Raw genomic sequence first — 144,179 nt, 5'->3', positions numbered from 1 at the left:
CCCCAACCCTAACCCCAACATTAACAAGAATAACATATGTACAAGTACCCATAGTGGTAACCATCTATGGTTCACCACACATACTACAGATAAGCATGAATCCTTCTGAAGCAGAGAAGCACTCTGATTAATGGAAACACAAGGAGAGCCTGAATGGAAGTGGCAGAGGGTTTCTAGAGAGTTACTGCTGTCTCAATTGTGACCCAAATCTCGGAGTAGATGAAGAAGAAATTTACTGGATTGTCAGTTTGCCCTGGTGAGTATACTAGAATTTTGCATAATTTAACAATGCTGTCACATAAGACATTTTAGTAGCATTTCATTGTAAGCTTGGGGCACCATCACAGAAGGATAATAAATACTTTTAGTAACTGTTCATCCCGTTTCCAAATGCACAGACTTGCCATATCATTCAGGGCGGCACGGTAGCACAGTAGAGCGGCACGGTAGCACACTGGTTAGCATTGCTGCTTCACAGCTCCAGGGACCTGGGTTCGATTCCCGGCTTGGGTCACTGTCTGTGTGGAGTTTGCACATTCTCCTCGTGTCTGCGTGGGTTTCCTCCGGGTGCTCCGGTTTCCTCCCACAGTCCAAAGATGTGCGGGTTAGGTTGATTGGCCATTCTAAATTGCCCTTAGTGTCCTGAGATGTGTAGGTTAGAGGGATTAGTGGGTAACTATGTAGGGATATGGGACTAGGGCCTGGGTGGGATTGTGGTCGGTGCAGACTCGATGGGCCAAATGGCCTCTTTCTGTACTGTAGGGTTTCTATGATTTCTATGATTTCTATGATTCAATATGCTTAGGAATTTGTCAGTGCCAATAAAATGTAGAAAGCAACAAACACTAAGCACACTACCAGGCAATGTTCCTACTGCATGCTCTGTGTTGACAAAACCATACAAAGTGGATGGTTGTTTTGACATTTGGTTCATACTACAGAAATCCAACAAATATCATGATATATCCTTGTATATGGCTCGTTGTCAAATTTTGTTGATAAGATCCTGTCAAGTGCATTGGGAGGTTTTACTATGTTGAATGTTCTTTCCAAATTGTTATATATTAATGTGGTCAGCTCACTTGTACAGCAAGATAAAAGGATGCAAAGGTTGCCACACAGTGGGTTACTTAACCAGTTAGTTGAGTTTATTAGGTAGGTGTTACTTGCTTACGGTCCAGGATGAACATAAGAACATAAGAATGTAAGAACATAAGAACTAGGAGCAGGAGTAGGCCATCTGGCCCCTCGAGCCTGCTCCGCCACTCAATAAGATCATGGCTGATCTTTTTGTGGACTCAGCTCCACTTACCCGCCCACTCACCATAACCCTTAATTCCTTTACAGTTCAAAAATTTATCTATCCTTGCCTTAAAAATATTCAATGAGATAGCCTCAACTGCTTCACTGGGCAGGGAATTCCACAGATTCACAACCCTTTGTGTGAAGAAGTTCTTCCTCAACTCAGTCCTAAGTCTGCTTCCCCTTATTTTGAGGCTATGCCTCCTAGTTCTAGTTTCACCCGCCAATGGCAACAACTTCCCTGCTTCTATTTAATCTATTCCCTTCATAATCTTATATGTTTGTATAAGATCTCCCCTCATTCTTCTGAATTCCAATGAGTATAGCACCAGTCTACTCAGTCTCTCCTCATAAGTCAACCCTCTCAACTCCAGAATCAACCTAGTGAATCTCACCTGAACCCCCTCCAGTACCAGTATATCCTTTCTCAAGTAAGGAGACCAAAACAGTACACAGTACTCCAGATTTGGTCTCACCAGCACCTTATACAGCTTCAACGTAACCTCGCTGTTTTTAAACTCCATCCCTCTAGCAATAAAGGACAAAATTCCATTTGCCTTCTTAATTACCTGCTGCACCTGCAAACCAACTCCTTGAGATTCCTGCACAAGGACACCAAGGACCCTCTGCACAGCAGCATGCTGCAATTTTTTACCATTTAAATAATAGTCCACTTTGCTGTAATTCCTACCAAAATGGATGACCTCACATTTGCCAACATTGTACTCCATCTGTCAGACCCTCGCCCACTCACTTAGATTATCTATATCCCTTTGCAGACTTTCAGCGTCCTCTGAACACTTTGCTTTGCCACTCATCTTAGTGTCATCTGCAAATTTTGACACACTACACTTGGTCCCCAACTCCAAGTCATCTATGTAAATCGTAAACAATTGCGGTCCCAACACTGATCCTTGAGGCACACCACTAGTCACTGATCGCCAACCAAAAAAACACCCATTTACCCCCACTCTTTGCTTTCTGTTAGTTAATCAATCCTCTATCCATGCTAATACATTACCCGTAACACCTTGCACCTTTATCTTATGTAGCAGTCTTTGGTGCGGCACCATGTCAAATGCCTTCTGGAAATCCAGATACACCACATCCACAGGTTCCCCATTGTCCACTGCACATGTAATGTTCTCAAAGAATTCCACCAAATTAGTCAGACATGATCTTCCCTTCATGAACCCATGCTGCATCTTCCCAATGGGACAATTTATATCCAGATGTCTCGCTATTTCTTCCTTGATGATAGATTCAAGCATTTTCCCTGCTACAGAAGTTAAGCTAACTGGACTATAGTTACCTGCCTTTTATCTACCTCCTTTTTTAAACAGTGGCATCACATTTGCTGTTTTCCAATCTGCGGGAACCACCCCAGAGTCCAGCGAATTTTGGTAAATTACCATTAATTACCACCATGAAGAGAAGGAAAAGCCCATGAGTGTCTCTGATAGTGACATTACACATCATGTAACTAATCAAACAGAGATGCATTGGTTTACAATATGTAACATCCCTCCCCCTTTGCTTCAGTAGTGTGACAATGAATTTTAAGCATTAAACAATAACACTTACCCACTATGAACATAGGTTATATTACATATGTACAATTATAACATAGGTTATTATATACATTTGTACAATTAATGTAAGAGTCTTTCTGATGGACGTCGATTTCATTTTGGTAAGATACGACATTCTGGAGTCTTATCTTCAAAATTCTCAGTAATTTGTTCTTCACTAATATCGGGTACTTCATCATGTGCAATTGCTTCCTTGTTAGCTCCCATACATGTGGGTAAATCTACCAGAATAGAATCTGAAGTAATCTCCCAGAATAGGCTCTGAAGTAATCCTTGGTTCAGGAATTTCACAACCTTGGGCATCTGACGTAAGCCTTTCTGATACGGACTCCGCTAATTCATTCTTTGGAGCGAGGATTTGATCTGTGTGTCTCTCCAAATTCTCTTGTCGTCAAGTCGTACAGTATAGGAAATTGGACCTGTCTTATGTAGAATGGTGCAGGTACCCAATTCTCACTTGTAGTTTCTCGCTAAAACTCTTTCTCCTTGGTTTAAACTCCTCAGTTTGGATGTTTGTTGTTGCTCTACTATTGTAGTTGGACCTGGTGGTATGAATGAATCGAATTTGGTTCTCAGTTTCCTTCTCAAGAACAACATTGCTGGTGAATTTTGTGTGGCCGTATGAGCATGTCCAATAGGACATGAGAAAGTTGTTTATTCCCCTGGATAATGAACCTTCGTCTTTTAACACTTTAATAGTGTGCTTCAATGACCCACAAGCCTCTCTGCCAATCCATTGGTGAACAGATGATATGGTGCAGCCCTTATGTGCTGTAAACCATTGCTTTTAATGCTCATGAAATTTTGAGATGTAAATTGTGTTCTGTTATCACTGACTGGTTGTTCTGGCTTTCTAAATCTTGCAAATAACTCTTCAAACTTCTCTATGGTTCTTTCCTTCCTGGTAGATTTGATCGTCATGACTGCAGACCATTTTGAATGTGCATCAACTAGGACAAGAAACATATATCCTTCGATCGGTCCCGCAAAGTCTATGTGTATTCTCTGCCATGGTTGTTTTGATGTGGAGATGCCGGCGTTGGACTGGGGTAAACACATGGCCATTCCCATGGATGAAGTAGTTGTAGAGGTTGATTATTTTGTATTCTAGCGCAGGCCTGGCATTGCCCCATCTTTTCAATTGGTGAGACAAGTCCTGGCCAACAGAAATAGCTGCTGGCAAGTGCTTTCATTCTCACCACCCCTGGGTGACCTTTGTGTAGTTGATCCAGGATTCCTCTTTGTAAACCTGGAGGAATGATCTCTCTGATCCCCCATAGCAGAATTCCAATTTGGACAGTTAATTCAAGTTCCCGCATGATGTAAGGTCTAAATTCAAGATTCTTCCTCTGTTTGTCCAGTGATGTTCCTCGTAAGTCTATAACCTTCCCCATCACTGGATCATTCCTTGAGTGGCTGTGCACCCGAAACTGTTGTTGGTGCACTTTCTACCTGGGAAAAGAATAATGCACCTACTGGGTAACTTTGACTTGTTTGCAATTAATTCATTGTCTTATTTTGTTTCTGGTTTCCCGCCTCCAACTCTCCTTTCTCTCTGAGGTCGCGGTCAAGAAAAAAAAAATAGGATCAGTCTGGAATACTTTATTTCAATCTTGAAAAATAATCACTACCCTTAGCTTTTGATAGTACCTGATTCCCACTGCCAGTTTTACCCTACTGCGATCAATGGTTGTGTGGTCTTCTTGATGCCAGGTCCAGATCTAAACATAGAAACATGGAAGATAGGAGCAGAAGGGGGCCATTTGGCCCTTCGAGCCTGCTCCGCCATTCATCACAATCATGGCTGATCATCCAATTCAATAGCCTAATCCTGCTTTTTCCCCATTACCTTTGATCCATTCGCCCCAAGCGCTATATCTAGCCGCCTCTTGAATACATTCAATGTTTTGGCAAGCTGATGTTTTGTCTAAGCTGATTTGTTTTACTATTTTGTTGGAAAACGCTTCTCATCACCAGTTTTGTCGAGAACTGGTCTTTGTTCATGATCTTGCTGATATTAATGTGGTCCGCTCACTTACACAGCAAGATAAAAGGACTGAAAGGTTGCCACACGGTGGATTACTTAACCAGTTATTCGAACTTTATTCCATAGATATTGCTTACTTCAGTCCAGGATGGAAGCGAGGGAAAAACCTACCAATGTCTCTAATGTTGCCGATACATGTCATGTGACTAATCAAACAGAGATGCATTGGCTTACAATGTTGTTGTTGAGCAGTTGGGTGTCTGGATTCTGGTTGCTGGTTTGTCTCCTTGCTCGGGAAATGTCTTAGGGAATAAGGAGAAAAAATAAGAATGAACAAAAAATAAAAGTGGCAGGGGCGGGAAGGCAGGAACAAATTTCTCTGGCTTCTTTCCATAATACTGAGTGCTCATCATGTGTGTCCATTCCAGGGACCACATGGCAGTTAAATAATAAAAACTTCACATTGAACTTTGAAATAGCGTGGCACACTGCTGGCAACGTCAAGATGCTTCAGACTTAATCAGGAACGAAAGGTATTTATTGATAAAGAGAAACTATGTACAGGGATTTGCAGCCCTATGCTGCCCAGGAGCAGCCTCCCCGACTGCTCCACTCCCTATATGCTTACTACATGGCTTCCAGATGTATTCTGCCTGAGAGAGGACTCCACACTCTGGGGTGATCACGCACTCTCAGTTCCCATTGTTCCCTCAAACCAGATAATCTTCTTCTGCTGGGCTGTCTTTAAGAGACAGACCCCACAATCACTACAAACTTATACTCCTGCCTTCCTCTTTGCAATTTTTAATGAACCTGTATTCACTAACACAAGTGATTCATCAAAATCAATTAAATCTATAATTAACTTAGTTAGAAAACTAACCACAGAAATACTACCCCATATACCAAGAGTGTAGAGTAATGGGTTAATGGTTATGTTAATGACCCTATGATGATTTTTTTTACTCATTCGTGGGATATGGGCATCGCTGGCTATCCAGCATTTATTATTGCCCAACCTTAGACACCCTTGAACTGAGTGGTTTGCGAGCCCACTTCAGAGGGCAGTTGAGAGTCAACCACATTGCTGTGGATCTGGAATCACATGTAAGTTAGACCAAGTTACAAAGGCAGATTTCCTTCCCTAAAGAACATTACTGAACTAGACGGCTTTTTTCTGACAATTGACAATGGTTTCACGGTCATCAGTAAATTCTTAATTCCAGATTTTTTAAAAATTAAAATTCCACCATTTGCCATGGTGGGATTCAAACCAGGATCCCCAGAACATTAGCTGAGTTACTGGATTAATAGTCTAGCGATAATACCACTAGGCCATCGCCTCCCCAAATTAATGATGGGGGAAGGTGGAATCAGGATATCGAATTTGATGGTAAGCTATGATCAAAATAAATGGCAGAGCAGGCTCGAAGGGCTGAATGGCCTACTCCTGCTTCTAATTTCTATGTTTCTATGATGTAACTGTGGCATCAGTGGTCAGATGACCAAGAGGGTCCAAGAGAGCTGGGCACGAAATAGCCTGTGGGTGCGATCTTACCGGCTCATCCCACCTGCTAATCTGTGAGATAAGCTGGTAAGATATCGCAAGAGGGAAGAATATCAGGTTTCTCACCTCTCACGATCTTACTGGCACTGATTTGCCAGCAAAATTGGCTTCTCACCCAGAAAGGGTGCAAAGCCAATTGAAATACCATGTCATTAGTGAGTCCAGGGTGCTATCGTCCGAGCTCACTTGCTTACTCCCTCGCCAGTCAAGGTTCTGACCAACTAGAATCACAGCTGGTCTTGATCAGCGGAGACCAGACGTGATGGCCTTGCGGGTGAGATTGGAGGCCATCGAAGCCTTCCAGTTTGTCAGGGTCAGGGCTAGGCATTTGGCAATGCCAGCCTAGCAGTGCCCACCGGGCAATGGCAAGGAGGCAAGGTCTGGGGGGGGGGGGGGGGGGGCTCAGAAGGGGTGGAGCCATGGTCGGGGGAGGAGGGGGAGGTGCTCTGCAGTGGGGGGAGGGATGGGGAACTCTGCAGAGGGGAGAGATTGTTCGATGGGAGTGGCAATCGATGTTGGGGAACTCTGCAGGGGAGGTGATCGAGGCTGGGGGATCTCTGCAGGGACAGCAATCGCTGGATGGGGGTAATTCTGCAGGGATGGCAATCGGTGGTGTGAGGGGGGCAGAGACCAACACAAAGAGTGATTGGTGGTGGGTCCTGATGTCCATGGAGGGGGTACACTGGGAGATTGGGGCACCTGCGCAATGGCGCCCCACAGGCTCAGCAGCTGGCTTCACCGGTGAGATTAGGAGGCCATCCAGCAATACAATATTCATAGCCCCACCATCAAAGTTGGGAGCTGCCAATATAGGCAGGAAAGCGAGAGAGGGTGCCCCAAGATGGAGATGCCCTCTTAAATCGAACTGAAAACTTTAAAATTAAAGGAAGCCACACTTCCAGGACATCATAGCAGAGGGGAACCCTCTCCACACAGCCTATGGTACAGCTGCTGTCATCTTGTGCTCACGGCCACAGTGTGCAATGAGCATGGAGAACATAGCTGTTAAAATAGTGAATAGAGCATGGAGGAATTATTTCACTGTGGTCAGTCACTGGGACCAGGCCCCCTTCATTGCCCAGCCCTCAGTCTTGTAGGGGCCCTGAGGGCTGGCTGGAAAATTCCAGTCAGTGGAAGGATGTTGGTCTTAATAAGTACATTAAAGATCTTAATGGTCTTCCTGCCACTTGTGAGGAGATAATGACCCCCCTCCTCAACCAACACCTTCTGATATGGCCCTGTGGAACATTGCTGATGCGCTGGCCAGCAGGAAATGGTGGGCCTGTCATTCTCCACTCCCACATCTGTGGCCATTTACAAATTCAGCTTCCTGTAAACAGTACAGCTGATCATTGTAACCTATTTGCTGTCTGTCCCCTTCTCACTTCCCCCAGCATTCATTGTTCAGTGTTATGGGGTACAGTACCAACACATGAAAACACATTGTCCAGAATTTTCCCATGCCACCCATCGTGGGGATCGTAGCGGGCAGGTCAGAACATTTGGCGGACCATTTAAAGGTCCATTGGCCTTGGGCAAAAATTTCCGGTCTTGGGATGCGATGGCCGGAAAATCCCACCCATTGTTCACTAAAATTCCTGTTTTGCAAAACGGTGACTTCTCCGTGTCATTTTATTTTGTTTTATTACACGACTGTTAGGCACCTTGGAATGTTTTCTAACAGTAAAGGGTGTATAAATGCAAGTTGTTGGTTCTATACTGAATGCCTTTTTATGTTATGCCTATGGATTCAACTTTTCTTTACTGGGGGAAACAATGTTACACAGAACACAGAGTAAATCTTCTCCAACACATTTAAAAGCGATTTGTGGGTTTCTGGTGACAATTCGCATGAAGAGGATGTGATCTTTTTTTAATTGATTGGATTTTGTCCATTGAATTATTTAGAATGAACTTGGATAATTTAATTAGGGGACATTGATAAAAAAAAGGTAAAGAATTAAGTTTGATGAAATGTGGCTGGAGTTTCAGATAACAAGACATGGCAAAAAAAATTAAATTACATATATTAATAGTATAAGCCATTAAAAGTCAAAATTAAAACAATAAAGTTTAGCACTGAAAGGTTAATTTTGAGACATCATAAATTGGTTCTTATTACGTACAGTAGGATTTATGCCAAAGGAGGGAAATGTTATGAAACGTATGTCTCTCTCTGAGTCCCTTGAAATGAGAAGAACATTTGCCCCAGTGTCCGTGGCAGGAACTTGTTTTATGCATGGAGCTTTTAATGTAGGGAGGCTGTTGCACTGCAGCTACCACATGTTCTGGCTGACCAGATATCTCTTCCACTCTGAGACATATTGGAAGAATTTACAGTTTGACAATCAATCAGCTTGGCCACACCACAAACGCACCTTCTATGGCCAACAGGTGCTCGGGTGAGATTCAGACAAGCAGATTTTGGCTGAGAGATAGGGATGTTCAATGAACCAGAGTACCTCTACATTCCTATCTATGGAGTTCAAGCAATGTATCCATCTTTCAATCGCTGCTAATATAATCGTTCCATTTTATGGTGCTAGAAAGCCACATCCTGTACAGACAGATTGCAATTCTGAAAAGGTTGCATTATATTTTTTACAGTATTCAATAATGTGAGAATTAACTAAAGGCCACACAAAATGAAACGTTTCACCGTTTCCGACTTTGCTCGGTTTGCAAAAGCTGCCTTTAGGAGATTAAGTAGAACTGCTTATGTGGCATGAAGATTTGAAGAGTTATACAAAACCTTAATAGTCTGAATCAGGATCTAGAGTGGAGATAGACCATCTAATTTCACGTTGAGTGCATTGACAAACTGTCCCTAAGCACAATTAATACCACTCGGTGAGGTCTTCTCAATGCCTTCCAATGTACACCGTGCAATGCAATGTATCATATGACATATGCCAGCAATACAAAACTGTTGCATTTAACAGGAACTAAATCTAAAACAAAACCATATGATTACTTAGCAGGGACAATTCAATGTATGTACATATACACTTGATTCCATGTACAGGGTGCTAAGAACTCCGGTTTTTTGAAATGCAGCAGAGAGGGAAATGCACACCCTGTGAGAAATTGAATACGGCCCAAGAGAGAGGGCAGGAAAGAGTGGGCTGGGAAGAGCAGGCGGAGAAGTGGGTAGGGAAGAGAGGGCTGGGAAGAGCGGACTGGGAAGAGCGGCAGGGAAGAGAGGGCTGGGAAGAGCGGACTGGGAAGAGCGGGCAGGGAAGAGCGGGCTGGGTAGAGCGGGCAGGGAAGAGCGGGCTGGGAAGAGCGGGCAGGGAAGAGCGGACTGGGAAGAGCGGACAGGGAAAAGCGGCAGGGAAGAGCGGGCTGGGAAGAGCGGACTGGGAAGAGCAGCTGGGAAGAGCGGACTGGGAAGAGCAAGCAGGGAAGAGCAGGCTGGGAAGAGCGGGCTGGGAAGAGCGGACTGGGAAGAGCGGACAGGGAAGAGCGGCAGGGAAGAGCGGACTGGGAAGAGTGGACAGGGAAGAGCGGACAGGGAAGAGTGGGCTGGGAAGAGCGGGCAGGGAAGAGCGGACTGGGAAGAGCGGACAGGGAAGAGCGGCAGGGAAAAGCGGGCTGGGAAGAGCAGGCTGGGAAGTGGGTAGGGAAGAGAGGGCTGGGAAGAGCGAACTGGGAAGAGCAGACTGGGAAGAGCAGCTGGGAAGAGCGGGCTGGGAAGAGCGGACTGGGAAGAGCGGACAGGGAAGAGCGGCAGGGAAGAGCGGACTGGGAAGAGCGGACAGGGAAGAGCGGACAGGGAAGAGCGGGCTGGGAAGAGCGGGCAGGGAAGAGCGGACTGGGAAGAGCGGACAGGGAAGAGCGGCAGGGAAGAGCGGGCTGGGAAGAGCAGGCTGGGAAGTGGGTAGGGAAGAGAGGGCCGGGAAGAGCGGACTGGGAAGAGCGGACTGGGTAGAGCAGCTGGGAAGAGCGGACTGGGAAGAGGAGGCAGGGAAGAGCAGGCTGGGAAGAGCGGGCTGGGAAGAGTGAACTGGGAAGAGTGGACTGGGAAGAGTGGGCTGGGAAGAGCAGACTGGGAAGAGCAGCTGGGAAGAGCGGGCTGGGAAGAGCGGGCTGGGAAGAGCGAGCTGGGAAGAGCGAGCTGGGAAGAGCGGGCAGGGAAGAGCAGGCTGGGAAGAGCGGGCAGGTAAGAGCGGACTGGGAAGAGTGGGCAGGGTCGGGCGGGCAGGGAAGAGCGGGCAGGGAAGAGCAGACAGGGAAGAGCGAGCTGGGAAGAGCGGGCAGGGAAGAGCAGGCAGGGAAGAGCGGGCAGGGAAGAGCGAGCTGGGAAGAGCGAGCTGGGAAGAGCAGACAGGGAAGAGCGGCAGGGAAGAGCGGGCAGGGAAGAGCGGGCAAGAAAGAGTGGGCAGGGAAGAGTGGGCAGGGAAGAGCGGGCAGGGAAGAGCGGGCAGGGAAGAGCGGGCAGGGAAGAGCGGGTAAGTTGTAAAATTGGGAGAGCAGCTGGGAGACAGAGTGCCCATCACCTTCTGGAATTGCCCTGATTAATCCAGGGACATGGACAATTGAGGCTGTCCTGCCTAGAGTCCAATTGAGACCCTTGTAGCCAATTATGGGTGTTATTCTACCAGCAGAGGTGAAGGAGGGAAGTAGAGGTGCGGGGGGCGGGGGGGGGGGGGGCTAGTTGTGGTGAATGTATGTCATATGGGAAGACCACCCAATTAAAGTTGGTAGCCTCTGTGTTTGGACCATTCTGATCAGGCATCCTGTGACTCACAGAGAGCCCCTCAGTGACAAGGGCTGCTTGAAAGAGTCCCCGCTGTCCTCCACAATGACCTTCTCCCCTTCACCTGGGACCTGCCAGACTGGCCCCAGTGAGCTTGGTGCACTCGATTGTATTTCGCGGCCTCCCCCATGGTCACTGTCCCAGGGTGGGCTGCAGTCCCAGCAGCAGCCATCTTTTCAAGTGTCACGCCAGGAGCGAAGAAGCTGCAGGCCCTCTGATTGGCTGGCAGCCTGTGGCCATGGGCTTTTCACCATTAAAGACATGGAAGCCCTGATGCCAGGTAGTTAATTGCCTGATTAACATTTATTCCCATTGGGGATGCCAATAATGGTGGAAGTGGTGTTGTTCCCGTCAGTTGTGGTCTACCATATCCATCATGCATTCAATCTCCTATGTTGTCAATCACTTATATGGTTTACTCATGGTAATGTGAGCGAGACGGCAAGCAAACAACTATCCAATTTATTTCATAGATTGTGAAAAGGTGATTTTTTAAATGTGCAGAATCCTGAGCTGAATTTTGGTTTTGAGCTAAAGAAATGGCCACATAATTGCCCAAAACTCGCTCTGAACTACTTAGGCCCATTACTGCACATGCAACAGGGTGACTGCTTCATAGCCAGAAACCAGCATGAATTCTACTAAGCTGATCAGTTTAATTTTCTTGTGTAGAAATAAAGACAAGAAAAATTAAACTCATGCTGGTTATACAGTTAAGGGAGCATCAATACAGTGTTTCATTTTATATTTGTTTATGCTTTTACATTTTGTTTAAAGCAACTGATGGTCGGTTCAAGACTATTGAGATACTATTGGTGTATCACAGTTGAGGATACAGCAACATAACTAGACCTGATTTTAACACTGTTGAAGTGAAAGTGAGACTCATCAAGAAGAGTCCGTGGGATTCAGGGTAAATTGGATCCAAAATTGGCTCAGTGGCAGGAGGCAGATTTTGTGACTGGAAGCCTGTGTTCAGTGATGTCCCACAGGAATCAGTGCTGGGTCCCTTATTGTTTTGTAGTGTACATTAATGATCGAGACAGGAATGTGGGAGGTATGATCAGTAAGTTCGCAGATGACACAAAAATTGGTACTGTGATAAATAGCGAGGAGGAAAGCCGTAGATTGCAGGACAATGTTGATGGGCTGTTCAGAACAGTGGCAAATGGAATTTAACCCTGAAAAGTGTGAGGTGATGCATTTTGGGAAGACTAACAAGGCAAGGGAATATACAATGTATGGCAGGGCGCTACGAAGTACAAAGGGCCAGAGGGACCTTTGGGTGCATGTCTAAAGATCCCAAAAGACAGCAGGACTGGTGGATAAGGTGGTTAAGAAGGTATATGGGGTACTTGCCTTTATTAGCCGAGGCATCGAAAATAAGAGCAGGGAGGTTATGATGGAGCTGTATAAAATTCTGGTTAGGCCACGACTGGAGTATTGTGTGCAGTTCTGCTCACCACACGAGAGGAACGATGCGATTGCACGAGAGGGTGCAGAGGAGATTCAGCAGGATGTTGCCTGGGGCTGGAACATTTCAGCTATGAAGAGAGGCTGGTTAGGCTGGGGTTGTTCTTAGAGTAGAGAATGCTGAGGGTGAACCTGATTGTGGTGTACAAAACTGAGGGACATAGATAGGGTAGATAGGAAGAAACCCTTCCCCTTGGTAGACGGGTCATTAACCAGTGGTCATAAATTTAAGGTAAAGGACAGGGGATTTGGAGGGGATTTAAGGAATTTGTTTTTCACCCAGAAATTGGTGGGAATCTGGAACTCTCTGCTTGAAAGGATGGCAGAGGAGGGAGCCCTCACAATATTTAAGAAGCATTTAGATGAGCACTTGAAACACCAAAGCGTACGAGGCTACGGACCAAGTGCTGGAAATGGGATTAGAATAGATAGGTGCTTGGAGACCGGCACAGAAATGATGGGCTGGATGGCCCCTTTCTGTGCTGTAAAACTCTATGGGCGAAATTTTCCAGATGCGCTTGTCCCAAAACCGGAAAATCTTGCCTGAAGTCAATAGACCTTTGCATGGTCCTGTCCTACCCGCTATGATTCCCGTGGCAGGCAGGATGGGAAAATCCCACCCTATGATTCTATGAGTGCTACCGTGCCATAGGGTGGCACGGTAGCACAGTGGTTAGCACTGCTGCTTCACAGCTCCAGGGACCTGGGTTCGATTCCCGGCTTGGGTCACTGTCTGTGTGGAATTTGCACATTCTCCTCGTGTCTTCCTCCGGGTGCTCCGGTTTCCCCCCACAGTCCAAAGATGTGCGGGTTAGGTTGATTGGCCATGCTAAAATTGCCCCTTAGTGTCGTGGGATGCGTAGGTTAGAGGGATTGGTGGGTAAAATGTTTAGGGATATGGGGGTGGGGCCTGGGTGGGATTGTGGTCGGTGCAGACTCGATGGGCCGAGTGACCTCTTTCTGTACTGTAGGGTTTCTATGAGTGAATTTTGAGTGAGTTAAAATCTCGCCCATTCTTTATGAATGGTGTCATTGTTACAAATATATTTAGGGAGTTTACAAGGAATGCTGGGATTCTGAGTGAGCCACTGTAAATGAAGCACCAATTATCAACAAGACAAAGATTTTTGTTCTATCAAATGTTTCTTTCCAATACACCCCCTCACCCCCAATGACAAACAGGAGGAAGATCATCCAGCAGAGATGCAGCAGAGGATCCTGGGAGAAGTCAACTCAGTCACCTTGACTGTACTGTGGGTAGCCGAAGAACCCCTCCAGGGATTGCTCCTGGAGTTATCTCAGGGTTACTCCCCGTGCCATGTGCCAGTGATGCTACAAACAGGGAGATAGTGCAGCTGAACATGTGGCTAAAGAACTGGTGCAGGAGGGCTTCAGATTTGTGGATCATTGGGATGTCTTCCAGGGAAGGTGCGGCCTGTACAAGAAGGATGGGTTACACCTGAACTGGAGGGACGACACTATCCTGACTGGGGGGTTTGATAGTGTGGTTCGGATGGCTTTAAACTAGTGTGGCGGGGGGCGGGAATCAGAACAGTAGGTCAGCAAGTGTGGAGACTGGGGATGAGCATGGGACCAAGGCCAGGCTAGCTAAGAGGAAGAGCAGGCTGGGGGAGGTTGAACTTAAAGAACAAAGAACAATACAGCACAGGAACAGGCCCTTCGGCCCGCCAAGCCTGCGCCGCTCATGTGCCCAACTAGACCATTCGTTTGTATCCCTCTATTCCCAGTCTGTTCATGTGGCTATCTAGATAAGTCTTAAACGATCCCAGCGTGTCCGCCTCAATCACCTTGCTTGGCAGTGCATTCCAGGCCCCCACCACCCTCTATGTAAAATATGTCTCCCTGACATCTGTGTTGAACCTTGCCCCCCTCACCTTGAACCCGTGGCCCCTTGTGTTCGTCACCTCCGACCTGGGAAAAAGCTTCCCACTGTTCACCCTATCTATGCCCTTCATAATTTTATACACCTTTATTAGGTCGCCCCTCATCCTCCGTCTTTCCAGGGAGAACAACCCCAGTTTACCCAATCTCTCCTCATAGCTAAGACCCTCCATACCAGGCAACATCCTGATAAATCTTTTCTGTACTCTCTCCAAAGCCTCCACGTCCTTCTGGTAGTGTGGCGACCAGAACTGGACGCAGTATTCCAAATGTGGCCTAACCAACGTTCTATACAGCTGCCACATCATATGCCAACTTTTATATTCTATGCCCCGTCCAGTAAAGGCAAGCATGCCATATGCCTTCTTGACCACCCTCTCCACCTGTGCTGCCACCTTTAAGGATCTGTGGACTTGTACATCCAGGTCCCTCTGTGTGTCTATACTTCTGATGGTTCTGCCATTTATTGTATAGCTCCCCCTTACATTAGATCTACCAAAATGCATCACTTCGCATTTATCTGGATTAAATTCCATCTGCCATTTCTCCGCCCAATGTTCCAGCCTATCTATATCCTGCTGTATTCTTTGACAATGTTCATTACTATCCGCAACTCCAGCAATCTTTGTGTCGTCCGCAAACTTACTGATCACACCAGCTACATCTTCCTCCAAATCATTTATATATATCACAAACAGCAGAGGTCCCAGTACAGCGCCCTGCGGAACACCACTAGTCACAGACCTCCAACCGGAAAAAAAGACCCCTCCACTGTTACCCTCTGTCTTCTATGGCTAAGCCAGTTCTCCACCCATCCAGCTAGCTCACCTTTTATCCCGTGAGATTTAACTCAGTGGGCTTGGAGGCCTGGAGTGCATCTGCTTCAATGCAAGGAGTATAAGCGGTAAGACAGATGAACTTGGAGCCTTGATTCATGCGTGGAGCTTGGATGTGGTTGCAGTAATGGAGACTTGGTTAAAAGAGGGACAGGACTGGCAGCTAAATGTTCCAGGATATAGGTGTTTTATGTGAGACAGAAGGGAAGGCAAAGGAGGTGGGGGAGTTGCAATACTGGTTAGGGAACATATTACAGCTGTACAGAGGGTGGACACCTTGGAAGAATCATGTAATGAGACACTGAGTGTAGAGCACAGAAACAGGAAGAAGGCAGTCACTATAGGCAGGTACTACAGGCCTTCCAACAACCCACAGGAAGTTGAAGAACGGATATGTGAGCAGATTCTGGACAGATGTAGAAATAATAGGGTTGTTGTAGTGGGAGACTTTAATTTTCCTCATATTGACTGGAAATCCCTTAGGTTTTTGGGGTCAGAGAGAGAACATGTCCCCTTTTCTTCATGCTCTGCCACTTTTCTTTCAGCTCACGCCCAACCGTTGTTGCCCCCTGGTTTAGGGGTCTGGATGGTGAGGAATTTGTTAAATGTGTCCTGAAAGACTTTTTGGAACAAAATGTAGATAGTCCAACTAGAGAGAGGGCTATACTGAACCTGGTACAAGGGAATGAGCCTGGCCAGGTCATCAACGTTGGAGCGGCGAACAGTGACCATTATTCTGTAAGTTTTTGGATACTCATGGAAAGGGACAAGTATTGTCCTAGAGTTAAGGTGCTAAACTGGGGGAAGGCTAACTACAACGGGATTAGGCAGGATTTGGAGGCTGTTGTTTGGGAGAGGCTGTTTGAGGGTAAATCTACATCTGGCATGTGGGAGTCTTTTAAGGGGCAGTTGATCAGAGTGCAGGACAGGCATGTGCCTGTGAAAAGGAAGGCCAGGAAAGACAGGATTCAGGAACCGTGGATGACCAGGGAAATTGCAAGTCTAGTCAAAAAGAAAAAGGATGCATACATAAGGTCTAGGTCAGGGGGTCTCCAAACTACGGCCCGTGGGCCACATCCGGCCCGCAGCGGGCTAACATCTGGCCCACAGCCAGTGGGGTGGTGAAGTCGGTAAATATACCTCTTGAGGCTGGTATGAGTCAACATACAGTCAGGCTTTATTCACACAAGCTTGAGGGAGAACCTGACCCCTTGAAAGTGGAAGCCAAAGTTCTCTCTGAACACAAGAAGCGTGGATACGTATACATCAGAGTTCCCAATACAAGCCATAAAACAAAGTCCAGTTAACAGTCCTTGATCATAAATTATAGTTCCTTTAACAGCTTCTGATAGTCTCTGGATCATGGTTAGAGACTATCTGGTATCCTTGGGTCATAAAGCACAATTCTCCTGGTCGTTGCAGTCAAGGTGCCACCTCTGGTCCCCTGCTCTTCCCGCAGCTTTTCCTTTGAAGTGACTGTGTGCGATTGCAGCTGTCCCAGTGGGAGTCCTCCTTCAAACGGCCATTCTCGCACTCTACCATTTGGTAGCTGCTTCCTTTGTTTAAATCATACACAAGCCTACATCTACATTTAACTGTCCGTTTTATCAGAATGAGATAAGCAAGCAAGGGAACCATGAACAAATGGCTTATACTACTAAAAGTAAAAGATGAAAACAAGAACAAATGGCTTGTGCTACCAAAAGTTAAAGATGAAAGACATGAACAAATGGCTTATACTACTACCAGGAGCAATATAAACAAAAGGGAGACTAGCCATAAGGAAGGGTTATGTTTATGATACATTCCAGGTACAAAGTTCAACCTTTTAGGCACAAAATACATTGAGTACAAAAAAAAAATTAACCCTTTCCCTTCTTCAGGCGGGATGGGATTCCCGCTGCCGAAAACACTCCTGCGTCTGGAACCCTGCCGCTGACTCAGGATCCGGACGCGGGGACGGAAGCCACAGGCCGGACATTTGCTGCCATTTCAAGCGGTGTCTGATGGACCCATGGGAATCCCCGCCCTCTTTACCAGCCTATTGTCCAATCAGAGCTGCCGTCCTGTGACTGACAGTTCATTAATCGAATCAGCAATTGAGACATCTGTTATCCAATTGCCACTCTGCATTGACTGAGTGACAGCTGCTTTATCAAATCCGTAAGCTCCATCTGTCTGAAATGAGCGAGAACAATGACAATGATGGCGGCAATTCAGACCAATTCAGTTATGGAAGGAAAAAAGATAAAAGTGGACAGTGAGTGCTGCCTGTTTAATGAAGAATGGGGTGTAAAGTACTTCTTTGTACAAGCAGGTGATAAAGCCTTGTGTGTCATATGCAACGAAACTGTTACAGTTTTGAAGAAGTACAATGTACGTCGGCACTATGAGACCAAACATGAACGAAGTTATTCCCAATTCACAGGAATACAGCGTTCGGAAAAATTTGAATCAATGCAACGCAGGTTGCTTTCCCAACAAGCTTTTTTTACGCAGAAGATAACTGAAAATGAAGCTTTAACCAGGGCCAGTTACAAACTAGCTTATGTGTGGCTAAAAGAGGAAAGCCATTCACCGATGGAGATCTCATCAAAGAGTGTGTAATGGAAGCAGTGGAAGAGTTATGTCCAGAAAAAGCAAATCTGTTCAAAATCATCAGTCTTGCGCCAAATACTGTTGCTCGTAGAATTGAGGATATAGGAAGCAATATATCTCATCAAATTGCAGACAAAGCAAGAAATTTTCAGTTGTATTCTCTCGGACTTGATGAATCGACTGATGTATGTGACACATCACAACTCCTAGTATTCATCCGTGGCGTCGACAGTGAATTTAATGTGACACAAGAATTAGCATCAGTGCATAGCATGCACAGCACAGTAACTGGAGAAGACATCTTCAAAGAATTGCAAAAAACTGTGTTAGAATATAACCTGGAGTGGAATAAACTGCAATGCGTGACAATTGATGGAGGAAAGAACATGTCTGGGGTGAAGAAAGGTTTGGTTGGACAAATCACAAAAGCTTGTGAGGTTGGTGGATTCTCAAAGCCCATGTTTCTGCATTGCATTATCCATCAACAAGCATTGTGCGGAAAATATATGGATATGTCTTGCGTTCTGAAACCTGTTGTTTCAACAGTGAATTTCATTCGATCTCACAGGCTTAATCATCGCCAGTTTCGTGATTTTCTGAAAGAAACTGATTCTGAGTTTGGTGACTTGCCTTATTATACAGCAGTTCGATGGCTCAGTTGTGGAAAGGTTCTATCACGGCTCTTTCAGCTCAGAGAGGAAATTGATTCCTTTCTCACAGAGAAGAATCGACCCGAACCACTTTTATCAAACACCGACTGGCTTTGGAAATTGGCATTTTTTGCAGACATGACGGGCCATATGAATCAATTGAATCTGAAGTTGCAAGGTGAAACAAATTTGATTTGTGATCTATTTGTGCATGCCAAGGCATTCAGGGCAAAACTGATGCTATTTCAAGGACAGCTGAAAGTTCATAACTTGGTTCATTTTCCATGTTGTGAAAAATTTCATGAAGAAAATGAAGCAGAATTTCCTTCTTCATTTGCAATAGAAATCATTAAGGACTTGCAAAAACAATTTCAGGAATGATTTTCTGATCTTGATGGAAACACAGATGAAATAAAGCTGTTTCAAAATCCATTTGGCTGCAATCTTGAAACACTCCCAAGTCAGTTTCAAATGGAAATTATTGATCTCCAATCAGATGACATGCTGAAAGACAAGTATAAAGGAAATCTGATCCAATTTTATAAATCTTTGCAGCCTGAGCAGTTTCCAAATTTGAAATGATTTGCTTGTGGAGTTGTATCAGTTTTTGGTACAACGTACCTGTGTGAACAAACATTTTCAAAAATTTCAAGCTTGAAACCTCAGTTCAGCAATATTTTGAAATTAAAAAAGCAGCTCCATCATTCACATTAATCTTGTGCAAAACTTCATGATTTGTTGGTTACGATTGAAAACTCCAATTGCCAGAATTGTGTTGAAAGGTGCAGACTGAATTTACTTTTGTTCAACCTTTATTAATGGTTCAAGTTTATTTTGAATTTCTTTGCTTTGTTTTACTGAAGTTCTTTCTTGAGGCGTGTTTATTTTTCGTATTGTGTGCCACAAAATTGGGCAAATTCTCATTTCAAGTAAACATTTGTAAAATTTCAGTAAATAAAATTAATTTTAAAATAGCCTGCTTTTCTCATCTGCAGTTAAGTAATTGATTATTTTGACAGAGGATTTGCTAATGTTTGACATGTTTACTCATTATATATCATTTTTCAGTGTAAGCACGGCATTGTTTCTTTGTAATTGTCACATTTCTCTTTTGTTCTGAATCATATCATGCTGATTACAAAGATGATCCAAATAAAACTTATTCATTCATTTTAATTTATTCATTCATTTATAAAACTAATTTTTTTCTTTGGCCCCCGAACATGTGTAAAATATACGATGTGGCCCTCGTACTGAAAAGTTTGGAGACCCCTGGTCTAGGCAACTAAAAACAGATGAAGCATTTGAAAAATACAGGGAAAGTAGAAAAGAACTCAAACAGGGAGTCAGGAGGGCAAAAGGGGGTCACGAAATGTCCTTGGCAGGCAAGATTAAGGAGAATCCCAAAGCATTTTACACATATATTAGGAACAAGTGGGTAGCTAGAGAAAGAGTTGATCTCAAGGACAGAGGGAAATTATATGTCGAACCAAAGGAAGTGGGTGTGACTCTTAATGAATACTTGGCATCGGTATTCACAAAGGAGAGGGACACATTGATTGATGATGCCTCGGAGGGGTATGTAAACCCTCCAGAGCAAGTCATCATTATGAGAGAGGAAGTGTTAGGTGCATTAAAAAGCATTAACGTAGATAAATCCCCAGGGCAGATGCCATCTATCCCAGATTACTGAGGGAGACAAGAGAGAAAATTGTTGGGCCGATAATAGGAATCTTTGTTTCCTCGTTGGCCACGGAGGATTGGAGGATAGCCAATGTTGTCTCATTATTTAAGAAGGGTAGAAAGGACTGCACATTCTCCCCGTGTCTGCATGGGTTTCCTCCAGGTGCTCCAGTTTCCTCCCACAGTCCCAAGATTTGCAGGTTAGGTTGATTGGCCATGCTAAATTGCCCCTTAGTGTCCCAGGATGTGTATGTTAGAGGGATTAGCAGGGTAAATATGTAGAGTTACGGGAATAGGACCTGGGTGGGATTGTTGTCAGTGAAGACTAGATAGGCCAAATGGCCTCCTTCTGCTCTGTAGGGTTTCTATGATAACCCGGGTAATTATAGGCCAGTGAGTTTGATTCTGATTTTGATTCCTATTCTTAGGAATAGGATCGATACATATTTGGAACTGAATGGTCTTGTTAGCGACAGACAGCACGATTTTGCACGGGGGAAGCTTTTCCCCAGGTCGGTGGTGACGTTCACGAGGGGTCATAGGTTCAAGGTGAAGGGGGGGAGGTTTAACACAGATATCAGAAGGACATATTTTACACAGAGGGTGGTGGGGGCCTGGAATGCGCTGCCAGGCAAGGTGGTGGAGGCGGGCACACTGGGAACGTTTAAGACTTATCTAGATAGCCATATGAACGGAGTGGGAATGGAGGGATACAAAAGAATGGTCTAGTTTGGACCAGGGAGCGGCATGGGCTTGGAGGGCCGAAGGGCCTGTTCCTGTGCTGTATTGTTCTTTGTTCTTGTCTCACTAATTTAACTAAGCTTTTGAGGAGGTGACCAAAATGATTGACAAGGGAAGGGCTGTGGATGTTGTCTACATGGGCTTTAGTAAAGCATTTGACAAGGTCCCCCATGGCAGGCTGATGCAAAAGGTTAAATCACACAGGATCAAGAATGAGCTAGCTAGATGGATTCAGAACTGGCTTGGCCATAGAAGTCAGAGGGTAGCGGAGGAAAGGTGTTTTTCTGAATGGAGGTCAGTAACTAGTGGTGTTCCGCAGGGATCAGTGTTGGGACCTCTGTTGTTTGTAATATATATAAATGACTTGGAAGAAAACATGGCTGGTCTGATTAATAAGTTTGCGGATGATACTAAGTTTGCTGGAGTTGCGGATAGTGATGAAGATTGTCAGACAATACATCAGGATATAGATAGGCTGAAAAATTGGGCGGAGAAATGACAGATGGAATTTAATCCAAACAAATGTGAAGTGCTGCGTTTTGGTAGGTCCAATTCAGGTGGGAGCTATAAAATAAATGGCAGAACCATCAGGAGCAAAGTCAGACAGAGCGATCTGGGCATACAGATCCACAGATCCTTAAAAGTGGCAAGGGTGGAAAAGGTGGTGAAGAAAGCATATCGCATGCTTGCATTCATCGGCCAAGGCATTGTGTATAAAAGTTAGGCCTCGGGTTCAAATCCCAGCTTGGGTCACCATCTGTGTGGAGTTTGCACGTTCTCCCCGTATCAGCGTGGGTTACTTCCGGGTGCTCCGGTTTCCTTCCACAGTCCAAAGATGTGCGGGTTAGATGGATTGGCTATGCTAAATTGCCCCTTTGTGTCAGGGGGGCTAGCTAGGGTAAATGCTTGGAGTTATGGGAATAGGACCTGGGTGGGATTGTAGTTGGTGCAGACTCGATGGGCCAAATGGCCTCCTTCTGACTGTAGGATTCTATGATGTTATATAAAATGTTGGTTAGGCCACATTTGGAATACTGTGTCAAATTCTGGTCACCACACTACCAGAAGGATGTGGAGGCTTTGGAGGGAAAGGTTTACCAGGATGTTGCCTGGTATGGAGAGTATTAGCTGTGAGGAGAGATTGAATAAATTGGGATTGTTCTACCTGGAAAGACAAAGGCTGAGGGGCGACCTGATAGAAGTTCATAAAATTATGAGGGGCATAGATAAGGTGAACAGCTTTTTCCCAGAGCCGAAGTGACAATTACAAGGGGGCACAAGTTCAAGATAAGGGGGGAAAGGTTCAGTAGAGGTGTGTGGGGAAGACTTTTTACACAGAGGGTGGTGGGGTCCTGGAATGCACTACCAAGTGAGCTGGTTGAGGGAAACATATTAGCGACATTTAAAACTTATCTGGATAGATACATGAACAAGTGGGAAATAGAGAGATACAGGTGTTCGACCTAGATAGAACGTGATTGACGAGGCTTAGTGGGCCAAAGGGCCTGTTCCTGTGCTGTACTGTTCTTTGTTCTATACTACTTGTGTTGTGGATTTACCATATCTACAAGATACAATTCATTTGGTTCATATACAGTAAGACTGTATAACAAGCGAGTCCGTTTCACTCTATATAGACAATAGAAAGTTCCAGGTGATGAGAAAGATCCTGTCATAGACTGAACAGCCAGCCAAATTCATAACCTTCTTGCAAGATGGGTCCTACTTCACTCATTAATTAAAAATGTATAATCACTTGTTGGTGGCTAAGTTGCAACATCAGGAATTCTTTTGTCCAATGTCCATTAAAGGTCTGTTAAATACATATGCTGCCAATATTGGGGAATTGGTTTGAAGAATAGTGAGATTAATATCCTCGAAAACTCATTCCTACTAGAACAGGAACCTTCAGTCTCAGTATTCTCTCCAGTCAGTTTTCCTGAAGTCACTGGCATTTACTAAAGATGTTCTTCAAAACAGAAGTAGACAAAAGTAAACAAGAACAATTAAAAACTTAATTATTTTTGTAGCAACAGTATTTGCTTTTATGCTGTAATGGCTATATTTTTTTTAAACAGTAGCAAAATAATTTTCTCTAATGTTTAGTTATATTACCCGTGGTAATTAAATGGTCACTCTTTAATACTTAAATGAACCTGATAACTCAAGTTCTCAAGAGCTTTAACTGATTATAATTTATTTACAGATGCCAAAGAATGTATTACTTAATCGCCATGTACAGTTTGTAAGTTATACTTTTGTAAACAATATCTCAACACAATCATTTTTCTGCAATGTTGTTCCTTTTCACTTACAACACAATTTCACATTTACCAATGATAATCTGTGCATTAACTAACCGTTACAAGTCAGTCAGTTGTAAAGACACAAAGCAATGGGCAGCTAGGGTTACAGTTGGTTGCGAGATTCCATATTTTCGGATCTTCGATTGGAGCAAGTGGTTGCACTCAAAAAAGCCAATTTGGAACAATAAGCACATTGATAATTAATTTCATATCATTTATACAAAGTTCCCTTCAACTCTTTAAGGGCGGCACAGCACTGTGGACCCGGCTTCAATTCCAGCCTTGGGTCACTGTCTGTGTGGAGTTTGCACATTCTCCCATTGTCTGTGTGGGTTTCCTCCCACAGTCCAAAGATGCGCAAGTTAGGAGGGTTGGCTATACTAAATTTCCCCTTCGTATCCCAAGATGTGTCAATTAGGGGGATTAGTGAGGTAAATAAGTGGAGTTACAGGGATAGAATGGGGATGGACCTTGGTAAGATGCTCTGGTGGAGAGTCGGTGCAGACCTGATGGGCTGAATGGCCTCCTTCTGTACTGTAGGGATTCCATTCTATGATTCTTCTCAAAACATAGCAAATTTAAAGTATTTTTAAAAACGAATGCAGTAAGTAATAACGAATAACCAGCATCCAAATTGTAAATCTACAAAATTGCTACGATGTTCTTAGTAACCACAATTATTAGTAATTTCTTTTTAATTAACTTGCAGTCCTCCCCTCCAAATGTCCAACATTTTTTGCAAGATGAATAATGTAAACACTTTTGTGACTGTGCATGCAATGTTTCTCATGGGATCGCATGAGGTTCCACAGAATTGCTAAAATAGCAGGCAGGCATATAGATCAGAAATTACTGGCTCCTAAGGGCCCAGAGTGAAGTACTGTTGAACACTGTCAAATAATTAGTCTCAGGGACACAAGTTTTGTTGATATATTTGACTAGTTTACCTTTAATGAAAAGGGGTTTCCGTTGGCACAGTTTACTATTAAATAAATAAAGCATTTAATCAAAACCATCTATATATACTATACAAAATACTGAAAGATATATTCAATTAAAGGGATACTGCAAAAAAAAAATTGCTTTCAGAAGGGAACATTATGAACTGTGTTACACAAGTAGTATTACAACCGAATGGTACAATATGTAGTCAATACAGATTTAAATACTGTTCTTTTACATGGCTGTCAGAAAACATTACGCACGTTGGGAATGTACACAAATGTGTAAGATATACTAGTGGTGGAGACAGGATTGCATTAGACTTGGTTTGTTAACACAGGGTTACGAATAATTAAAACACTAGGACACAAAAAGCCAATATGCTTAGCAGACATGTGTCATTTTCAGTCCAATATATATTTTATAAATACTAAGTATACTTAGAAGGGAAAGACTGCTACACAAGCAGTGTTTATAACATCAAGGTATGTCTAAGTCCATACAAATGAAAAAGTTCATGGCCTCCTTAATTCCTTAATAAATCTCCAAAGGATCCTTGAAACCTATTTAGAACGCTTTCTTCAAGGACGCAGTTGTAAATAAAACAGTACATTCTTAACATTTTCTTCTATGGTTCGTGTCTGGCGATTTCACTGCCCATGGGACTGTCCTTTCACGCCTATAGAAATCGGACGTGTTTTTCACAGATGTGAAGTGTAAAGCCCAATTCACACAGCAATTTACCTTCTGATACCTTTAGAATAATGTACAAATAGGGCAACATACATACGCAACCTGTGTGTAACTCTGTATAATACATGTGTAGTTTTATTTGAAGAGGGTGTCTGAACAGACAGCAACATTGTGGGGGGTTTCTTGTCCTATATCATGGAAGTGATTTAATAAATGAAGGCATTGATGTTTGTGAGAACACATTCGATGCAATCCTTGCTCCCTTTCCGAATACCCCAGAGCATTGTATCATCTTTGGCCATTCCAGAACATTAATACAATCAACTAGCACAACAGGTATTGTGATTTCACTTGTGGTGGGTGAGGGTACAGTGATACACAGCTGATGCAAAGACTGTTACGGTTGCAAGACCAGTAGCATAGTTCCATTCGTTATATTGTTACCCCTTGTGAGGACGTGATCTTAGAGCATGTGTAAAGTTCAAAATAAATAGGCTAGAGTACTTTGCTTACAGAATGCATTGGGTCGTGTGTTGTCCATTTCAAGGTAAATGTTCTCACCATATAACTAGTATTGCCAGACAGGGATGGTTTTAATAATGTACCATGCAAGTAGTCTAGATCAAGAATTTTGGCCGTGAATGGAATATTATTTATTTGTGAAAAGAAAGACGCTGAAAAACTCCCATGAGATAACCTTAAATGGACAAACTCCCATAATCCAATCACGGTTGGAAATATATCACGTGATTTTGCCAGTAACAATAGTCTGTCACATGATTGAAAAGCAGCGATTGTGAGCTTTTTTTAACTGCATAATACAAGAAATATCATTCATTTATCACAACTGAGACAGTACAGTTCTAAAATCTAAATGTAAACCAACCAGCAAGAGCAGTAGAAATTTGGTAAATTTTACTGAGCTAAAGGCCAATCCAAAATACTGATCAAATTTGTCTCTGGTAACACGTTTCCTATCTGAATACAACCACTGAATTTTATTACCGATCTTTTCCTGGAGCAAAAATGGTGTTTTACAGTGACACATTTATTACTGTGTGAAAGGGGCTGAACATTTAATAGTCAGCAGCAGCATGTAGTATTTTAGAATTCCTCTGTAGTAGATGCTGGCCATAGAATAAATTGGATATCTCACTCATTCCAGGCCTTCTTCCATTTGTGCAAAAGACTCACCACAACTAACTCCCAATAGGATCCTGCATGTCACCATCATGGGTGAGGTATCTTCATTGATGAACTTCTGTGTTATTTCAATAAGATTTAGAGACACTACTTCAAACATGGAGTCGGTTGCACCAAGTCATGCCCCATCTTCCCTGTGCACCATTCACGAAGAAGTCCATCACCGTCATTCCTTTCCGAAGAGACTCGTATTGCAAAAAAAAAAATCCTCCAAACCACAGTTTTAAAAGAAAATGCACCTGAGATACAATATATACTTGCCAACCTCTCTGAAAATGTGTGCAGAGCATTGCACCTTCTGTGTCACTCAGTCCCGTGGCACAGAAGTCAACTGGTGCGGTGACCGAGTTTGTCCAGTTGGTGGGACAGGAGTGACAGAACTTGAGTGCTATAACATTGGGTTTAATTGCATACGTACACATTCTTAGGCTTCACACTGTGCGCATTTCTCAAATGCATACAAGTGATTACACCCAAGAACTTAAGATTGTAAGTATCTGATCTGCAGTACAGTACACTTAACTAGTGCAGAGAGTTTTGAAAATTACATGCACAGTTTTGCCTAATCAATTCACTCCACCTATGTATGCAGTCAGAATAAGGTCAACTGAGAGATATGCCACTCTCTTGGATATTCCAAAAGAACTCAAATACGTGTTCAGTAACAAAACATTCAAATCAACAACTTTTCACCAGAAAGCACTGAATTCAAACAACCAAATAAACTAAGAAACAAAAAAACGCACTGAGAATGGCACGTATCTTTCAGAACACTTAGCAGCGTTTCTTTCCTTTAGGCTTCCTCTCAAAAATGTAGAAAAAAAATTGACTCCAGAAGGAAGAATTAAAACTACAGTATTCTAATGACTGTAGAGTTGGCAAATGTGTGAATCTTAATACAGAAAATAATTCAATTACAGAAACATAAATGATAACTCTGGACAACACAGAAAGGTTACAAGTATGCAGAACAGAAAAACCCCCTGTGGCACATTTTATAGGTTAAAGAAAATAAAATCTGAATTAACACTAGAGGTAGCCAGCTGTTCAAAAGTCTTTTAGTTTCACTTCATGTCATTATTATTCACTGTCAAAGTAATGAACTTAGCATTCAATAATTAATATCAACAATACTGTATAGACCAAAGGTCACAAAATCCAGCCTGAAATCGCTCCTTCAAATTGGATAATGTGGTTTTAAGTTCTTAGAGAGTACCCTGGTCTTCTCTGCTCATGTCTGGTAGAAGTGATGGTAGTGGTGATGATGTTCATGGTGGTGGTGATGTTCATGTCTCTGAACAATCCGACCAACATGGCCTTCATACAGCACAAGAGATGGCAAATCCCTCACATGCTCTTGCTCAACTACTCTTGAAGGGGGCTGGAAGGCTTTATATACTTGATGGTTGTCCTTAGACCTTTGCTTGTGTTTCTTGTGACTCTGCTGATGCTGTTGACCAAGTTGCATGGGCAGATATGGAATATTTGGGCTGACTACCACAGGAGTGGAGCTCAGTGGCATGTAGGGACTCTGTGAAGGTTTGCTCTTGCTGACCTTCCCAGCTGGGACTGAAGCCATCATATTTTTGCTCAGCGTTTTGGGTGATTTAACTAAGTGCTTGCTGGTGTCCTGATTGCGTAGTCTTTGCTGTAATTCAATCATCCTGGTGTATGAAGAATGGTTAAGATGACTGTGTCCTGGATCCATAGTTTGAGATCTCCTGTGGTGACTGTGCATGATCTCAGGATCGTGGGAACGGGATCTGGCATGATAAGAAACCTTCACATGATTTTCCTTCCTAGAAGCCACTGGAGGTGAGCCTGTGAAAAGAACAAAGAAAATTACAGCACCGAAACAGGGCTTTCGGTCCTCCACGCCTGCACCAACCATGCTGCCCGACTGAACTAAAACACCCTAGCCTTCCAGGGACCATATCCCTCTATTCCCATCCTATTCATGTATTTGTCCAGACATCCCTCAAAACTCACTATCGTATCTGCTTCTACTACCTCCCCCGGCAGCAAGTTCCAGGCACTCACCACCCTCTGTGTAAAAAACTTGCCTCGTACATCTCTTTTATACCTTGCCCCGCGCACCTAGTAATTGACTCTTCCACCCTGGGAAAAAGCTTCTGACTATCCACTCTGTCCATGCCCCTCATAATCTTGTAAACTTCTATCAGGTCGCCCCTCAACCTCCGTCGTTCCAGTGAGAACAAACCAAGTTTCTCCAACCTCTCCTCATAGCTAATGCCCTCCATGCCAGGCAAGATCCTGGTAAATCTTTTCTGCACCATCTCCAAAGCCTCCACATCCTTCTGGTAGTGTAGCGACCAGAATTGAACACTATATTCCAAGCGCGGCCTAACTAAGGTTCTAAAAAGCTGCAACATGACTTGCCAATTGTTAAACTCAATGCCCCGACTGATGAAGGCAAGCATGCCGTATGCCTTCTCGACTACCTTCTCCACCTGCGTTGCTACTTTCAGTGACCTGTGCACCTGTACACCCAGATCCCTCTGCCTATCAATACTCTTAAGGGTTCTGTCATTTATTGTATATTTCCTATCTTTATTAAACCTTCCAAAATGCATTACCTCACATTTGTCCGGATTAAACTCCATCTGCCATCTCTCCGCCCAAGTCTCCAACCGATCTATATCCTGCTGTATCCTCTGATAGTCCTCATCGCTATCCGCAAATCCACCAACCTTTGTGTCATCCGCAAACTTAATCAAATCAGTTACATTTTCTTCCAAATATATATTATGAACAGCACTGATCCCTGAGGAACGCCACTTGTCACAGCCCTCCATTCTGAAACACACCCTTCCACTACTACCCTCTGTCTTCTATGACCAAGCCAGTTCTGTATCCACCTTGCCAGTTCATCTCTGATCCCATGCGACTTCACCTTCTGCACCAATCCGCCATGAGGGACCTAGCCAAAGACCTTACTGAAGTCCATGTTGACAACATCCACTGCCCTACCCTCATCGATCACCTTCATCACTTCCTCGAAAAACTCGATCAAGTTAGTGAGACATGACCTCCCCTTCACAAAACCATGTTGCCTCTCGCTAATACGTCCACTTATTTCCAAGTGGGAGTAAATCCTGCCTTGAAGAATCTTCTCCAATAATTTCCCTACCGCTGATGTAAGGCTCACCGGCCTGTAATTACCTGGATTATTCTTGCTACCCTTCTTAAACAAAGGAACAACATTGGCTATTCTCCAATCCTTTGGGACCTCCCCTGTAGCCAGTGAGGATACAAAGATTTCTCTCAAGGCCCCAGCAATTTCCTCCCTTGCCTCTCTCAGTATTTTGTGGCAGATCCCATCAGGCCCTGGGGACTTGTCTACCTTAATGTTTCTCAAGAACCTCAATACCTCCTCTTTTTTGATCTCAACATGACTCAAACTACCTACACACCCTTCCCAGATTCATCATCCACCAAGTCTTTCTCTTTGGTGAATACTGACGCAAAGTACTCATTTAATACCTCGTCCATTTCCTCTGGCTCATACATAGATTCCCTCCCCTGTCCTTGAGTGGGCCAACCCTCTCTCTGGCTAACCTCTTGCTCTTTATAGATGTATAAAAAGCCTTGGGATTTTCCTTAATCCTGCTGGCCAATGATTTTTCATGACCCCTTTTACTCCTTGCTTAAGTTTCTTTCTACTTTCCTGTGTGATAAAACACTTGCATTAGTCTATAAATTAAAGAGGGTCTTTACACTGCTAGTGTTGAGAACTTACGGTCTTAGGTCTCAAATGCCAAGGCCCTCATTTCATCTTGTTGCCTGCTCTACCTTTAGTGGTTTTTGATACAGCTTGTTCCAAATCTTCCAATCAATATTGATCAGGAATCATTCTGGGAGATGTACAGAATAAAATAGCTAGGCCCTTAAGAGGGAGCACACCTTCACTGGAGATCAGCTAATGCACTGCCCTCACTACAATCACATTTACCTTCACATTGAAAGTAATCTTGAGTTTTTAACCTCCTCTGCACTAATCAGAAGACTACTCACTCTTTGCATGACAACTGCTTCCTGAAATTGGCTCTGAAAATGCCGATGGAATCATGCTCCAAAATCGTTTACAAGATAGAAGAAGGAGATATTTAAGGGGAGGCAATTACTGTTAAAATACATAGAAATAACACCTGCAAAAAACCCCCCAGATTGATCTGGTCTAATATAGATCCTAGTACCTGGTCCAAATTTTGAGGTGTAGTTTTCTATCCCTGCCAAGTCAAGATAGTGGTTTCTCCTTTCTATATTCTCATCCACACAATGGCGATGGCAGTTATTCTGCTGGTCACTGTTCTGACGTCTGAAAAAGAGCAACTTTTTGATGTTCACTCATTCCACAGAAGACGTTCTATTGTTTTTTTTTGAAACATAAAATTACATCTCAATTTTTTGCATCAAATCAAAATATGGCATGAATAAGTTTGATATAAAATCCAACGTACATATTTACGTTAATCCAAGTAAATTGTGAAACACTGGTACACCTCAACTTTAACATTGTCAGAATATTTCTATATCAAGCAATAGTGTTGAATTTTGACATATTTAAAAAAATCATAATTACATGATAATCACAGGGCACTGCAGAAATGCCAGTGACTTTAACAGCTTGAAAGGATCTCAAAAGATTGATTTTCTCTCAAAACAAATCTCAGGCCTGTTTCTTACCTAAGGGCAGCACGGATTTTCTTCTCCATGTGCTTTGACTCCTCCACACACTTATTTTCAGCTTTTTGCCATGAATTGTTAACATCTAAAATGGAGTAGGAAATTGAAGGCATTAGCTTGTTCAGTTCAGAGTACAACATCTTTTCCTATCATCAAATATTTACAAGCATGAGAAGTCAAAACTAAAATCAGAAACATTGACTGGAGGGTGGAACAGTGGCTTCTAGCAGCAGGCCCTGAACCTGTACCAGTCATTTCACCCACCATTTCAGCCTGACCATCTACAATTCCCGTGGCAGGTGAGACAGGAGAGTTGAGCTCCATCGCAATATGGAGGGAGTGCTACATTGTTAGGGATGCCTTCTTTCAAACTCATCTGGATGGCCACAAACAGATCAAGCAGTCATTCATTTCATTTGCAGCTGAACGGACCCTGCTGTGAGCAATTGGTTACTACATTTACTTACACTTCAAAAGTAATCAGATGGATGTAGAGTAATTCGAGATGTTCTGAAAATGTGATATGTTACTATACAAATGAAAGTCTTCTTTAGTTTTCTCAACCCTTTACCCTCATACCATTTCACCATTATGGAAACTTGAACTGCAAGCAATACTTCACCTAAACATTGTAAAGCTGGGTAGCGTTAGTCTCACTTCTGTGGCCTTATAGATTTTCTCGAACTCTGTATACATTTAGTTAGCATTGCAACTGTTGCCATGCATTGCTTAACAGTTTCGATGTTTGGCCGCATCATACATTTCTTCACTCTGTATTTTTCATTTTATGAATTGCTTTCTATTACCTACTCAATCTCAGATCCACATTACAACATTCATTTTTATCCCATTTTGACTGCAAGTTTCTTAAAAAAAAACCTCCTTTCCAAAAATCTAGATATCAAAACATCCATTACATTGCATTGTATTGTATTGTACTCTCATTTGAATCAATTCAGTTGTCTTCAAAGGACTTTTTAATACGTTTGTTCATAACCCAGTGTTCATAGGCTTGGGGCCATTGCCTTGAGTTATTAAGTATATTTAAATTGCTTCCTTTATAATAGACTCCAGTGCTTTTCCTACCATGCTGATAAGCCTATAAATCCAGGGGTTACATTTTTGACTTTTTTTCCAAAACTGGAACACAAGGTATTTTTTGATCATTTGGTATTACCATTGCACTAATGAGCTTCAGAAACATAAATCAACCACAACTGGCCTTCCTTCCAATCTCATTTCCTCAAGTACTTTTGGATGCATTCCATCTGGGCCTGTTCTCTTGCAAATAATCAAGGGCTCTGTGTTTTCTTTAAAAAGTGACCACTTTGCTCACCATCTCTCGATTTCCACGACAAATTCAAATACATGAGCTCTTTTCAATCACTAGAAAGGAAATTCTACTCTGAAAATGGCAAAAAAAACAAATTAACTTTCTTGTAAAACACTTTATCTTATTCATTATTTTCCGTAAGGCTACTGTACCTTGCTTATTTTACAAGCGCTAAGAAAGAAAGCTCACATCTCTTCTTCAGCTTCACTTGCAAGCCCTTTTTCAACCTTAAGCTCTGAATTATGCATAAGAAATTGGGTTGATGAGCACCTCTTTTTGGGTGCTTTAAGCAGTGATGGAGCCCTAAAGTAGCATCTGCCATGCGTGCGCATGTGTGGGGAGAATCATGCCCCATGCCCCATCGCTGATGGCATTAGCACACATTTGCCAAAAAAGTGTGCAGAGAGATCATGACACCAATTAGTGCATAACATAGAGTTACATAGAAAATAGGAGCAGGAGGAGACCATTTGGCCCTTTGAGCCTGCTCCGCCATTCATTACAATCACAGCAAATACATGAATAGGATGGGAATGGAAAGATACGACTCCGTAAGTGCATATGGTTTTAGTTTAGGCAGGCATTATGATTGGCGCAGGCTTGGAGGGCTGAAGGACCTGTTTCTGTGCTGTACTTTTCTTTGTTCTTTGTATAACATTAACTTGATGTCAATGGTGCCATATTGGAGCTCACTACTCCAGTTAGCTCGCTCTCCTGACACAACCAAGCACACATCCAACATGAAGTACTGCTCACCAATGCTATGTAAAGGATCAACAAATTATAATTAAGTTGGCGGCTGATTTCCTCCAACTGCTGCTGTGACTCTACAAGTATTTGGTGCTTTCCATAGCTGTTTAAAAGTCTAGAGGGACTGGTGTGGTAGGTGCTGAAGGATCTTTGCTGATTTCAAGACTTCTGTACAAAATAGTTACTCCCAGACATGGCTGTACTAGCAGCTGTTCCAATTGAAATAAAACATGACTTGCAGAATGAACAGGGGCCATGCAGAGCACGACAACCTGCTGGAATAAGGAGGGGGGGGGGGGGGGGGGGGGGAGAGAGAAAAGTTCTTAGCAGTGGCCATATCTGTCCAGGGAGTTCAGGAATAAATTCCCTTACCTGAACCACAGCAAAGAACAAAGTGAGGGTCGTTTTCGCTTTAGTAAGTAATGATATCATCAATCTGAAATATTCAATCAGATGGAACCACAACTGCAACCTCAGAGCAAGGCAAGGACCGCATTGCCAGTGGCTGTGAAAGCGATTGTGGCAATAAACCTTTATGGCTCTGGCCTCTAGCAGGCTGGACCTGAAGGTATTTACAAAAGCTTGCAGTTTTTCATCCATTTTAAGAGACCCCCTATTCAAAGAAAGCTAACCAATGGTCCCTGGAAGCTGTGCAACAACCCACAAATCTTCAGCAAAGGAAAATAAAGCAATGAATGAATCACCCACATATTCCAAAAAGAAATTAGAGGGGAGATTGGAGCCAACTACATTTCACTCTCTTTCCCTTGCCAGAGACAAGCAAGGGGAGGCAAGCACGTAGCATCAGTATGGTTGTAGGTTTCCCATGGATTAAGGTGCCATCTACTACATGCATACTATTTTGCAGGTGCCATGTCTTAAGTCTATCTTGTACTGGAACCAAACTGGATTTCACTCACTCAGCATCCAGCTGGCGAGTGACCATAAAATGAATCATGCAAGTCAATGCCCATTATCCTAGCTATTCATTCTGTGGCCGTTGACTGTGCCAGCTGCATTCGTGCCACCATAGCTGGTTAAAATGTCACTAGGTAACAAGGACTGCCTGCTGATGACCTGGCTCATGATTCCATTGAGCAACCCGCACAGATGTGTCAGTCTGCAAACAATAAAAGCCATACTGCCACACAAAATGTTAGAGAGTAGATCACTGGTGTGCTGAAACAACACTTCTGCTGCCAGGTTTGCCTTGGTGGAGCATTGTAGCCTGACAGTAAGGATGCTGATATTCACGGGGCTCTGGTTCATGCTACACAACCACAGCATCATGAGGGGACAGCCTTTGCCACCAGCTACACGGTGAGCAGCTGGGAAGCAGGAGCATGAGAAGGAGGAACAGGGAACTTAAGTGGCTCTCTTTTGCCAAGACTTGTCTGTGAAGATCTCATCAAAGTGTGACACTAGTAGCCGCAATTTACTATTCATTACCTTGTTCTGCAAGAGAGTGAGTCAGTAAGTGTTGTGTAACCTGTTCAGTGATGTGGCTGTTACCTTTAAATAGCTGACAATATGAGGAAGCTGTGAGATGGGTGTGAGCTTTGCAGCAGTGTTAAGTATGTAAGGGTGAGTTGAAGCAGTGGAATTTCAGGTATGAATCCTAACTGATATGGATTATTTTGGTGAGTGGCGGTGCTTTGAGCAGTATCTGAGGCTAAGGATATGGCATTTGAAAATGCATCACTGACCTTGACCACTTGTTTGAGGTCATTGAGCCTCTTGCACTACTGCATTGTGGTCCTCAGTAATTGACTCCTGGCAACGACCTCCAGAGTTATCTGCTGCCATTGCCTTCTGAGAGTGTCTGAAGGACCTCCCCAACTACACCCCATCTCAACCACTTTCCATAGACATTTCTTCTATATTCCACCTCCTCCACCAAGGCTCTCAGGGCAGCTTTCAAGAACCTTGGAGCCCCTTTCTCTCTTAGTTGTTCTATCCTTCACAGTTTTGCCAGGTCAGATTCATTTCTTGCATGACTAGCAACGTCTGCTCCAGCCACAATGCAGCTCCCCTTTAAGTGGTGTAGGCCAGCTTTAAGTGGCACTGGTGTGATAACCCCTATGACTTGCATGTGGAATCACTGATTGACCTCCCTGTAGGACGTGTTGAATATGAGCTCCCTGGGTATTGGTAATTAACTAACCAGGTGGAGCTCGTATACCGAGCCCTGTATCAAGCAGGCCCCTGAGTGGGTCCAACATTCCAGTGGCCTGGTTGGGACCTGTTGTGTTCACCACAGGCTTGTGTTTTTTGTTTTATTTTATTTGGTGCAATAAAGCACCGTTTACAGCTGACTGGAGTTATTACAACTGGGAACTTATGGTTTTGGGATCCCTGCTGATGTGTCCAGACAATGAATAGTTCAGTTAACGCTGGCTGCATGCAACCTCATCCAAATGAGCAAACAGCAGAAGTTTGGCACACTGCAAGCATCGTGCTGGGTTAATTGCAAATAGTGATTCCCACATCCATTTTTGGGGCATATCCAATTTAACGCCCTACCTTTTAGCCACTTAATTTAATCACATACATTTGTCAATCTTCCAATTTGAAGGCTTAATTCAAGCTTTATAGGGGGAGAAATTTCAGAATCTCCATTTTTGAATGCCCCTCCCCCCCCATCTGAATTTTTAAGAAGATTCTGTATATCTGGCCAGTTAAAAATGTGATCTTTACAAAGTTCTGTCTAGTTAAGGTATTTGTACAGACAGAGAGAACCAGGAACTCATATTGCACAAACTTTCATTTTCAAATGCATGCTAATAGGCTGGTACAGAAGTCTTTCTCTTACCAGTTTGGCCTGTGTGATTGCCTTTCTTTTTTTGGCTGGCATCAGGCGTCACCGTTAGCTTCACGCGCAATGTTTTGCTGGTACTCGGCGAGTGGTTCACAGATGCATCTACCACCTCATAGATGGTGTGCAGAAGACTAGTGATATCCTGTAAAAGTATGAAAACAAAAGTGGTGTAGTAATCTATCGACAAAGAGGCTGCCCAAAGTGTAGATATTTTTATAAACTGAGTTCTGGAGTCTTGTGTTTTTATGGCTCTCTGAGCAACACATTTATAAATGTTAAAACACACAAGGAAATCTGAAGAATTATGCTCACATGCACTGTTGCAGACAGTTGAGAAAAATGTTGACTTAAATACTGTGAAACCCAGCAAAACAACATGATAGGATGGCTTCAACTTCAGAACAGTATCCCTTACTGCTGATGCCTACATGCCCACTTTCCATCTTTAAAGGCCAACCTTAACTATGAACTCAAATGACATAAATGCATTTCATACAGCACAATTAGTCAAAGAGAGCCTTGTTCAAAGTATATGCATGTACACCTTATTTATACTAACCACAAAGTTGGATGCTCACTGTTTTAATGTATAAAAAAAAGGATGGGAATCCATTGCACTGGCTATGTTTGATGTGATAGGAATGACCTATGCAAACATAGTCCCATGAAGTTGGGTGTCAGAGGATAGCAGCACAATGTATAGGGCAAGAATATCTCTGGTAACTAAACGCAGTGAAATCACAAACCTGTTAGAAACAGCCAGGGTAGCTACTTTCAAAATATTTACTATATCACTGCACATAGCAACTAGAGGAATTCTTATCCTGAGTGAGGATAGGATCAAGATTGCCTGCAACGCAGAGCGTGCAGACATTAAGTAACTAGGTTCAGAAGATAGTAGTCAGTTAGAGGTTGGATAGGAGTGCTGCTTTCATCTGTGGAATCATAACCAACATGAAGAAAAGGAAGAAGATGGGGGTAGGGAAAATATGTCAAAGGATAAACTGGATTAGACAAAATCAATGCAAGATTTTATAGCCTCCATGCTGCCAATTAAAACTTGAAGTTCTGTAGGGCAAAATGGAACCTCAATTATGAGGATTGATTGGAGAGGTTGGGACTGTTCTCCTCGGAAAGAAGGCGGCTGAGAGGAGATTTGATTGAGGTGTTCAAAATCATGAGGGGACAGGACAGAGTATACAGGGAGAAATTGTTCCCTCTCATAAAATATTCAAAAACGAGAGGGCACAGATTTAAAGTGATTTGCAAAAGAATGTGATGTGAGGGAAAACTTTTGCACACAACGAGTGGTCTGCATGGGAATACATTGCCCAGAAGTATGGTGGAGGCAGGTTCATTTGAGGCATTCAAGACGGCACTAGATGATTGTTTGAATTGAAACAATGTGCAGGGGTATGGGGAAAAGGTAGGGGAATGGCACTAAGTCATAATGCTCATTTGGAGAGCCAATGCAGGCATGATGAGCTGAATGGCTTCCTTCTGCACCTTACCAATTCTGTGATGGAACTTAGTGTTACAAATTGCATTTCACTAAATTACTGAAATATCCACTTTCAGGTTGGAGACAACTAGTCTCAAAACATTGGAGTCTATATCTTCCCAAATTGAATTCAATTAAAGCAAAACTTTTATACTGCTAACTGCCATAAGAACCCCTTTCTCCAACCAAGGCAAAAGGTCTGCAAGTAAATATTCATTGAAGTGATCAAACATAAGGAGTTTAGCAGTGCGGTGCTGACAATGCTACATCAGTCACGAAGTGTAGTTACTAATAGTAGGTGTCAGAGGCTCATGCAAAGCAATGAGTGCTCTTTGATCCATATGAATGTCTACTATGCCATCTCTGTACCTTAGCATAGCACTGTGCAAACAACCCGTCGGCCATCAAAATTATCGAAAAGAAAGGTTAAATTTCAGAAAGTTTTTTTAAAAATGCAGATAATATCATGACTATACTGCTGGAACTATTCCTCCACACCTCATTAATACCCTATTGTCCCAAAACTTGAGAAAAGCCGGATTCATATCTAGTCATAGCATGGTGGCACAAAGGTTAGCACTGCTGTCTCACAGTGCCAGGGACCTGGCTTCGATTCCCAGTTTGGGTCACTGTCTGTGCGGAGTCTGCACGTTCTGCGCATGTCTGCGTGGGTTTCCTCCAGGTGCTCCGGTTTCCTCCCACTGTCCAAAAGACGTGCTGGTTAGGTGCTTTGGCCGTGCTAAATTCTCCCTCAGTGAACTCGAACAGGCGCCAGAGTGTGGCGACTCAGGGATTTTCACAGTAACTTCATTGCAGTGTTGATGTAAGTCTACTTGTGACAATAAATAAACTTAACTTTCTACCTACAAAATGGGGTGAGGCTCTCAGATGTACAACAGCTTCAGTGCACTTTCAGCACAATATCAGTTTTAGGTGTATCAGAGATACAAACACAAGGCTTCCTCTGCTTTTACTTTATTTTCATTTGCAAGCTTTTTAAACTGTACTACAAATTACACCAAAGTCAGATGCAAACCACCAGGCAATTTTCGCAAGCAAAAGATTTAAATCATTTTTAAGAAACACAGCTGTAAAACTTTGTGGATCAAACAGATTAGATTTAATAATTCTGATTTCCAGTCTTTAACCGAGGTCCCTGTGAAGGTAATTACAGCAAAACTAATGGTTCTCAAAAGACCACGAGAACAAAATCAGTTAGACTTTCAAAAGCCTCTGAAATAAAGAGTAGCAGCGACCGAGATTACCTGGTAAATCCACAAAGCCTGGTAATTTATCTTCCACTATACACAAGGCATTGTAAAATATTTTTAATTGGGACTTGGTAAAATTAGTCTGTATCAATATTTAATTTGTAAATATATTCCACATGGATGTTGTTTGCTAATTATTCTTCCAGGAGATTAATCTTCAGTGTTCCTCTTGCATCCCAGTTTAGTAAATGAATATTGTTTAATAGGAAATCATTAATTGGGATAAATCTTATTAATCAGGTGGTTTTGCAGCTATAAAGTTAATTGTTTTAAATGAAAAGGAAGTGTGTAACAAAACTTAATTCTCTATTCAAAAACAAAATATTTCAGATGCTACAAATTTGAAATAGTAAAGGAAATGCTGGAAATGCTGAGCACATCAAGGCAGCAGCAGTGAAGAGGGGCAGCAGTTAACCTTTCAGATTGAGGGCCTTTTATCATAACTGGAAACAGTTAGGGATGTAACAGAGACAGGAGTAGGGAGTTGGGACTGGGGAGGTGGGAAGAACAAATGCAAAGATAGGGTGGTAGTGATAGGTTGGTAGACAAGACAGATTAAAGCTGGCTTTTCCCCACGTTATGAAGAACAGGGTGGGAGGCGGGGATGCAGGGAAAATAGGGATTTCTGCATCGGGATGGTTCCCCAACAAATTTGCATCTCTGAGGAAGTTTCCCAGGGAGGGGTACGGAAGAGGATCGGCTGCCTACATGACAGAGATGACCGAGATTCCTTTAGGAGCAGTTTTTTCAGCCTCCTTAATAAGTTATCACTGTAAGTGTGAACATATGAATTAGGAACAGGAGTAGGCCACTCAGCCCCTTGAACCTGCTCCATTCAATAAGATCATGGCTGATCTGATTGTAACTTTAACCCCACATTCCTGGCTACTCCCGATAACCTTTCACCCCCTTGTCAATCAAAAATCTATCTCATTCTCCCTTAAAAATATTCAAAGACTCTGCTTCCACTGCCTTTTGAAGGAGTTCCAGAGTCTCATGACCCTCAGAGAAAACATTTCTCCTCATCTCAGTCTTAAATGAGCGAGTTATTTTTAAACAGTGACCCAGAGTTTTAGATTCTTGAACAAGAGGAAACATCCTCTCCACATCCAATCTGTTAATACCCCTCAGGATCTTAAAGGTTTCAATCAAGTCACCTTTTAACTCTTGTGTATCCAAACCTAATCCCTCCAACCTTTCCTCACAAGACAACCCGCGCATTCCTGCTATTAGTTTAATAAACCTTTCAACTGCTTCTAACACATTTACATCTTTCCTTAAATAAGGAAACCAATACTGTACATAATATTCCAGATAGAGTCTCACCAATGTCCTGTATAACTGAAACATAGACTCATTACTTTTGTAATCAATTCCCTTCATAATAAACAATGATATTTTATGAGCATTTCTAATTACTTATTGTACCTGTATCGAAGCTTTTTGTGATTAATGCGCTAGGATACCTAGATCCATCTGCACCTCAGAGCTCTGAAATTTCTCACCATTTAGATAATAAGCTTCTTTTTTATTTTTCCCGATAAAATGGACAATTTCACATCTGCCCATAATTACACCATTCACCAGAGTTTTGCCAACTCACTATCTACATCCCTTTGTAGCTTCCTTACGTCCACTTCACAATTTACTTTCCTACCTGTTTTGTAGATATCAGATACCTACCAGCAGAGTGAGCTTGCTGCTACCAGGCTTCCAGGTCAATAGAGGTAGTTTCCTCACGGGTTATCATAGCTGGAGGCCCCATGTTCCACTGACGGAACTTGGTCATGAAAGAACACAATCATAGCTGATCTCAATCCAGTGGAGGTGCTCCCTGTCCCTCTGGATGGATTTACCAGCCTCAATCTTGTTGATTTCCGAATGGGCCCACAGCAGTGAGAGACCACCCGCTGACTTTAAATGGATGGCAAGATCAGTGGCAGCCAACAAGGTTGGCTCAGGACCTCCATATGATCCTGACAGTGGGGTCCGAAAGCCTGTGGTAAAATTCAGGCCATTGTGCCAAAGATGCTGATGGAGCAAGGCAAACGGAGATGTTAATGGGGCAAGTATGCAAACTAATTGTGGGTCTAGTGGAGGTGGCAATGTTAAGTTTTTAATGTTAAATTCTAACAAAAGGTCCTAAGGTCCTGAAAAAATAACTGTTTCTCACATCACAGATATTTCCTGCCATGCATTTACAGTATTTTCTGTTTTTAATCCTTTATTTTCCATGTTTGGCAAACACCATGATGAAATAATGACGATCTTATTGAATAAATTGCAATGCAAACCAAAATGACACAGTCGTGCCAAGCTTATCCAAGTGATCAACAGCTTAAATACAGTTTATTTATTACTGTCACAAGTAGGCTTACATTAACACCGCAATGAAGTTACTGTGAAAATCCCAGAGTTGCCACGCTCTGGGGCCTGTTGGGGTACACTGAGGGAGAATTTAGCATGGCCAATGCATCTAACCAGCATGTCTTTAGACTGCGGGAAGAAACTGGAGCACCTGGAGGAAACCGACACAGACACAGGGAGAACGTGCAGACCCCATACTGACAGTGACCCAAGCCAGGAATCGAACCCAGGTCCCTGGCGCTCTGAGGCAGCAGAGCTAACCATTGTGCCATCATGCCGCAAGTGGTAGAGGGGTCAATAACCACTGGTCATACATTTAAGGTAAAGGGCAGGAGATTTAGAGGGGGTTTGAGGAAAAATATTTTCACCCAAAGGGTGGTGGGAATCTGGAACTCACTGCGTGAATTTGCTCTAAATATAAAGTCAACAATGAACTACTCTGCCTCAGTCATCAATATACCATTTAAAAACAATTTTACAGAACAGTTTGAAAATTCATTTAGCAAATTAGTTATTGGGTAATAAAGAAAAATGCCCCTAGCAATTTACAGTAGCTCTGTAGCTCCCATAAAATGTTATTTCAGTGTTTTGCCTACACAGTCTGAACTACATGGAAATATATCAAATGCGGAAGTGTTGGTTATCCTAAATTGCATTAGGTAGACAAGTCCCGGATGGGATCAATTCCACGTTACTGTGGGAGGTAAGGGGAGAAATAGTTGGGGCCTTAACAGATACCATCACATCCTCTTTGACCACAGGCGAGGTGCCAGAGGACTGGAGAATAAGCAATGTTGTTTCCTTGTTTAAGGAAAGAAGCAGGGATAATCCAGGAAAATATAGGCCATTGAGCCTGATGTCAGTGGTGGGGAAGCTTTTGGAGAAGATACTGAGGGACAGGATATATGCACATTTGGAAGAAAATGGACTAGTTAGTGACAGCTGGGGGCATGGTTTTGAACAGGGAAGGTCATGCCTCACCAACTTGAGTTTTGTGAAGAGGTGACAAAGATAATTGATGAGGGAAGGGATGTGGATGTAGTTTATATGGACATTAGTAAGGCATTTGACTGGGTCCCACATGGCAGACTGGAACAAAAACTAAAATTACATGGGATTCGGGATAGACTGGCTAGATGGATACAGAACTGGCTTGGTCATACAACTTGCCTGGACTTGCAAAATCCCCCACAACTTGCCTGGACTTGCAAAATCTCACTGGCTGTCCTGTCTGGAGACAATACACATCTCTTTAACCTGTGCTTAATGCTCTCTCCACTCACATTGTCTGTACCTTTAAGACTTGATTAGCTGTAAAGACTCGCATTCCAATCATTATTCATTATTCTGTAAATTGAGTTTGTGTCTTTATATGCCCTGTTTGCTGTTTATGAGCAGATCTCCCACTCACCTGACGAAGGACCAGCGCTCCGAAAACTAGTGACGTTTGCTACCAAATAAACCTGTTGGACTTTAACCTGGTGTTGTTAGACTCCTTACTTGGTCATACAAGACAGAGAGTAGGGGTGGAAGGGTGTTTTTCAGAATGGAGATCTGTAGCTAGTGGTGTTCAGCAGGGATCAGTGCTGGGACCTCTGTTGTTTGTAGTATATATAAATAATCTGGAAATGTGGGTGTTCTGATTAGTAAGTTTGTAGATGATACGAAGATTGGTGGAGTTGCTGATAGTGCCGGGGATTGTCAGAGAATACAGCAGGATATAGATGGATTGGAGACTTGGGCACAGAAATGGCAGATGGAGTTTAGTCCTGACAAATGCAAGGTGATGCATTTTTGAGGATCAAATTTAGATGCGAAATATATTGTAAATGGCAGAACCCTTATGAATATTTTCAGAGGAATCTGGGTGTGCAATTCCACAGTTCCCTAAAAGTGGCAACACGGGTAGCCAAGGGACATGCTTGCCTTCATCAGTTGGGGCAAGAGTTGGGAAAAGATGATGCAGCTATATAAAACCTTGGTTAGGCCACATTTGGAGTACTGCCTGCAGTTCTGGTTATCACACTATCAGAAGGACTTGGAAGTTTTGGAGAGAGTGCAACGAAGGTTCACCAGGATTTGCCTGGTCTTGAGGGTGTTGACTATGAGGAGAGATTGAATAAACTGGGATTGTTCTCACTGGAGAGACGGAGGCTGAGGGGAGACCTGATAAAAAATAAATTAAAAAATTACAACATTATGAGAGGCGTAGAGAGGGTGGCTAGCCAGAGGCTTTTTCCTTGGGTGAAAGTGTCAATTACAAGGGGCACAGGTTCAAGTGAGAGGGGAAAGTTTAAGAGAGATGTGCAGGGGCGGTTTTTCATGCAGAGAGTGGTGGGTGTCTTGAATGCGCTGCCAGAGGAGGTGGTGGAGGCAGGCACATTAGCAACATTTAAGAGGCATCTGGATAGGTACATGAATAGGGAGGGATTAGAGGGATACAGACCGAGTTTGGGCAGAAGTTTTTTTTAAATTTAACTAGGGCATCATGATTGGCACAGGCTTGGAGGGCTGAAGGGCGTATTCCTGTGCTGTACTTCTCCTTGTTCTTTGAAATATGGATATGTTCATCCACCCCAATTACTTAGCTGTCAACGTTGCTTAGCTTAATTTTGCAACGCCCTATTGTTCATGCATTTACAGCTACTAGTTCCAGCTGGAGCTAGGCATCAATAGAATTGTAGCTTCTAAGCAGTATCTTAACAATGGAAGACTGTATGATGCCTGCTAAGAACTGTCTCCAACTTCTAACAGGTGGCCTCAAGAGCACCAGATGCAAAAAGGGCCAGTGCAACTGAGTTCACCCACCTAAAAACAGGGACATTTCGAGACACTCTAACTCTGCTCCCCGAGGAAAGTTCCCAGGTATAGCTGAAAGTGATCTCAATTGATAATAGTAAGCAGTTTTACGGAGAGAGGAGCAGCCTTGATAACTTCGCTGAGTCAGAATGAAGATTAAGATACCTTGAGGATCTTTTTTAAGTCATATCTTTAGGTCTATTAATATTTTACATTTTAAAGTTCCTATTCAAGCACTATAAAGCACATTTTTATTGAGGTGCTTAATCTCCTCAAGACAAGCCTAATGCTGCTGCCATTCATTGGCACAGTAAGTAGTCTCACAACACCAGGTTAAAGTCCAACAGGTTTATTTGGTAGCACGAGCTTTCTGAGCGCTGCTCCTTCATCAGGTGAGTGCAGGATTTGTTTCACAAACAGGGCATATATAGACACAAACTCAATTACAAGATAATGGTTGGAATGCGAGTCTTTATCTTGTAATTGAGTTTGTGTCTATATATGCCCTGTTTGTGAAATAAATCCTGCACTCACCTGATGAAAGAGCAGTGCTCCAAAAGCTCATGCTATCAAATAAACCTGTTGGACTTTAACCTGGTGTGAGACTTCTTACTGTGCCCACCCCAGTCCAACGCCAGCAACTCCACATCATTCATTGGCAGGGTCACACTGCTATTTATTTCAGTTGCACAAGGGATGTTGTTATGGTGGGATATTTTTCTAAATATCTGCACGTGGAGATTCAGCAGCCCCTTTCAAATAAAATGAACAAAATATCTTTTGAAACGTGCATATGAAGTTAAACAGGAACTTGCTTAACAAATGATGGCAACATGATTAAGCTGCAGTATCATATTGACAGGAAAATGTAGCCCATTTCCTTATTAATCCCTTTGAATATGTTCCATACAGCACTTTTAAGCCATGGCTGCTAGTATCTGTAAGGACCTGATAATATATCTGTACACAATTAAGTTACTCAAGATGATTTATTGAAAACCTTGGGGTAACAGAGACTAGTTATAGTGTAAATGGATTACTTCCTTCACAGTGATCACAGACATGAACCTAAGTAGGTGGAAATGCTACTTCACTGACCACTGTGTGAACCTAAACGTCCTTGTGAGCATCAGTTGGGTTTGGGCACCTCATTCACAATGAAAACCGCTCAAATGCAGCTGCAAAATCTACAACGACCTGCTCCGAACCAAACTGACCTCTAATCAATAGTCCATATTCATGCTAACGCTCTGCCTCTACCTTTTACTGTCAAAAGACAGTCTTACCCTTGAAATATCCTACATTAGCATTCACGTTTAAATTAGGACAGGAATGTTTCAAGACAAACAAGGATTTGAATAAATTGACATCTTTGAACAATAGAAGAACAAAAAAGGTTGGTGAGTCATTCATTTCGTTTACCTCACGGGTGACTTTCCCATTGTTATCGAAGTCATACAGAGTGAATGTCCACTCTTGCCTGTTGTCTTCTTCTACAGAAACATCACATTCCAACTCCTGTAAAATGCATTTTAAGGGCTACTTCAGACTTTCTCTCAGCATATTGTCTTGATACATTCAGCACGATAACAAGCAGCAAATTTCAGACGGTAAGAGAAAGCATCATGTGCTAGAATCTTGTTTAATCAATGCCATGCAACTTTACAGCATTGATATCTTGCCATGAGTAAATATGCAGGTTTGCAAACCATTATCTCACAAACATTAACTATCCGAGCAATCCTGATAAATACAGTGTTGCTTCTTGATAGATGAAGCAGGATATCTTGCACAAAATAGGTCCAACCTCGTAAAATCAATTATTTATTCAACAGTTTAGTGCAACTTATTTTATTTTATAGAATATGGCAAAATATCAAATCTCTAACACGTTATGTTAAGGAGAATAATGAGCATGCTGAAAGAAGGCATGTCTAATTAGACCAGGGAATATAATTTGATGTTTTTCTAAAACTGCATATCTGGCATTTTCTTCTAATCAGAATTGTATTGATGCTTTATTTTACCTTCTAATTTCCTTCTCCTGAATAGTGATTTATGGTGAGGCAAGGTTCTAAAGAAACTCAAAACTTTCCAAACTATCTAATTTCAGTGATAATTGTTCACTTCTGAGTATTAGACAACATGGAACCAGTTTGCAATAGCTCATTTACTGCCCAGATTCTAATCACTGAAAATTGGGGCAGCGACTTGAGGCTAGAGCTTCACCCTCTATACACCGCCCCAGGTTGTTTTTTTGACTCATTTGTGGTCAATGGGTGACTTGATTGGCATTTTCAAGATATTACACTGATGGGGTAGATAGAGAAGCAAAGTATTTCTACTGGTTGGGGAGAATAGGACAAGGGGGTGGTGGCATAGCCTAAAATTTAAGCTGAATGTTTCAAGAGTGAAGTTAGGGACCACCACATGCAAAGGGTGGTAGCGGTTTGGAATTCTCTTCCACAAATGGCTATTAATGCTAGATGGACTGCAAATTTTAAATCTGAGATTTATAGATTTTTGTTAGTGAAAGGGATAAAGGGTTACAGGGCAAAAGTGAGTACATGAAGTTGGGTCACACATCAGCCATAATCATATTGAATGGCAGAACAGGCTCAATAGGGTCACATGGTCTACTCATTTTTGTCATGTTCCCAAGTGGACCTGATCCTGTACTAGGCACAAGCCAAACACTCCAATTGAAAGAAGATTGGAGGGAGTATTCTCAACCATTCCCTGTTGTTCTCCTGGAAGTCAACCAGACCAACAAGCTCTTGGATAAGCAAGCAGTGGGCTTTGTGGCCAAGATGCCTCAGATCCAAGTGTCACGGATCATTCCAGTTACCCGATATTTTTTTCTAAAACCATTCTGCGGTGGCGTACACACGCACAAAATCCAGTAAGAGTCATTGGACCATGATCCTGAGCAGGAAGCATGGCCAATTGTTCTGCTCTTTAGCCTGTGGATGTTGAGAGCAACTGCAGTGTGTCCCAGCATCATCCAAGCACTGACTGAAGATCATGCCTTTGGTTTTCCTAGTCTGCATGCCTCAGCTCGGTGCCAGCAGTAAAGTTACAAGCAGAGCCTTTGACACAGTTGCAGTAAGGCTTGTTCCCAAATCAGAAATGTTGACAGAGTGGGACTGGTTTGAAATGAAGCAATTCCAGACTTAGATCTGGTGTGTATTTATCTGGTTAAGTGGCCAACATCATTTAGTCTGATGTACTCCATCAAGAAAGAAAATCAAGCCAGACTGCCAAGCAGAATTGCTTCCAGAAGGAAGAGATTCCTTTTTACACCAGTCCATATTAGGTGAATTCAGATCCAAGGCGACGGATAGCTCTATTTGTAGACAGCTGCCAGGGAGGCAAGTAGAGATCAGCATTGTTCCTGCTTTTAGATGGTGATCCCTGTGCTTTAACATGTCAAAGGTTCAATAGCAGCTGAGACTCCAGTTTAGGCTGGTGCTAATGTCGGAATGTCAGGATCAATATCCAGGAGCAGGAATTATGCCAATCCTCCATGCCAACCAACTAGAAACGGACAAATGAAAATGTAATTTAAAAAGTTCTTTTCGCATTGGAAGATCCAACTTGCAGTCTTTGGACAACTACTTATGGACTTGTATAAATGGGAATATCTCCTCTCCACAAGCATTAGGAAGTGATAATGAAAGACATTCTATTACTGCAAGAAACACAATTCCTTAAAAACATTTCACAAATGATTTTTCTCATTTTGGGCACAACTCTGCAAATCCATTCACCACAGGCGCAAGTCCCGATATGGCCTCTAACTCCTGTGAGAGGGTCATGACGGAATTTGTGGCAGTGAGATTTCAGTTTGAGATCTCCCCTGACCATCACTGGTGATGTAATCTGGTTCATGCCCAGAGAGGGCATGAATTCAATGAATTTAAATTAATTTTAATATCATTATATGTCTTAATGCTATTGCTTCTGGCTGTATTAAATGCGCCCCCCATCACGCTGGCAGGAATGACTACTTGTTTTCGAAAACAAAAACCAGTCATGATGACGATGCCAGGGAATCGGAGGTGAGTATAACTCCTGGGTAGTGAGAGACATGGTAGGGCAATGCCTTGGCACAGCCAACCTGGCACCCAGGCAGGTTGGCAGTGCCAGGGGCAGGCCTCTGGGTAGCCCCATTAGTGGGAAGGGGGGGGAATTGTGCCTACATTAGGGTGGGGGGATGACGGAGACTGTTAATGCAGGGTGGGCATGGAGACTCGGGAGGCAAAGGGATGCCCTCATGCCGATGGGAGGTCAGGTCATCCTGATGCCTGCGTGGCCTGGGGGTGCCCCGATCAGTGAGTGATGGGATGGGAGGTTTCCCCTCTGCAGGGTTCGAGGGTTTGGGGTGTTTCCCTTGTCTGTCAGAGGTCCCAATTTCCGGGAGGGGTGGGGGAGCGGAAGGAGCTTCAACTTTACTTTGAGGGGGTACCTGGATCTCTGTGGGTCTTACCTGCTCTATCAGGCCCCACTCTGCCAGAATGCTGGCGCAAAACATGTTCTTCCCACACCACTCCCCACCCAGCATCAATTTTTTTGTACAAAGTGCCAGAAGGTCTAGTGAGAAAACATGCTGTGTTTCTGGAAAGAAATACACTGGTTTTTAGTCAGAACCTGGCAATTTGCCATTTCCTGGGAAAATTCCACCCTCCATCTTGGTGATATTTTATAATGGAAGTACTGGTCTTACACAATGATACAACTACGGCAGCTGACAGGAAGTAAGATGCCATCCCTCATCTGTTCTCACTGATTTGCACACAGGAGTAACAATCTAAAAAGGAAGTGTGACTGGGATGCAGCTGCCTGACTAACAGGAGATTTTACTCAAGTGTGTAGATTCCAGTCTTTGCCCAGTTCAGATAGTAATTTTTCACCTATGTGATGCTTCACCACTAACTGTTTTTCTGGTATTGCAGGTTCAGATTTATTCGCAGTTCTCAGTTTTAGGATCATTCAGGCAGTTCGCAAAACTTTGCCCTGCAAACATTTCAGGATGGTTCCCATCCATAAGTACCGGTGAAATCTGTTGGAATATGTGGAAGAATTCACCCTGAGCATCAGTAAAACCCAACAAATAAAAGACTTCAAGACAGGACACCAGATTGTATGTCCCTTCTATATATTAAGCATGTCCTGCCCCATCATTTGGCATAGTTATTTCTTTAACATCTGGCACTAATATCTAAATATTCTGAACATTGGTAGAAACGTTTGATGCACCTATGGAATGAAGATATTGATCACAGGGCTGCCTAAATGCCAGGGATGATCTTCAGGTCTGCCAGGGGTGGAAGGGGCAGTCTAGCCACAAGACCCCCATCCTGGGGGAGAAGGACGAGGTCAACCCCTTGCACGTAGCCAGAGCACACCCAACCCCCAGGACCCTCTGCAGCCTGGCAGTGGCAGAGGGGCAAATGGCCACTGGATGTATCTCCTTGAACTCCCTCGGGGGCCAAGGTGCCAGTCCTGGATGTAAGTGCCAGGATGCGAGGGGGCCTGTCTTCAAGCACGGAGATCTCGGAACAGCGGGGCTGGCCAATGGGTTCCCCGAGATGCAACTTCCAGGTGGGTGGATCCCACCTGACAGATGCTACCAGTGCCAGCAGAAAACACTCCTGTTTTCCCGCTGGCGTGGGCACTTAGCCTGAAAAGGGGAGAATGCACCCCCCCCCCCCCCCCAGGTACTCCCTCAGTACTGCACTGGAGTGTCAACCTTGATTTTTGTGCTTGTGCCCTGGAGTGATTTTGTGATTTAGAGGCGAGAGTACTACCAACTAAGCCGCAGTTGGCACAAGCACATTGCTCCATTAAAGGTGCTATAGAAATGCATGTTATTGTTGAATGGTTTTTGCAGTGCTCAGCCTGAGGCCATTCCATCTGCAAGCTTTTCAGTAAAAGAGTTGCAGGCCATGAACCTTGTTGCTGTTCCAAAATCCTGTCCTGACAGCAATAAGGGGGATAATTTAAACCTTAGATGATACTATGAAACGGGAAATATTAACTTAGTTGCCCCTATATATAAATATATATATACATATTCTCTCCCAATTTTAATTTCCATTGACGTTTTGCACTTTTAGCCAGTCAAAATTATATCCAGTACTCAAAGCTGACCTGAAGCATTTCTACATTGGTCAGAACCCTCTTCAGCACCTAGAATTTGGCTGCAGATCAGAAGTGGAGGAGGAACACACACAAATTTACTTTCTTCCCCCTTTTTAAATTTGACAATGTGCGTCTGGTTGCATTTTGTAAAGCCTCCTACAATGAAATAAAAAACATTTCAGCAACTGAGTCTTTCCCGAAAGTTTGTAACACTGTAAAGAAACCAATGGAAGTCCTTTATCGAGCTGTACACATTATCCATCCTTAACTAGGTGTATCTAAACAAAAACTCACTTCAAATTTCAGTTGCTTCTTCACGTCACTTTGACCGGCTCCTCCTTTTTCCATTTTCTTCTCGACTGTATTATTAAAGCCATCAATGTTCTCCGGAGGTAGAGCGACTTCAAATTAAAAAAGAAGAGGGATGGTCAGTGTGCCAACTCGTTCATGATCAATACAGTCCTGATTCACCACAATTTGATACAGTGTAGTTTAAATGCATGTTTTCATATCAATTCTTAAAACATAACCCTGTGAACAAAATGGTAAGACACTATTATCTAAAATGGAAAATTATTCCTAAATGTAGCAAAACTAAATTAAGCTGTCAAACTGTTCACCATTTAGGTTTTTAAAATGGTTATTGGAGGTGCTGACTCCTGGTACCTGGACAGATGGTTTATTGAAAAGTCATCGTGGCGGCAGGTGGAGAATTGTGAAATAAAATTGAAGTGTAAAACACTGGGCGGCACGGTGACCCAGTGGTTAGCACTGCTGCCTCACAGCGCTAAAGTCCCAGCTTCAATTCTGGCCTCGGGTCACTGTCTGTGTGGAGTTTGCACTTTCTCCCCGTGTCTGCGTGGGTTTTCTCCGGGTGCTCCGGTTTCCTCCCACAGTCCAAAGATGTGCAGGTTAAGTGGATTGGCCATGCTAAATTGATTCTAGAGTCAGGGGGATTAGCAGGGTAAATGTGTGGGGTTACGGGAATAGGGCCTGGGTGAGATTGTGGTCGGTACAGACTCGATGGGCCAATGGCCTCCTTCTGTACTGTAGGGTTTATATGGATTCAATAACATAAGAACATGACATGAGAACTAGGAGCAGGAGTGGGTAATTCAGCCCCTCGAGCCTGCTCTACTATTCAATACGATCATGGCTGATCTCATCTCGGCCTCAACTCCAATTTCCTGCCCATTTTCCGTAACCCTTCAATCCTTTACTAATTAATAATCTGTCTCCTCCTTGAGTTTACTCAGCATCCCGGCATCCACCGCACTCTGGGCTAGTGAATTCCACAGATTCACCACCCTTTGCAAGAAGTGGTTTCTCCTCTAGGGACAGGCTGGACAAACTAGGGTTGTTTTCTCTGGAACAGCGGAGGCTGAGGGGAGATCTGATAGAAGTCCATAAAATTATGAGTGGCATGGATAAGGTTGACAGTCGGAATCTTTTTCCCAGAGTTGAAATGCCTAATACTAGGGGGACATGCACTTAAGGTGAAAGGGGGAAAGTTCAAAGGAGGTGTGAGGGGCAAGGACACAGAGAGTGGTAGGTGTCTGGAATGTGCTGCCAGGGCTAGTGATGCAGGCCGATAGGATAGGGGCATTTAAGGGGCTTTTAGATAAGCACATGAATATGCAAGAAATAGAGGGACACCACCAAAGGCAGGTAGGAGGGATTAGTTTAATTTAGCGTCATGTTCGGCACAACATCATGGGCCAAAGGGCCTGTTCCTGTGCTGTACTTTTCTATGTTCGATGTTCCTTATCTCTGTTTTAAAGCTGCTACCTCTTTTCCTAAAACTCTGACCTCTTGTTCTAGATTTCCCCACACGAGCAAGCATCTGCTCTATGTCTACTTTGTCAATACCTTTATCATTTTATATACCTCAATTATACCTCCTCTCGTTCTTCTAAACTCGAGAGAGTACAGGCCTAAACTGCTCAATCTCTCTTAAGAATCTTAGAAACCCTACAGCACAGAAAGAGGCCATTCGGCCCACCGAGTCTGCACCGACCACAATCCCACCCAGGCCCTACCCCCATATCCCTACATATCTATCTACTAATCCCTCTTACCTACGCATCTCAGGACACTAAGGGGCAATTTAGCATGGCCAATCAACCTAACCCGCACATCTTTGGACTGTGGGAGGAAACCGGAGCACCCGGAGGAAACCCACGCAGACACGAGGAGAATGTGCAAACTCCACACAGACAGTGACCCAAGCTGGGAATCGAACCCAGGTCCCTGGAGCTGTGTTGCAGCAGTGCTAACCACTGTGCTACCGTGCCGCCCCTCTTCATAAGACGAACCTTTCATCTCTGGAATCAATCTAGTGAACCTCCTCTGAACTGCCATTAATGCCACTATAGGGGGCGATTCTTCCAAAAGTGCTGAATTGGTGGGAAAACTGTTCTAGATCATGACTGTTTTCTCAGTTCAACTTCACACTCGAATCTCCGCACTCTGTGAACTGCAGAGGTCCCTATCGTGAACTTCATTAAAAACACAGGAGGTGGGACCTATTCATGCCAGAGTCAGACAATTCTGGAACTCTGTGCATGCGCAGTAGCCCCCATCTGTCAGTCTCCCAGTTTGTTGACCAGCTTAATTGCTGGCCAGCCCGGGACCCCCGCAGTGCTGCCCCTCCAGCCCTCCCCACGGCATAATCGCGGCCCCCACAACAATTCTCAGGCCAGCCCTGACACCCCCTCCTGGAGTGCCCTGATGTCCAGCCACCGCCCCCCCCCGCCCAATCCCACCCCCGCCAGCAGTGGCAATTCTCCCCCCCCACCGCCCCCCCCGCCCCCCCAACCAGTCCGCCCCAATCGCTGTCTTCCCTTCATCCCAGACCGATCCCCATGCAGAGTGGCAGCAAGACCCTGCACCTCCACCGATCACCCCTAGGCCTGCCCACAGTAGGCACCGGTCCCTTGGCACTGCCCAATGTGCCAAGGTGCCTCCTGGACATGGGCACTTTGCCCCTTGGGCAGTGCCAGGGGGCACAGGCTGGCACTGCCAGGGAGCCCATGCCCAGGGGCACCACCCCCCACCGCCCGACGCCGTGAGGGGCCCTGATTGCCCCCCCTTCATTCCGGCGGGGTCTCCTGCTAGTTCCCTGAACCTAGGGAGCTAGTCTGAACGTCGCCAGAATGAAGTACTCCTGGCGGGGTGGGAGATTCAATCGGGACTGGCAAGTTCCTGATAATGAAATGGAAAATACATTAAAAAAAGATTCAAATGACTTCCTGTCGGTTTCCCTTGCGGTCTGGTCTCTGACTGCTCTCCAGCTCGGGGAGATGTGCATGCGTTCCCGGCACATGCACAAATCCCGGAACAAGGCCGGCGACGCGCATCTCCCACCCCGACCCGCCAGAAAAGGTGCGGGTCGGGATGGGAGAATCACCCCCTATAATTCCACAAATAAGGGGACCAAAACTGTATAGAGTATCCCAATGCCTTGTATAGTTTCATCAACATTTCCTTACTTTTACACTCTATTTCTTTAACTGTAAATGTCAAAATTCCATTTGCTTTCCTTATTACCTGCTGTACCTGCATACTCGTTTTCTCTGATTCATGCATCAGAACACCCACAGCTCAAATCGGATCGGAGCCGGCAAAACGCGTATGGGTGCGCTGGAAAGAGGATTCCGAGCTCGGATCTGTATTACGCCCGGATTCCGCCCTTAGGCTCCGATTGGTAAAATCGGGCCCATAGTATATCTGGACTTCAGAAATGTATTTGAAAAGGTGCCACAGGAGGTTAATACACAAAGTAAGATCACATTGGGTTAGGGATAATTTATTAGCTTGGATAGAAGACTGGCTAACTGACATAGTAAGCTGTAATGAGGAAATACAAAATGTACAAATGAATATAGATAGGTGAGTGGACCAAAATGTAGCAGATGGAGTTTAACGTGGATCAGTGTACATTTTGTATTTCCTCATTACAGCTTACTATGTCAGTTAGCCAGTCTTCTATCCAAGCTAATAAATTATCCCTAACCCAATATGATCTTACTTTGTGTATTAACCTCCTGAAGCACCCTGAAGTTCATTTAGATAATAAGTTACCTTTCCATTTTACTGACCAAAACGGAAAACCTCACACTGATCCACGTTAAACTCCATCTGCTACATTTTGGTCCACTCACCTATCTATATTCATTTGTACATTTTGTATTTCCTCATTACAGCTTACTATGTCAGTTAGCCAGTCTTCTATCCAAGCTAATAAATTATCCCTAACCCAATGTGATCTTACTTTGTGTATTAAATGCATTTAAATCGTCGGGCTGCCCGATTCGCGCCCAAGTTTTGGTAAAATTGGGCCCTACATCTACAGGATCCCCATTATCCCCTTTTAGCTTTGACAAAGGGTCATCTCGAAACATCAGCTCTTTTCTCTTATAGATGCTGCCAGACCTGCTGAGATTTTCCGGCATTTTTTCTTTTGGTCCCATTATCCGCTTGGCTTGTTACACCTTTGAAGAGCTCTAGCAAACTAGTCAAACACAATTTACCCTTAATAAAACCATGCCAACTCTGGTGGATTGCATTCTGACTTTCCAGATGTACTGTTCTAACTTCCTTAATAATGGATTATAACAATTTCCCAAAAACAAACATTAAACTAGCTGGTCTATAGTTTCCTACTGTCTATCTCACTCCCTTTTTGAATAAGGGCCTTACATTAGCATTTTTCCAATCCACTAGAACCTTACCCACATCAAGGGAATTTTGGAATATTACAACGAATAGATCAACTATTTCTGCTGCCATTTCCTTTAAAACCCTAGGATGTAGCCATCATTCCCAATAGTTTGTTGAGTACTATTTCCCTACTGATGATGTTTGTTCCATGTTCCTCCTTTTCTGTTACTTCTGTATTACCTGTTACTATTGGGATAGTTCTAGTGTTCTCCACTGTGAAAATCTAGGCAAAATATTGATTTACCACCTCCGCCATTTCTATGCTCCCCACTATTAATGCCCCAGCCTCACCTTCCAAGGGACCAACATTTATTTTGCCTACTATCGTCCCTTTTATATACCTATAGAAGCTTCTGCTATCTGTTGTTATATTTTGTCCTAATTTTCTTTCATAATTTATCTTTGCTCTTCTTATTACTATTTTTAGTAATCATTTGTTGATCTTTTCCCAATGTTCTAACCTGCCACTGGCCTTTGTAATATATGCCTTAGTTTTTGTCTTTATGTTGTCTTTAACCTCCTTGCTTAGCCATGGATGTTTTTTCCCCTCTTACAACCTTTCTTCCTCTCTGAAATATATTTTAGTTAGGAGGAACTGAATATCTCCTTAAACAACTGCCACTGCCCATCAACTGTCCTTCCTGTCCAGTCCACTAGGGCCAAGTCTGTCCTCATGCCTACGTAATTACTTTAGTTCAATTCCAAAATGCAAGTGTGGGATTCCAATTTCTCACCCTCAAACTGAATTTAGAATTCTATCATGCTATGATCACTCTTGCCTAGAGGATCCTTAGCTATGAGATCATTAATTCTGCTCATTACACAACAGCAAATCCAGAATAGTCTGGTTCCACAACACATTGCTGCAAGAAACAATCTCTAATACATTCAATAAACTCTCCCTTGAGGTTACCCATGCCAATTTAATTAATCCAGTCTACGTGCACATTAAAATGACCCATGATTATTGCCGTACCTTTCTTACAAGCTCCAGGTTGCAAAATGAAGATCTCCTTAACATACATTAATAAAAAATGAAAGGTCCACTGCACTCTGCATTTTGAATTAAAGCCCATTGATCCTATGTTATTCGGTTCAAGGCGGAATTTTCCCAAAAATTGACTAGGACACGATTCTCCCATTTTGAGACTAAATGCTCCCGCCGGCAGGGGAGCGGGAGTGATTCACATTCCGCTGGCAGCGGTGTTCACAAGACACCCTGCCTATTCAAACACACGGATTCTCCAATTCCAGTGGCCAATGATCGCTGGAGTTGGAAATTACCTGAATGAGCAACAAGTGGGTGCAGCTTAAAAGTGCTCCCAGTACACCCTGCGGTCACATCACCAGGGAAGACAGCAGGAAGCAGACCAGCCCCACGTTTCCTGGATGCGCTTAATCAGATTTGGACACCATCAAGGAGAGACCTACAACCAATACAACACTCCCCACACCCTGCAAGTAGTTTTACACTCCTAAGGATCCCAATTTCCAAAATGATGGCCTCAGCTGCTGGAGAAAACAGTCAACATTGTAGAAAATCTTGCTCTCTTTGTATGCAACAACAGAAATAAATATCTGAATAGAATACTAGCGCATTAGCAAATATACAACACTGATTCCCTCATCTTCCCACAGATCTCCTTGTAGATTGATTGGGTCGTCCATTAGAAGATTTTTTCCTCCACAGAAATTCGGACAGCTACACAGTATTGCAACACATTTCACAAACCTCTGTAACTACATCATTTAGATTTTGGGCCTGACCTCAGCATCTTTTACTTAAGCAGGTGATCGAATGCCAAGGAAATGCAAGATAGTGACTAATAGGGAGAGGTTAGTATGAGATATTCAAATATAGCTGTATCGTAGGGGGTGGGGTTGGAAACGGACAATCCATTTAGTCAAACAATCAAGAATTTTTAGTTCATGGATCTTCCAAGGCCAAAAAAAACCTCCAGAAGATATTGACACTTTTTCACAAACAGAATCTCGGCTGCCTTTGACCGACTAAACTTTGGCACTTGAATATATTTGTACTGTTTTTACAAGCTTATTCTGTTTTGACACATTTCTTTAAAAAAAGTCACTTTATAGAATAAAGCTCTAATTTTATATGAATGAGTGCCTCTCCATGATTACTGTTTACAGAACAATGTGAGATCATGAGCCAGCAGCCAGTGGGTAGTGAACTTTTCTTTGAAAGATACTGCAGTTTTTCTTATTAGTTCTGTGACTCCAAAACAGTAGATTTGACACTTCATATGTGAAAAGCTCATCCAATAGTAAAATTTAAAACACTGTAAATCTCCAGCAGACATGGCCAGAACACAACTATCACAAAGCCAGGTAAATGCATCTCTGGACCTACAAGTGAAAGTTTCTAATTGCACGGACTGCAGTCAAGGTAAACAGTAAAGATCCACTTTCCGCATAGCGATAGCTGCCTGCTCATAATTCAGAGGGTATACTCTCCCGCAACTCATTGCAAGATTGGTTGAATGAATTTACAATTAGATTCCAAGCCACATTTTGGATGTCACACCGTTAACATGAGAAATGAAGGGACAATAGCAGGGTGTGTCATGTGCGTCAGTTTAATACCATCTCAAAAATCCTGACACCAAATATAAAGTAAGAGTTTTAACAACACCAGGTTACTCTTACTGTGTTTACCCCAGTCCAACGCTGGCATTGCCACATCATGACCAAATATAAAGTCACATTAGGAAATTCCCTTTTCCACATTTCCCCATCCCGTCCCACCCCAGCCGAGGACATTTTGGGATGTAATTTGACACGCACCTTATTACCTCAGACAAGGAGCTAATCTTCGTGTGACACCTAACAGGTTGAACCAGCAGGCAAATTTAGTCACAGCTCAGCACTATCCCATTCTCAACAGACAAACATACATGCAATTGAATAGCGATCAGGAGCAGATACACTGGTCGACTCCCACCTTCTCTAGCCCAGCGACGTGGATTAGGAAGATGCGTATTTAAAGAGACATATTGATCTTGCTCAGAAAATAACACACGATGAGTCAAAAACCTTTTCCCGTTTCATTTTTAAACTCCACGCATCTTCATTCACCCGAAACATACACCTTGAAAAAGGTAGTCTTGCCACCATGATTATTCAAAAGAATAATTAAAATGTGATCAGCTTTGATGGTCCATCAATTCAAAAGTCAAGTGAATGTCAGAATTATTAACAGAAATGCTTTGAGTCTTACTGAGCCCATCAACAATTTACTTTAATAACTGAAGCTGAAGCACACTTACTTAATAATGATTCACTCATTTCCCAATCAACATCCTTGGTTAAAGTAGATTGCTGATTCAGATATTAGCATGTATTTAAAGAGTTCTTGTCAAACCCAGCAGGCCTCTGGCTCAAGGACAGTGATATATCCGGTGAGGAATCCATACAGATTAACATTTTAGCACTGGTTTCCCTGCTCGTCCACAGGACGGAACAGGGCAGTACAGGAGTTAACATGATGGTGTTGTGCACAGCAATTCTGGCCAGTACATGGGTTTCAGAGCTAATCATTTGACCATATCCTCTCTTGCTGAGGTACGTCACCTAAAGCCGACCCAGAGACAGTGCAGTCTGTTTCTCTGCTTTATACTGGAGTACACAGATATTGGCGGAACGATGGCACAGTGGTTAGCACTGCTGCCTCACAGCGCCAGGGACCCGGGTTCAATTCCTGGCTTGGGTCACTGTCTGTGTGGAGTTTGCACATTCTCCCTGTGTCTGCGTGGGTTTCCTTTGGGTGCTCTGGTTTCCTCCCACATTCCAAAGATGTGCGGGTTAGGTTGATTGGCCATGCTAAATTAACCCTGGCATCAGGGAGATTAGCAGGGTAAAAATTAGGGGTTGTGGGAATAGGGCCTGAGTGGGATTGTGGTCGGTGCAGACTTGATGGGCCAAATGACCTCCTTCTGCACTGTAGGGATTGTGCAGATAGGTTGAGCTGTTAAAGTTGGAAGGTAATAACGCTGGTTCCAGATTGTCTGTAATCTCTCAATCAGCAGTTAGCTCACCTGGTTTGGGTGAACGTGGCTTTGTTTGTGGAAAACTCTGGAACTAACGCTACTTCTATTTCTCTGTACACAAGACTCAACTGGCCTAGTCTGGCTGGTGCCCAGGTGGTGAAGTCACTGTCATGTAATGTCAGTCATGTTCCTTTGGGAAGTAAAGCCCAGGAAACTTCTGCCCTCCCCTGATCTTGATTGGTCTCAACAAACACTCAGTCCTCACATCCTGTTTCTTGCTCTTGTTTTGTATAATTGGGCTATATTTTGATTTCCTGCAGCTCAGCAGAATCCTGGTTGTCCTGGCATATCTGGAGCTTTTCTGATACTATCCGAGCTCATGTAATCTGGCAATATCATCAGCGAATTGTGTGAGCCTCAATTCATTGTTTTAACTATTCATAAGTCACCAACACAGGGAAGTATAGGAATGAGGTACAAACCCAGCCCCATGCAACGAAACACAATGGAGCTGTGTGTCAGCAAATTTGATAACTTGTGAGGTGGCGTATTAGTCATTGTGACTGTTTCTGTCGAAAACCTGTTCCCAAGCTATCGAATAGTTTATGGGTGGTTAACTGGCTGTTTCATATCACTGAGCACTGTTTATGAATACCTTTTCCATCTGTTCTTGAAGCGATGCGTTGAGGGTGTCACTAGGCCTCTCACCAGAGGTCCGCTTCATCGAAACTGCTGCTACATCCATTAATGCATCAATCAGCTGTTTACTGCTTACTTGGCAGGTAACTGGGGATGAAACCCTGCTGGATGCAGCCTGAAGTCAGCTAGACAGCTGCTTAAGAGTCCTGGTTTAGTGTGATTGTCACCAGGCAGTGAAATCTAGTGTGAAGAGGACTCTCCCACAACTCCCCTAACCACAGCTGGTGTTACATGGTGAGATCAAGCACGTTGTGAGACTTAAAGCTGCTGATGTGATAAGTGTCCTCAGCCACAGCATTATGAAATCCCCAGTTATGTCCAGTAGCTCCTTGCTTGCAGTGTTAATAGTCTAGCCTTCCAACACTGAATGTTTTACATTGAATATCCCAGGATTAGCATGTGCTTTCCAAATCGGAGCATTTTCCTGAATAGGTGTCGCAATGGAGAAGTCCCTGATGAACAACAGACAGTCCAACAAACCTTGCCAACTGGAACGATTCCAGGTAAACATGAGCACAGCTTAATATAAGTGAAGTCTAGTCCTGGTCCTGATTTAACCACCAATTTGAATTATTCCTGGTGGTCTATAAAAGCAGTATCTGCCTGGGAAAGGCTAACAGTACTTTAATGAAAAGCCTCTAATAATTCAATCATTATAGAAACACTTGAATTAACATAATAGTCATTACTTATTTTCTATGAATAATTTATCGGAAAGAATTCATGTCTATTATGCAAAACATTAAAAAAAAATACTTTTGGTAAGCTGCCAACAAACTGAACAGTTTTGTCAGATGAAAGCTGTGGCTGATGAATTAGGCACACCCTTAATTTAATAGATATCCAAGGGCAATCCTTGGCTTGCAAGACTAATAAATGCTCTGGTGACTAACTGTGGTAAAGTTTTAGTTAATTTCATGGTGTATAGCCTTGAGGTGCCAGTGCAAAATCTTGATCATTGATCCTTGGTATTAGCAGTTGTTCCTATACAAAATTTGCAGCTATAAAGTCATAACTTCAATACATTTCATTAAATTTACCACAACTTCTATTCCACACTTGGAATAACACAGATTGCTTTTCCCATACAGCCAATTACCAATATTGGCCCCTCGCTGCTTTGCTAGCTTCTTACCACCAAAACGGTCATCTTTACAGCTCTTAATCTCCATTTTCCATTCTCATAAATCAACACAATTAACAATAACTTGCATTTATATAGCATCTTTAATGTAGTAAAATGTGCCAAGCTGCGTGACATTCAATCTGGTGATCCTTCGATCATTTCCTGAGATTGCAAACCCGAGTGGGGTAGAATACAAGCTCCATTCACCCTACTGAGGTATCCACAGTCCAAAGATGTGCAGGTTAGGTGGATTGGCCATGCTAAATTGCCCCTTGGTGACCAAGGATAGATAGGTTGGGTGGACTGGCCATGGTGGATGCGTGGGGTTGCGGGGATGGGGCAGAGGGTGGTGGGTTTGCTCTTTCAAAGAGTCGGTGCAGACTTGATGGGCTGAGTGACCTCCTTCTGCACTGTTGGGATTCTATGAAAATGCAATATAGAATTTTCCACAATGGCTCCCAAAAAAGCCTTTACATTTTTTTTGAAACAAAAAGCAGTCTTAGAAGTATGATTGCTTTTGTAGTCAACATCACAGATATGTTGACTTGTGATACTTGGTAGATGTGTAGGCAACTGTACAGATGGAAGAAATTACAACAAACCCTCTTTCAAACACTATTACATTAATGTGTATAATAATTGTTACTTGCTGTCCGCTTTAATAATTCAATGGTGATTAGTATATAGAAATTACTTCAAATGAAAACTTGACAGAAAATTGCTAAATTTCACAACAGGCACCTGATGATTAAAACTCCACTTTTTGCAATGATGCATTAAACCTTTTCCCCAGGCTAGTTTTTAAAACTAGCTGTGTAATCCAGTTAATCACACAAATATGGAAATAAACCATATCCCATTTTATACTAGTTTCATTTAATCCTCACTGAAACCTTATCAAAGGAAGACAGCTACGAAAGAAAAGGAATTGCACAACAGGAGTTCAGAAATATATAGGGAGCATGAAAGTAATTAATTATATGGAAATCTGATGTTTTAAAGGCATTCTGGTTTTTCATTAGATTCCCATTGATTCGTGACTTAGGGTGCGGTTGTACTGTTGCATTGCTTGAAATGAAGAGAAGCAATGCGATACCATGCCACTTGAAGTTACACTGCATGCTGCCTACCTCTTGTCAATCCTTCTGGGCATGTTATAAACTCAGGTGGAGTCATTTTAAATGAGTTGCATAGGCAAGTGATTTCTTCCCTCACTTTAAAACCATCAAAAGTAGAGTTCTTTGCATGCATTTAAGCAAAACTCACTTGCGTCACACAATTTGATTGGGATCAAACGGAATCAACCAGTTCTCTGGTCAACAGTATAATGCACCCTCAGAGTTCGTGTGTACTCCCAGTCCACAAAATGAAATCAACACATTAATATCATCAATAAAATACACAACACTGATTTTGTTAAAAATACATTTTTAACCATTCCACTGATTTAAAAACATAGGCAATTCTATTACAAAATAAGCCTGGGATACCAGAGAAGATTGAGTAAACAAACAAATAAAAATAAATTGATAAATTTGAATAAATCTGCAAAGTAAACATAATTTTCCCAAATTGGATGCAGTCTTTCTCCAACTCAGTAATAAGCTCTTGTGCTAGCATCACACAGTCCTGTGATATGCTGTACACAGCCAGGCTTTGCATCTTGCATACATCTACAAGTCCAGTACTAAAGTGGTCTAGACTATTTATGTCCACACTATTGGATTTCATGAACTACCTATGTGTGGGGCGAGAGCTCTTCATCAGCTGAATTATTCTCCTCTCAATCATGTATCAGTTTTTAGGGGAAGTGAAATCAAATCTAGATTAGGAGGGAGGGTGCAAAGAATTTGAAAAGGGGTTAAAAAAAACCTCAAAGTTAATTCTAACTTGGTACTGTATTTCATGAATTAATTCAAACCCAAATTACTTTTTAAAAATCTGACTCTATCCAAGGTCTACAGGCGACCAGATAAGTTTTTCCATCAAGATCACTTGATGCTGTATTCGAAAAGGTTGAATTTTAGCCAAATTATAAAGATAAAATATCACTTACTGAATCCAAAATCCAATAGCAAACTTCAAGTTGGCTTGCACATGCTTCTGCCTCAAGACCAAGTCCCTTCATTACCAGTGTGGGAACTGGATTTATTGTATCCAGTGACAACAATAATGTTCAAACTTTCTTTGGTAGAATCCAGTTACAATATAAACTTACTGGGCATGTCAAAAACTCTTCATGCATATCACTAAACCAGTAGCTACAAGTTCTGTGAAACACTTTATTCAGAATGAAGCTAAATCTGGGAGTTTTTATTACCTACAAGTGTAAAAGTGTAAGGACATTGCTACCAGTTCAACTCAATTCAACTAGCCTAGTAGAAGGACTAACGTATATTATCATAGAATCCCTACAGCGCAGAAGGAGGCCATTCGGCCCATCGTGTCTGCACCGACCACAATCCCACTCACATCCTATTCCCGTAACCCTACCCTGCTAGTCCCCCTGACACTAGGGTTAATTTAGTATGGCCAATCCACCTATCCTGCATATTTTTGGAATATGGGAGGAAACTGGAGCACCCAGAGGAAACCCATGCAAATACAGGGAGAATGTGCAAACTCCACAGAGACAGTGACCCGAGGCCGGACTTGAACCTGGGTCCCTGATGCTGTGAGGCAGCAGTGCTAACCACTGTGCCACCGTGCCACCCTAATAATCCAGCGATAATACCATTGCCTCCCCATTATATTCTTGGTATTGTTAGAGTCAGACTAATACAAAATATTTACTGACCCTGCAGAGAAGTATATAAAACAGGAACTTTATTAGGCCACATTTCACATAAGGTTACACGAGGAAGAGCGAGCGAGAGCAAACAATGTGATGTTACCATCACTTCCTAGGATGATGTACACAGTACCAGATTAGCATATTAGCATACAATTAGAACTAACCCCTTATGGTGCAATGTAAAACTTGACTGAGAGAGAGCTGATTAGTTCATTATTCTTGGTTCTGATGCTGGTTTATATGGCATTGGCTTCCTGACATTACAGCAAATTTAATGAGAGTAAATGTACTAATCAGAGTTTTACCAGCTGTATCTTTGTTGATCAATTAACTGGCCAGGATTCCCCTGTTCCAGTAAAATACATAATTTCAAAAAGCAACAAAAAAGGCTAGATTTTTGTAATGGCAGCAAAATCATGCACATGTTGATCCTTCTTAACTGGTTTAAAGATCCAAGATATGTAACAAGCACTGCAGAGCTGGATCCCTCTGTAAGTTTGTACTGCCAACTATGTATTATCCTGTTTATCCCATTAGGTAGCAACTGCCAAATTAAACGCTTTATTTGGCCATATTCGCTTGAAACTCTTTGATGCTCTATTCTCATGCTAAGAAACTGCATTTTGGCTGTAGATCAGACAGAATTAAATGAAGTAACTAATTCATTAAGTTAAAATTTAAACACTGTTTTTATGTTAGCCAGAAAGGATGAACTTTGTTTTGAAGATCAAAGAAGATTTTCCCCACCCATCTCCAAAGCTAAAAGGAAATTACTCCCAGCGTGCCTTTTTGGGTTACTTAAAGCTTTGTCACATTACTGTTGTGAATTTAAATACAAGAAGAAATTAAACAAGAAAAAAAAATCAACACCATCAGGGTTTAAAAACTTTTGAATACATTAAAAACACACTTGTATTTATAAGGGTACAGTGATTGTGCCTCACTTTTGATTTGATTTACTACTGTCACATGTATTAGCATACAGTGAAAAGTATTGCTTCTTGTGCGCTACACAGACAAAGCATACCATTCATAGAGAAGGAGAGGTTGCAGATTGTAGTGTTACGGTCATGAAAGAGGTGGAATTGAGTTTTAGAAGTATAGAATGAGAATAAAAGATAGAATTAGAGGATATGCTGGGTACAGCTTGCAAGAAGTCGCCTCGCTGTGATGCCATCTTTATCTGGCTTCACACAAGCAAGCCTTGGGCATCCTGTACAGAATGTGAAGAGACCTGATCAATTTGACTCTGGAATGAAGCCCAATTATTTTACTTTAATCGTACAGACGTTAAGAGTTAAAATTCCCATTCATTTGTAGCTACAGTGGGTTCTTGTTAATGATGAATTTGAATCCTATTCCTGCGTTTGAGGGGGCATTTTAAGTGAGGATTTGCATGGACAATTTATATTGACGATACTTAATACAGTAAAATTTCTATCATCCAGCATGCACGGGGAGTTGTTACTATTGTTTAGTCAAAAATGCCAAGGGTTCTGCTTTTGCAACTGAGCCTGGCTGATCTTGTGATGGCACTGGGGCCTAACAAAACGTGTGGGAGTGTGCAAATCTAGTGAGTGGTGCTGAGGGAACATGGTGGGAGGTTGAGACAGGAGCGAAGGCAGGCCACGGATAACAACCACCAAGGAACTTCACAATGTTTAGCAGTTGTGAGAGAGTGGGACTAAAAGAGCTAGCACCAGGTCCTGAGGGATGAGCGACATCCCCAGTCAAAAAACAGACCCGACAGAAATTCCGGTTAGTAGAAAATTGCAGTTGGTAGACTGTCAAATATCACAAAGTTTAATGCAGTGATTTTAGCAAAACATACAAAACGTAAGTGTTTTGTGGGGATTATTAGGGATAGCATTGTGAAATTCAGAGTCCCACAAACCCTTAATCCAAACACTTATAATAATTATTCAAAATCATGATTTAAAATACCTTCAGAAATGTGTTCACTTTTTAACAAAAGGGTTTTGCTCAGTTATTAGAGTGTATGGTTGGCTGAAATGTATTATTCTTTCTGTAATGTAAGATCTTCAATTTGCAACATGGGCTTGTTTAAAATGTTACTGTCAATGTTATATTAAAAAAATCAAATTCTGCACAGTAACGCCATCAACCAGCTACTTAAAATTCCTCTTCAGATGAAAGTATTGCCTGCTGTTTATAGTATAAAGTTCTTGAGGCCTGCAGCTCTGGTCAGGTTCTGACCATGTGTACAGAAAGAAATTACTCTATTTAAAAACAAACAAAACTGTTACAAAGGGAATGACACCAGCCACAGAGCATGCTGTGCTCCAAAGCAGATTGTTATAATTTCAAAGACTGAGGCAGGAATTTAAGAACAGCCCCACAACTTGACTGAACTCCCAATTAGACAGCACATGTTTTGCAGTTTAAACTAAGCTGCTCTAATAAACTGGGAGCTGACACCAGTTCACATGCAGACTACTGTAAAGAGCACTTTAAAGCAAAGTTGGGTGAGCTCCACCCTGCAGAAACAGCCCAACAATTGGCTGATCATAGAGCACCACTAATGTCAGTCACGGTGGTGTGTGATTGATATGGACAGAAGTGAAAAAAAAATCTGCATAACTATTTAAGAGCAACTTAAGAAAAGCTGCAATAAGTCCCCTCTCTCTTCACCTTCCCCACTCCACACCAAATATAGATGCTGGATATACCAGGCAATAAGAGTTAAACAGTTTCTTTCCACATTATATATATTAAACCCAACACTGGGTAGGAGTCGTAACCTTTAAGCTGGGGTTTCATTGAGTCAACATCTGCTCACGTAGCTCAATCCTTTGATGTTTACTTTGTTCATTCTACAGTTCAAAAGAGCCACTGACGTACGAATTTCTCGCCAAATAAATCCTTAATTCAGGCCTCTCTGCCATGCAAGACCATAAAAAGGATGGTATTAAGCTTTTAAATAACTAATGATAAAGTTTTATTCTAGCATAATTCATTCTACAGCATGCTCTTTTATTTCAAAAAAGGGCAGCAGTTGTAGTTTCCCACTAAACGTTCGAAACCCGAGATAAGAGGAGTGTTTCTTGTGAACAAGATTTCAGTGCTGAAGTTAAGGGATTCATATCCCTTAACATAAAATATATAAGTACAATGACTATGACTGACACGTTGCCTAATTTGTGTGATTATACCAACCAGCAGGATATGTTCTCATTGGAGAATGTGTTATCTAATAACATAATCTAGAGAATAATCTGTAGCGACATCCTTTTCATTTACGAATTGTTTATTTATTAGTGTCACAATTAGGCTTACATTAACACTGCAATGAAGTTACTGTGAAAAATCCCCTAGTTGCCACACTCCAACGCCTGATCGGGTACACTGAGGGAGAATTTAGCATGGCCAATGCACTTAACCTTTGGACTGTGGGAGAAAACCGAATCACCCAGAGGAAACCCATGCAGACATGGGGAGAACGTGCAGACTCTGCACAGACAGTGACCCAAGCCGAGAATTGAACCAGGGTCCTTGGCACTGTGAGGTAGCAGTGCCAACCACTGTGCCACCATGCCGTCAATGGTTAATATAGATTCTCAATTTGAAAAAGGGTAGTTTGTATAAATCATCGATTTTAATCAGAACACAGACTTCTCATTCCAACCAGACTATTTTTCAGCTAAACTTTTATCATCTTCCTCCACCAGCTTGACAGATTCTCAAACGCACTGTGGATCAGATGTAGTGTGAGAATCGGATGGAATTTTCTGCATTATCTTGCAGTTATGCTGCAGGTACTGTCCGAGACTGGTAAACAATTTGTGCTGCTGGCTTGCAGTGGTCAAAGTCATACTCCATACTGCCAGTTGTGTATTCATCCATAGTCAGGAGAAAGCTCTGATCTGCACCTGGAGTAGTTGAAACGCACATATACAGACTTGGGATATTTTTTATTACCAAAAGAGCCAACTGTTCTTTTCACTATTTATTGACTTTAAAAGCTTTGATGATTGTGAGATTTTAAACTTTTTTTATTTTTGAAGCATTTTATTTCATACTGCTAGCTATTGTGCACAGCTGGTATGTATAAAGTTATATGCAACTACCTCCTCGAAATGGTCTCACACTTGAAGTCAAACACCAAACTCATGCCAGTTTGGCTGCAGTTGAACCACATATTCTGCATCACTGCGAAGCTCAAAAACTTTCACAGCAACACATGGCATGCAATATTACTGCCCTATTAGTTACCGTCCCATACACTATCAAATGAAGTCAGGCTGATTCTTTACAAACATTTCCTCCGACTGCATTACGCTGCCAACATCCCAGACATAGCACACAGATCCAAAGATAGAAAATTCATCAAAGTTTCAGAGGTCGATTATTTCTCAGGTTAATCCATGCTTCAGGACAAACATCAAATATAAAATACACAGAAGTCATTTTCACCCAAATGGTTTGTTTACCAAATAAAACATTTTTACTTTACAAACATTTTTACAAAAAAACCCCACGAATTCCAATGAATAATCCTCGTATATGCAATTTCATAATTCCAGAATTGTACTTCTGGCAAATGAAGTGGATCAACTTTATCTTGTGCAAGGAATAGTGGAGGTCAACTTATTTACGGCACAATCGTTTGTATATAAATTTGTCAGCAAATTAATAATACCCTCACCTGGAAAATGAACAGCGGCACTGCTGCCCCACAGCGCCAGGGACTCGGGTTTGATTCCCGTGTGGAGTCTGCACGTCTCCCCGTGTCTGGGCGGGTTTCCTCCGGGTGTTCTGGCTTCCTCCCGCAGTCTGAAAGACATGCTGGTTAGGTGCATTGGTCATGCTAAATTCCCCCTCAGTGTACCCGAACAGGCACCGGATTGTGGCGACTAGGGGATTTTCACAATAACTTCTTTGCAGTGTTAATATAAGCCTACTTGTGACATTAATAAATAACCTTAAATATTAAAACTTCAAGTAGTGTTCCTAGTTTTCTCCTGAGTTAGTGACCATGGCAGTGTTCTAAATTGTTAATAGAGTCATAGGTGATATTTTCATCATTTCACGATAATATCCTCCTTCTGTAGATGATAATTGTATCTGTTGTAGCTTGCAGTTCAATTTCGAACTGTCCCGACCTCAAATTGCTGTAGCGGTTAGCATTATTTTGACACCTAGTTTTAAAATAGCCAGACAATTTTAAGAGTTTTTTAAAAACTTATTTATTAGTGCCACAAGTCGGCTTACATTAACACTGCAATGAAGTTACTCTGAAAATCCCCTAATCATTACAGTCTGGCACCTGTTTGGGTGAACTGTTGGGAGAATTTAGCATGGCCAATGCACCCAACCAGCACATCTTTCAGACTGTGGGAGCACTCAGAGGAAGAACTTGCAGACTCCGCACAGACAGTGACCCGGGAATCGAACCCGGGTCCCTGGCACTGTGAGACAACAGTGCTAACCACTGTGAATTTGATGTAATTAGCATGACTATTCACAACTTTCCTCTAACAGAACAAATGTGCCTCGAAGTTTTCAAAATTGTAGCCTTGGTGTTTGAGTGAATGGGGTTGAAACTGATCGACAGCAGAAGTAAAATGGCTGATGAGCAAATCCCCAGCCTGTGCTATACTGCACCCCATTACGTTCCCCCCCCCCCACACCTTTCCAGCCATTGCTGCCAATCCATTATCCACCTGTTTTGCACCATTGCCATTCATCCATTTCACCCTGTATTGAATTTGCAATTGATCAACTTTGTACACTGAATTAAATCTATTCAGATTTAGAACTTCTATTCTAGCACGGATTAAATAGATTGTCCAAGTTTAATAACAGACCAAGATACAGCAAACCCTTAGGCTATATGGCAATGACGTGGCTAACTCGACCCATGCTAAGGTGCAATTACATTTCATTATTCAGATTCCTTTTTGAAATGAGTGTTAACCTTGAACAGTTTAATATTTATTCTCTTGTCCTGGGTTTTTGTCATATACACTGAAATGTTTCTCAGCTGTATTCACTCCTCACTTGAAGACCACAGAGTTCCTAATAATGCTATCGACCTTCCCAATAATAGGTTTTGGGAGAAATACAAAAAGCTATCATTAAAAGTACTGTTTGTCAACAGTTTTGGATTATTTTTAGTGTTACAGATTTTATGTTAGGATATATTGGAAGTGTTATAGTGGGTGGCTATACTTAGCAACATCATTAATGGCAGTTAGTCCTTCAGGTATGCAGAACTTGGCCTTTGCAGATGTCTCACAATCCAAACCTTTTGACTATCTCTAATCTGGGAAAATATAAAAGGAATCTCCAAACATTGATAGATGAGCCAATGGATATGTAATTCAAATGTTTATCTCAGCAATAATTAGTTGCCTTTCCCCATGTTAAAAAAAAACCATCCTGACCTTTACTGAAAGCCAGCTTTCTTCCCTTGAGATCTACAACTAATACAACCGCTCAACCCATTAAAGTCTATAATATGGATTCCGTACATTTTGGCGGAGTCTGGAAAGATCCACTAGTGGAATACTCCATCTGTCTGGCCATGTATCACCCCGAGTGTAATAGAGATGACTGGTGACAGCTGCAGAGTCTACCTACACCAGATGAACTTCAGCAAGCTGTTTGGTCAATACTTAAGTTACAATTTCAGGACCTTCAGATTAAACTTTGCAAGCCCAACAGTGGTTGCGGGCTATGCCGAAAATCTATTTTTGTTGTTGCTTAAGTTTATTTATTAGTGTCACAAGTAGGCACACATTAACACTGCAACAAAGTTTCTGTGTAAATCCCCTAGTCGCCACACTCCGAGCGCCTATCTGGGTACACTGAGGGAGAATTTAGCATGGCCAATGCAACTATCCAGCATGTCTTTCGGACTGTGGGAGGAAGCCGGAGCACCTGGAGGAATCCCACGCAGACACGGGGAGAATGTGCAGACTCCGCACAGACAGTGACCCAAGCCGGGAATCAAACCAGGGTCCCTGGCGCTGTGAGGCAGCGGTGCTAACCACCGTGCTGCCCCAGGTACTTGCTTTGAGGGTGCTTGCTTTTAGATGAGCATACACTCAGGGAAAACTAGTGCCCGGGAATGGGTGGAAGGGGATTCACGGGGCTGAGTAGCACTTCTCTATGGTCCCAGAAAATAAGCGGTTTCTCGTCACTGTCTGCACCTGCCACAGACTCAGTCAGTGACAAAAATAGAGAAAATACATTCACGTAAAGGAACAAGGAGGAAACTTATTAAAACTAAATCTTAAATAGGAAGAATAAGCACTTTTGATACTTAGGCTTCATACAGCCATTCCCAGAAGTACAAATGTCGGGGTGGTGCTTTGTTTTACAACTATTTATGTCTGTTTCCATCCAACTTTTCTCTACTCTCTCCAAATTAAATTGGAAAACGTAGGTTGCATACAAAGAGACAGTTTGCATCTGTTTACACACTTCCTCTTATATGAAATATGATACCAGTCTTTTTCCTCATATGTGCCACTGTCAATGTTTTGGCGACTTGGTCAGCATACCAGAGTTGGTTACCACAAATCAGAGAGACAGACAGTTCCTGGCTCAAACAGGTAGTGATGGCAATCTTGCCATTAAATGCTGGAAACGTGATTATGAAGAGCAACGGGTTGCTGTATTAGAGGAGGGGAGAGAAAGTATGAGAACCAGAGGTAGGGAGAGCAGAATGCATGGTGGCAGTAGGACAGAATATATGACATGGTGAGGGCGCACGGCAGTGAAAGGGGAAGCAGAACAGATGGCAGTGAATATAGGGGCAAAATGGATAGCAGTGAGGGGGAGGAGAGAAAATAAAATCAACAACAATGACAAACGGCTTAATGGATGATAACGAAGGGGTAGGAAAGCAATAGAAGCACTTTGCAATATGGTGGGGTGTGAATTAGGGAGGAGCTGGGATTGTCACTTTGGGATTGGGGAAGGTGGAAATCGTCAGCAGTAACCGAGAGAAAGTGAGGAGTGAAAGAATGAATTATAGGATACAGCGACAATATGGAGAGGGAAAGAAGACAGGGAAAGGGCACCAGCTTCAATGGGAAAGCATTGAAGATTAGCAGTCTAATTTGGTTGCAGAGTAGAAGGAAACCAGGTTGATATTGATGAAGATAGGAAGAATGTAACTGCTTGTTTTCACATATCAGCGATTTTCTTGAATGGTGAGCCTTTTTGGGGACTGAATGCACAAACTATTTAGAAGTGGTTAGTTAGCTTTTGCTCATCCAGATGAACATGTGTCCATCAGTACATTAGTACATGCAGTTCCTCTCTGCACAATAAAACTGTTTGCAAAGGTCCTTTTAATATCACAATGAAACTACAGCTCCGAACAGTAAAAGATCTGAGTGCTGAATATATTGGGGCTAAAAGCACATTAAAGTCTTCACTTCTAGATAGATTACTGTTGAAATGTTGACTCAATGATATAAAAGGTAAAGGTAACCATAGAGATACATCAATCAAAACAAAGTCATTACGATAATGAAATCCTATGCTTAGTAATACTGAACATTCAGCGCAACTTCATCAGCTTAGTAACAATGAGTGACATTGTAATGTCAAATTTAATAAACACCAATCGCATTCGCTCAATCGTTAACAAAATGCAAATTCATTTAGACAGCTGTCAATACCACTTAATAGCTAACAGACTAAGACAATACTCTTGAGGAATTGAAGTAAAATAGTCTTACAAAAGTGTTTACTGCAGAGTCTCTTACTTAATGCTTTCTAAATTGAAGAAAACAGTATCATATAGAAATAGAATTTATTCCTTGTGCATTATTGAATTAGACGTGTAACCAGGATATTGGTGTTTATAATCATTATTATGGTTATGTTGTAGGAAAATACATGTTCAATAATGGAGCAGACGATAGAGATGAGGACTGAGTTGATAGCACAGAGTTTCAGTTTAGCCCAAGTTCCTTTACCAGCAGTGACCTAAAGGACTGCCTTACAGTGTTAATCACTGTGAAACAGAATGCGTACCATTGCCCCTAACAAAGACATCCTCGGTATATCAATCCTTCTACCTATTTCAACTTTCCTGCAAAGTAAATCATGAGAAGAAATTGCAACTCTCTGCACCAGCTCTGAAAAGTTTGTGAATTAACTGCAGCATTCAGAGCACTTGAAGCAGGCAGCAACCAACCAAATAGCTGGGTGTGCAATGCAATACAAGCATGGAAAAAAAACTAGAACTACTTCTTCTTACAAAGTGCAGTAGTTACCTTCTAAAGGATAATGTTCTTCATTATATCCTTCTCTGCTAAATTCACCAGCCGATCCCTGCAAGACAAAACCCAGAGTTACCTTCATTATGAATTTTTTTTAAATAGAGAGGTTTTCTTTAAAGCAAGCGTATCCAACCTCTTTCCACCGGGGCTACATTTCAATTTTTCTCAGACTCTTGGGAGGCTCTGGGGGTGGGTGGTGTGGGTGGGCAATGAGCAAATTTTTGGAAGGATAAAGTTTGGCACAATATTAAACATGAATTTAAAACTGAAGCTGGCGTTTGAAAAGAAACAACTTGCTGAGCAAATAAAATGACATAACAATAAATCGATGATTTAAGAACTGAGTAATAAAGACGACCATTAAAAAGCATGAGAGCGTGTGTGTCCAGCTCACCCCCAGTCAGGGTGTTCAGTTACTCACCCTCACCAACTGTGAGAGGGGGTGAGACTGCCTATTGGTTTCTAGGAGCTGAGGGTGATTAAAAACCCCGAGACTGGGAGTGAGCCAGGCACACACTCCCCCATCCCCACCCCCTCCCATCCCACTCACCCATTCCCATGCACACACCCATCTCTCTCTCTCTCTCATGCACACACTCACCCCTCGCTCCTCCCCCCCCCCCCCCCCCGCCACAGACACACTCACCTCTCTCACACACAATCACATCCATCACACACATGCATACCCATCTCTTTATGACACATATATACTCACCCATATCTCTCCCACACACACACACCCTCTCCCTCCCACACACATTCACCCTCACCCCCTCTCCCACACACATTCACTCACTGACCTGGGTAGAGGTTAGGTGTGATGAGAGCAGGAGGAAGACAAGGCCCGAGGCCCTGTGGCGCCTGAATGTGGGTGCCTGTCGAGGGAGTGCAGAGAGCTAGGGGATGGTGTGGAGAACTGGAGGATTGCGAGCGGAGCCATGGGAAAACGTGGTGAGGAGAGGCCCTGCTTGATCCACAGCCTCTCTATCTCCACATACTCACAGATGCCAGTGTTCACTGCTCCTCCAATCACATGTTTGCTGCTGACAGGCTCACTGATAAGCAGGGGAGAAACAAATTGTGATTGGAGCAGCAATTCCCCGCAGAAATCTGCAAATCCACTGACCCGTTTTACTGGCATTTTCACCAAATGCTCCGGGGACCACATGGAGGGGCTTTGTAGGTTGCATTGTGGCCCGCTGATTGGACAAGTCTGTCTTAAACAGTAATGTTTAAACAGCAATCAAAAAACCGAATATTGGAGCTGCGGCAAATCTAAATATAAACAGAAAATGCTGGAAGTCAGACCAGCAAGTCAGATAACATCTGTGAAGAGAGAATGAAGTCCTACCCTGGCCAATCTCTCTCTGTAGCTCAGGCTCACTAGTCCTGGCAACATCCTGGTAAATCTTCTTTGCACTCTTTCCAGTTATCAATGTAATGAGGGGAGATACTAAACTCCTGTGAAATCATACCCCAGCCACAGTGAGCACTGTGAGAGGGTAATTGTAGTGTGGCGGGAAATCCTGTAGATAGTCAGTAATCTAAGAGAAGTAAAAAGCAGTAACATTTCTTCACTTCTCTTTAAAATAAAATACATGTCTTCTGCCTTCGAAAGCCTGGACCCAAAAATCTGACCACTGTTAGAATGCCATAGAACATAAACGCTTATCTCACTTCCCAATCTGTACTCATGAACCAACTGTACAATTCTGACTGGACCATCAAGGACTGTGGTTATACTCAACTATTCAGATTTCATGGAAACAAACATAGCTTCACCGCTAGACTACAGAGAATCCAGAGCATTCCCTTCCCAGGTGGCAGGCAATGAGGGCTGCTGAGCCACCTAAACATACATCAAATATATAAACATCGCTTCCCCTACTAATGCCACCACCAGTCAACTGCCAAGAGATATCGGACATTTTTTTTGAACAAAGAGGGCTGACCTGCAAATTTCTCACCCAGAGACCAGCCTGCTGGACAGGCTAGGCCTGTAGTCAGTCAAGGATATGGTCCCTGACGGCTGCCCACGCCAGGGACAGAGATGGGATCATCTGTGGCCAAGGTTGGAGGCATCATTGGATGGCTGGGGAGTGGATGATAATGGTTTGGAGTGAGTTTTGGAGTCCTCATGGAGAGTGGGGGTTGGGGGCTCCTCAGGGTCTAAAAGTACATAAGGGAGTTACCAGGTTCGCTGATGCTTGGAAAACCAGGTTAATAGTAGTTAAATTCCTTTAGCAGAATGACAATTGGGCTTGCAGTTTACTTCATATTAAAGTTGCAACCCACCTTCTCAGAGCAAATGGATGTCAAGATCAATTGACTCTTGAGTACCTATTTAAATATGGCAGGCGGGTCGCCAATTTCAGCACCTGCCCAACCCCTGTATTATGGGGTGAGTTTGGGCATGGATGGGTGGCAAGGTGGTGAGATGGGCGCCCAACATTTTGTACCTGCCTGACCCCCCTTCCCCTTGCTGGAAATGCACCCAGTGGGGTTATGTAAAACACAGCCTATCCCATTGGAGAACAATAACTCAGCAAGAGGGATCCATTTATCACCAACTCAAAAAAGTTACGGCTGATATTACATTAGGAGAAGAGGCTTACAAGGTGGCAAAGAATAGTAGCAAGTCTGAAGAATGGGTGTGCTTTAGAACCCAGCAAAGGGTCACCAAAAAGTTGATAAAAATGGGGAAAAAAGCATAATGGAACAAACTAGCCAGGAATATAAAAATAAATTGTAAGAACTTTTTACAAGTTCATAACACGGAAGAGAGTAGCAAAAGTAAACATTGAGTCCTTCGGAACAGAGGCAGGAGGAATCATTCTGGGGAATGAGGATATAGCAGGGATATTGAACAAATATTTTGGTCTGTCTTTACATTAGGAAGACAAAAGTTGGATACCAGAAATATAGAGTAGCCGAGAGCAGAGAAAATTAATGCAATTAACATCAGGAGAGAAAAAAAAAGTACTGGAGAAAATAAAAAAGACTAAAATCCAACAAATCATTCGGACCTGCTGGCCTGCATCCTAGGGTTCAAAAGAAGATAATAGATTCTCCGGCTATGACTTTCCAAAATTCTCTAGATTCTGGGATGGCTCTGGGGGTTTGGAATTTAACCAATGTGACATTGCTGATTAAGAAAGGAGGGAAAGAGGCCAGTTAGCCTGGCGTGAGTCATCAGGAAGGAGCTGAAATATTATTAAAATAATCTATTATTCGTTGGGTATTCATTGCTTCATTCTCCAGCTGTTGTGCAGAGAAGCTTGTTCCGGAGGGAAGTGACGTTGGTCGCGGTGAAACTGGAGGTAAAGGGCGCCCCAAGGCCAAGAGCTGCTTTTCCAGTTCTCCGCCGGCCGCATCCACTGGCTGCTGCGCAAGGGCCGCTATGATGAGTAGGTGGGCGCATCGGCCCCTGTCTACCTGGCCGTTGTGCCGGAGTACCTGAACGCCAAGATCCTCGAGCTGGCTGGCAACGCGGCCCGGCACAAGATGACCCGCATCATCGCCCGCCACCCGCAATGACTTGGAGCTCAACAGGCTGCTGGGAAGGGGTCACCATCACTCGGGGAGGGGACCTGCCCACTGTCCAGGCTGTCTTGCTGCTCAAGAAAACCTGACACTCCAGCAAGGTTTATGCCAGAAGAAAGGTGAAAGAGAAAAAGAAAATCCCACCACTAATGGCATTCAGCCCGTGACGAGCAGGTTGTTTGAAATGTGTAGACCAAGAGAACGTGTTGATTTTGCTAGCGGCCTTGTATGGGAGGTTCCTCTTTCACATAAGCACTCAGTGCCTGACTGAGGGACCCAACATTAGAAAGGGGTCGCTCTGATGAAAGCCACCCCCTTGTACTCTTCTCCGAGCACCTAGCCAGTGGACCCCCTCCCTGTGGCCCCCAACCTTCCATCACTTATCTCACGCCAGGGATCTCATGATGAACCCTGGTGAAGGCCCACATGAATTACAGGCAGCAGCCACCACCCCTGGTGGCATTGCCGGTCAAGGTGAGCTGCTGGCCAGTCACTCTGGGCTGGGATTTCTGCCCCATTCAGGGAAGTCCTGAAATTAGTTATGCTCTGTGGGGTTGGGAGCCCCTGGAGGTCGGACCACCAGTTTTGGTGGCAGGCATCGGATCCCGCACCACGCATATTAAATTCTTAGTCATAGAATCATAGAGTCCCTACAGTGCAGAAGAGGCCATTTGGCCCATCAGGTCTGCATTGATCTCTGACACAGTATCTTACCCCGCCCTATCCCTGTAACCCCACACATTTCCCATGGCTAATCCACCTAACCAACACATCTTGGGACACTAAGAGGCAATGTAGCATGGGAGGAAACCAGGGCACCTGGAGGAAACTCACGCAGACACGGGGAGAATGTGCAAATACCACACAGTCATCCAAGGCCAGAATTGAACCCAGGTCCTTGGAGTCGCGAGGCAGCAGTGGTAACCATTGTGCCACCATGCAGCCCCAATCACTGTGTACATCAACCATTAGTCATAGATTTGATCGTTTTATTGCCATTGACTTTTCCATTTGTTTTAAGAATCTGAACATTGTTGCAGAATTTACCTTCATGAGCGAAACAAAACCTCAACACGGCTCAGGTTGAACAAATGCTCGCCTTTTATCTGTCAAACCTGTTTTAGCTGTTATTTCCCCAATGTCTGTTTCCTGCTATGTATGCAAATTCTTTCAATTCAATTACTTTTGCTCTTTTCACTTTCATTGGCATGTTTAATACTAGGGTTCTGTGCACAGTTTGTATTTGCACTGAGGCATTTCATTCAACATAGTCAACTAGGGCCTGGGTGGGATTGTGGTTAGTGCAGACTTGATGTGCCGAATGGCCTCCATCTGCACTGTAGGATTCTATGATCCAAATAGAAAATATACATAGTGGGATAAAGACAAGCAGTTCCAGGAGTGCTATGGAAGTTCCTGTTTAATGGGATAATCTAAGTAACATTCACAACACGCAAGTGCCAGACAATGACCATCTCCAACAAGAGAGAATCTAACCATCTCCCCTTGACATTCACCTTTGCTGAATTCCTAAACATCAACATCTGGGGGTGGGAGGGAATTGTGGGGTTTACCATTGACCAGAAACTATATAAATTCTATGGCCACAAGAACAGCTCTGAAGCTGGGACGTTTGCAGCAAGTAACTCATTTCCTGATCCCCCAAAGCCTGTCCACCATCCACCTGCCCACGTGGCACAAGTCAGGAGTGTGATGGTATACTTTCCACTTGCCTGGATGAGTGCAGCTCCAAAAACACTCCAAGAGGGTTGGCACAATCTTATTTGACTGACTCTCTGTCCACCACCTTAAATTTTCACTCCCTCCACCACTGATGCACAGTGGCAACAGTGTGTGTGCCATCTCTAAGATGCATTGCAGTAACTCCCTAAGGCTCCTTCGATGACAGCTTCCAAACCCGTGACCTCTACTACCCAGAAGGGTAAGGGCAGCATATGCATGGTAACAACGCCACCTACAAGTTTCCCTCCAAACCATACACCATTCTTGACTTGGAACTATATTGCTATTTTTCCATTGTTATTGAGTCACAATCCTAAAACTCCCTTCGAAACAGCACTCTGGGTTGGCCTACACCCTATGGATTACAATGGTTCAAGAAGGTGGGCTTGACCTACATGATATGGATGACAATGATTCTAGAAGGTGGGGTTGACCTACACCATATGGAATACAATGGTTCAAGAAGGTGGAGCAACAAGTGGGGGCCTTGTCAGCGACACTTACATCCCATGAGATAAATGGCTTTGAATTAGTTTTCTAAAGGGCGGCACGGTGGCACAATGGTTAGCACTGCTGCCTCACAGCGCCAGGGGCCTGGGTTCGATTCCTGGCTTAAGTCACTGTGTGGAGTTTACACATTCTCCCCGTGTCTGCGTGGGTTTCCTCCGGGTGCTCTGGTTTCCTCCCACACTCCAAAGATGTGCAGGTTAGGTGGATTGGCCATGCTAAATTGCCCCTTAGTGTCAGGGGGACTAGCTAGGGGAAATGCATGGGTTTATGGGAAAAGGGCCTGGGTGGGATTCTGGTTGGTGTAGGCTCGATGGGCCGAATGGCCTCCTTCTGCACTGTAGGGATTCTATGATTTTGTGTGGGTGTATATGCGTACGTAGGTTAAACACATATATTTGGTTAATTTCAGTTTCAAATATCAAAGTTGATATTTTGTGATAACCCACTCAAAGTAGTGCTTAGCAATTTCACTCTGTTAAACGAGATGTTAGCATTGGCAATGAGACAGACAGTGGGACTGGGGAAGGGTTTTACGGTTTAGCTTATTGGGTTTTGAAGAATCACTTCTTCTCCCTTGGCCCTCAAGCAGTGCTGTAAAGGCACTTGCAACATGGATTCAACCCTATTCACCTCCTTTCAGCTTTGCAAACCACGCCAATGGATTTAAAAATTGAATCATAGAACTTCTACGATGCAAGGGGTGGGGGTGGCCATTTGACCCATTGTCTCTGCACCAACTCTCTGAATAAGCAACTCACCAAGTGCCGTTCCTTAGTCTCCCCAATGACTCTTAAAATGAAGGCATCGAGACTTATAATAGTCAAATCACTAACACATTTCACATGAGAGAATTGGTCACTTGTACCACACCCTGCATCCATTAGGAGCATAGGTAGCCAAAACGTAATGTTTGCCTTCATTTTGTTAAATTGGGCAGGAACAGGGTGCCCTGGTTAACTGCAATTTGATTATTTTCAAATAGGCACCTACATTTTGAGATTGCTGCATGTTTGGTTGAATGGTGTTTGCAGCAGATTACGTCAGCATATTGATGGTTGTTGATATGGTTATGTGGCCATTGGGAATTAACCTGGCGTGTGGAGTCAGGATATTTTCCAATGGCTGAATTTCAACTTCCAAACACCGGGTCTGTTTGAAGTGGGCTGCTCCAGATTCTTTGCATTTTGCCTTTGACATGACTCAATAACCAGGACACCCTTGCCCTGCTCAATTTAACAGAATAAAAGCAAACATTACATTTTGGGCCATCTGTGCTTTCAACTGCAATAAAAGCCTACAATACAATTAAGTTAGATGACTTAGTGTGATTTATAGCCATTCATAAGACTGAAAATGGATCAAAAAGCGACATCTTAACCAGGAGCTGAGTGCAGCGGTGAAACCATGTGTTTGGCACAGTTATATCAGATGGCAGTACGTACATTTCCTGCCATTTCCTCTGCCCTGATCACCGCACAGGAGGAATCAGTAACTTGGATCTACATGCATGACCCGTTGAAAAGGGATCAGAAGGCTGAACTGATAAAAGAACTCAGTTTGTAAAGCACGCCCAGAGGTTTATCGAAATCCTCAAAAAGAAAATCAGGTTCATCGCTGATCAGATTACCAAGGGTTTCTGTACAGTCACTTGAGGTTGGTCCCACAGGCTCCTCTCTCTGGGTGGTCAGTACTCTAATGTGAAAGACAGTGCATTGACCTGGATTCTTTCATGTTTGAACTGTATGGGGCTGTCATTTAAACCAATAGTGAATGTTTATTAATAGGATCATGGAAAAACTACTGACACCACGTATGCATTTCATTTCTGAGACGATTCAAGCAGCATGCGCTGGGGATACTGTGACTTCAGCCTCATATTTATGAAGGATGAAATTACAATAGTTAAATCCATCTTGGCCACATGCAAGGTCTGAACAGCAGAACATGTTTAGCATCTTCTCTTTCTACATACCAACAATATTTCACAACAAGGCTCAAGTACAGAATTCTTATTTTATTCCAGTTGTAAACGGCAGTTAGATGCGAGGGTGAAATGGGAATCACAGCCTCATGCTCACAGCCATTTCTCTAGTGACGTTCATGGACAGAGGAAATGTCATTAACCCAAATCTTCCTGTCTCTGGATTATCGGACGTATGACTGTGTTGGGACCCAGAGTAGATCCTGACCTCCATTGGAATTGCCCAGGAGGTTTCAACTTCTGACAGGCTCTCCGAGACCATCACAAACATCTCCCACTGATTTAGAGCTGGAGACTTCAGATACTTCCACGGTAGTTACCTGGATAGTTTTCCAGGAAATGTCAGACAGATTACAACATAGTCTAACATGTAAACACAAACCCACCCCACCCCCCCGCCCCCAACTCCACCACCACTTCCAAAGCTCCTTCACCCAACCTATCTACCCCGATCCCACCCCACTACCCCTCCAACCTGACTACTACCCCTGACCAACCAACAATCTCTTGACCCATTGACCCCTCCAAACACTTGACCACGCCCCAGATCCACTACCTTCAACCCGATGGAGGAGCCCCCTAAACACCCAACCCAAATACCCACTCCATCCAACCACTCCCCAACTCTTCCTCCAATTCCAAGTATCCACTGACCCACTTCCCACCTAACCCGCGTGCCACCCTACGTACCTGCCCCAACCCAGTCACCCTTCAACCACCTCACCCACTTCCTACCAGGTACCTCCCCTACACCCACCCTCTCCCTGACATTGCAATGCCCTGGTGGGACAGTCTTGGTGGCTGATATTGCCACTTAACTGGACAGTGGGCAGTGTCTGGGCAAGGTGAACATTTGCTATTTGCCAACTAGAACTGAAGGGACATTGGTGGGCAACATTAATATGTGGGTTAGGAGCTCAAATACTTAGGGCCTCTCTTCTGTGAGCATACTTCACTGCTCATCTGCTGAAAATTGGAACAGAGTTAAAATCAGGACCCATGAGATAAGCAAAATCCCTCGGGAGGTTATTCCAGGGGAAATGATTGGCTTGGTAATCTCTCTTTGGAAATTGTTTTTTCTTTCATTCATTCATGGGATATGGGCATTGCTAAATAGGCTAGCATTTATTATCCATCCATAACTATCCTTGAACTGAGTGGCTCGCGAGGTCATTTTAACAGTCAACCACATTGCTGTGGATTTGTAGTCACGTGTAGCCAGACCAGGTAAGGGCATCTGTGAACCAGATGGGTTTTTACTGCAATTGACAAGTGGTTTCATGGTCATCATTAGACTTTTAATTCCAGATTTTTATTGAATTCAAATTTCACCATCTGCCACGGCAGGATTCAAACCAGGTCCCCAAAGCATTACCCTGTAATAACTAGTCCAGTGACAATATCATTACACCACCACCTTTCCCTTCTAATTTAGCAACAAGAAAAATTTACCAATAAAACTAGTAGTCAATGTTTGAAGATTACAATTTTAGCTCATCCTTTGAAGTTAAAATGATAACTTTTCATTATTCAAAAGTTAATCTAGGGTAATTTTATTAATTTTTACGTGCAACTACCGTTTCAATAATTTTCTAGCAGTGATACATACAAACACACACATTGCTATGGGCAGTAATATTGGCAACTTTGGCAGCACTCTTATTCCTGAGTCAGAGGCTGTGGGTCCAAATCCCACTTCAGAGACTAACAGCACACAATCTAGAATGACACCTTACTGCGGTCCAATATTGCCAAAGGTGCCATCTTTCAGCTTAGGATGCTAAACTATCTGCCTTCTCAATGGGTTTAAAAGATCCAACGACACTGTTCAATGATGAGCAGAAAGTTCCTACTGGTGTCCCCGTCAATATTTATTCTATTTTTACAGGTTCGAATCGCACCATGGTAGGTTGTTATTTGAACCGGGCCGCAGAGCATTTCTCCAGGTTTACCAGTTCAATTCCAATACCACCACCGTTTGTAACAAATTATCTGGTCATTAACCTGTTTGTGGGGCCTTGCTGTGCATAAATTGGTGACTGCATTTCAACAATAACTACACTTCTCAAAGTACTTTATTGGCTGGAAACTACTTTGTGCTGTTCTGAGGTGAAAGACACCATCCAAATACAGGTTCATTCTTTTCAAAGTATCCCATTTGCCATGAAAAAAGAAACACAGAGGCTGGAATTTTACTGCCCCGCCCGCCACGAAAATCAGAGCGGGCGAGAGGCAGACAATGGGAAGGTCCATTGACCTCGGGCAGGATTTTACAGTTTCAGGACGAGCGAGGCCTTAAAATCCCACCCACAGATGAACTCCATCTTTTGGCATGTTTTATCTAATAATCAGAATAAACTCCTAAGTTCATAAAAGTTCTTCTAGCTGTGGCGACAGATTCCTGTGTGCAAATCTGAAGAAACAACGTTTGGCCAATAATCTGTATGCTCGCTGCAATTCAGCTCTGTAACGTCAACATAGCGTGAGAGATCTCGACGGAATGATCCAAGATTCTTGCAGACAAGCCGACACAAGAGAACATTTCCTTAAATGGAATGCTACAACAAAGGTAAAGGTTTATCACCTTTTTTTGATCTTCTACAATTCAGAGCATAATATTAGTCTGTAACTGATTTCACTGTTTTATTTATGTCTGATTCCCTAAAAGTTAACAGATGTGGCACAGCAAGGTTTTAAGCATGGCGAGGTTTAAATAAAGTTCCCCGATAGCCGTGTGATCCTATAAGACTTTAAAGGCAGCATCAGAATTTGAACCGTGCACTAATATATTGAAACTTCAAACACAGGGACTTAAGTAGATTATATGGTTAAAATGCTGAAAGAGTCTGCACATTTTGACTCTCAATACCTTTTATTCATGACATTGTTTCCTTAAATCCTCCAAGTATGATAGGAACCTTTATTCTCCATTAATAAAAAATAAGCTACAAACTTCTGACCTTGATTTAACTCCACGTGGGTAGGGTAGCAAGGTGATTGAGCAACTTCGCCAAAGAATTAAGACTTGGACTATTTAAGCCCCTGGGGCTAATATAAATCGCACCAGCCTACTTCTCACCCATTCTGGACAAGAAACCAGCAGGAAGCAGCAAAAAGCCACGCCACTACACCACACCGGACCAGGTAACAAACTGTATCAACTGCCAAGGTTGGTGGTAGGACAGGTGCCCTTGCTGCCTGCTAGTGAAGGAGAATGGCATTTTTAAAATTCATTCATAGGACACAGGCGTCACTGGCTGACCAGCATTTGCTTCCCATCCCTAGTTGCCAGAGGGCAATTCAGAGTAAATCGCATTGCTGTGGGGCTGGAGTCACATGTAGGCCAGACCAGATAAGGTCGGCAGGTTTCCTTCCCTAAAGGACATTATTGAACCAGATGGGTTTTTCCAATGGTCATCAGTAGATTCTTAATTCCAGATATTTTTTACTGAATTCAAATTCCATCATCTGAGATTCAAACCCAGGTCCCCAGAACATTAACTAAGTTTCTGAATTAATTATCTAACGATAATACCACTTGGCACCACCTCCCCTGTCATGTCAGCTTTCTGGCAGTTAAGTAAATATCCAGATATTACCTGACCACCTGATGGGTTATGGTGTAGGGATTGTGCCAAACTTCTCTTAGCCATAAAGCCAGGTAGGTAGGCCTAAAAGTGTTATAGAAAAGTTATCTAGTTTACAAAGAAGCAAATTAAGAGTATGTCAACTGTCTCCAAGTCTAGTGACCTTCTTTCAGGGAGATCCAGACCCTGCCATAGGACACTGAGTATTTCAAGATGTGTGGAATCACTAGAAAAACAAGGCAGATATATTTTTGGAATTTTCAATTACGAGGCAGCCACAAGAATTTGTTGAAAATTTGGATTAAATCTGGTTTGTGTCATTGTGACACATTGTTTTTTTCCTTTCATGGGATGTGGGTGCCACTGGAAAAGCCAGTATTTGATGCCCATTTCCAATTGCCCTTAAAATGAGTGGCTTGCTGAGCCACTGCAGAGGGTAGCTAAGAGTCAAGCACATTTCTGTGGATCTGGAGTTACATGTAGGCCAGACCAGGTAAGGATGGCAAATTGTCTTCCCTAAAGGACATTAGTGAACTAGATGGGGTTATATGACAATCAATGATAGTTTCATGGTCACCATTACAGAGGCTTGCTTTCAATTCCAGATTTTATTCATTTAATTTATGGTAGGAATTGAACCCATGTCTCCTGGGCATTCGCCTGGGCCTCTGGATTACTAGTCCAGTGACATTACCACCACAGTACCATCTCCCCTCAGGATGTGTCCACTTCCCCAATTTAACCATCAGTACTCCATACTGATGGTCCATAACTATGTGTGGACCATCTCCCAAGTGAATTTACACAACAGGCCTGCTGTAACCTCCATAATCCTCTTTTGAAGGACATACCATATTTTAATTTTTTGTTAATCATTTTATACATTTCCATTATCTATGAAAGGATTATAAAAGTGAGTTCTGATGATCCATTGCAAAACCTTACCTACCAATGATTGGTACCCATTGTTCAACCTATATCTCTTCATCGTTTGTCTACAAACTCTACAGTAGATGTGGCCAGAATTTCTCAAACGCCTGGTGGGGAAAATGTACCTGTCCCACCCCAGACTTGATGGCCAAGGATGGTACATTCATGACAGGGTCAAACATAATCATAGAATCCCCACAGTGTTAACTGAAACTAGGACCAAAAACATAGTCTTTACTAAATTCACATTTTCCTTTCTCCTGTAAATAAGTATTGCACATCGTGAATTGCTCAAGTGTCCCATTTGGCAAGCTTTGGATTTCTTAGATACACAGAAAGAACTGACATATGTTCAATTTGCTTCATTGTAAACTAGGTACGCTTTTATAATGCTTTAAAAAATACATTATTTTAACACCACCTGGCCAGGGAGGCAGGTGGGCAATTGGAAATTGCCCAATTTACCTGCCTCCCAAATCTCACCAGGAACGCACCATTCTTTTGAGGTACTGTAATGAAAATTTACAGGAGGTGTTGTGGAGCAGTGGGTAGCTTCCCTGCCTCTGATCCAGAAGCTCTGGGTTCAAGTCCCACCCCGGACATGATGGCCAAGGATGGTACATTCATGGCATGGTCAAACAGAATCATAGAATCCCTACAGTGCAGAAGGAGGCTATTCAGCCCATCAAGCCTAAACTGACAACAATCGCACCCAGGCCCTACCCCTTTGACCCCACCTATTTATCCTGCTAATCCCCCTGACACTAAAGGGCAATTTAGCACGGCCAATTCACCTAACCTGTTTGAACTGTGGGAGGAAACCGGGGCACCCGGAGGAAACCCACACAAAGGGAGAATGTGCAAACTTCACGCAGACAGTCACCCGAGGTCGGAATTGAACCCTGGTCCCTGGTGCTGTGAGGCAGCCAGTGCTAACCACTGTGCCACAGTGCCACCTCAGGTTGTGCATTAACTTGAAAATTTTCCAACACAGGCCAATGTCAGGCTGGAAGAATGGATGAGATTCCTAGTAAGCGATGTGATGGAAAAAATCTTAGGGCCTCTACTATCACTATCTATAGCTCCGGACTACAACATATATGTAAAACTTGCCGCATCAACTCAGACTCCCCGAGTGAACTATCACATGCCACCAACACCACTGAAGTTAAATTAATACATTTTCTGTTTTTTGAACGAGCACCAAGTCTCCAAGATCTCTTGAAGACTGTCCAAAGTCTCTGCCCTCTTCTGATCCCAATCCGAAGAACCCGACTTCAAAAAACGATAGCGATGGAAACCAACCATGAACACAGTGGCTTGCTTGTAAAAGGCATCATCACCATTGAAGAGAGTGCTCGACAAAGCTTCGGAATGGCAGCTGAACAACATGTGAATGATCTCAATGACAGCCGCTCTCTTATTTGGCAAGGTTCTCAGCTGTGGACTTCCCTCCCCACACCTCTCTGCCTCCATACCTCACCTTCTGCCCTTAAGGCAATCCCTAAAACTTACCTCTTTGGACAAGCTTTTGGTCATCTGAATTAATATCTCCTTAAGTACCTCAAGTGTCAAATTTTGTTTGATAAGAGCTTCTGTGCAGCATCTTGGGAGATTTTAATATGTTAAAGGCACTATATAGATACAATTTTACATATAAATATACACAACCCATTATAGCATACTAGAAAAAACAAATTCACTGACAAACACACTGACGAAAAGTAACACTGAATTTGCACAGCTTGCAGAGGGGAAAAGCCTTTTAATTTTTATGGATCATACATCACAGCTCAAAACCATCTCATAGGAGATGTATTTGTTTCCATTTATAATCGCCACACACATCGCTTTTTTTTTACTCTCAGCCACAGACTCAAATCCAACAGCATGGGAACTATTAATGAAGCTCAGCCAAGGTAGCTAGGGGCCTTGTTGGAAATGTGCCCGTTTCTGAGGTGCTGATAGGCTGGCATGCTTTGATATATATATTGGCATATCAATGAAAATTATGTTATCACGTACAGTACAAGGCTTTAATAGCCACAGGCTGCCATTTGAAATAAACATTAGTGTGGTTCTGAAGAAATATACACTGTAAACGGGACTCATTAACCTCATTTCTACCCAGTGTGAAACTTCACATTTGGCAGTGAAGCGAGCAGTCAAAAAAATTGGACACTTACACACTATGCCAAAACAAACTTATAAGTTACCAGTTGCCTCTTGTCACATGAGTGGCAGAAAATAACCAAAAGGCATTAGCGTTTTTTCCTCCTCATTCCGCACCTTACCTTCACCCCAAACTACCCTCTCACTGAAGGGTGACAGAAAGCAAGAGCACTCTGTGGAGCACAAACCCAGTGTCCATTAAACTGGGTGTAAAGTAGAATCACAGAATCCCTACAGTGCAAAATAAGGCCATTCAGCCCATCTGCACCAACAACAATCCCACCTAGGCCCTATCTTGTTACCCCTTTATTTACCCTGCTAGACCCCCTGACACTAAGAGGCAATTTAGCATGACCCAATCCACCTGACCTGCACATCTTTAGAGTATGGGAGGAAAAAGGAGCACCCGGAAGAAACCCAGGTAGACACGGGAAGAACATGCAAACTCCACACAGACAGTGACCCGAGGTCGGAATCGAACCCGGGTCCTTGGCGCTGTGAGGCAGCAGTGCCCCCCCTCCCCCCGCCATGCTGCCGTGCCGTCCTCTATTGAAGTCTCTATTAAAATGATACAGTCAAGAGAAACTCTTACTGGCACAGTGATTAGCACTACTGCCTCACAGTGCCAGGTTCGATTCCCGGCTTGGGTCACTGTCTGTGTGGAATCAGCATGTTCTCCTCGTGTCTGCGTGAGTTCCTCCAGGTGCTCCAGTTTCCTCCCACAGTCCAGAAGACATGGTGGCTAGGTGCTCCCTCAGTGTGCCCGAACAGGTGTCGGAATATGGCGATTCAGGGATTTTCACAGTAACTTCATTGCAGTGTAAGTAAGCCTACTTGTGACACTAATAAATAAAAATTAAAACCTTATAAGTTCAAGGTTACAACTTTACACGTGAAACAGAGCTGGTGAGTCTGCTGCAATGCAAGGAGAGGTGCCATGCTTTTTAATTCACATATCACAGAAATAATTCTGACATTGCTTTGACCCGAATGTGCCTCACATCTCAGTTCATTGTTTTTTTTCGTAAAGGGCTCTCATGGCTGGAAGGATATGATTATCTCTAATCCTCTGGTCGAACATCAGTGTGAAGTTCACACAGCATGACAGAAAAGAAATGTGGTTGGTTCACAACAGAGCTGCTGGGGGAAAATGGTCTTCTTGCATGCACTGTACCACTGTTTGTTCTTTGTGCCAGCTGGATTCAGGCTGGGTCACCAGCCCTGTTGGCAGGCAGGAATTTTAGTGTACAGACCTTTGGAGGAAAACTCAGCAGTGAGTCGGCCAAGGCATTACGCCGCACATTTAAAAAAAAATCAAAACAGACTATTAAAGAGGTAAAAATCCAATAATCTGGTGAGTGAATTGGGGGAAAAAATTGATAACGGAATAGTTACTGTATTCATCTAAAATGTTTTGACATTACACCAAAAAAAGAAAAGCAGTGATGTGAAGGTAACCCACACTGGCACAAGTTGCAATGATGTCAATACCAATAAAGGGCAGGATTTTGCCTTTTCGAGCAAGGATCAAATGGGGGTCACTATGTCAGAAACAGTCGCCCGGCAGTGATTTCCCCCTAACTGGTCAATTAGTGGCCAGGGGTCAAGAAAGCAGTCCAATTAAAGGCAGAGGGTGGGTCCCAATAGCTGTGGAGGGCCAATTGGAGGCTCTCAAACTCAGGAGGAAATTAAGCCTGCAGTTCACGGAAGGAAGAGATAGGACACCTCCATTTCATGGATGGACTTCCCCTGGGAGGCCACTTCCAGGCAGCCGGTCGAGTCACCAAAGCCTTGGAGATCAACTTGTGAGCGGGTAGTCCTTTGGCCACTGAATCCACCTCCAGTAAATGGTCCAATAGTCTGGGCAAGAGATCCAGCAGTGCAAATCTTTGCGCTTGTCCTCTTTCGTATTTGCACCCATGAGGCTATATATATATGGTCTAGACCATTGCAAACCCAACAGTGAAATTTCAATGTGTCACCAGGATAGACATTCAAAACCAACATAGTTAGCTCAATCTTTAAAGAACAAATACAATCACGGTGTTGAGTTAGTAATAAAGTTGAGGACAATACCTTACAATGAGCCATACAGTTCCCAGCCAAACTTCAACTTTGCAGAATACATGACCTCACACAGAAACACATCACACGCAACCAATCATTAAGGTCTCTGGTTTCTAGATACATTTTTGAACACTAAAGGAATTAAGGGTTATAGTGAGCTGAGTCCACAAAAAGATCAGCCATGATCTTATTGAATGGTGGAGCAGGCTCGAGAGGCCAGATGGCCTACTCCTGCTCCTCGTTCTTATGTTCTAAATTCACAATTATACTATTGAGATTATACAGGTATCTTACGTACCTATGTTCATAACATGGTTATTGTACATTTTGCTATAGAAAACAGAATTCAACCCAAGAGACTCATACAACAGAATCACTTGCAGTGAAAAATGTAGCAATTCTTGCTGTTAGAACTTGACCTGTCAACAAAACATACACATCCCAGACCTAGGGGGCTCAATCTAAAATAGGACTAATTTGTACCTCTGAACAGTACACGATTATCATCTTCCATCTGAAATAAAACCAGAAAATAAAGAATTGATTTATTTCACATATACAATGAAGGAATGACGGCCGGAATTTTCCTGCTGTTCACACCGGTGGGATTTTCCAGTCCTGCTGATGATACACCCCTGCCCTGGGTTTCCCAGCAGCGAGGGGTGCATTCAAAGGGAAACCCCATTGACAATGATGGGACCAGAAGATCCCACTGCTGGCCAATGGCGGGATGTCTCCACTTCAGTGAAACACACTGCAAGTTGTGCGGAAAATCCCGGCACAGGGTTTGCAATCATACAATAAAAGAGAGATAAGGGAACAAAAGGAGTACAAGGCCAGATCACAATAAAATACATGTTATAGTTTTATGCTAGTTCAGAATCAAAAGTCTAATAGAGGGCTTCTTTCCAGGTTAAGCTGTCACAAGGTAATCCATCTGTCCAGAAGTGAGACCTCCACAAGGGAGAAGGCACACAGAGCTGAAGGTACCAATTCCCATGTTCCAGTAGTTCACAATGTAGATGAGGGCCAGGGAATCGTGCCTGGACAGAGCCCTCCCTGCTGCTACCTGTTTAAAGATGGTAGACAGCGATAGGCTGTTCACCTAGAGTCACTATTCTCTTCGGAGGTCAAATAATGACAGACGATAAGATCCAACAGCTTATTAATTAAAGGAATTCTGACAATTCAAGTCTCAGCCATGTGACTGTGTGTTCAAGGTTGACCAATGAGGCCCCAGTTGCAGCCCATTTGGGAGCAGGTAATAGTCAAGCCATTAAGACCACGTTGATATTAGGAGTCACAAACAGCTGTCTTTGTCCTTTGGGCAACAGTATCTCTGGTGGCCAGAATTCTTCTTTAGAAATAGAAATAAACTTTGTGCAGCTCTAGGAAGGGCTCCACGAAGGGACATTAGAGACATTTTCAAAGATAATAAGACTTTGTTGGTATGTCTGAAGGTTAAAATTCCTCTGGTATGAGTCTTGGCTAGTCAGGATAAAGCCTTGTCCATTTTTAAAAATAAAAATGATAATTTTACAGAGTAGGCCAATTGACATTGATGTGTATTTATATTTTTCTTTCCATCTCAACCAGGACAATATCAACAGAAATATCCCCATAGAACAGCATGACTGCGTCACCTTGAGCAAAGGAGACCCTCTGAGATTTGACTTTGGAGCAGAACAACAGTAGAAACACAAAATGACAAAGTGTCATTCTTCTCTTTTCTAAAGTACTAGTTTAACACTAGATATGACTCAGAGACCTTTTGGATGGACTATAGGTAGGTAAATATTTTCTTGCCTTTTAACAGCTGCTCAAGACCTGTAAAGAGTCATGCCCTGGATCCTGTTGGATTTTTAGTCTTTTCCTCTTTTATGCTGTCGGATGCTATAAGCAACAAAACTACCATGCTTCACTGATTGTCAGTATGTTACAAATACGTTTGTACCAATGAATCTAGTGTAAATTTGGCAGCATAGGTCCAGGTCAGCATACATCTGACTTGGACATATGTTAGAACCTAAAAAGGGTAGAGGAACAAAGGGATCTGGCAGTACAAATACACAAATCATTAAAAATAGTGGCACAGGGTAATAATACCATTAAAAAGTCAAGTTAGGATTTATTTTAGATGGATAAAATTGAAAAGTCGAAAAGTTAGACTAAACACAAGAACATTAAAAAAAATTCATCCTGCTCCATCATCCAATAAGATCATGGCTGATATGATTGTGGCCTGAACGCCATTTTCCTGCATGCACCTCATAAACCTTGACACCCTTGCAGGTCAAAATTCTGTCTAATAGCCTTGAATAATCTCAATGATTCAATCTCCATTGCTTGGTATGGAAAAGAACTCCAAACACCAAAAACCTTCTCAGTAAAGAAATTTCTCCTCATCTCAGTCTTAAAATGGGAAATCTCTTACAATATCCCCTATTTCAAATTCTTTCACAGAAGAAACATCCTCTCAGCATCTGTTAAGTCCCCTCAGAATCATATATGTTTCAAGAAGACCTCTTCTCATTCTTCTAAACTCCAATAAGCCATTTAGAGCCAGAGATTCCCTCCAGTGCAGAAATAGGCCATTCGAGCCATTGAGTTTTCCTAAATATCCTGTTCCTACCACTTTAAAAATGGATTGCAGCACTTTTCTATTCTTTTCCTGCTTTCTGTCTCCCTTCTTTCTCGAACAGTCACGTTACTTGAGGGTTTCCAATCCGCTGGAACCTTTCTAGAACCTCAGGAATTTTGGAAGATTACAACTAATGCATCCACTATCTGAGGAGCCACGTCTTTTAAGATACTAGGATGCAGGCCATCAGGTCCAGGGCACTTGTCAGCCTTAAGCTTCATTCGTTTTCCCATTTATTTTAGTGACAGTTTAAGTGTCTCCCTCCCATTTGCCTCTTGATTTTCTTGGTATGCTTTTTGTGTCATCTACTGTGAAGATAAACAGGTAGAAAATACACTTTCAAATCCCCTGCCATTTCCTTATTTCCCATTATTAATTCCCCAGTCTCACCCTCGAAGAGACCAATGCTTACTTGTGTTTCCTTTTTATGTACCCAGAGTCTCTTATTTTTATATTTCTTGTTCATTTTCTCAGAATTTTTATATTTCTTGTTCATACTTCAGAATCTTCCTCCATTTTTAGTCATTCATTGCTGATTTTAAAATCTTTCCCAATCTTTTAGCCTACCAGCAATCTTTGCAGTATTGTATGGCTTTTCTTTCAATTTGATTCATTCCTTAGCTTTCTTAGTTATTCACAGATGGTACACCCTTCTTGTAGAATGTCTTTCTCAATGGAATACATCTTTATTGAGAGTTATGAAATATCTCCTTGCAGTCTGCAACTGCATCTCTCCTGGTTTCAGTTTTAGCTTATTTGCCCATTCCACTTTTGTCAACTCTGCCTTCATACCATTGTAATTGCATTTAAGTTTATGACACTAGTTAAGGACCCACATTTCTCATTCATAAACCAAATATGAAATTCTATCATGTCATGATTATTCTTGCCTACAGGATCATTATGAGGTCTTTAATTAATCCTGTCTTATTACACATTACCAGGTCCAAAATAGCCTGTTCCCAGATAGGTTCCAGAACACATTGTTATAAAGAACTGTCCCAAATACAGTCAATTAACTCATTCTCCAGACTGTCTTTGTCAATTTGATTTGTCAAGTTGATGTGAAGATTAAAATCACCCATGATTACCACAGTACCTTCCTTGTAGGCCCTGATTATTTATTGATGCATGCTCTTGTGTTACAGCGTTGTTACTGTTGGCGGACCTATGAACTACTTCCCCAACAATGACTTATTTCCTGTATTGAATATTGAAATCTGTGTGGAATCTTGGTTTGGCTATACTAGGACCAATACATTGTGTACAATTCTGGTTACCATATAATAAAAGAGATATAGAGGCACTGGAGAGGGTGCAAAAATATATACAAAGATAGTATCAGAAATACAAGGTCATAGCTAACAGAAAAGGAATGAATAAGGCAAGTCTTTTTTCTCTTGAAAAGAGAAGACTGAGGGATGACCTAAGAGATGTCTTTAAAATCAAAAGATATTGACAGAAAAGACAAAGAGCAGATTTCCCACGGTGGGAAAGAGCAAAATTAGAGGCCACCAATATAAGTTACCAAGAAAACCAAACATGAAATTCAGAATCTTTACCCAAAGACAGGTGAGAAAGTGGAACATGATTCTATAGGAAGTGATTGAGGATGTATTTAGATGAGGCTAAGTAACCATGTGAAAGGAGAAGGGAATAAAATGTAGACTGTTAAGAGTTAGGTAAGGAAAGAAAGGAGGAGACTCAAGTGGAGCATAATTACTGGAATAGACAGGTTTAGCCAAACTCTTTGGGCCGGTATGGTGGTTAGCACTGCTGCCTCACAGCCAGGGACCCGGGTTCAATTTTGGCCTTGAGTGACCATGTGTGTGGAGTTTGCACATTCTCCCTGTGTCTATGCGGATTTCCTCCTGGTGCCCTGGTTTCCTCCCACAGTCCAAAGATGTGCAAGGTGGATTAGCCATGGTAATGTGTGCGGTTACAGGGATAAAGTGAGGTGGGCCTGGGCAAGATGCTGTTTCAGAGAGTTGGTGTAGACTCGATGGCTCGAATGGCCTATTTCTGCACTGGAGGGATTCTCTGGCTCTAAATGGCTTGTTTCTATGCTGTTTATTCTGCGTAATCCTCATTTAAAATTGTTCCTCTAGCTGCAAAACACAGAGCACTGTGAAAACAAATACCTCAACAGATATCTTTTCCATATGTTTGTATGGAATTAACGCTATGGTGATAATGTCTTGGCAGTGGGATTCCAAACCAGTGGTACTCATTTTTGATATTGGAGACCATGGTCTGGTGACCAAACCATGCACAGTAGAACACCAAAAGTCACCTATACAAATGATTCATTGTTAAAATAAGATTATCGATATGACATGTTCCAGCATGTGACATTTTTAGAACAATGAGGCCCATACACTGCAGGCATATAACCCAACCTACCAAACAATTTCCTGCAGATATCCAAAAATATATCTAAACCAAAGATACAATAAAGGTTTATAGCAAATAGACAACAAGTGATATCTTTCCCTCTGTGTTTTTCTAAGTTAATGAAAATGCTAAAGCGTACATTGTTTTTTAAAAAAATATTCATTCATGGGACATGGGCATTGTTGGCTGGCCAGTATTTATTGCCCAGCCCTAGTTGCCCTTGCTCAGAGGGCAGTTGAGAGTCAATCACATTGCTGTGACTCTGGAGTCACATGTATGCCAGACCAGGTAAGGGTTGCAGATTTCCTTTCCTGAAGGACAGTTGTGAACCAGATGGTTTTTCCGACAATAGAAAATGATTTCATGGTCATTAGTAGATTCTTAATTCCAGATTTTTTTTTGTTGAATTTCAAATTCCACCATCTGCCGTGGCGGAATTCGAACCCGGATCCCCAGCTGAGTTTCTACATTAATAATCTAGCGATAATACCACTAGGCCATTGCCTCCCTTATTGTTGCTGTTATTCTCATTAAGGTAGCAGAACCCATTGACACTCTGCAGCCGAACACCGCTTAACGGATTTATTTTCGTTTGCCATGACGAAACTATGAAGATAGTGAATCCGACTGTCTGGTTTCTGAAGGATATCAGCATAACTGTTCTTTATGCCAAAGGAGAATCATATTTGTGCACAGTAACTTCCTTCCTAAAAATACACAAATGCAAGACTTCATATAAAAACCGGCTCTTTCTACAATAACAAGAATAAATCTGCTCTTCAGTTTTTGCAAACATGTAACAAAATAAGTGCTCAAATAATAGCAGTTATAGCTCTTTAACACCCCTTTGGATCATAAATAGAAACAGATCATTCATCTAACAAAAATAAATTAATTGCCTTTAAAACCCTCTGGAAGGATTAAAGGACTCAAACTTTTAATTGCAAGATTATTTCTAATTCTAGATATGATATCTAATTCCAGACTGAGCACCGACTGAGCCAGAGTTTTCAAAAACAACGAACACCAGAGGCTGGCTGGTCTTTTTCCCCCCAGCTCTGGTTCCCTACCATGCGCCAATCGTCATGGCTGACTTTCCCGCTTGATATGTACCCTACCCACCCTCCTCCCCAACCAGCACTTTTTTTCCCCCCCAACCATCTGTGTTTCTAATCAACGTGTCAGCTACAGCAAAGCCCAGATGATGAAAGGGAAACATCTTGACTCCAAAGCCTACTGGAAAGGCCGCTTGACTGATCAAAGCCTAGAGTCACTGCTGTTTGCACTGTATTAGCTTAATGAATGCCAGTAAGTGCTCAACAGATTTGATAAACATTTTGTCTGTGATTCCATACAGTTCGCAGATGAAATTTAGATTTGCATCCAGAACAGAAGTTCTGTGCACATGCAAAATTGATGAAAGAAATCCAAAGCCTTAGAAGCAAATTAGCATTAGTTTATTGAATAACAGAAAATCAGTCTCATAAAACAGTGCGTTCAAGACTCTTAGTTTAGGTTTTATGAGTTTAGAAGTATTGGAATTAAAGAAAAGAAAATTCATAAAAGCAAAAAACATTAAACGTCCCCCTTGTTCTCTCATCCTCTCTCTTTTCCCTCCAGTCGATTATCTAATGCAAATTTAAACTGCCAAAACTATCAGCTGTTTCTAATACCCTTAATTAGGTAGCCTCAGTCAGGTCAGAAGACAGCTAGGATCAATTACAAGAAACCACAACCTTTCATCTCCTAGGACAGGAACAAAAAGATACTGAAAAAAAACACTTTGAAGGGCAAGGAGGGGGAGAGGGAGAGTAGTTTCCATTACAAGAGAGTGCATTGCACCAAACACGTGCTGTAAAGCCAGGGTGAAGCTCATTGCAGCAAGATATGAAAAAATACAGACATATTTTAATTGCAAACACATGTAGGAATTTCAACAGTTACTTACATGCAGTAAAATTTTAGTTAAGTTTAGTAATCTTCCTCTTTGGTAAAAAAAATCTTCAAAAGAATATATCTGCTTCATCTTCAGAGTTTAGTTGCAACAGCTTCACACGTGCAAATGGCATGATCTTAATCTATTGTTTGCAGATCCAGAGGCAAAGATTGGTTTAATTTATAATGTGTAGCAAGCGTTGACATCGCTTGACATGGTGCAATTAGAATCATGATCATTCTCAGGATTTTGGGGAGTAATTTTAACATCTGATGTTAACTGGGCTCCTAAACTTTCCTTACGGAGTAAGAAGGAACAGGAGTATTTATCCTGGTTCTGCAGGAAAAGCTTTGGTATTCCCTTTCATAGTGCCTGCCCAACACATGCACCCTCTCTCTTCCCCCCACTCTCTCTTCCCCCCACTCCCTCTTCTCCCCACTTCCCCCTCCCCCACTACCTCTTCTCCCCATCGCCCCCCCCACTACCTCTTCTCCCCATTCCCCCCCCCCACTACCTCTTCTCCCCACTCCCCCCTCCTCCTCCCCCCCATCCTTAGCAGGAAATCAGCCAGTATGATTTAAAGGAAGTTAAAGTTGTTCAGTTTCTAACTCATGTCGTTGCCCACGTATCCAAAATCCTCCAGAGTTAAAATCGGGGCCATTGACTTATATTTTTGTACAGTAAACCACAAATGTCTACAACAGAATAACCAATGAGAAATAGAACGCTCCATTTATTTATCAACAATTTACACATTCTATTAAAACATATCCATTTACAATTATATTTAACGGTCACTCTTTTGGTCCGTATTAATGATACAGATCAATTTACCTATTACCTATGTCTAAGCCAAGAGGTCAAAATTGGCAATTCATAAAACACTCAGGTGACGGTAAATGAGGAAGCATATTGACAGTAAAATATAAAGCAAAACTTATCAGGAAATAACTAATAAGCAATAAACTGAGAATCTAAAACTCTGCTCCCTGTTCCCTCTCCTGCACCAATGCTGCTCCCTTATCATCCCTGGTGTCACTGCCCTACACTTGCCCCTCTCTATTCCTGTAGCTTCTTCTCACATATTACCCTACTTTACAGAACATTCTAATCCTGAGACTGTGGATTCATGTATCCTTGCTCCCCTTCCGACGCCAATGGTATATCTCATTCTGTCTCTGTGAAGCACTTTAGAATGCTTTTCTACACTAAAGGTATATAAATACAATTTTTTAAAAATAGATTTGTGTGAGATCTTTCAAAAGTATTTAAATCTTATACCAGCATAAGCTATATACCAGTTACATGGTGCCTTTAACTCCCTTTTTAAACATGATCTCCAATATTCCAGCCATGTAAAACAGAGGTACTACATCTATATTGCTGTTCACCGTTATTAGAGCAAATTCATGCACTGCTGCAAAAGGGGCCTTTCTAAAACTGCACTGCATCCTTTCTTGGCTTTAAAGTTGCAACTAAGTCCAAATAAAGCACTGATCACAGGGGAAGTTTAAAAACAAAAGAATTAGTTATAATGAGGTCCGATTGTATCTTCTTCTTTGATCACAAGCCTGCACCATAGAAATATCCTGCATCCCTTTTGAAATTTCTTGGACTGCATCAATGGATTGGTTTTAATGTCCTTCCATTCTACACTCTGTGGATAGGGTTAATTGGGCGACAGTCTTGCAAAACATCAAAGAAAAGACTAAGAGTATAATCACAGCAAACTCAGGAAAGATCACAAGAACTACGGGCTCCTCCCTCTCCAAACCAAAACTATTCAGGAAGAACCTTAGTGCTTGCATTTTACAATCATATGCTTTCCTAATGCCTACTCGTTAAACAAAGAAGCACCTTCCTTCACTATTAACTCCTGAAAAGAATCATATAAAAAGGGGAATGGTGCACTCTTTCACCAGCAGGTGTGACATTTCAGTTTAAAGTCGCTGGATTTTCACGTTTGGGTTCGATAGCTTCCCTAGATCCACATTTCTCAAATCTATTTACCCAAATCCGTGCTTTGCAGTGTTGATTTTTGGTGCTATATTTCCAACAGTCTTCATGCCATGGTTCTAATGATCACAAAATGTAACTGCAAATTAGCCAGGGCGAAAGGGCATCTTCTGATTTGATTTGATTTATTATTATCACATGTGTTAGTAGACAGTGAAAAGTATTGTTTCTTGCGCATGATACAGACAAAGCATACCGTACATAGAGAAAGAAAGGAGAGTGCAGGATGTAATGTTCCTGTTAGCATACAAAAGGCAGCCAAAACAGTATAACTCGAATACATTTGTATTTTTCACTGGGTTAGGTCCATTTGTTTTCCTCTCCCTTTTTCTGTTCAATTGACCTTTTCAAGCATTCTCTTGTGAGCCATTTCAAAGTTCTCAGGACAGACCTCTCAAATGGAGGAAACTTCCGGAATTCAACAAACTGCTCCGTGAATAAAAAGCAAAAGATCATTTTGTTCAGTTGTTTTTTTTAAATTTGCGTTCTGTTGTTTGTGGTTGTTACTAATTGCCATATTAACCCTTAGGTTAAAACTTCAGAAAGGATTACACTGGGGTTGGTCTTGCAGTATGTACATTGGCATATTAAGCTTTTCAATGAAACGGTAACCTTTAGCGATGCATTTTGCAGTTTGAAAAACAGCGTTCTATGAAGAACAGAAGGCAGGCATGCTGTGCCTCGCTTTGTTAGATCAGAGGTAAAACATCCCTGGAATTCTCCATACATGTCCATATACAAGCCTATGTCGACAGTGCATTTAACGCATGGGAATTCCTCACACAAAAATGGTTAACATAGAGAAAGGGTTAAAATTTATTGCATCCCTGCCAGCATTCCAGAATTCAGTGTCATTTTACAAAAATAAAATAATCTTTCTAACTATTCCCACAGAATGTGGAGCTTCAAATTAAATGCAAATCTAACAGCCTAGTCAAACTTTTTAATGAGTCTAGCCATGGGACTGCGTTACTGGTCTTAAAGTGGAAAAAAAATCAAATTCAATTATAATTTGTTCTGTACTAACAAGATGTGGCTTCAGTGTACTAAATGTCTAATTATGGCAAAGTCCTTTGGAGCCATTAAAATGCAGCACAAGTGTTGCAATAAATATTTCTTACTTTTTTTCAAATAGCAAATGAAAGGAATATAAAAATCAGGCTTTTCAGAATTTCCTTCCAATTTAACAACAGATGTACAAATTATTCTGATTTATTACTTGTATAATAATTATGTTGAATGAATCCAATGTTTTGTTTTAAGCTTATACAGTACAAACTATAGATTTAAAGTGAACCTATGATAAACCTATCGTTGTCTCAAATTCATTCTCAAACCTCTAACACTCAAATTCCCCCTGATGGTGCAGTGAATGAAAGTACTGCACGGTTTGGTAACAGACAACAAAAAAGTTCCAGATTTTAACCCAGGTTTCTGTTATGGTCGTTGATCACAGGCCAGGAGTAAGATAGAGGTCACGCGGGGTGGGAGGGGGGAGAAAGCAGGGGGAGGGGGAAGCTCAGCCCAGGGCAGAATTCCTGCTCCCAAGAGCTGACACTAGCTGGGAAGGACAGGATTGGGCTTTGCAGTAATGTCCTCAGTGGTCTAATGACTGATACTGGTCACCTTGGCTCATTTGACCAATGATACGGGCGGCACGATTGCACAGTGGTGAGCACTGCTGTCTCACTGCGCCAGGGACCCAGGTTTGATTCTGGCCTTGGTCACTGTCTGTGTGGAGTTTGCACTTTTTCTCCCCGTGTCTGCGTGGGCTCCCCCCGGGTGCTCCGGTTTCCTCCCACAGTCGAAAGATAGAACATAGAACAGTACAGCACAGAACAGGCCCTTCGGCCCACGATGTTGTGCTGAGCTTTATCTGAAGCAAAGATCAAGCTATCCCACTCCCTATCATCCTGGTGTGCTCCATGTGCCTATCCATGTGCGGGTTAGGTTCATTGGCCATGCTAAAATTGACCCTAGTGTCAGGGGGATTAGCAGGGTAAACGTGTGGGGTGACGGGGAGAGGGCCTGGATGGGACTGTGGTCGGTACAGACACGATGGGCCAAATGGCTTCCTTCTGTATGATGTGGAGATGCCGGCGTTGGACTGGGGTAAACACAGTAAGAGGTTTCACAATACCAGGTTAAAGTCCAACAGGTTTATTTGGTAGCACAAGCCACTAGCTTTTGGAGCGCTGCTCCTTCATCAGGTGAGTGGGATTTCAGTTCACAAACAGGGCATATAAAGACACAAACTCAATTTACAAAATAATGGTTGGAATGTGAGTCTTTACAGGTAATCAAGTCTTAAAGGTACAGACAATGTGAACGGAGAGAGGGTTAAGCACAGGTTAAAGAGATGTGTATGGTCTCCAGCCAGGACAGTTAGTGAGGTTTTGCAAGCCCAGGCAAGTCGTGGGGGTTACAGATACTGTGACATGAACCCAAGATCCCGGTTGAGGCCGTCCTCATGTGTGCGGAACTTGGCTATCAGTCTCTGCTCAGCGACTCTGCGTTGTCGTGAAGGTCGCCTTGGAGAACTCTTACCCGAAGACCAGAGGCCGAATGCCCGTGACCACTGAAGTGTACCCCAACAGGAAGAGAACAGTCTTGCCTGGTGGCTGTCGAGCGGTGTTCATTCATCCGTTGTCGTAGCGTCTGCATGGTCTCCCAAATGTACCATGCCTCGGGACATCCTTTCCTGCAGCGTATCAGGTAGACAACGTTGGCCGAGTTGCAAGTGTATGTACCGTGTACCTGGTGGATGGTGTTCTCACGTGAGATGATGGTATCCGTGTCGATGATCCGGCATGTCTTGCAGAGGTTGCTGTAGCAGGATTGCGTGGTGTCGTAGTGGTGCCACGACACCACACAACCCTGCCACAGCAACCTCTGCAAGACATGCCGGATCATTGACATGGATACCATCATCTCATGTGAGAACACCATCCACCAGGTACACAGTACATACACTTGCAACTCGGCCAACGTTGTCTACCCGATACGCTGCAGGAAAGGATGTCCCGAGGCATGGTACATTGGGGAGACCATGCAGACGCTACGACAACGGATGAATGAACACCGCTCGACAATCACCAGACAAGAGTGTTCTCTTCCTGTTGGGGAACACTTCAGTGGTCACGGTCATTCGGCCTCTGATCTTCGGGTAAGCGTTCTCCAAGGCGACCTTCACGACACATGACAACGCAGAATCACTGAGCAGAGACTGATAGCCAAGTTCCGCAAACATGAGGACGGCCTCAACCGGGATCTTGGATTCATGTCACACTATCTGTAACCCCCACGACTTGCCTGGGCTTGCAAAATCTCACTAACTATCCTGGCTGGAAACAACACACATCTCTTTAACCTGTGCTTAACCCTCTCTCCACTCACATTGTCTGTACCTTTAAGACTTGATTGCCTGTAAAGACTCGCATTCCAACCATTATTTTGTAAATTGAGTTTGTGTCTTTATATGCCCCGTTTGTGAACTGAAATCCCACTCACCTGATGAAGGAGCAGCGCTCCGAAAGCTAGTGGCTTTTGCTACCAAATAAACCTGTTGGACTTTAACCTGGTGTTGGGAGACTTCTTTCTTCTGTATAGCAGGGATTCAATGTCCAGGACAACATGCTGTAATGGATTTATTTACATCCATGAAGCCATACCCGAGCATAATAACAGTATTTTGAGAAGGGGCAAAATTGGAAAATATTATGCTTCATGACAAAAATGCCGGAAAACTTTAAACCATTGCGCGATTTGCATCACTGGGCTAGTGGGCGGGATTTTCCAGCCACACTCGCCAAGGTCAATAGACCTTTCCATGGTCCACCCATTGCCCACTATGATTCCCGTGGCGGGCGGAATGGGAAAATTCACCCCAGTGTCTTTCTTGACTTCCAACTTGTCGTTCTGGTTGGCACAAATTTGTGCTGTGGTTTTCCTGGTGCCAGCTGCTCCCACAAACCTCATTCAAGTGGTTATTCTGCATGCATATATTAGCAGGCTAATTCACAATGGCGGTGGAAGAAAAGTTAGATCGATCCCATACCTAGCCAAGATCCACATGTGCACTTTCTGACAGGAATTACTGAATGGTAAAATCAAAAATGCAAAGCTGCCCCAAGTTTCTTCTTTTTTCAGCCTATGGACATCACTGGCTGATTGTTGCAACAATATGGTTGCCCTTCCAGATGAGCATTGGACACTCTCCACATCTGCATGATCCAGTTGCAGTGAATTTACAAGTTGAGTTATTCGGCCAATACTGATGTTTTTCTAAACCATTTAACCTAATATATAAATGTGTAACTGACATTTTTTGGAGAAACATGATGGGCTTTCATCCTATAAGTGAATGGAGGGAGTTGGGAAATTAGTCAGTAACCCAATAGCAATAGAAGGATCTGTAAAATAGCTTTGAAAATTTTCATTCATAACTTTCTGCTTTTTGCAATATCCAGACCCTTTAAGTATCAATATACCACTTGAAACCTCATCATCTAGTGTAAATAAACAGTGTGAAATTGACAATAGATCAGAGAGCCAGAGTTATCAAGCAAGCAATGTTTATCCTGGGGCACGGCTGTTTCAACAGAGTAATGGATGTCTGGGCTCTTAGCCAAGCCTCATTATGTATTCTTGTCTGAGAGCCATGACATCCATTGAAACAGTTGAGAAAAAGGCTTAAAATCCAGCTTTAAAGAAAAGACGGTTTACACAGGTGGGTGGGCTGACTTTTGAAGAAGGTTGCACCAACAGATATCATTAGGCACTTGGGAGAGTACATCTGTGCCTCAGTGTCTTTCAATGCATATGTGGAGCAGCTAGAGATGTCCTTGACTGCTAATAATATCAAAGTTCCTGATAATTCAGTTGTTAATCAGACAGCAGGAGAAAGGAGAAGGGTGGTATTTTTGACAGAAGCAGGACCAGAAGTACATGAAATGCTCAGGAATTTGTTCGCCCCTGCCAAACCAAAGGACAGGCCACTGTTGGACATTTTATGTAAACTTGAACAGCACTACAGTCCTTTGGAGATCACAGAAAGCTAACAGATTGGAAAAAGGAATTGGTTGCTAGGGAGGACATAGGAGAGATTTTTCATGGCATTGAGAAAGCTGTCTGTTCATTGCAATTTTGGAGAATTTCAAGAGAGCCTTGTGGGACAAACTTGTGTCCATTTTAAAAAGTGGACACATTTGTAGCAAGTTGCTGATGTTGTCTAAGTTGACATGACTTGAGAGACATTAGAGCTAACGGCAGTCAGTTATCTGCTGAAGAAGCTGCAGCAGAGTATGGTGAAGGTAGCAATAGAGACAGTTAGTAGTAGCAGTGGTACTACCTTGTCCTGTTACTGGGGCTTGGACAATTCTGTGCCCAAGATTGGCCTATTTATGAAGACAGAGTGCTACAGCTGCAGGAAGGGTCATCTTGCCGAGCTGTGTCAGAAGGTAAAGGTAAACACTAGCTAGAGGAAATGGCAATCACTGCACACAGCTGTCAAACAGCAGCAGGTTGATGAGGGATAGGTTGAGATCCATGCGATCCAAGCTGCAAGAATGTATTGGAAATTTGCACAGCATCATTGTCCAAGTAGCTTTAAATCGAGCTTTGATAGGAACATAGGAGGAGTAGGCCACTCGGCCCCTCAAGCCTGCTCCACCATTCATGGCTGATCTTCTACCTCAACACCATTTTCTCAAACTATCTGTGTCCTTTGATATCTTTAATATCTCGGAATTTATTGATTTTCATCTTAAATATACTCCATGACTGAGCCTCCACAGCTCTCTGGGACAGAGAATTCCAAACATTCTTCCTTTTCAGTCCTAAATAGCTTACCTCTTATTGTGGGGTGTGTCCCTTACTGGTATTCCAACCTCCAGCCTGGTGAAGCATCCTTACTGTATCTAACCTGTCAGACCCTGTAAGAATTTTGAATGCTTCACTGAGGTCACCTCTTATTATTTTAAACTGTGGAGAACACAAGCCCAGTCTCCTCAATCTCCCCTCAAAGGCCAATGCTGACATACCAGGAATCAGTCTGGTGAGCCTTCATTGCATTCTCTCTCTGGCAAGTAAATCCTTCAATAAGTAGGGAGGTCAAAATTGTACACAATACTATGGGTGCGGCCTCACCAAAACTCCATACGATGGTGGTAAAACTCTCTTACTCCTATATTCAAATCCTGATGCTATGAAGGCGAACAGTAAACACGAAGGTTGGCACAGGAGCATCAGTTAGTGAGATTCCGGAATCATCATGACTTGAAACCATGTATATTATTCAAACAAACATTCTAAAGGTGGAAATATTCCCATGATGGGAAGTGATTCTCATACAATAAGCAATATGCAAAATTGCCCATCATTATGATGGAGGGTGAAAGCAGCCTTGTTAGCAAGAAACAGGTTAATAGCACATGTTAAAGAGGAATAAAGTTTTTTGTGTCAATGCAAAATTAACATTGCAAAACAATGTGATCAACAAGTACCCTAAGATATGTAGTGAAACCAGCAATCTAATTCAAAGATACAAGGCTAATGTTTGGATTCATAGGGACACATGACCAGCTTATTGCAGTCCTTGTCCAGTTCCCTATACTATAAAGGGAGAAAGTAGATCAAGAGTTGAAAAGATTTGAAACAGAGAACTTTATCTTTAAAGTAGAACAGAGTAATTGGACTACTCCCATTGAGATAAAACCAAAGTCGGATGGTTGTGTAAGAATATGTGGGGATTATAAGGTAGCCATAAATCAGGTGCTGGAATGTAATTCACCCGATACTTTGCCAAATGTGGAGGATCTGTTCACAATGTTGTCAGGATGCCAGATTTTTTCAAAGTCAGATCTGACAAATGCCTATCTGCAACTTGAGTTAGATGATGAGTCTAAGTCACATTTGCCTATTAATACACACATGGATCAATTTCAGTTTAGAGGCTGCCATTTGGTGTTTCTTCAGCCCCCGGAATTTTGCGAGGGATAATGAACCAAATTTTGCAAGGAATTCAGTGAGTAGTGTGCTATTTGGATGACATTCTGATGTCAGCTCCAAACAGGCAGACCCATGCTGACAGGCTATAAAGGGTGCTCCAACATTTGGAAATGCATGGAGTTCAACCGAAGGAACACAAATGTGAAATGTTTTAATTCTGTAGAGTATTTGGATAGTAAGAAGTTTAACAACACCAGGTTAAAGTCCAACAGGTTTATTTGGTAGCAAAAGCCACACAAGCTTTCGGAGCTGCAAGCCCCTTCTTCAGGTGAGTGGGAATTCTGTTCACAAACAGAGCATATAAAGACACAAACTCAATTTACATGAATAATGGTTGGAATGCGAATACTTACAACTAATCAAGTCTTTAAGAAACAAAACAGCATGAGTGGAGAGAGCATCAAGACAGGCTAAAAAGATGTGTATTGTCTCCAAGGCCATCCCCACACCCCCACTTTTTGCCTTCAAACAACCGCACAACCTCAAACAGACCATTGTCCGCAGCAAACTACCCAGCCTTCAGGAGAACAGTGACCATGACACCACACAACCCTGCCACAGCAACCTCTGCAAGACGTGCCGGATCATCGACACAGATGCCATCATCTCACGTGAGAACACCATCCACCAAGTACACAGTACATACTCTTGCAACTCGACCAACGTTGTCTACCTGATACGCTGCAAGAAAGGATGTCCCGAGGCATGGTACATTGGGGAAACTATGCAGACGCTGCGACAACGGATGAATGAACACTGCTCGACAATCACCAGGCAAGACTGTTCTCTTCCTGTTGGGGAGCACTTCAGCGGTCACGGGCATTCGGCCTCTGATATTCGGGTAAGCGTTCTCCAAGGCGGCCTTCGCGACACACGATGGCGCAGAGTCGCTGAGCAGAAACTGATAGCCAAGTTCCGCACACACGAGGACGGCCTCAACCGGGATATTGGGTTCATGTCCCACTATTTGTAACCCCCACAGAGTTTCACTGGCTGTCTTGTCTGGAGACAATACACATCTTTTTAGCCTGTCTTGATGCTCTCTCCACTCATGCTGTTTTGTTTCTTAAAGACTTGATTAGTTGTAAGTATTCGCATTCCAACCATTATTCATGTAAATTGAGTTTGTGTCTTTATATGCTCTGTTTGTGAACAGAATTCCCACTCACCTGAAGAAGGGGCTTGCAGCTCCGAAAGCTTGTGTGGCTTTTGCTACCAAATAAACCTGTTGGACTTTAACCTGGTGTTGTTAAACTTCTTACTGTGTTTACCCCAGCCGGCATCTCCACATCATGAGTATTTGGATCACAGTTACATCCTACAAAGAGTAATATTCAAACAAGAAGAAATGAAGTACACCCTCAGAATATCTCTGAGCTCAAAACTTTTTTAGGTTTAGAGAATTACTGTGGTAAATTCATGCCAAATATGGCAACTTTACTGCATCCATTGAATGAACTTGAAATGGGAAGTCGATAAAAGAGTGTGACAAAGCTTTCAAGTTGTGTTAACAACAAATGGTAGATGATACATTGCTTGTACATTATGTTGTGTTCAAAAAAATTAAGCTAGTGTGTGATGCCTCTCCATACAGCGTAGATTCTGTGATCGCTCAGGTGTTGGATGATGAAGTCACATCTCACACTACTAGCAGCAGAAAGGCAGGTGAATTTCTTCTTAGAAGACAGCCTACAATGAGGTTTTCATTGCTGAAGCCACATGTAGCCCAATAAGTAGAAGAGCAACAATCCAGGTAGAAAGAGAATCATGAGCGGTGTAGAGTGAGAGGAAGATTAAAGGTGAAAGAACACCATCATAAGTGGTTGAACTGGTTACCAGGAAAAAGTCGTGAAAATATGTGGTCTCACACATATTTGGTCAAGAAATTTGGTGGTGGGAAGGTTAGGTTTGTAGAGACAGAGAGACCCTGTTTTACCTTCACAAGTTCACAAAAAAGGGAGTTGGGAAGAATCAAATAAGTTTGATGAATTGAATAGTTGTGATAAGAGTAGTTACTCCAATGCAAGTAGTGCCTGAAACCCATTCAGATCAGAGTCTGATGAAGTAAACTGTTCAATTAAAGGCCAAGGATAATATCAATGTTTATGGGAGAAAACTTTACCTCAGACTCAAGCCATGATGGATCAAGGGTCTTCTTCAGGTTTTGAAGTTTGCGTCAAGAATGGAGGTATCCTCTTAGGAATAGGAAACCGATGGTTAAGTTTGATTTATAAATAAATGATTAACAATGAATGTATATGTGTTGTACGGAATTTGAACAGTGTAATAGCACCCTTTTATGTATATGTGTATATAAACCAAAACTTGAATAAACCAGTTCAGTTGGATACTTGAACTCCCACAGTCTTTATGTCCTAAAATATATCACAATATAACGCAGATCTGTACTGTGCAATCATGTTCCAGAATGCATCAAAGGAAAACCCTCTAAAATGATTTTTCGTTTGAGAACAAGCTTTTTGCTGACCTTCAGGGCATCACATCCTCAGTTGATATTCCAAGCAGGATATATTAAATACATGATATGAAAAAGTGAATGTGGAAACAGTCACGTTCATCTCAATTCTGTCATTTTTTGCAACCTCAGTTCTTGAACAGGAAAACTGTGCAGATCACTATTTCAAACTGACAGCTTTGTTTGCAGAAGCCTGGGATCACTTTCATGTCTACACTTTCCTCTTACAACATCCAGACATTTATCTCAAAGTTTACACTGCATCTGTTGGCGTTTTTCAGATGTTATGAACTATGGGGTCAGCCAAGTACCACAACTCTTAAGTGTATAAAATCTCCGAATATCAGCTTCGACACCAGTTGAAGTTTGCAAGAATTCACTCTTCACTAGTTCATTGCATCTGGTGAAAATCTAGTACAATACTGTCATTTAATGAATGACCTTCGACACCAGTTGAAGTTTGCAAGAATTCACTCTTCACTAGTTCATTGCATCTGGTGAAAATCTAGTACAATACTGTCATTTAATGAATGACCTTCTCAAATAATAATTGTTCAGTTGAAGCGCCCATTGTAAGGCTGCCCCTGTTATAAAGTTACTGCGACTTACCTACTTAAGAAAAATAATAATTCACTACAAATGTGTCAGGTTGCAGCCCATAACCCGCACAGAGTTGTGAGTAAAAGCACCACAAATCATAAAAGTTCCTATTGAATCCTGTTTCAGTAATTAGTTAGTCTCAGTAAGGGTGGCACTGGGGCACTGCAGTTCTCTTTTTTGATCCTAGACCAGGGAGGATTGCATAGAATGTACAGCACAATAACAGGCCATTCACCTCAACTGGTCTGAACTGTGTTTCTGCTCCACAAGAGCATTGCACCCTACTTCATTTAATCCTACCTGTATATCCATCTATTCCTTGCCCCCCTCAGATACTAATCTAGCATTGTTTTAAAGGCAGCAATGCTATTTATCTCAACTACTCAATGTGGAGGCAAGTTCCACATCCTCAAAGAGGGTAAATATGAAAACAAATCTCCTACTTTTTATGCATTCAACTCTGCAATAAAGTGCTTGTGAAAAATATTAACCTGGCTATCTGCAGACACTTTCGAGTCTGACTCATAAACAATCCATTTCGATGCCAGGCACCTGCCACCACCATGTCCTGGCAAGCATTACAAAGGAAAGTGGACAAAATTGGAAACAGCACAAAGGACTACAATGCTTGGTCCTCAGATCATGACCTCATGGGAGCATAAAAAGGTCACAGCAAGGATTTTACTTCAGGTGGAAAAGACCCATGTTTCAAAGGTCATTAAAGTTGTAAGTGGAATTCAGAAGAATTGGCTGGAATTTTCCAGCCCTTCACAGCAGCGAGATCTTCCAGTCCTGCCTATGTGAACAGAGGTTTCAATGGATCGGCAGGCTCCCCCCGCAGCGGTTGGGGGGGGGGAGGGTCGATGCTGAAAAGTTCCAGCTATTGCACGGCGGCAAGTGTCGTGGGCAGGAAGGGAATTTTGGAAAAGAACCCTCAGTGGCAATTTCCAGTCCCGCCGGCCTATAAGACCAAGGAGTTCTGACCTTTGTGTGGTAAATATTAATTGCTATCCGTTTTCAACATGTACACTATTTTTCAGACTTTTCTGATAAAAATACCTTTTTAACTCAGAATGAACTGTTACTGTGCTGTAAAGACAGTTTTGAGTAAAGAAAGGCAATGTGTAAACTGCGAAACTTGAAAGTATAACAAAGAAAATAATAGCACATAGGGAGGCAGTGAAAAGATCATTTCTTGCATCTGCGTGACATTTTACTCTCTTTGCAATGAAACATTATTAGAGAAGATAAGAGCATCATTTGCTCGTTCAAGGCAAAAGAAAATTATGGATTGCAACAATGAAGATAGTTGAAGCAAACCAGAGCTCCTAAGATGCAAGAACTGCTGAATTTATGTTGCAATGCAGATTCCACAGCACATATGGCAGCTAACAATTATGTATGCACAATGGATGCTGTTGCCACTAGAAGAATTAGCTCTTTAATTCCTTCTCCATGTCTCCACAGGCAGCAACACCATCTCATTTACAGAGCAGGCAAAGTCAGGACTACAATCAGCAGCTGCACTCCATTACACTACAGGCCTATCAATTACATGACCAATACCAAGTATTAGCTTCCACCAGGAAAGCTTGCATGCACTTCTTAACATCAGTCCATTGGGTTTGGATACCAGCTGTTCAGATGTCAAGAGTGGTACAAAAGAAACCCACAAATATTAAAAGTGGGGTACAAAAGAGAAAGGTTGTAACGCTGTGCACAATCTGTCTCTGTCTCCCTCTCGCATTTTGTGAGGTTACCCATTCTTGACTTTCTTCTCTCAATCACTGAAATTGTGCCATAGCATTGTAATTCCCTCCCCCTGTGTATACAGTTTTCTGCGTTTATCAGAAAGTATTTAGTTCACCTTTTACTATAGGTTCACACCAACAAGGGGAGAACCTCCAAGCGAATGGACAAATGCGTGCGAAACCTCAAAAGCAAAAATGCCAATTTCACATACCAAACTTGGTAAATAAACAATTACCTCAAAGCGTTTAAAATGACAGAGAAGGAATTATGTAATTATTTTCCGCTGCATAATTTCCACAAGATGTAATGAACAACCAATTGGTCATAGCGATTCAATAGTGTGTGTATATAATATATAAAACCAAGCAGACTAAATGCAAATTCCACACCCAGTGGTCCGCAAAGACGTGTGCTTCCTAGCAAAATGCACAACTCAGCAACACAAGAGCTACATCCTTTCTTCTCTTCAACTGAGGCAACACATTGTATTCTTGTGGTCCAGCTATTTATGTAGTCAACAGCAAGCTCAACAAAATAGGCCACTTGACTGAGGAATTCACAGGTCTTTTAAAAGTTGTAAACACAGAAGAATAGCTTTCATGAGCTCAGCCTTTTTTTATATACAATGCTGTTTGGAATTTCTACGAGTACCAGCTGCCCCTATACAGTAAAACAAGACCAAGAACGGGCATATTCAACCAGTAAGTATATTCTAAGCCAAGGAAATACAGGTAAATCATAGCTTAGTCATCTAAAGACCTTTGTTTAAAACATTTCAGTTTAATAATGATTTGAGATTTCAATTTCCTCACGTACTTGCCAAACATGAAAAAATACAGGGAACACCGTCAAGTAACAAATCACTGATTAGTTTATTTGAGAAATTATAATATGATAGAATTTTTAAAATAATCCTCTTTACTCCAGAAAAGCAGGAGAAAATGTATCAGTAGATGCACATTACAAGCTACAAAAAGAACACACCTTCTGGAGTTAATTATATTTAACAAGTTAAAAAATGTAATCTACTCAATGTTCACCTTGGATGTTTAGGGAAATCATTTAGGATGACAAGCAGTGGAAGAAAATGTCCGAGAATGTTGGTTTAGATTTATGAGCAAGTTGTTTAGATTTATGATCTAGATTTATGAACCCACGTTTGATTCCTGGCTTAGGTCACTGTCTGTGTGGAGTTTGCACGTTCTCCCCGTGTCTGCGTGGGTTTTCTCCGAGTTTTCTCCGGTTTCCTCCCACCATCCAAAGATGTGCGGGTTAGGTGAATTGGCCATGCTAAATTGCCCCTTAGTGTCGGGGGACTAGCTAGGATAAATGCATGGGGTTTTAGGGATAGGGCCTGGCTGGGATTGTGGTCGGTGCAAGCTCGATGGGCTGAATGGCCTCCTTCTGCACTGTAGGATTCTATGATTCTATTGCTAAAATCATTTAAAGCTCGGCCCTTCACAGCACTTTACAGTAAGGTACCATAGGTGCCGGCAGCCCCTTTAACACCTCACCTAAGTTGTCGTTCTTAACCAAGGGCCTGGTCAACAAGGTGGCATCACCACTGCCCTGGCCATGTCTTCACCCAACAAGTACATTTCACTTCGGATCACAAGCTCGGACAAGGATTAGCCACCCATAATGATGCACACTCACAAACTTCATCAGGAACACAAAAGGTATTTATTCATTAAGAAAAACCATACAGAGACCAGTAGCCCTGTCCTTACATATCTTCTGTCCAAAGTAGATCCACCCCCTGGGGTGATTACCTACACTCGGTCCCAACTAGTTCCTGAAGCCAGGTGACCCTCTTCTGCTATGTGGCCCTCAAAGGGACAATCACCACACCACCTTAATGACAAGTTGAACTACTTTTTTAAAAAGTCAAAAATACAATGGTTGAAATCCTGTGTTGGTGATGAGTTTGGAGGTGGGAAGGGCATTTACTGAGATGAGCTGGTGGCATACTGAAACCAGGCACCTTCCTGCCTCAGCTAGAATGAAGTGCTGGGCGGGAAGGCCCATGGTCCGCCTTCTCACCCTGTTTCCAAATGAGACCCTTAAGCCAGTGGTGGCAACCTGCGGCCAATCTAAATACGGCCCACGAGACATTTTCTTGTACACTGCCCACGTGCAGGGTTGCTACATTCCACTGGTTTCTGTCCGCCTAGTTTTTTCCCTATTGGTATGACTGAAGTGATATGCACGCAAGGCAAGTGAAGTGAGGCGTGTGCCAATTGAACGCAACATTGCTATGAGAGGCGTGCCCTCCCTCTGCGTCCAAAGCGAAAATATTTTTTGTTTTTGTCATTTGAAGTTGATACCACTGTTAATATATAAATGATTAAGCATTTTCAATAAAACTTATGAAATATTCGGCATGTATGCATTTAATCTTATTCATGTGGTCATGGTGAGTGAACAAGCCAGATTTCAACCTGAGATGAAGGAGGGCCACTCATTATGACCCACTCATTCACCAAGGTTGCCCATCACTGCCTAAAGTGGTCACTTAATGACCACTTAAGGGCCTTATCTTGCCACCACTGGTATTAACCCAGCTGGTGGTGGGCCTGTCACCATAGAAGTTAGAGAAGGGGGCCATTCAGCCCATCTTGTCTACGACAGCCACCACACGAAACAACCTCTCCACCCACATTGTCTTCTTACCTGTAGCCTGCATCGCTCCCCAGTCCTGGGATATGGGTGCCGGTCCTTCTGGCAGCAGCCACAGCCTCCTTGGTGCCGCTGCTAAGTACAGTGCTGCCAGACTCTGATTGGCCAGCAGCTCTCAGTAGGCAAGACTTCCATCCCAAGGGTATTGGTTCCAGTGGAAGGCCCACCTCTGGCCTTGCTGCTCACTATTTGATTGCCCCCCTACCCCGGCAACACTTCACACAAAAGCAATGACGTCAACTGCAGTGCCCCCTATTGCTACTGGCAGTGAGATGAGCTCAGTTCATCCTTTATTTGCGCAGCTTAATAGCGAAACAGTTAATGATGTTACCCGCAAAACAATGAAGATGGTGGACAGAGAGATAAATTAACGACGTGGTGCAGAATTTTAATCAAAAGGTTCAATATTGATAAGGAGGAAGTGTTGAATAGACTGTCAGTCTAAAATTGACAAGGCTCCAGGACCAGATGAGATGTATCCAAGGATGCTGAGGGAAGAATGGAAATTTCAGGGACACTGGCCATAATCTTTCAGTTCTTTAGACTCAGGGGAGGTGCCAGTGGATTGGAGAACTGTAAATGTTAAATCCTTGTTCAAAAAAGGTTGCAAGGATAGCCCCAGCAATTACAGACCAGTCAGTTTATCGGTGGTGGGCAAGCATCTCGAAACAATTATTCAGGATAGAATTATTGGTCACGTGGAAACACATGGGTAGGTTAGGAAGAGCCCGCATGGATTCCTAAGGGGAAATCATTAACTAACTTGCTACATTTTCTGTGGCGGTAACAGAAAAGGGTAATGCTGTCAATGTGGTATATACAGACTTTCAAAAGGCATTTGATACAATGCTACACAGACTTGAGAAAAGTTATTGCACATGGAATAAAAGGGACAGTAACAATGTGGACACAAAATTGACTGAATAATACAATGGTTCCCGAAGGGTGCGGCGCGTCACACTGGTGCGGCGAGAGAGGATGGCAAGTGTGGCGGGAAGATTCAAGGACAAATAAACATTTAAACATGGTTTAAACAAGCATTGTTTTATACTTTCTGGATGTCCCAAGATCATATTATAAAGTAGTTGTGTTCTATGTTATGAATCAAGCACTGCTAGGAATTGTTTTTTTTTGTTTTTGAATGTATTTCTTATCAATAAAAAATTCGGTGTGGCGCAAGGAAATTTGTATTCCAAAAGTGCGGCCCAGTGAAAAAAGTTTGGGAACCATTGGAATAATAGGAAGCAGAGAGTAATGACCAATGGATATTTTTCAGGCTGGATAAATTTTGTAGTGGAGTTCCCTAGGGATTGTTATTGGGACCCTTGTTTGAACTAGACCTTGGTGTACAGGGGACAATTTCAAAGTGCACAGATGATACAAAACTTGGAAATAATGTAAACTGTGAGAAGGACAGTATGGGACTACAAAAGGGCATGGACAAGTTGATGGAGTGGGCCAGATGAAGTTCAATGTGGAGAAGTGTGAGGTGATGTATTTTGGTATGAAGAGCTTGGAGAGGCCATATAAAATAAAAGGCTAAGTTCTTCAGGGGGTCCAGGAGCAGAGGGACCTGGGTCATATGTACATAGACCACTGAAGGTGGCAGGACAAGTAAATGTATTCAAGAAGTGCTCAAATATACTATATGCAATGTGAGAAGTGTATCCACAGAACACATTTGTGCTCTGGGCAAGATGGTGCCCTTCACTCTCATACACTCCTAAATACATACAAACTACCAGCACAAGTAGGCCACTCGGTCCCCTGTGTCTGTTCTGCCATTCAATAAGGTTGATCTGATTGTCACTCCACATTCTCACCCACCCCCAATATCCTTTCACCCTCTTGCTTATCAAGAATCTATCCATGTGTGCCTTAAGAATATTCAAATACTGCTGCTTCCATTGCCTTTTGAGGGACAGAGTTTCAAAAACCATCAGAAGAAAAAGAATTCCCCTCATTTGTCTTAAATAGGCGACCTGTTGTTTTTAATCAGTGACCCCTAGTACTAGATTCTCCCACAAGAGGAAACATCCTTTCCACATCCACTTATGTTTCAATCACTTCTATGAAGTGTCCCGTGTTATGTTGGAAGAGATGGAAGCAGGGTACTCTCTTCTCTTTCTAAATGGCAATGAGGAGTGTGGATGGCCAGTCTCTGCATGGGCAGCTGTGGTCATTGGCACACGCGCAGCATAGGTCTGGCGGAGGGGGAGGTGGAGGAAGATGAGGGTGTGGAAGCGCTCTCAGTAAATTCACACTCCTCAGTGACCTAAGTTGGCTTCAGGTGGGGTTGCTGGGGATTGGTTGCAGTCGTCCATTCCAGCGACCGCTGTGCCAACCGTGCCACCATCTTGTTCAAGGCGCACAGCGCATCATGTATTCGATGGATGTCAACACTCTGCCTGATAATTAGTGCATGGAGGGACATTGCTCTTCACTGCTCATCCATATGTTCTGTGTGCACCTATATGAGCTGTTTACACAGAGGTATGTGAAGGACTTAAGCTGCAGCAATGCAGAAATGACCCTTCCTTTGGAGTTTGGTGTGGATGAGTCAAGCTACTTACCTTGCTGTAACGCAGCAGGTCATTGAAGCTTTTCCTCACTGAATCCATGAGCGCTGATGGGTCGCCTGCAGCAGCAATTTGAACCTAGCCCTTCTTGGTTACTGCAGGTACATTATGGCAGCCAGCAGGATAGAGCATTGGTCTCCTCGTCTGGACCTCTCCCACCAAAACCCTAAGGTTCTGATTAGAAAAGCATGGCGCAGACTGACCCACCCTTCCCCCATGTCTCCTCTGTGTGACATACTATCAGCAAAAACATAAGGCAAAAAGGATTGAGAGCCATTCAGATTACAATGCTCTCATTCACTTCTGTATGCTTACATTCGCTAAGCATTTCCACCATATCATCAGTGATTACAGGTGAGGTTTAGTTGTGATAATGGCTCTATGTAAATGCTTGGTACCCTGTACATTATGGCTGTGACTCCAAGGTAATATTATGCTGTGCTCCACAACCACTGGTTTCCTCCCTCTGAGTCACACTGTTATGTTGTGACTGTGTACAGCTGTAAAGGACCTGGTTACGGGTCAGTGTGGGCACATCCTGATAGGTGGGTGGCAAGAGGGCAAGTGGATGGGATAATAAGCATGGCATTATTCATCCACCCACTGAAATTGGCAGCTAACTACATGGCTGCGTAACATTTTCCCAAGGCAGTGGTGGAAAGACAATGTCATCTCCATGGCTATGTTGTGAAAATCCACTCCATGCTTTCAGTGGCTCAGTTCACATTGATTTGGCAGCCACAATGATAATTCTCCCATAGAGGAAGCCTGTGCTGGGTCATTCGTTCCAGTGTCAGCTAACAGTGAGCCAACATTTACACTCATCCGACAAGTCAGTGACGTCTCCTCCAGAGCACAGGGACCTCACCATTGATGACCCTTTCTGAGAGCTCACGTTCTATCTGTGTCCACCTCCGGCCTCTCACTGCTTCCACAGTCGCTCACCCCAAGACCGAAAATCAGAAGTTCGGGCAGCCATTTTTAATGGTTATGTTGCTGGAGTCGGGAATTCTCCCGCTTATGCACACCTGAGCCAGGAGCAAAAATCCAAGCCTTTCCAAAGTTAAATTAAGATAAATAATACATTGGAATACGCTCCACTGGTTGGATTTTAAACGGGCAATTAATTTACCATCAACATGTTCAAAAAGTATTTAAGTCAGCTGAATAAGAGATCTGCATTTCCTCTGCTGGTTCAGACTTAAATCAAGAAAGCCAGGACCAGAGCTAAAAGTCAGCTTCCTGTGGTGACTCCAATGAATATCTCAGTAAAACAATGTAACTGAAACCATTAAGTCAAAACCCTTGACCTTAGTTAACAGCTTTACTGAAACTAAACTTCAGGCATATTAAGGATAGGGATGGAGGAGAGAAGAAAGAACTGTGGTCCCAAGGTACATTCAGCAGGAAGTATGACTTCACTGGTGCATGTATCAGCCACCAAGTAGATAATTCTGCATGTCTGACAAAGCAGGGCAGCTTCTACAAATAAAATGTGTACGTTTAAATCACATAAGGGAGGCCAGATGTAAATTAGCACATTTACAACTATATTTCATTGTAAGAGTACATAAAAGTTGCGTTAAAAGCAGCGCAGCCATCAATGTTTCCAATATCCGGGCTGTTTAGAGCTCTGGTATATCTGCATTATTCTTTAGGTTTGCTCACAGTAAGTAATCTTTATACAAACATTTTTCCTTTTACAATTGAATTCTGATATTTTGGGTGTTAAATGACTAAATCCAAGCTGAAGCGTATTTTCAACTCTTGCCCTTCACCCCAAGCAAAATGGGCTTTGCACAGAATCTTCTTAGCCATACCCTGTGCATTTTCAATGTGGCCCCTGGCCCAAGGGAACACAGCCTTCGCTGAATTCCAAAGGGAAGTGAAAAAAAAAAGGCTGTATAATCATCTACATCCTGCCTAAAAAAACTAGCAGAGCTTTCAAATCACAAAACATCCTTCTTCCAAAAACAAATGCTCACTGGGCTTTACAAATACCTTCACTTCCGATCAGCTCCTCGTTCATCACAATTTTGCATATCATTTCACAAAACGTCCCTAGCTCTGCAGAGCCATTCACACCATCCAGAGTTTGAGAAGTCAAAATTACTTTCAACACCAATGTCCCACTCATAATGGCTGGAAGTATATCTGCAAAAGCAACACGTGTGTGATGTCACCTGTTACTGCTGTTTATTCAAGCAGAGTGGCGGGGGAGTGGGGAACTATTTTAGAGTGTCAAAAGAACTGCAGTCTTAGAGAGCTTCTGAAAGGAATCATGCAATCTTCCAAATATATTTGCTTTTCTTCTTCCCCCAGAACATTAGAAGACAACTTCTAATTTTTGAATTGACAATTCAATAAAGTTTTGTTTGATAAGCTACTCTGATGATACTGCGTTTGATGCCAGCTATTCAGTCTGTTTATGGCTTTTCTCAAAGTTGGCAGTCTGTCGAGTGTGTTCAATGATTTTTATATACACATAAATATTGTTCATGGCTTTTCAACTTATCAAGAAAAGAAACTCCAGGCAGCTGAGATGTTTACAAATAAGTGCTGAAAGTGCTTACAGTGGCATCCCTACCTAACAGCGCTATGTAAGCACCTTTACCACACGGACCACAGCAGATCAAGCAGGGGGTCCAACCATCAGCTTCTCAGGGCAACTAACGATCGGCAAAATGGCCAGCATCACCCACAACCCTAGAATGGATTTTTTTAAAAAAACAAAATAATGTAACAGCTGTCTGTATCATCAAAGAGATTTGCATGGGTTACTTCAAATGGTTCAAAACCATTGCTGGGCTGATAATAACTGAGAAACACCTTTGTCAAATCATTCATTCATCTTTGGTACTGTCCAATGTCATGAGGGGCTCACTGGTTCAGAATGCCAAGCCACTAGCGCAGGTTTTAATTTTTTTTGCTAGTGGCCGCATCTATTATAGCATGTGTTCTTTTAATCACAAAAAGTGAAAGAAAACTAGAGCCATAATCACTGCACTGCCGATATAATGGAGGTAGAAAAGCCTACCTGAAAACAAGTGTCCCTGCATTAGGTTTTGATGGTTTGGTAGGAGCATTCAACATCAGTAATGAATGACTTGTAAAACTGAGGCACTGATCTCCATTCTGATCATCTTCATTCTGTATAGGTGTGATCATTCTGTACAAGTGTCATAAGTACCCACCCTGTGCCTTACTGACACCAATCCCCAAAGCATAAAGTTGATAGAATCGGCACAGGAGGAGGTCAATCAGTCCACTATGTTCTTTGAAGAGGCTATCAAAGTAGGACCACTGCCTTACTCTTTCCATAAATCCCTGCAAGTTTGCTCCTTTTCTAGTGTATTCCCTTTTGGAAGTTATGATTGAATGTTCTTCTGCCACATTTTTAGGTAGTACATTACAGATCCTAAGTGCAAAAATGCCTCTTATCTCTCCTCTGTTTATTAAATATGTCTTCTGATTACCGATCCACCTGCCAGTGGAAACAGTTTCTCCTTATTTATTCTATCAAAGCCTCTCAAGTTAAATCTCTTGTACAAAATTACTGTACATCAAAAAGTATATTGATGGGACTCTGACACTTCAACGCATTAAAGTGAGAATCAGAATGGGTCTGTCAACTTTTGTTTTACAGCCAAAAACAAAGTATTTACCTCAATGGCACAGAGTGGCAGGAATGTGCATGCAGACAGCGCTAACACATTTAAGGTGAGGTTTGCTGCATACGAGACTGAAAGGGGAATTGAAAGATATGGTGGCAAAAAAAAAGAGATAATTAGAGTGGGAGGAGGCTCATGTGGAGTATCTGAACATTTGAAATAGGAACAGAAGTAGGCCATTTGGCCCATTGATCATGCTATGCTATTCAATAAGATCATGGCTGCTCTGGTTATGTTTTGAATTTCACATTCCCATCTACCCCGATAACCTCTGATTCCTCTTGCCTGGCATGCACACTGGCACAGAGTAGTAGGGCTGAATGGCCTGTTTCTATAAGATTCAATGTAATTCTATGATATTACTGTCCAACAAAACTTGAAAGTGTATTCGAGACTATTATTTTTGAGGATACAGATACTCATGCACTTTAACCATTACTTGTATGAAAAACCGAATTGAATGTTTTGCTTCAGATAAAAAAAATGTATGCACCTGTTATTTTCTTTATCCAAGCTAAGTATTAATGTAGATCATCTCATCGTTGCTTTACATCATTGCCAGTAATTAACTGGCATTCACATTTTTTAAGGTAATCGACATTGATTATCACATAGTAGCCATGTGATACTATGGCACAGTGGGTGGCACAGTGGGTTAGCACTGCTGCCTCACAGTGCCAGAGACCCGGGTTTGATTCCCGACTTGGGTCACTGTCTGTGTGGAGTTTGCACATTCTCCGTGTCTGCGTGGGTTTCCTCCCACACTCCAAAGATATGTTAGGTGGATTGGCCATGCGAAATTGCCCCTTAGTATCAGGGGGACTATCTAGGTTAAGTAGGGAACAAGCTGCCAGAGGTAGTAGTAGAGGCGGGTACAGTTTTGTCTTTTAAAAAGTATTTAGACAGTTACATGGGTAAGATGGGTATAGAGGGATATGGGCCAAATGCGGGCAATTGGGATTAGCTTAGGGGTTTAAAAAAGAGGGCGGCATGGACAAGTTGGGCCGAAGGGCCTGTTTCCATGCTGTAAACCTCTGTGACTCTGTGAAAATGCATGGGGTTATGGGGATAGGGCCTGGGTGGGGATTGTGGTCGGTGCAGATTTGATGGGCCAAATAGCATCCTTCTGCACTGTATGATTCACTGAGTATTTTATAAAACTGCTTTTCAATGCTGAGCCCGAGAGGATTCATGACATCAGAATTCTGATTTTCTTCATGCATTCACACATTATCTCACATTAGGGTAATAAGCACATTTACTGCCTTTTCTTTTGGGTAACTGGAATGGTCTGTCAGAAATTTGGACAATGAGCAACTGGAAGGATAACAGCATTGCTCTGTAATTAGCACCGCTGCCCCACAGTGCCAGGGATCCCGGGTTTGATTCCAGCCTTGGGTGACTGCATGTGGTGTTTCACGGCCTCCCCATGTCTGCGTGGGTTTCCTCCGGGTGCTCCGGTTTCCTCCCACAGTCCAAAGATGTGCGGGTTAGGTGGATTTGCCATGCTAAATTGCCCCTTAGTGTTCTAAGATGTGTAAATTAGGGGGATTAGCAGGGTTCGGGGATGGGGTGTTCTGTCAGAGAGTCGGTGCAGACTGGATGGGCCAAGTGGCCTCCTTCTGCACCGTAAGAATTCTATGACTTGCAGGAAATTCCTCAGAATTAATTAAATACACATACTCCATACAAATTGTATCTTCAACCCATGTTCCACATGTTACCTGGCATGACACTTGCATCTTCAATTTTAATTCAAAGCTTTCATCAACTAGTTTCAGTAGCTACCTCCAAGACACATTTAAATGTAAAGCATTTAGGTCTATTTTGTCTGCACAAGTACTTGAAGGGGAAAAATGTGCAGGGCTATGAGAAAAGATCATGGGAATGGGAATTGAATAGCCTACAGCACGTTGGGCTGAACTTCCATCAGGAAAAAGATGCAAAAAAGTCTGAGATCACATACCAACCGACTCAAGAACAGCTTCTTCCCTGCTGCCATCAGACTTTTGAATGGACCTACCTTGCATTAAGTTGATCTTTCTCTACACCCTAGCTATGATTGTAACACTACATTCTGTACTCACTCCTTTCCTTCTCTATGAATGGTATGCTCTGTCTGTATAGTGCTCGAGAAACAATACTTTTCACAGTATACTAATACATGTGACAATAATAAATCATATCAAAAGCCATGTTCTGTATGATTCTACAATAACGTGTGCATCATAAATGGGCAGGAAATTCTTTAAGAGACACAATGTTACGAAAAGGTGCATTTTCAAAGTTACTTATTTATGTTGAATTCAACATGCTGTTAGGAAAATGACATTCAATAATATAAATGGCATGTGGTACATATAAACTAATGCTTAATAATATTAAAAGTTCTAATAAAATGTGCAGCTTTTAGTACGTTTTACTATTAGTCACAAGCAACAGCAATGTGTACAAGATGTAATTTTATATGATGCTCAACCTTCCAAGGACAAATTTGTATATTTATCTCCATTCACGTAAAGTAGCTCCAAGAAGATTTTACTGCCATTTTGAAGGAACTATTCATGAACTGAAAATCCATTCTCTCTTTAAATGGGTGCTACAGTTTTGCTTCTGCTACTGGACACTACAGCAAATATAAACTCAATCTGGTTAATCCTTTTGACCTTTTAACAAGGTTGGTTAATGGGTTTCTACAAAGAAACCCTCTGCAAGACATGTGCTTGGTAACAGTTTGATCATTTGTGTAAATAGAAGCCTGCAATTTCCAGCCACCTTGGATAAGTGAAGTGCCCAAAGTTATTTTCAAGAACTTTCCAACTTACTTTAGTTCTGGGCCATTAAATATTACTCAGGATCTAACACAATAAATATTTACAATAATGTTATCTATCCGTCTGATTTATTTAGAGTAGTCAGCGGCAGTGTCATAACATTGCATAGTATTTCAGAAACAGAGACTGGAGAAAATAAAGAGGGAGAATACATTATAAAATAAAAATTCTGGCCAGAATTCTCTGATGTCGTACTGCACCAGCGAGAGCGGAGAATCTAACGCTCAGCCAAATCACCATTCACAGCAGCGAGACTGGAGAATCCCAGCCGCAGGCAAAGTTGGAGAATTCCGGCCACTAGCTCTGCATTTCAACAGCTTTTATCGTAAAATATTTCAAAGGGTTCTGTTGAAATGCTTTCTTTAACATTGCTCATAGTGAGCCTACATTCGCTGGAGTTGTGAAGAATTAGAGGTGATCTCGTTGAAGCTTACAGAATTCTTACAGGGGTCTGACAGGGTAGATTTAGTTAGGATGTTGCCCCTGGCTGGTGAGTCTGCAACCAGGGTGGGAAACAGTCTCAGAATAAAGGGCAGGCCATTTAAAACAGTTCCTATGTTTCCTATATTGTGATGCAACTAAAATGTTCTACTGAAATATAATAGTGATTAAGCATCCTCCAGCAGGTTATAAGATGTCTTTAGCCCCACCTTCCATTATATAGTGGTCACATCGGAGAACGATTATAGAATTATAATAGCATTTTGATTAAGATTCAATAACTCAAAGTTGGTTGGCTACCACTTTGACATACTACACAGGGAATTGCATAAAAAATTCATGTCCAGTGAATGAATTAATTTTTTAAAAATTCATTTATGGAATGATGAAGAACTAGAATTAAGGGAAGTAATCCATGACTTGAGCACAAATATCAAGGCTGATACTCTAGCGAGGGAGTTCTGTATTGCCAGAGGTGCCATCTTTCAGGTGAAACATATAATCTCTCAGGAGGATGCAAAATATCCCATTCTGAGGAAGAGTAGGGGAGTTATTCTTAGTGTTTTTGTGCCAACGTTTACCTCTCAATTAACATCACAAAAAACAGATTGTCTGGTTATTAGCACACTGCTGTTTGTCGAAGCTTGTTGTGCACAGACTGACTGTCACATTTCCCATATTACAACATTGACCTCACTTCAAAAATACTTGATTGGCTGTGTGGGCGGGACGGTGCCTCAAAGTGCCAGGGACCCGGGTTCGATTCCAGGCTTGGAGAACTGTCTGTGCAGAATCTGCATGTTCTCCCTGTGTCTGCATGGGTTTCCTCTGGATGCTCCGGCTTCCTCCCACAGTCCGAAAGACATGCATTGGCCATGTTAAATTCTCCCTCAGTGTACCCGGACAGGCGCTGGATTGTGGCAACTAGGGGACACAGTAGCTTTATTGCAGTGTTAATGTAAGCCTACTTGTGACACTAATAAATAAACTTTTAAAATTTAGCTCTTCAAGATGTCCAATGGTCATGATGAGTGCAATTTCAATGCAAGTCTTTCTTTCAACATAAGAACTAGGAGCAGGAGTAGGCCATTTGGCCCCTCGAGCCTGTTCTGTCATTCAATAAGATCATGGCTGACCTTTCTTGGACTCAGCTCCATTCAGCTGCTTGCTTACCCTTAATTCCTTTACTGTTCAAAAATCTATTTTTGCCTTAAAAACATTCAACGAGGTAGCCTCAACTGCTTCATTGGACTGGGAATTCCACAGATTCACAACCATTGGGTGAAGAAGTTCCTCTTCAACTCAGTCCTAAATCTACTCCCCTTTATTTTGAGGCTATGCCCCCTACTTCTGGTTTCACCCACCAGTGGAAACAACCCCCCTGCTTCTATCTTATCTATTCCCTTCATAATTTTATATGTTTCTATAAGATCCCCCCTCATTCTTCTAAATTCCAATGAGTATAGTCCCAGTCTACTCAGTCTCTCCTCATAAGCCAACCCTCTCAACTCCGGAATCAACCTCGTGAATCTCCTCTGCACCCCCTCCAGTGCCAGTATATCCCATAAGACCAAAACTGTACACAGTATGCCAGGTGTGACCTCACCACCACCTTATACAGCTGCAACATAACCTCCCTGTTTTTAAACTCCATCCGTCTAGCAATGAAGGACAAAATTCTATTTGCCTTCTTAATTACCTGCTGCACCTGCAAACTAACTTTTTGTGATTCATGCACAAGGACACCCAGATCCCTCTGCACAGCAGCATGCTGCAATTTTTTACCATTTAAATAATAGTCCATTTTACTGTTATTCCTACCAAAATGGGTGACCTCACATTTACCAACATTGTATTCCATCTGCTAGACCCTTGCCCACTCACTTAAAACAATCTATATCCCATTGCGGATGTTCAGTGTCTTCTGCGCACTTTGCTCTACCACTCATCTTAGTGTCACCTGCGAACTTTGGCACACTACACTTGGTCCCCAACTCCAAATCATCTATGTGAATTGTAAACAATTTCCCTTTTTTCCTAGCAGCTTTTGAAAGACAAATTCAAACTGTAAATATATGACTGCTTTTCCAATTATTTGATAAAACAATGTGTACGCGACATACAAAATTGTTATCACTAATGCTATTTTTAAAAATATGCCTCAGTAAAGCCATCTGGAGCTTGAATAAACTCAAATTGAAAATTACAATGGCCAGGATCTTCTGCCCTCCCCATGTGGGTTTTCGGGCAGCGGAGATAGGCCATTGTTGGCTTGCGATGGGATCTTCCTCCAGTTTGTGTTGCTCGCTGGCCACGCTGGTGGGTAATCCGCCGGCCACCGCAACCCGCCTCCACCACCGGAAAGGCTGCCATGGTGGTGGGGGGGATGGGGAAGGGCCAATCCCAGCCAATGTTATTTAATTCTACCATCATACTTAATCCAGATTGATAGGTTAGATGTGGGGCAAAAGTTCCTGCTGGAGCAATACATATTTATCTGTAATCATTATTATGCCATTGGTTGACCAATATCTGAATTTGAAAAAATATTAAAATTCTTGAGGGGGAAGATAAAAAAACCCACTGTTAAATGTGTAAACTTTCACCAGAACCCAACCGTCAATTTTCACAGCAGAATGTACCAGGAGTCGAACCTATCCAAAAACTCCTCACGAGAACAACAATATGCCATTGAAAATGCTTTGTCATCCAAGTGCACATGCCCCTACGAACCTGGGCAACTGCACAAAGCACTCACTATATCAAAGTACCACTGCAAGGCAGCTGCAATGTTTCACAATATCTGACCCAAGTGTGGGATGGGAGAAAGTGAGGGTGGAGGTGGTGACTGGGAGGGAGAAAGAACATTCTTCCATTCACTGATTATAGTTCAGTCTTTTACACCACCCAATATACAACACAAACCTGTAATTTCACAACAATTTGCATTTTGGCACTGATCACAGGACCGCTAAGGAAAGATGGTCTTGCACTGCTAGAAAGGCACTCAACACAATATAAATGGTATGAAAACTGCTAAAATAACTAAAACCTTTCTTATAAACTGAATGGCTATACCTTTTTTTTAAACGCGTGAAAGGCATTTATTTAAAATCCCAGTATTGTATTTTCTGAAGCTGGTAAACAGGACTCTATGTGGGCATGCAACTATAAGTATACCCATTGCTCCTCCCTGCATAGCATAAGCAGACATTATTCTTGACCCTGCTAGTAAAAATACACTTGATGCTGCACTGGCTGGTGAAGTTGGTAATGGCACAATATTACTCCAAAACTGCCTTGCCAAGAAATTTGTTCTCTCTTCAAGACACTGAGTTATGATGGGACATGATTCCTCAACCAGTCAGTTGCCCAAGTGGTCATTTTCTTGTATGAGTTTAGGCAGCGAATATTGGTGGCAATTTGATCTCTAACGTAGCACAGTCAACATCCACCATGTGATCATATTCACACCCACCATCCACAGCTTGCGACTTCTAACCGGGATCGTTGGACCAACATCAGGAGAAGAAAGTTTCACTGATTTTATTTTTGCTCGCATTTCCTAATCCAGAGACACAGATGCCCCCTGTGCTGCCTCAGCAGTGATCAAATAATCCAACGTGGAAAAGAAAAATACAGCCTGGGACCTTCAAGCGGTACACGCCCCAATACTACACCAGGTGGTGTAGATTTACTCACTGAGCCACCAGGGAGCCTTACAACAGCATTAAATAACAACAGAGTGTGATAGTTTTTGACACCTTTCCCATAATGTTTCTTCCATGAGCAAGACTGACAGCCCCACAGAATTATAACAGTCTGCGATTCGGAGTGGAATCCAACTTGTACAAAAACATTGGCAGCATTCTGTTCCTATTAGAAATGCAATTTTCTGTTTCTAAAATAATTTTCATTTTGAGATCCTGACCTTGCATACCTAGGACAACGAAAACGGCACAGCTCCTATTGGGTATGTGAATTAGAGTCTATAATTAAAATGCATCAGACATCAATGGGTGGAAAAGAATACATCATTACACTTAACTCTGATGGCAAAGTTTAACAAACTGGGGAATGGAATCTGCAGACTTTCACATCCCTTGTCAAGAGGCTGTTGGAGCTATATGGCTTCTGTTACTTTTCATCCGCCACTCTGCAGGAACTCAAGACACAGTTTCTTTCCATTCACAACAATTCAGTGCGAGCAGATGAATTATTTTCTCCTTTTATTAGTGTCTGGGGCGGGTGGAGGGGAGAGGTAGCGCTGGGAAGGGGGCCTTTAAAAAGAAAACGCTTCTCCCAGTGGTAAGAAAAGTGCAGCAGCCAAGAAAGTCTTGGCTCCACGTGTGGATTCGTCTCCTGTAATCCATTCATTCACTAAGAAGGGGACCAGATGCAGGATTAGAGCAAATTCCAAGCTGCCTTATTACAGCCAGCTTTAGTAGGCATTCAGACCCATTTGGAGTTGCCAGCTTTATCAATCAATTACCATCATTCAGGGTAAATTCCATTTGATTTGCATTCTTTAAAATTTAAAACAAGTAACAGATAGGGATTTAACATGTCTGGTAATGTGTGCCAGTTTTATATCTTAGAAGCTTCTATCAACTACCAATAAACAACACAAAAAATGCAAAATAAAGTCAGTAAATGTGAAAAATGATCTATTAAATCTCATTGTGCTTACTACATGTCCGCCTTACAACAGCACAGATAGCAAACAGTTAATGCGTTTGAAAAAAAACTTCTTCTTTGATATTGCATTTGTCAACAAGCTTACACAATTTAAATGTATTTTCCAAGTTTCCAAAGGATTAACTGTAACCACTTCAAAGCTTTGCCTCAACAATGACATCTGAATTTCTGTCTCAGCACTCTTCTCTTTGCACAGATAATGACCAATCTATTTTTCCTCAGTTTTCTTTTAAGCTGTAATTTACTTCAAAACAAATGGCGTGCACTCAAAGTCAGATTTTGACGCAAGATGCTTCAATATAAAACGCAGCATGTGCCAGCATCCAAGAGCAAATTACAAAGGGAACAAAACACTTCAAAAAAAAAGATATGACAAAATTGCTACATGCTCTGGATGCTCATCTGACATGCCTGTCTCAGGAAAATACCAGATATTAAAATCACACTTAGTTACAACACAGAGCTCCGAATAGATGTGGATCTCAGTCTCCTAGGCATCCTGCCAGAATCAAGTTCCTTTGATGTAAGAAAAATATCCTCCAGTTTGAGTACATTTGTAAAACCGCGACACAGGCACTTTAAATAATATTTTCTTCAGTGATCACCTGGACTTTTCCCAACTTACTGGCGCCTGTTTTAACTTTTCAAACAACCATCTCTCTCTCGCCTTGCACTCCACTCCCCCTGAACCTGCCTCCCCACCCCCCCCTCCCCTTTCCCCAGAAAACTATTAGAGAATTGGCTCCAGACCAGGTTCCCCTTGAAAACCTGGGTCGATGAATATTTCAGACATCTGCACAGTTTTTGGGGTGGGGGGTGGAAATGAAAAGAACATCTTTCAGATCACACGTCGACTCTGAGCTTGAGCAGCCCGGGCTGTTAAAAAGAAACAGGCACGCACAAGTGGGAATTTCTAACACTTTCCATATGACATCTGAATTGCGGCTGTTACACTGTACCAACTGGTACCATTCAACCCACCACTGCCCCCCAAAAAAATCAACCCAAACAAAAATGAAACAAACACCACTGGAGGAACCTGAACTCTCAGCAGTTTCTTCAGCAGAATTAGGCAAAAGCTATTTGTACTTTTAACTTACTTTCAAAGGTATTAGAAGGGTGGCAATAATCCCCAAGAGTGAGATGTATTGGCATCTTGAGTTTGATCAACCACCTCCCCCATGCCCTTACCCAGCCACATATTAAGTTCCCTCCACTGAGAGCACAGAGTAACCAGGACCTCCTCCCCCCATAAATAAATTGAAGCAGGGCAAGGGGCACAGAGAGAGGGGGGGGGGAACAAGGGCACAGAGAAGGGGGAGCCAGGGGCACCAAGAGGGGGAGCCAGGAGCTAGGGCGCGAGGGTCGAGGGCATGAGGGGGGGGTGAGGGTGCGGGGGGCAGGGCACAGGGGCGTGAAGGGCACAGGGGAGCGAGGGACACGAAGGCCCCAGGGGGGCAAGGGGCATAGGGGGGTGAGGGGAATGGGTGGGTGAGGGTCACGAGGGGGGGGGGGTCGAGGGTCCCGAGGGGGACGAGGGTCACAGGGGGGTGAGGGAGCATGAGGGGCACAGAGAGGGGGCATGAGGGGTACCGCGGGGGCATGAGAGTAGTCACGGGGGGCACGTGCGGCACAGGGGAGGCATGAGGGGCACAGAGAGGGGGCGCCAGGGACACAGAGAGAAGGAGTGAGGGGCAGAGGGGGGAGTGAGGGGCAGAGGGAAGGGAGAGTGAGGGGCAGATGGGGAGTGAGGGGCAGAGAGAGCGGGTGTGAGGGGCAGAGAGGGGGGAGTGAGGGGCAGATGGGGAGCAAGGGGCTCAGAGAGGGGGAGTGAGGGGCACAGAGGGGGGTGCGAGGGGCAGAGAGAGGGGGCGTGCGGGGCACAGAGAGGGGGCGCGAGACAGAGAGGAGAATGAGGGGCAGAGGAGCGAGTGAGTGACGGGGGCATGAGATACTCAGGGGGAGGGAGGGGCAGAGGAGGGAGTGAAAGGCAGAGAGAAGGGGTTACGAGAGGCAGAGAGGTGAGGTGAGGAAGAGGGAGGCAAAGGGCACAGAGAGGGGGGAGCGAGGGAGAAATGAGGAGCAGAGGGAGGGGGGGAGTCAGGGGCAGAAAGAGGGGGAGTGAAGGGCAGAGAGAGGGGAGAGTTAGGGGCAGAGAGGGGAGAGTTAGTGGCAGAGGGAGGGGGGAGTGAGGTGCAGAGGGAGGGGGGAGTGAGAGGGAGTGAGGGGCAGAGGGAGGGAAGAGTTAGGGGCAGAGGGAAGGGGGAGTGAGGAGCAGAGGCGGGAGTGAGGGGCAGAGGGGGGAGTGAGGGGCAGAGGGGGGAGTGAGGGGCAGAGGGGGGAGTGAGGGGCAGAGGGGGGAGTGAGGGGCAGAGGGGGGAGTGAGGGGCAGAGGGGGGAGTGAGGGGCAGAGGGGGGAGTGAGGGGCAGAGGTGAGGGGCAGAGGGAAGGGGCAGAGGGAAGGGGCAGAGGGAAGGGGCAGAGGGAAGGGGCAGAGGGAAGGGGCAGAGGGAAGGGGCAGAGGGAAGGGGCAGAGGGAAGGGGCAGAGGGACAGATGGGGAGTGAGGGACAGATGGGGAGTGAGGGACAGATGGGGAGTGAGGGACAGATGGGGAGTGAGGGACAGATGGGGAGTAAGGGACAGATGGGGAGTGAGCGGCAGAGAGAGGGGGAGTGAGGGGCAAATGGGGAGTGAGGGGCAGAGGGAGGAGAAAGTGAGGGACAGATGGGGAGTGAGCGGCAGAGGGAAGGGGAATTGAGGGGCAGAGAGAGAGGGAAAGTGAGGGGCAGAGAGAGGGGGAGTGAGGGGCAGCGAGAGGGGGAGTGAGGGACAGAGAGAGGGGCAGTGAGGGGCAGAGAGAGAGGGGGAGTGAGGGGCAGAGAGAGAGGGGGAGTGAGGGGCAGAGAGAGAGGGGGAGTGAGGGGCAGAGAGAGGGGGAAAGAGGGGGAATGAGGGGCAGAGAGGAGGAAGTAAGGGGCAGATGGAGAGTGAGGGGCAGAGGGAAGGGGAAGTGAGGGGCAGATGGGGAGTGAGCGGCAGAGGGAAGGGGGAGTGAGGGACAGATGGGGAGTGAGGGACAGATGGGGAGTGAGGGACAGATGGGGAGTGAGGGACAGATGGGGAGTGAGGGACAGATGGGGAGTGAGGGACAGATGGGGAGTGAGGGACAGATGGGGAGTGAGGGACAGATGGGGAGTAAGGGACAGATGGGGAGTAAGGGACAGATGGGGAGTGAGCGGCAGAGAGAGGGGGAGTGAGGGGCAAATGGGGAGTGAGGGGCAGAGGGAGGAGAAAGTGAGGGACAGATGGGGAGTGAGCGGCAGAGGGAAGGGGAATTGAGGGGCAGAGAGAGAGGGAAAGTGAGGGGCAGAGAGAGGGGGAGTGAGGGGCAGAGAGAGGGGGAGTGAGGGACAGAGAGAGGGGGAGTGAGGGGCAGAGAGAGAGGGGGAGTGAGGGGCAGAGAGAGAGGGGGAGTGAGGGGCAGAGAGAGAGGGGGAGTGAGGGGCAGAGAGAGGGGGAAAGAGGGGGAATGAGGGGCAGAGAGGAGGAAGTAAGGGGCAGATGGAGAGTGAGGGGCAGAGGGAAGGGGAAGTGAGGGGCAGATGGGGAGTGAGCGGCAGAGGGAAGGGGGAGTGAGGGGCAGATGGGGAGTGAGGGGCAGATGGGGAGTGAGCGGCAGAGGGAAGGGGGAGTGAGGGGCAGGGGGCAGAGGGAAGGTCTACTTACCGCGGTGGAAAGCCTGCAGCCCGCTCTCTGGAAGGCGGCTGGATAGCCCGGGCTCTGCTTCTGTTTGACGATCCAGTCCTCCAGCCCTTTCCGACTCAAACAAGCGTTCACCACAAAACTGTCACCTAGTGAGGATCAACAAGAAAATCAAACACACCCCTGGCTTTCTTGTTCCTTTAACACAAGCTATGGTCAAACATGGAGGAAACTTTTGGTCAGAAAAAAAAAGTTTTGCCACACAGAGTTTAAGAGAAATACTCACCTTCGGGACTCTCCCTGGGTTTACAGACGGCGGCTGATCGGTAAGAAGATCGAGGGAGGGGGGAAAGAAAAGATGAGTTACTGTGAGGGCAGGGTATGGTTTTAAACAGTGAAGAGTATGAAAGGCTTTGATGTGGGCTCGCTTACCATGCTTGGAGTGAAGTTTCCCCATGTCTAGTGCTGTGTCCGCATTGGGCTGGTTTGGGGGAACATTTGGGGAGGGATGTGGGGGAGATCCCCGCCTTTACAAATCCATGGAGACGGCTGGGGCTGTGAGGGAGTCAGTCCATGTCGCTGCGGCACTGCACCGGCTGCTGCCTGTGTCTGCTCCCAGCTCCAGCAGCTCAGAGTGTGTGATCCACAGCCCTCCCCCTCCCTCACTCACTCAGAGAGAGAGGCGGCTACACAGAGAAACTTCACCCACCAGGGGACATGATTGACACCTCATTGAGCTGCCTGCACTTCTGCCTCCCTCTTCTCCCCCCCCCCCCCCCCCTCTCTTTTATTGGCCATTCGGCAGATGAAAGCAATCCCCCTCCCCTTTCCCTTTCGCAGTATCCCAAATAAAAGCCGGTCCAACTTGCAGCAGCAACCAAGGGAGCGAACAGCCAAGGATGGAGGAATATCGATCCAAGCTTTATAAAGTTTAAAGCTTATTTATTAGTGTCACAAAGTAAGCTTACATTAACACTACCTTGTATTAAGTTGATCTTTCTCTACATCCTAGTTATGACTGTCACACTACATTCTGCATCTTTGTATGTGAACAGTATGCTTTATGTGAGCATTTCTCCACTCCACCTGACGAAGGGGCAGCGCTCCGAAAGCTAGTGGCATTTGCTACCAAATAAACCTGTTGGACTTTAACCTGGTGTTGTTAAACTTCTAACAGTATGCTTTGTCAGTATAGCGCACAAGAAACAAGACTTTTCACTGTATACTAATACATATGACAATAATAAATCAAATCAAAACACTGCAATGACGTTACTGTGAAAATCCCCTGATCGCCACACTCCGGCGCCTGTTCAGGTACACTGAGGGACGATTTAGCATGGCCAATGCATCTAACCTGCATGTCTTTCGGACTGTGGGAGGAAACCAGAGCGCTCGGAGGAAACCCACGCAGACACAGGGAGAACGTGCAGACTCCGCACAGACAGTGACCCAAGCCGAGAATCAAACCCGGGTCCCTGACGCTGTGAGGCAGCAGTGCTAACCACTTTGACCAACAACAACAAAACAAAATCCCTCAGCAAAATGCTACAAAGACTCAGCAGGTCAGGCAGCTTTTGTGAAGGAAGAACGTAAAAATGGACCTACCTTATATTAAGTTGATCTTTCTCTACACCCTAGCTATGACTGTAACACTATATTTTGCACCCTCTTCTTTCCTTCTCCCCTATGTACTCTATGAACAGTATGCTTTGTCTGTATAGCACGTAATAAACAATAATTTTCCCTGTATCCCAATACATGTGACAATAATAAATCAAATCAAATCAAAGTGTAAGTTTCAACTATATCTCTTGCTGTTCCCTTCCCCTTCCTCTGTAAAGTGGCCAGCTCTGACAAAGGGACACCTGACTCGAAACGTTGGCTCTATTCTCTCTTCACAGATGCTGTCAACCTGTTGAGATTTTCCAGCATTTTCTGTTTTTCTTCCAGGTTTGTCCTCGAACTTACAGAATAATCAACGATCTGCCACGAACAACTGTAATGGTATTAATAAGAAATAAATCTTCTTCATTGTTTTCAAGGTTGGATAGAAAAGTATTGGAGATGAAGGGAAGGTCCCTTGATGGGATGGTTGGAGTGGGATTTCATGTGATAAAACTGCCAGGATTACCTTAAAACGGCAGTTGCTTTCCCTCACTCTTTTCCTCATAACTGTTCATCTGTAATATTCTGAAACATTGGCACAGATCTTCTTTCCTCTGGATCGTTGGAGGTTAGACATATGGCTCAAGGTGCGCTTGGGAACCCAGCAGAAGTTTTAATGTGCTGATCTATATGGGAATTGCCCAGCAAGTTTGAACTTCTGACTCTGAGTTCGAATCTGAGTCTTCAGCTGTTCTGTGAGACTTACCTGAAGTTACCCAGGAAATGTTAGATGGAAAAACCTAGCCTAACTCCTGGGTCCTAAAGAACTAACCTTCCAAAAAATCACATGGAACCCTCCCTCCCCCCAACTTCCCTCTGACCCCCCGACTACCGCCAACCCCCCCCAAACCAGTCCAACCATCCCACAACAAGAATTGACAAACCATCTCGCCACTGAACAAGCCCTCCCACTACCACGCTAACCCCAGACTACCCAACTATCCTCCTCACCAGGCCCCCAACCCACATATCCACACATCCATCTACAGATGTCACCCATCTCACCCATCAACCACCTCACCCACCTGCCACCCGACACACCTGCTGTCTCATCCAGCTGCCACCCTACCCACCTACTACCCTACCCACCTGCCATCTCATCCATCTAGCACCCTAACCCCAGCAGACCACAACCCCCCAGTCCGCCCCAATCGTTGGCCTCCCTCCAGCCCAGAACAGTCCCCATGCAGAGTGGCTTCGGGACCCCCCCACCCCCACCAATCACTCCTAGGCCCTGCCCACAATAGGCCCTGCCCCTTGGCACTGCCCAATGCCAGGCAGGCAGTGCCAAGGTGCCCCCTGGGCATGGGCACTTTGCCACTTGGGCAGTGCTGGGGGCACAGGCTGGCACTGCCAGGGTGCCCATGCCCAGGGGGCACCACTCCCCCACCGCCCAACCCCCTGGGGAGCCCTGATTGTCCCCCTTCTCTCCGGCAGGGTCTCCCACTAGTTCCCCGAATGTGGGGAGCTACTCTAAACCCCGCTGGAATAGAGTACTCCTGGCGGGGTGGGAGATGCTATCGGGCCCGGCAAGTTGCGTGCTGGGCTCAATAATCTCATGTAAAATAGATTTAAAATACATTAAAAATAGATTTAAATCACTTACCTCTCTTCCCGCTGGTTTCCAGCGCAGTCCCGACTGCGACTGTTCATTGGCTCTGGGAGACGCGCATGCATTGGGAATGCATGCCTGAATCCCATGAAGTGGCCGACACGTGATTCTTTGGACCGGACCCACCAGAAAATTTGTGGGTTGCAATGGGAGAATCGCCCCCTACATTCCGCGTTTCTGAAGAAGTTGGGCTTGCAAGAGCTGGCCAGAAATTAATCAGAGCACCATTGGGTCACTGAAAAATTCAACTGGAGTGGCAGTCTGACAATGATTGTTGCTTCACAGAAGATCCATGATCTTTTTGTCCCTCTCTCCATGGAGGCCGCCTGACATGCTGACTGTTTCCAGTGTTTAATATTTTACTTTCAGATATCCACCATAAGTTATAAATAATAAAATATTGGTACCGCCTCCACAGGGGTATTGTGTCCAATCTTGGGCAGCACACTTTGGGCAGATGTGAAGGCTATGGAAAAGGCATGAAAGTTTTACGAGGATGGTTCATGGGATGAGGGACTTTCGTTGTGTAGTTAGATTAGAGAAGCTGGGGCTAGTTCATCTCAGAGAAGAGAAGGTTGAAAAGTGATTGGATAGCAAGAAATTGTTCCCATTGATAGAAGGGTCGAGAATCAGAAGCCATTGATTTAGGTTAAATGGCAAAAGAATCAGAGACGCTATGAGAAAAAAATATATGTGGTTAGGAATGGAATGCAGTGCCTGAATGTATGGTTGAGGCAGACTTAATTGTGACTTTCAAAAATGAATTGAGTAATTATCTGAAAACAGAAAAAAATATATGAAGGGCTGCAGGGACAGGGCAGGGAATAAGGTCTGGCTGAGTTGTTTTGGCAGAGAGCCAGCATGGGCACAAAGGGCCAAATGGTCTCCTTCTGTGCTATAGACACTCTACGAGTGTATAGCTCACTACTACATTTTTACCACTGCCAGTCGGCCAGACAGTTGTTGGCACTCACCTGCATATTTGTACTGGAAAATTACAAAGTTAGTGCCTTATGCAAATTAGAAGGGGTGAAGGTGGGAGTGGTGGCTGGAGGGGGGTTGCAAATCAGAGGATCTTTTTCTGTGTCTGTTTTCTGGCCTGGCAAAGACTGCCATCCACAGGTCAAATGCTTTAGATTTGCCGGGAAAGGCAAGCTGAATTTTTGTTGCTCTTTCAAGACCTGCATGCAACCAGATCTTTGTGCAGCGTGCAGCAGTACGCTTGAAGCCTTTTCTGCAAACCACTAGATGCATAATCAACAGTGTAGATCAAAGAAAGACAGACTTGCATTTATCTAGCACCTTTTGCAACCAGTTCCAAAGCACCTTCACAGACACTGTTGTAATGTAGGAAGTGCAGCAGCCAATTTACGTACAAACAGCAACTGTAACAGATAAGGCTAGGGAGAGGTTTGATGGAGGATTTTAAAATTATACAGAGTTTTGCTATGATGAATAAGGTGGCCAGGTGGCACAGTGATTAATACTGCTGCCTCATGGCGCCAGGGACCCGGATTCGATTCCTGGCTTGGGTCACTATCTGTGTGGAGTTTGCACATTCTCCCCGTGTCTGCGTGGGTTTCCTCCGGTTTCCTCCCACAGTCCAAACATGTGCGGGTTAGGTTGATTGGCCATGCTAAATTGTCCCTAGTGTCAGGGGATTAGCAGTGTAAATATTGGGGTTACAGGAATAGGACCTGGGTGTGATTGTGGTCGGTACAGACTCGATGGGCCGAATGGCCTCCTTCTACACAATAGGGATTCTAATAAGGAAAGACTATTTCATTTGTTGTGAAGTCAATGATGAGGGCTGATCAACTTAAAATTGCCACTGAGAGCGAGGAGAGAGGCTGGAAAATAAATAATTTATACAATGAATTGTTAGAGCATGAGATGTTTTTCAACAGGGAATAGCTGAGGCAAAAATATTTGGATCTTTAAAGGCAAGAATTGGTAAACTAGTGGACAATATAGGGCTATTGGAGACATTAGGAGAATGTCCTGCCCCCCCTTCCCCCCCTTCCACTTTTGCCCTGTGGTAAATAAACTAATGCACGAAACACTTTCAAAACACTTCACAGTTGGTCAATCAATGAGATTTTTGATGAAAAGTTGTGAAAAATATTGCAGTATAACAAATCAAAATATGTTGGCATTTCCAAATGAAAATAAATTTAGCTTAAATGTTTGGGCTTTTCTGCAATACTTGTGCTCACGGCACAGAGGGCAGTTTCCATAAGCAGACCCAGTTTCCCATGATCGGGCGGCATGGTGGTTAGCACTGCTGTCTCACATCTTCAGGGACTCGGGTTCGATTCCCGGCTTGGGTGAATGTCTGTGCAGGGTTTGCATGTTTTCCCCGTGTCTGCGTGAGTTTCCTCCAGGTTTCCTCTCACAGTCCGAAAGACGTGCTGGTTGGGTGCGTTGGCCATGCTAAATTCTCCCTCAGTGTACCCGAACAGGTGCCGGAGTGTGGCGACTGGAGGATTTTCACAGCAACTTCATTTCAGTGTTAATGTAAACTGACTCGTGACACTCATAAAAAACTTACAAACGTTTTTAAAACCATGATCTACTGAGTGGTGAGCATCAGCAGAAATACTTGCCCAGTCAGGGATACTTCAGAAAACATGGTGCCCTTTCTAATATCCCAACTGAATTAAGCTAACTCAATAATAATATTAAAGACATATTTCAAACCCACTCATCAAATCAAAGTCTATCAAAGCAGATTTTTAAAATGATTTTATTATTCATATCCTTCATAAGCAATCCCTCAGAATCAAGGATGACTTGCTTCCAGCTCAATGGGTTCTGAGATAGCGGACAAGTCAAATGATCTCCGGGCTCTGCCACATGGGGGGCAGGCACTGCTTGAAGGGCTGGGTAGATGGTTGTTTGAAGATTTGTGCACTTCCTCCAACACCTCAACTTGCCTCTGCAAGCTTTGGTCAAAGGGCGGAATTTTCTGGCCTCTCTTGTCCCAAAACCGGAAAATCCCATCCAAGGTAATCGGACCTTTCCATGGCCTGCCCCTCACCCGCTCCAATTCCCGTGGCGGACAGGATGGTAAAATTCATCCCAAAGTCTTTCAATGTGCTTGGTGCCTTCCTGAATGAGCCTTCTCCATTTTGAGCAACCACAAATCAGGGTCTCCCATGAGTCTGTGGATACGTTTGATCTCTTCAGGGATGCTTTGAAGACATCCCGAAAGTGTTTCTGGGAGTCTCTGTGACAAACAAGTTCCAAGTAGAGCAGTTGCTTCTGGAGTGGTGTCAGGCATATAAATGACATGCACAGTCCAGTGGAACTGGGATTGAGTGATTAGCGCTTCGATGCTGGGTAGGTTGGTCTGGGAGAGGACGCTACTGTTGGATCATCTTTCTTGCCACTATCTTTGGAGGACCTTGCAAAGGCACCCCTGATGGTGCTTCTCCAGTGATTCCAGTGACTTGTGATTCTTGCTGTAGATTATTCTAGATTCTGAAGCATAAAGGAATGCAGGATAATTGCTGCCTAGTAAACCATGACTTCAGTCTGAGATTTGAAATCCTGGTCCTTAAATACTCTTTTATTAGCGGCACAGTGGCACAGTGGTTAGCACTGCTGCCTCACAGCATCAGGGACCCGGGTTCAATTCCCGGCTTGGGTCACTGTCTGTGCGGAGTCTGCACATTTTCCTCGTGCCTGAATGGATTTCCCCCGGGTGCTCCGGTTTCCTCCCACAGTCCAAAAGACATGTTGGTTTGGTGCATTGGGCATGCTAAATTCTCCCTCAGTGTACCCGAGGGTGCTGGATTGTGGCAACTCGGGGATTTTCACAGTAACTTCATTGCAGTGTTAATGTAAGCCTTCTTGACACACAAATAAATAAACTTTACTCAGTTAACCAAAAGCTAAGCTTGAGGCAATGATGAATTTTGTCATCTATGTCTGTCCTCATCGAGAGGAGGCTCCTAAAATGTGGAAAAGGTATTGACTTTCCAGGGCAATGCTATTGATCTTAATTGGCAGCAGCTGGGTTTTGCTGTGGGTGCTGGTTGAAAGAGGACTTTAGCTTTCTGGGTGTCGATGAAAGGGCCATTTTCTCATGGGCTTTGGAGAAGAAGTTGACAATGATCTGGAGCTCAGTTGTTGAGTGTAGCACATACAAGCTTCATCTGTCTACTTAAGAACTATGACTGAGTTTGGAGTGGCGGTGGGGGATTGGTTTTGGGTTAAAGGCAGCATAGATTAAACAGTTTCCTGTTTTACAGATGGTCCCCATGCCTGTGAGAAATTTACTGGAGGTGAGGTGCAGTATTGCAGTGAAAAAAATGGAGCAGAGAGTTAGCGCAATGAAACAACCTTGTTCGACCCCAGTTTTCACTGAGATAGGGTTTGTGGTGATTCTGTTGGCCAGGATCATGGCTTGTATCTCATCCTAGCAAAGGATGGGGACAAATCTCTGAGGGCAGCCAGATACACCAAAAGCTATCCTGGATCACATATATCAATTTACAAATAGTTAAAGGATTTTTAAAAAAACTGAATCAGAGTTTCTGTGTATTACCTGATGTAACATCGACAGGGATGCCATCATCTCACGTGAGAACACCATCCACCAGGTACACGGTACCTACTCTTGTGACTCGGCCAACATTGTCTACCTGATACGCTGCAGGAAAGGATGTCCTGAGACATGGTACATTGGCGAGACCATGCAGACGTTACGACAACAGATGAGTGGACACCGCTCGACAATCACCAGGCAGGAGTGTTCCCTTCCTGTTGGGGAACACTTCAGCAGTCAAGGGCATTCAGCCTCTGATCTTCGGGTAAGTGTTCTCCAAGGCGGCCTTCACGACACACGACAAAGCAGAATCGCCTAGCAGAAACTGATAGCCAAGTTCTGCACGCATGAGGACGGCCTCAACCGGGATCTTGGGTTCATGTCACACTATCTGTAATCCCCATAGCTTGCCGGGGCTTGCAAAATCTCACTAAATGTCCTGGCTGGAGATAATTCACACCTCTTTAACCTGTGCTTAAACCCCTTTCCACTTGCATTGTCTATACCTGTAAAGACTTGATTACCTGTAAAGGCTTGCATTCCAACCATTATCTTGTAATTGAGTTTGTGTCCATATATGCCCTATTTGTGAAACAAATCCTGCACTCACCTGATGAAGGAGCGGCACCCCGAAAGCTCGTGCTACAAAATAAACCTGTTGGACTTTAACCTGGTGTTATGAGACTACTTACTGTGCCTAACCCAGTCACTCCACATCATGATGTAATTCAAGACAGTAGGCTAGCTCTTTGGCCTCAGGGACCAAGTGTTTTGCCTGAGTATTTACAAAATGACAATTTATCTTCATTTGCTGAAGAATCCCTCATAAAAAAAAAACTTTATGGCACTCATTACTGAAATATGTTGTGCTACAAACAGACAGATTACTGAGCGAGTGATAAAGCACTTCAAAGAAACACTCCCCTGAGACTTCCTCTCTGTCAACCTGAAAGTACAAACAATAAAAAAAAATTAGAAGTTACTTGTTAAAAAGTTTTCTTCTAACCACAACAGCTCTTGGCAATGGGAAGTGAGTGCTGGCATCATAGACTGGTCTAAACAAATTAGTAAATAAATAATTTCTAAATACAGAGAGCAGGTGTGAAGGAAATTTGGCTTCTGCATCGGTTTCTCCATTACTCTCCTTAGGTTCATTAAGCTAATCTGTCTCTTAGGAGGTCTATATCTATATTTATAATGGACATTAGCCATTTACTATTAAGAGCAAACAAAATGGACAATGTTCCATGGTAAATCAAAGACTAATCCGTCAACTGATACTGTGCACAGATCCCACATGCTCCTCTGGCTGGTATTTACTGGGAACCCCTGAGTGATGTTTAGTGCTGTGAAAGTGATCTGAGATGAAGTCCTGCTTTAGAACTATTTGCTGAGCTATGTTCCATTTCTCTATCTAGCAGGCTATTCCAGTTATTTACAAGTGGAAGAAGGGGCAAAAATAGCAGCTAACTTTGGCGGCGAGTTAAGAAACAAGAAATACAGCTTTGCATCTGAGCAGGAAAACAGGAAATTTACGTTACTCGAGGTGAGCCAAAGATTAATGAAGGGTTTCAAGAGAAAGCAAATAGCAAGTGCGTGTAAAATTGATTGAAGAAGAAATAGCTTAAGACTCCTAATGACCCAAAGCATTTCAAAACTTTCCATTGTGTACGCATTAGGTGATAATTGTTACATTTTCATTGTGGTTTACAATAATAATGGTGAAACCCTTAAACCAACACTGAACCAAATCATGCAAAATCTTCAAGTAAGCTCGAGATGGTTTCCTAAGAATCTGATTTCAACACTATTATATTCTCTTTCTCCCTCATCTTCGACAACTACTTCTGTAGCTGAGAGAATTATACAATACCAGAATTTGGCAAAGCGTCAGGATCTGACTGGAAAATGGTGGCCGGAATTTTCCAGCCATTCACGCCGGCGGGATTTTCCCATTCGGCTGCAGTAAATGGAGATTTGGTTCATCGCCAAATTCTCCGTCTTCGCTGCAGCGGGAGCGTGGCACTCTGAACTGACGGTAAGATCACGGCCGGTCTGTTGGGCCGGTTTTCTCTCCCGATCTTATGACAATGTCAAAAAGAACAGGTGGGCGTGTTTCCCGCCGTGATGTAGAGGGGCGGGGCCTAAACATGCTGGTAAAGCCCGGCTGCACTGAAATCATGGGCACCATGTTTAAATGGCATCCTGATCAGAGGAAAAGATAACCTCCCCCAAACCCACCACAAAGGTCTCAGGACACCCCCCCATTCACCCCTCACCCCCCCATCCTCCCTCAGCCCCATGATCAGAGCTGGCATTCTCCCCTGCCCTTCCCCCTCCAAACTGTGAATGCTGACAAAACCCCACCTGCCAACAAATTGTCAACGCGACTCCCACGCCACTCCCCCCAAAACATTCAATGCCAGCATTCTCTCCCCTGCCCCCCCTCTTGCCCCCCCGACCATTGCCGCCACCAGACTCCTTCCCCCCACCCAAGCAGCCATAGCCAGCATCCCCAGCTCCCATGACCGCACCCCCCCACAAATTAACGAGTCTCCCATGAGGCTGCTGCTGAGGTCCGCCCCAGCACTGCCCCTTGGCACAGGTTGGCACTGCCAAGTTCGCATGGACATGGTGCCAATCTGGCAGTGCCAACCTGTGCCGGGGAGCAGTCCTAAGCCACTGCCTGGCCTTGTCCTTCTTCCCTGGTGGCCATATTCAGCTTCACGCACCTGGTGGTGGTGGTGGCGGAGGGGGGGGGGGGGGGGGGGGGGAGGGGGGGGCGGAATCCCTACAACAGGTTCACATCTGGGTGAACCTGCTGTAAACCTCACTGACAGGACATCACATTGACGAGGTTTGAAATTATGGTGATGTGTCAATATCTGACATAGGGTGTTTAATTATATTAAAATATATTCAAATATATTGAAATCAGGTTCATGCCCATTACGATGAGGGGGCAGTGAGAATCGGAAGTTGTGATTTCGCTGGCAAGCTTCGCGATTCCTGGGTGTCACCGGATATTGAGCCCCTGCCGCCATTCTCCCGGACGGAGAGAGTGGGTTCAAGATCCCGTCCATTGATTCAATATGAGATCTCAAAGGGAATGCCAGAAATAAGGTTGTATTTCATTAGATCCTCCTGTGGTTTGGAAACACATTTTGGTCAAGAGAGCAAAATGTTAAAGTCCGACAAATATTTGGGATTAAAGGAACTGACCACGTCCCAGTGGAGAAAGGAGGATATCAATGTCGCCCTCATAACAAACTTTGGAATGGAAACAGAAGCAGGAGATTTTGGATTGAAAAGGGGGCCAAGGGTTATGGGAGGCAGACAGAAAAGTGGAGTTAAGGACATAATCAGATCAACCATGATCTTACTGAAGAGCAGAACAGACTCGAAGGGCCGGATGGCCTACTCCTGCTTCCATTGTTTATGTTCTTAGAAAGGGCAATTTTTCAGAAAGATCTCTGAACATATGGGATGGAAATTCATCTCAGGTTGTGGTACAAAACTGATGGTATTAAATGTCAGGTTCTGTGGCTTTGTTAAGGCGCCTGTTTAGTAAACAGGAGGTCCTGGGTTCAAATCCCAGCAGAGCCTTAATCTCTTAGGGTGGCACAGTGGCACAATGGTTAGCACTGTTGTCTCACAGTGCCAGGGACCCGGGTTCAATTCCCGGCTTGGGCCACTGTCTGTGTGGAGTCTGCACGTTCTCCTTGTGTCTGCGTGGGTTTCCTCTGGGTGCTCCTGTTTCCTCCCACAGTCCAAACATGTGCGGGTTATGTTGATTGGCCATACTAATTTGACCCTAGTTTTGGGGGGATTAGCAGAGTAAATAGGTGGATTCTGGGGGTAGGGTGGGATTGTTATCAGTGCAGGCTCGTTGGGCCGAATAGCTTCCTTCTGTGCTGTAGGGATTCTATAATGGGAAATCCATTGTAATTGATATTTCATTCCTTTGGCTACCATAACTGAACATCAAATGCTATAACAAATGCCTGATCTGATACAGCTCATTTTGTGCATCCAACTAAGATAAATGTTTACCCCACAGATTTACTTGTTATCTAATGCAATATTTGATTGATAAAGTAAGTGAGTATTTGGGAGCAGAGTTCCAAACTATATCAATAAAATGAAACAGCCACTGCAAACTGAAACAAGCTAAACCATTTTAACTTCCAGTTCCTTAATGAACGCTAACATCTCAGGTGTAAAATGCAGGTTAATATTTCACTCTGTCATTCAAACATTTCACAAAAATTACTATAGCGCTCGATATTTTAAAATTTCCAGTTTTGCTAGGTTCAGGTTTTTGGGAAAAACTCTTAGCATATTTCAAAATGTTCTAAATAACCAAAACTATGAGATCCAGAGAACAGAGGAAAAATGTTCTGTGTTAGTTTAATGGGTATCGATCCTTTATATAATTAAATTAATAAACAATGGAAATCTGTTTGAGAGGAAGAGCAAACAGAAACATACCAACGTAAGGCATTCAAAATATTGCGATATATTCTGCAATGAGTAACTCATCAACTGGCACCCCAGAACCTCTCCATCACCTACAAACCACAAGTCAAGAATGTAATGGAATATTCTTCACTGCCTGAACGGTTGCAGCTGAAAAAACACTCAGATCTGGACATAATCCAAAATCTTTGATGAGCACCCCATTCGCCAGCTTAAGCATCCATTCCTTCCACCACAGGCACACCATGGCAGCAGTTTGTGCTATCTACAGAATACATTGTACAAGTTACCATGGCTATGTTGGCAGGTCTTTCCAAACTTGCAATCCCCACCACCAAAGAAACTTAAGGGCAGTAAGTGCATGGGAACATCATTTCCAAGTTAACCACCATATTGATTGGACATGTAGCACTGATTCTTCATTGGCTCTATATAGGAATCCTAACAGTCCCTACCTAATAACATTGTCTTTGTATTTTAAACACATGGGGCCCTATTTTACCATTGCGTCATGCCTGTTTTCGGGCGCAAAAACGTGGTAAAGTCGGGTGTGAGGCCATTAATGCGGTCCGCGCCTGCGTCCGCGTAGATTGCCACTTTACCGAAACCCGGGAATGGCGGTGATCCGATTTGTGCCCGAAACGGGCGCAACGGCGATTTAAATGCATTTGCATGTATTTCAATTGAATTAATGAACTTTCCTATCCCAACTTTATTAGCATTTCCCCCTTTACCACCGCGTTCGTCGATCTGGAATCGCGCCAAAATGAACCTGCTGAATAAAAGTCTGAATCGGGCGCTCCAGCTGCTGAAGAGGCGAGTTCAGAGCTTCCAACGGCTCTCTGACTCAGATCGGAGGTTGGGGGGCGGGGGGGGGGGGGGGGGGGGAGGGAGTAAGGCCAGATCATTGTCTGGTTGTGGGGGGGGGAGGGGGGGAGGAGGAGGAGGCGGGTCAGATGTATCTCTGGTGGGGAGGGTGAGGGAGGCCTGATTGTTGTCTGGTGGTGGCAGGGGGGCGGGGGGGGGGAGGGCTGATCGTTGTCTGGTGGTGTGGGGGGAGGGGGCGGGTCAGATGTTCCTCTGTGGGGGGGGGGGGCGAGTGAGGCCAGATCGTTCTCTGGGGGTGGGGGGGGGAAGTGAGGCCAGATCGTTCTCTGAGTGGGGGGGGGGGGTATGAGTGAGGCCAGACCATTCTCTGGGGGGTGGGGAGAGTGAGGCCAGATCATTCTCTGAGGGGGGGGAGGAGGGAGGCGGGTAAGATGTATCTCTGTGGGGGTGGGGGGGAGGCCCGATTGCTCACAGGTGGTGGGGGGGGGGTCAGATGGATCTCTGGTGGGGGGGGTAAGGCCCGATCGCTCACTGATGGGGGGG

General features: G+C 43.4%; 1 protein-coding gene across 2 annotated transcripts; it reads right to left on the bottom strand.

Moving 5' to 3' along the window:
- Window positions 1–24,323: 24,323 nt before the first annotated feature.
- On the bottom strand, window positions 24,324–131,169 carry nkd1 (NKD inhibitor of WNT signaling pathway 1). Of its 2 annotated transcripts, XM_078210869.1 has the most exons (10): window positions 130,930–131,169; window positions 130,784–130,816; window positions 130,522–130,646; window positions 72,530–72,587; window positions 50,219–50,325; window positions 45,203–45,298; window positions 35,837–35,984; window positions 30,942–31,026; window positions 30,452–30,573; window positions 24,324–28,055 (listed from the first exon to the last, which is right to left on the bottom strand). In XM_078210869.1, exons 1-10 carry the CDS (start codon window positions 130,952–130,954, stop codon window positions 27,466–27,468), a joined length of 1,389 nt encoding a protein of 462 aa, XP_078066995.1. In that variant the 5' UTR covers window positions 130,955–131,169; the 3' UTR covers window positions 24,324–27,465. The 2 variants fall into 2 exon arrangements, with proteins under 2 accessions (XP_078066995.1, XP_078066996.1); XM_078210870.1 differs by lacking the exon at window positions 45,203–45,298 and having other exon boundaries at window positions 130,930–131,161.
- Window positions 131,170–144,179: the final 13,010 nt, after the last annotated feature.

This window comes from Mustelus asterias, chromosome 4, assembly GCF_964213995.1.
Source record: "Mustelus asterias chromosome 4, sMusAst1.hap1.1, whole genome shotgun sequence".
Classification (NCBI taxonomy): domain Eukaryota; kingdom Metazoa; phylum Chordata; class Chondrichthyes; order Carcharhiniformes; family Triakidae; genus Mustelus; species Mustelus asterias.
The sequence above is the reverse complement of the archived record's forward strand: the minus strand, read 5'-3'. Positions and strand labels throughout refer to the sequence as shown.

Excerpts from the sequence above, each read along its gene's own strand:
- nkd1 (XM_078210869.1), bottom strand. The coding sequence starts at position 130,954 with ATGGGGAAACTTCACTCCAAGCATG. Across the intron at positions 50,326-72,529 it reads AGAACATTATCCTTTAGAAG|TCGCTCTACCTCCGGAGAAC; the intron begins GTAACTACTGCA and ends TTTAATTTGAAG. Across the intron at positions 28,056-30,451 it reads CACCTCAAAATTTGGACCAG|GCTCACCTCCAGTGGCTTCT; the intron begins GTACTAGGATCT and ends TTCTTTTCACAG.